The sequence below is a fragment of the Pholcus phalangioides genome, unplaced genomic scaffold, assembly GCF_987345545.1.
Source record: "Pholcus phalangioides strain wild (caught in Gottingen) unplaced genomic scaffold, Ppha-v1.0 ptg000009l_1, whole genome shotgun sequence".
In the NCBI taxonomy this organism is placed as follows: domain Eukaryota; kingdom Metazoa; phylum Arthropoda; class Arachnida; order Araneae; family Pholcidae; genus Pholcus; species Pholcus phalangioides.
The window spans coordinates 42429246-42573424 of record NW_028301602.1 but is presented as its reverse complement, the minus strand read 5'-3'; the positions used below and the strand labels follow the sequence as shown (position 1 = coordinate 42573424).

General features: G+C 35.2%; 4 protein-coding genes across 8 annotated transcripts; 1 reads left to right on the top strand and 3 right to left on the bottom strand.

Moving 5' to 3' along the window:
• The first annotated feature begins 20462 nt into the window (after positions 1-20462).
• On the top strand, positions 20463-45577 carry Brf (Brf RNA polymerase III subunit). Of its 3 annotated transcripts, none has more exons than XM_089236245.1 (19): positions 20463-20793; positions 22975-23177; positions 25627-25704; positions 25917-26090; positions 27563-27594; positions 28777-28849; positions 29178-29327; positions 30891-30984; positions 31765-31888; positions 32687-32828; positions 32916-33173; positions 36147-36208; positions 36948-37029; positions 37818-37876; positions 38151-38443; positions 38635-38686; positions 39996-40104; positions 40703-40807; positions 43866-45577. In XM_089236245.1, exons 2-19 carry the CDS (start codon positions 22994-22996, stop codon positions 43910-43912), a joined length of 2118 nt encoding a protein of 705 aa, XP_089092371.1. In that variant the 5' UTR covers positions 20463-20793; positions 22975-22993; the 3' UTR covers positions 43913-45577. The 3 variants fall into 3 exon arrangements, with proteins under 3 accessions (XP_089092371.1, XP_089092369.1, XP_089092370.1); XM_089236243.1 differs by having other exon boundaries at positions 43863-45577; XM_089236244.1 differs by lacking the exon at positions 20463-20793 and adding an exon at positions 21312-22879 and having other exon boundaries at positions 43863-45577.
• Positions 45578-49366: 3789 nt separating this feature from the next.
• On the bottom strand, positions 49367-59395 carry LOC149083102 (tektin-2-like). The gene is made up of 4 exons (XM_089236919.1): positions 59102-59395; positions 57923-58165; positions 53693-54357; positions 49367-49826 (listed from the first exon to the last, which is right to left on the bottom strand). The coding sequence occupies exons 1-4, from the start codon at positions 59306-59308 to the stop codon at positions 49496-49498; spliced, it is 1446 nt and encodes a 481-aa protein (XP_089093045.1). The 5' UTR covers positions 59309-59395; the 3' UTR covers positions 49367-49495.
• A 6414-nt stretch (positions 59396-65809) lies between these two features.
• On the bottom strand, positions 65810-90785 carry SIDL (SIDL trafficking protein particle complex subunit 10). Of its 2 annotated transcripts, none has more exons than XM_089236240.1 (20): positions 90561-90785; positions 89286-89367; positions 88575-88707; positions 87204-87403; positions 84809-85116; positions 84206-84453; positions 83459-83605; positions 80792-80903; positions 79376-79452; positions 78484-78575; positions 77528-77775; positions 76472-77010; positions 74371-74512; positions 73909-74024; positions 72403-72644; positions 71684-71807; positions 70406-70582; positions 69134-69311; positions 67318-67455; positions 65810-66066 (listed from the first exon to the last, which is right to left on the bottom strand). In XM_089236240.1, the coding sequence occupies exons 1-20, from the start codon at positions 90583-90585 to the stop codon at positions 65918-65920; spliced, it is 3477 nt and encodes a 1158-aa protein (XP_089092366.1). In that variant the 5' UTR covers positions 90586-90785; the 3' UTR covers positions 65810-65917. The 2 variants fall into 2 exon arrangements, with proteins under 2 accessions (XP_089092366.1, XP_089092368.1); XM_089236242.1 differs by having other exon boundaries at positions 84812-85116.
• Positions 90786-93828: 3043 nt separating this feature from the next.
• Tusp (WD40 superfamily protein Tusp) lies at positions 93829-125236 on the bottom strand. Of its 2 annotated transcripts, none has more exons than XM_089236239.1 (12): positions 124322-125236; positions 120733-121023; positions 116582-116768; positions 115765-115875; positions 113155-113303; positions 112653-112877; positions 111702-111927; positions 110588-110766; positions 108728-108983; positions 106929-108643; positions 102703-102897; positions 93829-101230 (listed from the first exon to the last, which is right to left on the bottom strand). In XM_089236239.1, the coding sequence occupies exons 1-12, from the start codon at positions 124580-124582 to the stop codon at positions 101114-101116; spliced, it is 3912 nt and encodes a 1303-aa protein (XP_089092365.1). In that variant the 5' UTR covers positions 124583-125236; the 3' UTR covers positions 93829-101113. The 2 variants fall into 2 exon arrangements, with proteins under 2 accessions (XP_089092365.1, XP_089092364.1); XM_089236238.1 differs by having other exon boundaries at positions 110588-110829; positions 124322-125235.
• Positions 125237-144179: the final 18943 nt, after the last annotated feature.

The window sequence follows — 144179 nt, the reverse complement described above, 5'->3', positions numbered from 1 at the left end:
TATGTTTTTATTATTATTAAATTGATTTTCAGTGTGAAAAATGTTTAACATATTAGGGGCAATGAAGGAAAAGCTCTTTTTATATAATGTTTTATTTGGTTTTGGCACTTGATAAACTCGATTATATCTATTTGTAGTTCTAACTTGATAACTCCGAACAAAAAGTTTTGTCTCAAAGTTAGAGTATGGCATTGTATTTTGGAACAATCGATTAATATTTGAGATTCTGTTATATATATATATTATCTAATTTCCGAATATTCTTGTAATGTGTTCCTCCCAAAGCACTGATTGCATAATTGACAATTGAATATATCCATGTATAGAATAAATCTTTTCAAAAATGTTCATCAATCAAGTTTTTCATTTTGTAAATGATCACTGCATATATTCTAATCTTTTTTTATTAAAATATCACAGTGCGTGTTCCATTTAAGATCATTCTATATTGTGATACCCAAATAATTGTACTCTCGAACAATACCTATTTCTTGACAATGGAATTTATTGTTCTCCAGGCAATAACGATGGTTATGTATTCTTAAATGTATGTTTGTGTTATAATTTATGTTTCTTGTCTTCATATAAATAAATTTTGTTTTTTGAGTGTTAAGTTTTAATTTATGTTTAATTAACCAGATATTAATATATATATTTGTTAGATCATCTTCTACTTTTCTAATTAAATTTGCTGTATTCGATCTCAAGTTACATAAATCAATTTATATATATTAGACATAATATCGGACCCAGAACAGAACCCTGAGGTATCCCTTTTCTCACTTCTTGAAAAGTACTAACTTCTTTTTGAATAACAATCGCTTCAAAAACTAAATTTTGTAAGAAATGAGAAACACATCATCTAAGGGGGTGCGGGAAAGTAAATCTTATTGCATCTGGGTGCGGAATGGAAAAAAGGTTAAGAACTACTATATAAGAGAGATAAATCGTAGAGAAGAGTTCATCGACAATCGAAAAAAATGGTGGGGGGGTTGTCGAGGATATTGACGCGCTGAATTACAGTGAGTGACATTGATACAAGTTAAAAGTGAACATGCGTAGACGGAGGGCACGCGTTTGCGCAGGCGTGATTTGTCCTTGACCGAATGCTAAACCCTCGTCGATCAGTCAACGAACGGAGTTCAAAAGCTGATGATCTGCAGCCATTGAAAGTGGGGCGGGTCGATGTACCTTATTTTTCTCTCTGTCACCTTTCCTCTCACTATCGTTCAAGGCCGAAATGTGAAAGTCCAAATGACGATAGATTTTTCGCGGTCAAGGCTGTGACGGAGAAAACTTTCGGTCAGGGTAGGTCAGCGCGTGCGCACGCACATACACACATATATGCACGTACACAAACTCGGGTAATTCACCGATCGTACATTAGCACCGAAATCCTGGTGTACTCCACCAACAAAGAAAAGATAGTCCTGTGATGAAACAGGGCTATCTTTTCTTCCGCCGTTCACGTCACCGTGCATTGATGAACTAATTATCATTTCTCTTGATAACTTTTTATTAATTACTATGAGTGGGAAATAAATTGAAATTTCCAACTGATTAATGAGAAAGTTTTAATCGACTAATCGAACTTATAATCAGTTATTTTTGACCTCCAAGCCATTTATAGCAAACGGTAATTATAAACGGTGGGTGAAAAACGCTGTACTTATTTTAAAAATTAATGAAAAAAATCTACCAATTGTGACATAAAAAAAATGCTGTGATCACAAAAATACAGTACTTATTAAGGTGCCAAGATTTTTTTTTTTTTTTTTTGATGAATAATGAACAAGTTTGAATAATAAAAAAACGGAAACTCGCACACGCATTCAACGTAGCACATAAAATGCGACACAAACAGTTCATAATTAATGTTTATTATGATTTAATTACATAAACTACCACATTTAAATATAAGCACATTTCATCCATTTGCATGTAGCCGAACTGAAAAAAGTGCTGATGTGGTAGTTTTATGTAACGCAAATCGCGCTATAAATATTAATTATTCAGTGTTTGTGTGGCATTTAATGTCTTACGTCGAGTTTTTTTGTTTTTTTTGTGTGATACAGTGTCATCTGTGAATGAAATTTCGAACATTTTTATTATTCATAGAGAAAAAACTCGATGCCTTGATAAATGTTTTGTGGCAAGCCGCACTTTTTTTTTATCTCAATTGGTTGATTTTTTATTAACTGGTGTCCAGGAATTTTTGCGCACTCTCTATAACATTAACTTTGTCCAAAAAATATATATTTTATTTATTCCATGCACCTATCTGCTAAGAGTATAAATTTTTCTCTACACACCTCTTATACACTATCATACATACGCTACTATCGCTCTACCAAACCAATATCATACGTTCTCTTCATCCAATCCACAAGGGGCCACTTACCGAGGAACTGAGGGGGGCATAATAGGCTCAGCGCTGTAAACATAATAGGCTGAAAAAATGCTGTCCGCCACCCACTTTTCATTCAATTTTACATTTTGTTATAACTAATATTTTTAAATCGTGATTTCATTATTTGACGTGAATATGCATTGATGAAATACCCAGTTGTTTATAAATATGATCGCTTAACTGAAATGTTATGCGACAGATAAAAGAATACAAAAAGTATATATATTATAATTTTTAACAGATAAATAAATCGGTTTCGTCAAATAAAACAAGTTGATTTGCAAACTTCTATTGGAAATATTTCAACTGAATGTTAATGAATTTTGGTCAGATTGATCGAGTCAATAAACTCAATTAAAACTTTTAACCACAATTAAAAATCGCTTGTTTATTTCGTTGGACCAGCCCCATTAATTACGAATAGTTAAAATGTAGTTTTAAGTCGAAAAATTCTACTTCTCAAACATAGCCTACTATCGATGTAAACAAGAAAACATGAGGTTCATTATTTTGTCTATTCAGTAAAGATATTTTGAAACTTCCAAAGAAATTTAATAACATTCTTACATGATTAAATTCATATGATTTTTTATAAAAGCTATGCATGTGTGTGCATATGCTAATCATAAAATGATTAAATGAGTTATATTGTTGCATATTGTATCTAGAATTTTTCTTTTCAAAAATAGCGATAGTAAAACCTGATTTTTTTGTGAGGAAATAATTATACAATACCATAAAAACCCAGCAGTCTGCAATGCGAAATGAATTTTCAAAATTTTCTCTGATGTACTCCTGATTTTCGATTTCATGCACATAATTTAAAATTTAGTAGGCCATTTGTTTCAGCAATTTTTTTTTTTGTCACTTCTTAGAAGTGACTTAATCTACAGTCACTGAACAACTAAATAGCCATGAATTAAAAATGCAGGGTGGACGAAAAGTTCTGGACACATTTTAAAAGTTAATAAGAAATTAACCAATTGAAATGAACAAGTAGGTCAGAACCTAGGTCAGTATTTATAAAAAGGAGCGGTTTGTACTAAAATAACCTATCATCACCCAGAGGGTTTTTTCAGTTCCAGATCACTTGAGTGTCCCTCAGCACATTCCCAGATCCTTAATTAAGTGGCCCACATTCTCTTAGATTTAGGGTTACCATCCGTCCACCGTTTTGGTGTCATTTCAAGCATACTCCTACGTTTTAGAAAATTCGTCCTTTTGTCCTCCTTTTCAGGTTTCCGGAATCAATTTATCGGGTTGGTGAGTTTGAATAACCTTTTCATAAATAGAGCCAGGACTAAACGCAAATGCATGCGTGAATTCGTAAATTTTGACCTTCCAGTATTAATGCGCACAAATGCATAAAATTACATATTTTCTCCACATTTATCAACATTTTTGCATGCAGAATTTTTGCTTTATCAACATAAGCAACACTGATCGAATCGATCATCTTAGGTTGAAATTCGAGCAACATTTCTGGTAAATTTAAATAATTTATTGCTGATTTATCATAATTACCAACACGAGCTGGGGATTACACATAATCACTGGTAAATGTGAAAAACAAAATTTGTTAAACTTACAAAAATGGTTCGTAACTATGCATAATAACCCAATTTATCAAATTTCTGTAACATATATAGCGGTTCTGTTTTAGTTGGGAAAAATTATTGTGGTGGCGCCATCTGTTGCGACAATTTCGGAAAATTGCACCATCAAAAGTGTGCGCGCAGCCATCCTCTTTTTTCAGTTTCCGAATCTGATAATCCTTCGTAATCGAGCTTATATAGTTAATATTAAGACGCCTTCATATCGTGTATTAAGGAGTTCTACTTAATATAATGTTCAACACCCTGAAAGAGATGTTCTGATTTTGTGCTGCCATCTAGTAACGAACCAGATGACCTTGTTAGTACTTAGACATAGCAACAGATGGCGGCATCATTATTTCCTAGTTAAATTTAACATTGATATACATAACCTCGGCTTACAAACCTTTCTGCTAACCAAGGTTTTTTCCGTCCTCGACTAATGGTAATGAAGGTGGATTCGGCTAACGAACATTTTCGTTGATATTGATGCACGTGCTGACATAAAACAGCCGGGTTGTGAGCTGAATTTTAGCGCCAAACACCATCAGATTGATCTCACTTGAGTCCCATTAACTCACACGTCCACCTCAGAATCTTTTTCCAGATGTACCCATAGCCCCCCTCCCCCCCACACACACACACACAAGGATGGGGCTGACAGGGCTCCATCTCGGGGGGCCAATTATCATCAATTTTTGATGCTCTAAATTCACTATAAAAGATTCCGTGAAAAATCTGGCTTGGGGCCCTGCAAAAGATCTCAACCTAAGGGCCCTGCTCCAGGATGTAGGGGCCATGCATGTACCCACACTTCTCTTCCTAAAGTTCTGAACCATTTTTGAATCCCCGTGCCAGGGGCAACAGACCCACCTGCTCTCCTCCTCCCCCCTCCCCCCCCAGTTGCGGTTCTGATTGCGGTTTTACCTTTGCCAGTCGTATAATTTCGAATAACAATAACTGAAATGGCAACATTTCTTCGTATTCAGTGGTGAATTAGTGAGTAGGCCGACAGTTCTGAGACCCAGAATTCTAGGTCCAACGGAGCTCCTTTAATTATCGAGAATATTCATAATAAAAATATTTTTATGTGTAAAGTGAGCGCAAGAAGAACGAAAACTGTTCGGGTTATGGGGGTCCCAAACTCGTTAAAACGGCTCACTATCATTAAAATAATATGGGCATAATAACTTCAAACTATCTGTAAATCAACTGCAGTAAGGCCGTCTAAACACATGGACCCATCTGGATATGACTCGAGCCCCGAACGTTTTCAGTCTCGAAATTCGTGCTTTTTTAGGCACGGTCCACATTCCCCCTTGCCCCGCGTTCTCCTTCACCTCGAAGAAGACTACATACAAGAGCCCCCGAAAATGTATATTTACCCAGGGCCCGCACTGTTGAGGAACGCATTAATACGATAATTATCTAGTAACAGAGACACCGACATGGAGAAAGCATTGGGGGGGGGGGGGAGAGAGCTTTTACTAGCTAGTCATATCATGAATACGAATTCTTCCGTTACGTACACAGGACGTTTTTCTCGCATGGCACGTTCCCGGAGCCGCAAAATTCACTTGCTTTTGTTTTTAGGCTCAGCCCACATGCCCCTTTCCCTGTGTACGCCTAGGACCACAACTAGTAATGAAAATTTACTCGGTCCCCGGAGCCAGTGTCCATTCGGCGTTTTCCGCCCCCCCCCCCCCGTAATTTTGAACGAAAAAAAGTAAACTCAGCACCCTTCCTAATCCTGCGTTCGGGGCACCATACCTTGCCCGTCTGCTCTTCCTCTTAAAGACTACATATAAAGGGGGATCCCAAAAACTCATATTTGCCCAGAACCCGAACTTATAAGGAACAAGCCCTGTGCATGCACGGGAGGTGGAATTTGTGCATTGCATTGTTTATCAATGAATAATTGGAGAAGGTGAGCTTAGCCCCTTCACAAAATTTTCTTGGGGTCCTCAAATGACCTGAGCCTTTTCTGGTGTTATGATTTCTGAATGTAAGTACCACTTTTCCTGGGATCTCACGATGCTGTTGAAACTGCAGAGGAGATCGATACCGATGACTTTTTCATCAGAATACCCAATTCTCAATAAATATAATTTTTCTCCCCTTAAAAAGGAAGCTCGGTCGAGTCTATATCTCACTTTCAGAGGGTAGGTTACAAGTTGAGATAACATTTTTGGGTCAGAGGACTATTCCATTTATCTGAGGGTGACTTACTTTAGGTAAAAAAAATAATATGTAGAACTATATCGACCTGTATAACGTTAAGTAGAAAGAAAAAAATCCTTGACTGGGGGGGAGTACTGACCTACCTGAAGGTGATACAATAAAGAAAGGAGGCAGAAAAAAAATCAGCGAGGCGGTAATGCACAGCAAAGAAAAGAAAGGCTGGTGCGGGAAAAAAAGAAAATAACTAGAGTATGCTGTCAAGGTTATACGTGATGGACAAAAACTTTCACTACAGAAAAATCCTTTTTCTTCCCCATCTCTAAGTTGAGACTGAACTAGAGCGTCAATATCACAAACTGCCAAGAGTTCGCAAAAGAGGTCAACGAGAGGCCAAACGGGAGCGATCGCGACTGAATCTGTGTCAGGGATGGGACCCGGGTCAGGAACAGGCTCGATTTTTGTAAAGGCTCTCAGTATGGCACAAATAAAATACAGGGTGAGAGAAGTAGAACTCGGTCGTATGTGAGGAAGTCCCGAAAGCTAACAAGGACGGATCGGTTGTCCTTCTTTGGCCACAAGGTCCTCTTTTTGTTCCCGAGAGGACAATGTGGATCGTCGGTACCGTTCAAGAGCGAGTTATTAGGCTACACGAGCACAAAAGAAACGGTTCGAGAAATTTAGGATGGGAAGATCAGATTGAGGCGTTAATAAAAGCCAACGAATATGTTAGTGTGTCTCGCACCCTAATAATTGGCGAATCCGACACATCTTAAAGTGGAAAAAGGATGTAGGAGTGTGACGTAACACACATATCGGAATTTCTATAAGAAAACTGGACCGAGATAAATTCCTTTTAAAAATTAAATGAAAAAAAAAGTCGGTATACTTATATTGATATATCTTTAACCCTAGAATACTAACTAAAATAAAAAGTGCATGTTAACTGCCTATACGTCCACGTTTCTGAGCCGTAGAGTCAGTATTCTGGGGTTTTAAGAATAAATTGTCATTCAGATCGATCATAATGAAACAGTGATTCCCAATTTGGAGCCCATATGGCTCTCTTGCGGTCCTCGAATGTTCTGAGGGTGCCACGGTTGAAAATGAATAGGAAGGGTGTTTAATGGAGCCACTGTGAAAAAAAAAAAAAGATGTAAACAAAAAAGTTTCTTCTTTCACAATTCAACAGAACTTTCCGTAGAACCAAGGCCATCCTAACCCATGGGCCCCAGGGCCACGGCCAGATGGGTGAATACTGGTCTGGTGCCCTGGGCACTGGATCGGAGGGAGTGCAGAAGTGCTTCATGGAGGAACACTCCTTAAAAAATTTGAACTTGACCCGGCTGACCAAGCATCTGGTAGCGGCCCTGCATGGGGGCCATCCTTAGGACCTCAGGACCTCTAGTCCATAAACAGCGATCTGATATTACGATTTTCGAATGCAAGTATTTAAATAAGCTATAAGTGCTGCTGGGTCTCAGAACATCCCTTTGCCTGGTCGCTCATGATGTTTAAACGGCCCTACTTATAACCCCCTTCCCCCTCAAGAAGAAAGCTTACTGAACTGCATCCCAAACTAAAGAAGCACCAAATCAATGGTAGAGGAAAAAATTTTAGATAAAATTTATGGAAAAAATATTTTATTTGTAAAAACCAATAACTATCAATGTACTAGATGGAATAATTTACAGAGGAAAGTAATTTTTTATGCAAACGCATGTCGTATATGAATCTGTGCGTTTTCCGGCCCATTTTATAGTACGGGTTATACACGGGAGAGACACGGAATACAGATCTCGCGCACTGGTAAGAATTTTGTCTCAAGCCATACCTAACCCCCTCCTCGATGGAAGGACTGCTTCACTGCTTCCCATGGCCCCGTTTCTGAAAATTTAAAAATGTTTTGAAAATGGGCCCGTGCCCATGTCTAAAAATCCCCATCAACCTCCCCGTACTTTTGTGTGACCCGACGGGACGTTCATAGTGTGAACAGAGGGCGCTCCAAGCCCAAATCCGTCGTTAAAGCATCACGGACACCCCGGAAAAAGCGATTTTTCTGAGACTACTCAGGGCGAAACTCGGAGGAAGGGATGGGGCAGAATGAAGCAAAAACTTAGAGTGTATAGCTAAATGTTCAGAAATAACAAAAATACCGTTATGAAAACGAAGAATTTTGTTGTTTTGAAAGGAGAGAGAGCAGTAAAATCATGTTTGCTAACACCCCCCCCCCCCCTCCTCCACAAAACTCCTAGTTACGGCTCTGTCCCTGCTTGGCTAAAAATGTTCGCCTACCTATAAACCATACATGTTCTACATGCTTGCTCTCCAAAATTTTGAGCCTATCTCATTTTCACGAGGCCCTTCTGCACTTGAGGCCCTCGGGCCATACCTTAGTTGCCCATGTGTTAAGACGTAAGAGTAAAATACAGTGAACCTCCGGCTCATAAAGTAAAAAAAAACGTTGTAAGCGGGAAAAGGCTTCAAACTGAAGATGATAAAATCTCAATTTTAAAGGTTTAAATCTTGATGAATATTAGTAAAAGTTTAAATCACTACAATAAGTCGTACTTAAGCGCAGTGCCGTAACTAGAGGGGGCAGAAGGGCAATTGCACCGGGCGGCAAAATTTAGGTGGGTGGCAGTTTTAGGTGGGAACAAAGAACACCATTTCAAAATTATTGAATTTTAAAGCTGTGGGGGCGGCAAAATAATGTTTGCCCCGGGCGGCTAAAATCCTAGTTACGGCCCTGCTTAAGCGGGAACGTTATAAGCAAGCGGGACGGACTGTAATTAGGAATCTTTGGTTTCGATATGAGTTTGGTGCTGCTATCTAGGGAGTTATTTGAAAACTAAAAAATATGCCGATGAAATTTAGGAGAATTCATAATTCTGCACACGTTAACAGTCCTGTGCACTGGAAGTGGTTCAGATTTTTAATAATGTCTAAAGCCGATTTTTAACACCTCTTATTATACGTATTTGCATGGAAGCTCCCAATGTTTACGCTTTTTTTTTTTACATGCATAGTAAAACGTTTTGTAGTATACTTGTGCTGCCATCTACTTCTCCTTTTCTAAGATATAAAAAACTGTAAAAAAAAATGCTCTTGCTGTACTTTGAAAACGCAGCTAATGGTTTAGTAATTATATGCAAAAATCTATTTAATGACAAACGCAAGTAAGGAAGCACTAACCCTAAAATAAAGTAATAGTAACAAACATGGAGGAAAGAATAACTATATTATTCTTTCCTCCATGAGTAACAAAGATCTAAACAGTGCCATCTACTGACAGAAAACCAAAACACATTTGCACCGAAAACGAGGAGGAAAAACAATTTGAGGAAATTATCAATGAAAAACAAAATAAAGGAAAATGTCATAAAAAGGGGTTTCCCCAGTAGGCCCTTAGTTGCCGTTGAGAGAGACTTAGCTTCACGCCCAGCGTTGAAATTTTAAATTTGGTTAAGTCCTAAAGGAGCAGGCTTGGATCCCCAAGCGGAATATGATAATATTGCATTTAATACGGTGGAATCCCGTTTTAAATCCGTTCTAGCGAAAAATTTCGTTTTAACGATCACTTTTCTAATCACCCAGAAAATTTTACATAGGAGCAATTCAAAAACCTAGAATTCCTTTAAACGAAATTTCATTATAACGAAGTGATTTCTCCGGTCTCTTGCAGTTTGTTATAACGGGATTCGACTGTATATCCATTGAAAATTACTTGTATCAATATTTTCATTATGTTACAAAATATGTTATCTTAGTGGTGTTAGGTTAAATTAGTGCTGCCATCTGTTGTGACAAAACCAAAATATAAAACACATGTATGAGCTGGTTGTGCTGCCATCTTTTATTTAAAAAATACACAACCTTTTGTTTATTTTATTTTTTTTACGTAAGAATACATAAGAAACTACATAATATAAAACCAATTTCAATTACTATATTCGTTTTTATATTCACTGATTGCATAATAATCGAAAGATAAAAGCAGTTACTTGTTTCCCAATTCGCACTTACGCAGATGCAAATAGGGTTACCAAACTTTCTCATTCATGTAAACATGTTCTGCGGTTCATGTTTGAGTGTTCTTACATGAGAGCACTCAAATGACATAATACCATGTACGTATATGCAGGGCCGTCTTAAAAGCATCATGGGCTCCCACCCAAGTGATTTTTCTGAGGCCCTACCCAGCAAATTCTTGAAAAATTCAACTGCTTCTCATTTTTCTGAGGCCCCTCTTCTCTTGAGGCCCCTGGGCCGTACTCGGGTGAGCCCATGCGTTAAGATGGCACCGCGTATATGTACGTTATCGAAATTCTTTCCTTTTTATTCTTCATTTTCAGGGTCCAGGAATTATTTTTATTGCTAAAAAAATGTACACCTTGAAACATGTACAAACGTGGCACATACTTCCTCAGTATGTGCCATTATGTTTTTTTTTCCAGCATACATATTTGCACGCTATGACCAATCACCATCGAAATTAGCAGAAAACAAGAACCCATGTTGCCTCGAAACAGGACAGATGCTGTTCTGTCAAAGACCCCAGGGCTCCATTATACCAGTATGAAGAAGACAGTCCGAAAACAATTCTGGAAGAAGCAAACCACCACATCCCTCTCAAAAATGCCATTTTTCGCTTTAGCATCAGCTAATAACTTGCACCGGGAAAATCAGTTGGTCACCCAGGGCTTTCTGAACAGCATTATGGGTTCCTAGGCAAATTGATTGATTGATACTCTGGAGCCTACTCTACCTAGTATCATCATCATAGAGTTCCCCTATGCACCCGAGTCTCTGAGCTTCGCCCTGGCGGGCCCATGTGGTATGGCAGTGGTCTAGGGCATAGTCTATGGGTCTGGGGGTGCTCTCCCGGAATGGAGAGAATGTGAGTTCGATTCCCCACAACGGCAGTTGAATTTTCTCTTTCCTACATTCACCTTCGCTTCAGCCAGTTGTTAAAACCTTCACATCACTCAATGCCTGATTTCTTACTTTCTATCCTCTGTTTAAAAATACCCCAAAAAAAAACACTGAATAAGTATCAAAAACGGTTCTGTTTTGGTTGGAAAACGATTGTTGGTTTTTGTATAGAGAGTGACGCTATCTAATGTAAGCATATTTTTTATGGAAAAAGATGACATCACAGCAAGAACACGAAACAAACACAATTCTGACAATATGTTAGGGCCACACATGCACTCAGGACACATTCCGGAATATACCGATTCGTTGGAAATTCCGCAGATGAATGTGTACGTGGTGTATATGCGGTTAAGTAATAGTAGTAGTGTGAACATGTATACAGACATACATGACCGCTGACCGCCCTCAGATACCAACTTGGAATGGACTGTCTCGGAGTGCAAACATATACACAGTGAAACTTCAATATAACGATACTCTGAGGACGAAGAAAAAATATTGTTGTAGAGGGATTATCGAGAGAGCAGCAGTTTTACATTAGAATATAGACATTTCCAAGCGAGACTTGAAAAAGTTGTCGTTGTGGAAGGATTTATCGTTATATCCAGTATCGTTGTAGCAAGGTTTCACTGGATGTACTTGACATTTCCAAGAGTTCGCGCATTGAAATGAGAGTCCTCATTTCTGAATTTCAAAGTCTAGTAACCCCAGATGGAAATTGTTGAATATGCATATGAAATGCCTTTCCCATGCATATTCAACAACAGTTTAAACGGCGAACAGTATAAAAGAAAAGGAACTTTGGTTTCTTCCATTGAAAAATTTATTAACTAATAAGAATTAATTTTCTTATTATTCATCGAGGAACTCACTCAACACCACCAAAAGAATATGTATAGGGGGTGATGATTCACCACGCTGTGGTATTTCTCTTGCTCAAAATTATCCGAAATACTCAAGAAAGAGTTATAAGTAGAGGGTGGCCATATATTGCACGTATTTCATCGAATTTTCAACGAAACCTACTTGAATGCTTATTCTTTATTGAAATCACGGATTAAAATTATTTTCCCAAGTTAAAAAATATAAAATGATAATTGTGACTATGTATATGAATATTAATCTCACATATATGCCATGTTTTTTGTTTTTTCGTATAATTTTTTTCTTTTCTTTTTCGTAGAATTTATTTTAATCTTTTGTGATTTGTTGTAGTGCTTCATTTCTTAGCATTGGCAATTTCTTAACAAATTTGCGAACGAAAACCTTTTAAAATGTTTGGAGAAATAAAAACTAAAAAAATATATAGGGTTTTTTTTCCTCCACTCCACTCAACTTAAACTTGGAAAAAAACTTGTTTGCCTCGAAGGTCATGGGGTAAAAGTTAGTTGTTTTAATTCTTCATTATACAGTTAACGCTCGTTTTTATGAGCCCGTATGGACATTAAAAAAAATTCGTAAAATTGAAAGTTCGTAAATAGAAAAGGTGTTTAAAGAAATAGTATATTATTTGGGACTAGAAGATTACTTCATAAAAACGTGTAAAACTCTTGAATTAGAGGTTCGAAAAATCGATCGTCGACTATATAGCTTTGGTATTTATTGAAATGACACAAAAATATTCACTTTCTCTCGGAATCGATAGATACAGTCAACGCCACTTAATGTGATCACATCGGAACACGGGGTTTCCATTAACAATAACCGAATGATAGCTATATCGGGAAAAAAATGCCTTTGCATGTACGGTGATCATACGTACCGTTTGGTCAAATGGAACGTATAGTTAATGGATGTTGGTGAAACGTGAAAATTTGATTTTTCTTTCCTATATAATTGGTTACAAAATGTTTAATCGTTCCGTGTTTTTTTTTAAATTCTAAAACTAGACTTCTTTTTTTCCCCCTTTGAGCTAAAGGAATGCATTATATAACACAATATGTTTCATAGATCCCTGGAGAAAATCCCTCTGAAAAATTAATTTGAATCTGATCAACTGAAAGAAAGGGATTTTTTTTCATGTCGCCATTACTATAGGAAGGCCATTGCAAGAGCAGCTCCACACCTGCATGGATCACAGCGAATACTACGGACTGGTTACGGAGTAAGAAAATGTTTGTCAACAAGGAAGGGAGAAGAATACACCTTCTACCCTCCTACGTGGTCTTGCAGCTTGATAGCAATAACTTACAGGGAAAACATAAGTTTGGATAAATCTTAGCTTCAGAATGAGTAAAAAAAAAAAAAATTCGATGGAAAAAAAATTACAACATTATCCGAAGCCTTGATAAAGAAAATGAATTTTTTCTCGTGTCATGATATTGGTCCATTCTGTTTTTTTGGAAAAGTGATAACAATACCCAAATGATAAGATTATCCATGATTTTAATAAGTGGTTTCGACTGTATTATCATTTCTGACAACATTTTTAATTTTCTTCCGGTCACTTGGCCAATTTTGGTCATGTATAATGGGCGTGGTTATCCGGGGCCACAAAATAAAATTAAAGCCTATCAAATATTTATCATCGGATTCAACTATTAAAAAAATTCTAGCGTAACAATTACATCATGAATACGTTGTATCAAAAATATGGCCTCTATACACTGTAAACACTGCTTCTGAAAAATGTTTCCAAACAAATGTATAAAACAAATTATGCTTTCCTTTGTGGTAAAATAACTAAATATAAATTAACTAAATATATAACTAAATATATAACTAAATATATAACTAAATATATAACTAAATATATAACTAAATATATAACTAAATATATAACTAAATATATAACTAAATATATAATATATAAATAAAATATATAAATAAAATATAACTAAATAACTAAACTAATAACTAACTAAATATATTCATTATTATGTGTATTATTCAACATATTTGAATTTGCATTTTTTATTTTTATTGTAAGCGTATAGCGCTCTCGAAACTTTTAAGTATCAAGTTAATACATTCGTTGTACATTAAATCATTTTTTGGAAGAAAAAAAATTGTTTTTGTTTTTTTCGGCTTCATTCAGAACTAAAATCACCAACTAAAAAATGTACATGATAATTTTTTTTTTTCAAAACGTGGTAGTTAAAGGGTAAAACTATTTCATACGGGGCCACACAGGTATTTTTCCAGCATTGGTCCATATCTCGGGACAACCAGTCTTAATTCAGAATTAATAAAATAATTGAGGCCTAAATTTTGGCCCGGACAATCATACTTCTACATATTCATTGAAATATAAAAAAATTTCCTTAAATATACAATAACTTTCTCTTTCTTTTCGTATGCGATATTCTCAATGCGACGTCGAGAGTTTAGCCTGGTTTTTCTCTCGCCCTAATTCAAATGAGGCTCCTCCAAAAGGCCCCAGATCACAGATACACGACACAAAAGCCTCGCGCGCTAAATGAAACAATCTGTTCTATTTCCTTATTTTCTTTATTCGCTCGCTCTCTCTCTCTCTCTCTCTTCAGTAATGCTAACCGGGATAGTGTGAAATCAGGATCGGGTCACTGAGCCACCACACACACACGCCTTGGTTTCTCGGCCTGAGCGAGGTTTCGAGGCGAGTCGACGAGGAATCAATCCGTTTCGTTTCCGTACACACGTCCCATTTAGACCGCCAGGCGACCTAACGGCGACCCTCGCCGACCCCGTTTCTACGCGATGGGTCGAAAGCGGTCACCTACAATTCGGATTTTTTTTTTCAACCAAAATGTATCAAAAGGAAGAAGAAATAATAAAAAAAATAAGTCCATAGTGTATCTTGAATTATAGGCAGTCATTTTACGCATCCCTTTATTTGTGCTTTTTTTTTTCATCCTCAATGATGTCATGTTTGTTACTCGATATTTTTTTATTCACCCAATTGGAAACGATCCCATTTACGGGTGCTCATCTTCGAGCCCATTTATTCTTGCTCAGCGGAAGAAAGTCGTGAATAACATCGGATAAAAATGATACACACGGGGAGACTGTTACGTCTTGATACATTATTTTCAAACTCCCCCCCCCCCCCAGTCAATTTTTACCATAAAATTTCATTGAATTCATGTTTAGTAACAGTATACCGTGAAACATCATATAAATTTTAAATTATTTTTTTTTACTGTAATCATGAAATATGGATTTTTGAAAAGCCAAAAATGTTACAAGGTACAACAAGGGGTCTTGTACCTTGAAGCACTGTTGCATCTTGAAACAGGATAAAATTACAAAGACAAAAAAAATACAAATATTACTGGAAAAATAATATAATGAGTATTTTTTCAACATAAATCATATTTTGAAATTAAAAAATATCAAAAGAACAACACGACATGATTATTAATATATATATACATGAAAGTAACAACAATGGAAGTAGGGGAACGTATTTATATACAGAAGAAATGCTTAATTATTTTTTATTATACTTATAGAAAATGAAATTTTATGATAATAAATCTTTAGTTCTGCCAGTCCCTTTGATGCAAAGTGATTGATTACATTAGAGATATAATATCCGTGATGCTAACATTTGCTGCACCTGACATTGATGAACAATAAAATATTTTCTCACCTCTTACCCTGGCGAAATTCATTTGGTAAAAGTTTTTGTTCGACGCATTCCACACTAAGTTTTAATTGGGTTGCTGTATTTTTGAAAAATATATGACATCCATATATTTGTTATGGGCATCTTTTTTTTTCAGCCACCTCGTTGGGCATTTTGCCTGTTGTGGCGTTGTATTTGTATTTGTAAACCTTATGTTTTCTCCAACGAATTTTACTAAAAAATTACCAAAGGAAGACGAAAGAGAAGAAATGGGTGTTTCTTCTGATAGCTTTTATAGGAAAAAAAGTGTAAAACTAAAATTTAAAACATAAATTTTATTTAAAAGCAAAAAAAGAAATATTAAAAATTAGTGTTTAATATTGAGTATTCCAAGGTAAATCAGGGAAATTTCAAGTGTTATACTGTTCCAAGGTACATGATGCTCTGTTATTTGTGAAAAATATTAATAACTTTTTTCATGATGCTTGGTATGATTGAGCACTTGGTACGATTTATCAGGAGAATGCATAGATTTTAATTACTAAATATAGTTCACTAAACTTGAAACGTTAAGAAGAAACGCAGCAAAACAAGAGCACAATTTTTTTTACTTTATGTGCTTACCTGTAAAATCTCTGTCAATGACGTAGACAAAGAGCTGAAACTTTTCCTAATGTGAATCTAAAAATATGAACAATTTACCAATGTAGCACGTTATAAGTTATTTATTCGTAAAAAATATATACTGTATCGTATACGCGCTATTTCAAAACAAGAGTTTTAAATTTCAAGCCGTTTATATAGTAAAATTATTATACAGTATATCATAAAATAATACCAACTTTCTTTTAGGGTGTGCGACAGATGTGGTCATCGCATCCACAGTAACAGGAGTACTAAAAATTTACATTAAAAAATCGTCAAATTAAATCTTTTTTCGATCCAGAGTCACAGAGGGATGATAGAAATAGATATTTACCCTAGGTGACTATATTTCTAGTTGTGGGCCGAAGATACCCAGAGTCGTAAATCAAGCAAGGTACCCAAATTGCTGAAAGCTTTCACCAATTCTTGAATTATTTCTTTCATTGCTTCTGATTATACATTTTCATAAATTATGACATTTTTTTTTATTAATTTTGAAAACTTTCACCAATTTCAAATTATTTCTTTCATTTAATCGGAATTTACATAAGTTACATGAATCCAACTGCACGCATTATTTCATGAATCTAAATGTGTATGTGTGTGTGGTTCTTCTTTCAGTTTAATGAACAGAGGAAAAAAAAGTCAGAATGATGTAATATCAAATAATTTTATCGTCACGATTATATTGCTTATTCCTGCTGATAAGTGAACGGCGAAAACTATTTTTTGGAAGGTATTTAAACTCAAGCATTGTTCGGAATGATTAGTATCAATGTGATTTTTCTTCTTTTATTTGGATGCATTCCAATCACGAAGTAACACCTGTAGTTTCGGGTGAAAATGTGACATGACGACTCTCTTTTCGTTTATAATTTATTTTATGTGGCACCGTTTTCGAATAATGTACAGCAAATAAATCAAGCAACTGATAAACCTGTGTGGTTGTTATATGTTGGTGTGCTTGCAATCTTGCCTACCCGCCACGTGGGAGAATCCGGTGTCTTTCACAGTTTAAAGCAGAGGCTCTTCAAGAAGGTTTTACTGTAGCTGTACTTGTTTCACTTCATTTCAAAGTAAGTTACTGGAATGATATTGGACACCTCGAGATTGTGTTTGCTTTTAATCATTCTGAAATACTAAATTTTTATCTTTGGCCGGGATTACTCAATAAAAATTTGATAAAAGTTCTTTTATAACCCTTGAAAAATGCTACCAATAACCGTTAGAGCCGTCTTAAGAGTATCATGCACCCTCCCGGGGCCAAGTGATTTTTCTGAGGCCCTACCAGGCAAATTCTCGAACATTTCTACCAGATCTCATTTTTGTGAAGCCCCCTCTTCTCTTGAAGTCCCCGGGCCGTGCCCGGTTTGGCCCATGCCTTAAGACAGCATTGATAATCGTAATAACGTTTTGTAAAAGATCTTTTATTAAAGTGTATAGTGTAATCTCGGACTTTGGCTAGTTAGTATTACACTATAAAAGTTTGGTAAAAGTTCTTTAATAAAACTAGGAAAATGCAACCAATAAGCGTATCGGTTTTGTAAAAGATCTTTTACCAAACTTTTATAGTGTAATCCCGGCTTTATATTGAGATGTAATTTTATCAAAATAAGTTGTTTTATCGGTTAAGAATGATTGCGAGTTTTTATATTCTCTCAGGCTTTTTAACATTAATAGAATTTTGCGAGTTGATTTCGTGTGCAAAGGGATAGATATATCAGTATGGCATTCAGCAAAGGATAAAGTGTGATTTAAAAAACAACCTCCGGTCGGTATTACACTATAAAAGTTTGATAGATATTCTTTTATAAAACTTGAAAAATGCAACCAATAAACGTATCGGTTACATTAGAGCGAATGTAACCAATAGGCTTATTAGTTGTCTTTTGCTGTTGTTTTTTTCAAGTTTTGTAAAAGCTCTTTTAGAAAACTTTAAAGTGTAATCCTGGCCTCAGAAACGGTATTGAAACGAAACCCCCCCCCCCGATGCTGACGTAATACTTGAATGACCCCTTCTATTACGTAAAACATTTTCCAGTGTTTTCTTTAAGGCAGAGTGGAAAATCCACTCACGGAAGTACCTTTACGTTACGATGGATTTTGAGATCGAAATGATTTCATTTGCATTTTTTTGACTAATTTCATTAAATTTCCGCGCGTGTTAATAAAATCATCTTTCAAAGAACCTGCTTTCAATAGTTATTTTACTCCATAACTTTTCAAAGCGTAAAGTGTTTGAACTCATCGAGAATCGTTGTATTTGACTCGTTTGAACTCTTCGAGACGCATTGAATTTGACTCGTTTGAACTCTTCGAGACGCATTGAATTTGACTCGTTTGAACTCTTCGAGACGCATTGAATTTGACTCATTGTTTGACTCGATGAAATTGTTTTTTAAAATGTAAGTGAAAAAGTGCCTCTGCCAAATACACTTGTAGACGAAAATGTTTAATCCTTTGAATAGCGGTGAGACAAATAGTGTCCCACCTGTTTACATTGTTTTTTTCCCCATGTGTTTTGGCCCATAGAAAATAGGGCCTAAGGGCTTTTCTCTTTGCCATTCAAAGGATTTTTAACTCATTAAAAACATAATCATTGCATTCTCGCATTCTCACCCCAAACGGTGACAAAATGAAAGCATGTAATATGAGAATTTTGTATCTTCCCCTCCCCTCCCCTCCCCTTATCGATATGAACATTTTCCGCTCATATTTTGACAGCTTAAGATACGTTGCGCTTTCTCGTAAAAAAATTACTGAAAAGTGACAAAGCAAACGAAAACTACAAAAACTAACATTTTTTACGTTGTACGTTTCCACATTACCAATGAATTCAAGTGAAACAGAAGTTCCACTTACTTGCTCGAAGACCTTGCAGTCGTGTGGTTAGCACATCAACCTCTAGCGACGTAGCTCAGAGTTCGAATCCTACCGCTAACAGATATAGTTAGCATTTGTTAAAATATTTAGAGCCAGCTCCCTATAACACGTAAGAAGTGCTCAATTCATCTGTTGTTCATTCCTACGGTCACAAAAGAAATGCGTCAAAAATGAAATTGTATACGTTTGTCGAGAATTATGCAAAGAGCGCTTGCCGAAATTGACCTCTTTCAAGCCTGGATTACACAATAAAAATTTTTTAAAAGACTTTTTATCTAACTTTTACGGTGTAATCCCGGCCTTATACCCAAGAAGTGGGTAAAAGGACAAAAAAAAACCCCGATTCGTTGGCGGTCGTAGTAGTTTGCGAAACTAGGTTTTCCAGCTCATAAGAACAAATTCTCGAGCCACAATCTTTGCCTTCAAAGAAAAGTCTCTTTAATAAGAGCAATTAATCGAACTTCGATTAGTTCTTTTTTTAAAGCTTAAACTAGAAAGTTGGAAGAGGCAGAATTTGTATTACTCCCGGGCTGGCCGCTGTGTGGTCGTGTGGTCATAGTGACGGACTCGCATCGCGAGGATCCTGGTTCAAACCCCACCAGTGGCACAGTTGGTGGTCACCTGAAGTTGGTTTTGCGTGGTTCCGAACTTCGAGATGCGAATATGAGCCGATCTCGCCGTTAAAAAGTGTTGTCACTGAGAGCAACGAGCCTAAAACGTTATAGATGTTCAATCATTATACACTTGACTCATAGATTGCAAAATAGATGGCAGCACTGAAAATTCGTTCACAACACTATATATATAAAATACTGTGCAGGTACACATGCACACTTCCGCTAACTCATTCGGAAGGAAGTTGCTCATGGCGACTGACCGGAGTTGTGTCCGATTAGAAAAAAAGAAAGAAAAGCTCACACACATACAGGTGACAAAACCCTGAATCCACCTCTGCAAACACACAGCCCCGTCTTCGAAGATTAAACTGTAATAAATTAAATCATGAAGTGATTAGCTCTTGAGATCATTTGCGGCTAATTGAGCTTTAAAATCCTGATTGCTGTTCGTAATCAGCTTCAAAATGCAACTTTCGCTCCAATGCGTATTCAGAACGACAGGTGACCAAAAATCTATAGTCACAAACGTTATTATAGTCGTCAAACCAATCACAAATGTGAAAATCGCTGACTCGTTGATGAAGTCGGTAGACTTTCACATACATCATCGCCTCTTCCCTTCACATCTCCCCACTCCACCCCAATACTCTTCTTTCCTCAATAGGAGTAGGTAGTAGCAGACGAGGTTAATTCGACCGACTAATTAATTAATTCATGAAATTTTAATTGCTCTAGGAAATCGTCTGGAACAAGTGAAATCAATAACAAAATTATTTTTCTTGATGGATTCAATCAGTGCTGCGTTAATTTTCTAACTGGCATGATGCGTATGAGTATTTCATCATGCCTCGTTTAGTGCGCAAATTTCACATGTACATTTTTAAAATAGTCAACAAAACATACAGAACTACTTAGAAGGCATTTCCAGTCCTTTTTTAATCGTTCATTAATTTGTGAGAATTTTCTTCGATCATCAAGGTACGTAATATGTATACTTTTTCATGTTAGTTTGTTTGTTAATTTTGGACGCGTGGTCATGATTTCAGGCTTATGATGGGTGATGCATGAGGCGGCGGTTCGGAGTTCGAACCCCGCTGTCGCTCGTTCGTGAAACTTGTTTTCCTCGTACCGAGAGACGGCTTTTGAGGAATTGTTTAATGGCTTTATTTTGTTAAATATTTTTTTTTTTTTAAGCTAAACTTTATTCGCGGAAAAAAAATCTCTTAACTGACGGAGGACCGTCTTGAGAATATCATGTTTCCCCCCCCCCCCCCCCACATGCAGAGGTGCATTTATGGTTTTGCCGCCCGTCAGCTACACGAATTTTGCACCCTTCTCCCATTCTAGTTAAGTTTCTTGACTACTCTTCCCTCCAATGTGCCACCCTGCGCTACAACCCGCTTGGTCTTCCCCCCCCCCCCCAGCGTCAAAGGTGAAGTCGACTGATCTAATGTATATATGAGCTGACATCATCATCATCGTGCCCCCCCCCAGAAATAATGACCTTGCCCCCCCCCAGACTTCCAAGTCAATCTCCGCCTATGTCCCTTCCCCACCACTCCTGTGTCTGTAAGTCACTCCAGTGCTCATACACACACTCTCCAAGGCACTGAAATCATTCGCATTCTTGCACACACTCTAGGTCACTCTTCATCATTCACTGACCTAGTCAGCTGTTTGGACAAAAGCGGATTTATTGAGGGTCAAATATTGCTATACAAATTTGCGTGTCCTTCTCCCATTTTACTAGTTTTCTTGGTCACTCGTTCCTCAAATCTGAAACCCCCAGAACTTGCCACCCTGGGATATAGCTCGATAAGCCCCCTCCGTAAATACGGCACTGCCCACCTGATTAGAAGTAGTTGCTTACAAATTTTCATGCTTGGTCTTGGAGAGCCCCCTCCCCGCACTCTTGAGGCCATCGGCCGTGTCCATGCATTAAGACAGCACTGGCTGGAGATGAATCTTTTTTGGTTAAGGGCCCATGGTACTGTTAAAAGACAGCCCTGGGTGAACCCATTTCGGATATGAGTAGTCTAAATCAGGGCTGGAAAAGATCCCTTGTTGCCATAGCGACTGAAAAAATTGGAATTAGCGCCTAATATTTTTTATGTATAACTTAATTAAAGTTGAAAGACAGTACAAAAATTATGCTGTCATTGTCAATAAACAAAATGGCTTAATTAAGTTTTATATCAATTTATCAGTGGATAATTTTTTTTATAAGGGACTGATTTTCATTGGCAGAGCTATTCATGTTATATATCGGATAAAAAAACATATTTCTGTATGCATAATATGGTTGTACCTTAGGAAGACAAAGTTGAAAAGGCACCAAAAATATTTTGTACCAAGCAAATCAGTGGTTTGATTGCATCCAACATAAAAAATATTTGATTTGTGTTTGCATTAAAGACAAACTGTATTCTGAAAAACATTTTCTCGTTATCAAAAAAAAAAGTGCAGAATTTTCAAGAGTATGAACTTTTTGTGATATCAATAGCCCAACACACTCACCAAGCCCACCAAGGGTGGTATTCACCGACATGGCTTAAACTATAGTCACAGTTTTTGTATAAGAGATTAGCATGAATAGGTTAAAAACTTGAATTTAACCAATCCATGTCGATCTCTTATTCAAAAATTGCGACTATAATTTAAACTAGAGCTAGACAAATCCCAATCACCAGATTGCCATGGTGACTAAAACATTAGTATTGTCGACTAAAATTTTCTTTGTATAGTTACTAAATTGCAGGCTGAGAGTGGCCCAAAATATTTGGAATTTATAGCAGCATATCTGTTAACATGAAAGAGGGTCACTGTGCCCTCAAAAATTCAAAAGAAACACTATTTTGGGCCTTTTTCTTCAGGTAAAAATTATTCTAGTGACTAGATTTTTTTTACGATTTGTCCAGACCTGGTTTAAACCATGTCAGTGAACACCCTTTTGAGATGATTGTGTACTCCACCTGAAAATGTATAGACCTACCTCTACTCGAGCATAAATCCTTCTCGGATTAAGTGATTTTTTTTTTCTGATTGCTTCTGCCAGTCTCAAAAGGTAAATTAAATACACTCCTGAAGTAAAAATCTATTTATAAAAATTATCTTTCAAAATTTTGACTTTATGGAAACTAATTCAGTCTTTTTTTTCAGATTAACATAATACATTACCATGCCAAGTGGACAATGTCATCATTGTGGCTGTTCAGATATCGATCTGGATCCGTCCAGAGGAGATGCTGTTTGTATGCAGTGTGGTTCCGTCCTGGAAGAGTCCATTATTGTAAATGAAGTACAATATGCTCAGGATTGTAGTGGAGCCACTAGGGCTATTGGCCAGCTTGTTAGTGCAGATGGTAAAAAAAAAAAAAACTTTTTTCAATAGTCTCACCAAACTATGTTCCTTTCTTTTCAATATAAATTACTTCTATGAAATAATGTAAACTGAGTAAAATTTAATATAGGTAAGATATTAATATATCTCTACTCTCTCTGTCTATGGGTAAGGCAGTAATATATATCTCTTGGAAGATAAAACAAATACAAGAGTTTCACCAGTTAACAAAAGAAATATTAGAAAGTTTAAAATTCATTTTGTGCACACAACTCTATTTTACGCTTTTCTAGTCTCATCAGGGTTATTTTATCCAATCATCTGGATTAGCTCCTGACATGATTTTAACCCCCTCTCACCAGTCACATAGTTCATTGAAGATCTTCAATAGTAAGTTTATAAAGGTCCAAAAAATTTTACATGCAATCTTGAGTTGATAAATAATATATATTCAGGAACCCATCATGTATGGGTGCTATCTACATTCTCTAAGAGAAGTTACAAAATTGCTATTTGTAATTTTTAAACAACTTTTTAAAATCATATCATAGTGAAAACTCATAAAGCAAAGAATTCCTGTATCTTAAGATTGATGTCATTTTTATTTGTGTGATTCAAATGGGAAAAGATGCTATAAATCTGAAATTATTGTCTTCTACATTTTTTAATTTTTTCTTCATTTTATTCATACATTCGCTGCAAATACTGTGAAACGCACCTATATAATGATACTCAAGGGATGGGTAAAATATATATATAAATATATACACCGTTATAGAGGTGTTATTGTTGTAGATGGAATATACAGTAGACTCTCAGTAACTTGACACGAGGATAACTTAGCTATCCGAATAACTCAACATCTATTATTCCCTTGGTTGGCCCAATACTAATTTCAATGAAGGGGGAACTCTCTAACTCGACAAATGTTTGGCTTAACTCCGCTTAAGTAGACTACGACTTTTGTCCCTTTACTACAACTGGTTTTTAAAATTGCCCGTGTTTTACCATTCTAAGAACTTTTTGACATTGTCCGTGGGTACTTCAATAATCCTTTGCTTCTTTGTTCTATATGATGGGTCCCTTTTTTGCGCTATGGGTGGGGGTCAACATCCAATAGGGATAAAAATTGTAAGTTTCGATATTGTCTGTTGCGGAGAATTCTTTTGGCAGATTTCGGTTTTACGATTTCTTGGAAAAGGAATGAAAGAAAAAGATACCAATATATAGATAGATATAGAGAAAGATGATAATATAGATAGATATAGGATACCTTATTTTGCTATCAAAGTGTTGATAGCAAAATAAGGTATCCTACCAGCTGATAAAAAAGGTGAAAATTTACACATTCATACTTCTAGCATGACGATATATGATACTTATTCCAAAATGAATGGTAAATGATTTTCAGTAAAAATCTTATACAGTGATGCCTTCTATAATGATATTGTGCCACAATGATATATGCCAGAAATGCAAATGTTTGACACCCTATTTAAATGCATGTTACAAAGCATTTTAGGAAAATAACTGTCCATAAAGTAATATGAATACTGTAAACATTCAAATCATTTCCCACATTTTTTTTTTCCCCCAAGGACATTGCACATTCATGCTTTTAGCATGAGGAGAGACAATATAGCCTCTGTGTTGTTGCAGTGTCAAAAAACTCTAATACATCCATCTTTTGTGAAGGTTTCAATATGTCCATTGGAGATGGGAACCCAGATGTCTTAGTGTGAGAAAAGAAGTAAAAATAAAATTGTGAACTTAACATAAGCGCTGCACTGGTATACGTATACATACCTTTCCAGATTAAAATTAAAATTTCATGCAATTACTGTTTTCTTTCATTCTACAAACAAATATTTGTTGAAAAATGCTTGTTAAATGCTCAGAAACAGTTCTGGTTGAGTTAAAATGTACTTTAAGTGGTTGATATTTTGAATACGTTATACAATAATATTCATAACCAATTCCTTTGAGATTTAGTTTTTCAAAGTGAAACTCTACGTAAGCAAATAATTTCATGCAATTACTGTTTTCTTTCATTCTACAAACAAATATTTGTTGAAAAATGCTTGTTAAATGCTCAGAAACAGTTCTGGTTGAGTTAAAATGTACTTTAAGTGGTTGATATTTTGAATACGTTATACAATAATATTCATAACCAATTCCTTTGAGATTTAGTTTTTCAAAGTGAAACTCTACGTAAGCGCTGCATCAACTTAACCTCCGAAATTATGCTATAGACATGTAAGTGTTGCGTCCAAAAAATATTGCATAGATGCTACAATGAACTTTCCAGAAAAATGGTATTACTATATCACTTTTGTCTGCTAATAGAAATCAAAATTAAAGATTTTCTGAATTAACTGCGTCTATTTTAATTGAATTTTTTTACTTTATTTTTAAAATCCAGTGGGGAAAATATTGAAGCTAACGTTATATCTATGTGTGTTCTTTTCCAGGTAATATTGCGAGTGGACTAAATCTTGGTCATACTTATGGCTTGGGCAAAGAATCACGTGTTATTACTCTGCAAAATGGTAAAAATTCTTTTTTTCATATTGTCATCATTTTTTTGCATGTACACATTGCTGTGAGATTATGTCAAGTTAAAGTTTTCCTGTTTATATTGAAATGGAAGTATTTGAATGTCACAAGTGTAAATTAAACAGATTTAGATGTATTATGTTTGAGCAAAATAGTGTTTGAAGGGGGAAAAAAGGGTAGACTTTTTATTATATTTTATTTGCAGCTCGACGTAACATCTCAAATCTTTGTTCTCAACTCAAGTTGCCGGAAAGATGTATTGATATAGCTCATAACTTCTACAAGATGGCACTGATGAAGAAGTTTACACAAGGTCGAAAGAACGCCCAAGTTGTTGCCGCCTGTGTCTACATGGTATGCAGAAAGGAAGAAACTCCTCGTATCCTTAAGTTTTATATTTAATTTCAATGTTTTGGGGGATTTAAAAAATATCAAGCTTTTGAGAAAAAATGTATAATCATTTTTTCATATTTATAATACTCTATCATAGCTAAGTGAGTGGTGATTTTTGGGTGAATTTCATCTATTTTTCTCTCCACATTCTGAAATATATTTAACTGATTTAACTGGCAGCCTTTTTTTCAAAAAAAAATGAAAATAAAAAATACCTAATAATCTAAGGTTTTGTTAAGGGTGACCACATAAATGGCTATCATTTTATGACAAAGAATTATTTTCCCCCCACATAATTGAACTAGCTCGTTATTTTAGTTGAAATACTTATTTTCTCAAGTTCTCCAACAAAGCTAACTTCAAAATTTTTAAACCATGAATTTGTTATCCAGACAAGTGGTTATGATGGCATATGCGGCCATGCCTATTTTTAATCTAATTATTTCAATTTTTGAAAACTAATTAGTAATTATTTCAATTATAATTTTTTTTTTTTTTTTTTTTTGATGATTTTAAAAAACAGTGAAGAACATGAAGTCAGTTTAAATTATGGTTTCCCAAACTTTCTGTTCCATCGCCCCTTTTCCAGAAAATATTCTCTCATCGCACTCTCCCCCTCAATTCAAGCAAGCTCATAGAATCCTATGTTATGCCTGTAGCTTCTATCACCTTTAAGAAATACTGATTTGAATGTGTTCATAAAAAATGTTAATCTGGAAAATTCATTTCAGCTTCAAACTTTTAAAAAAGGAAAAAAAAATGGCGAACAAATTAATTGGACGGCTGACTGGTTAAGGGTTATGTATTGATAAACTGTCTCATTCTGTAAAAATATATATATTTACAGTATAATAATAACTACTGTGAAATAAAGTTGAAATAATGAAGTATGAAATTAAATTAGCAATTCCTATAGAATTTCCCTATAGACACTGATTTATAGAGATGCTTAATTGCTACATTTGTGCACAATGAAAAAGTTAATAAAATGATCTTAAAAGAAGTTCTCTTAAGTTCTGAAAAATTTTGTTTTAAGTTAATTTACTAGTACTCTTCTTTTTGCATATGTAATAAAATTAATTGAAAACCTGAAATTTTCTTACTTAAAAAATTACTATAATATCCTTATATTATTTACTTTATTACTTTTTCTTTTTCATGGGAATATGAGGGTATTTTCCAAGAAATATGGAAGTGTTGTTTAGCTTGGGTTTGACAAACTTGTATTCAAGTTGCAGGGATTCCAGCCCTCCTTGATTCATTCCAAATTAGCTCTCAACTATAGTTCTTGTTAGTCTGAGTACCCAAACTGATCATGTGGCAATAAGATTAACCAAATTAATTAATTAATTAATGTAAATAATAGTGAGAACCAAATAACTAATAACTTTTTTTAAATTCAAACATGAATTTGTTTTTTGTTTTCAAAGTTTCATTCAATTCTTAACTTTGATTCAGACATGCTTCTGGACTTGAGTGACATTCTGCATGTAAGTGTAATCATTTTATTTAGTTACCTGTCATATTTGTTATACAGTGAAATTTCTCCTTATTTCTTCAGACGGGGTAAGATGTACAGAAGAAAGCTTTTTGAATAGAAAAAAATAGTCCTGTGCGTGTAGGTACCACCATACAGGGCCACCAAAAAATAATGTTAAATTACTTGCATAAGTAAAGGGAGGGATGAGCCAAGATTGTGTTTTATTTGTTTGTTTTTTTTTCAATACCACCTTCCCTTGAGTTGAAAAGGGAATTCCCCTATCGAAAAAATCATACATAATTCATTGTGAATGCTAGATTTGTGGCATTTGCTCCCAAGTGGTACGGTGGTAAGATGCTTGTCTTCCACTATGAATGTTATCATTAAGGTACATGGGTTCAAATCTGGGCATAGGACATCAGAAACAAGTTCTTTACCTATCAAGCCTGGGGCGGCCACCAATAGAAGGTGTCTTCATTTCCCACCCAACTCCACTGGTTGGAAATTGCCATATGGCAATATATGGGCCAAAGTGGGTGTGGTAGTAAAGTAGATATGTGGCATGGCCAGATCCATCCCGTCTCACATCTTTTGCAAGATATCAAAACGTTTACACACACACAAGGATAGGCAAATCTGGGTTCCTTTATTTTGGGAATTAGATTATTTTGACAATTCCCTAAAACTGATGTCAGAAAAAGATGTGTTAAATGCAGGCATACTTCAGTGTAACCTCATCATTTTTAATATCCTCCTTCTTACACCAGCAGTTTTTAAATGTCCCAAGCATAATAATTAGTAAATTGAGAGTATTCATTATTAAATTGCCCCACTTATGAAATCATTTTTATTAGGGAGCAAGATTTCACAGAGATCTAACTGTAGTTTAGCTTATCATACAACTCTTCCATAATTTTAAAACAAAATAATTTATATTATGGTGATCTCTCACTTATGTACTCTCTAACTTATATGTTTCTCTCAATTATAAGTCAAATTCTGCACTCCGGGTCAATAATATACAGGTAAATAATACTATTCACTTATATGCCTCCCTTACTTATGCACATTTTTCCTTGTTCTCTTGCACTGATGCACAAGTGAGAGGTCACTGTATTTATTTTTCATTTTCAGTTAATTTGTCACAATAGAGATATTCAATATGATGTTTTATTTTCTTTTTAAATGGTAGATAAATGTTTATGATTTGGGAAAAACATACCTGAGATTGTCTACTCTTTTGTGCATAAACATACCAGCAATCGGTAAGTATAAGCATGAAGTAGTTATTTATATAGGTCTATATAATACCTTAACAAGACTATTATGCCATCATATTTTCTAGAACACTAGAAAAGATTAGGTCAATCCAAGGTGGGCTTTTTTAATCAAAAATCAAAAGATTCACTCTTAAGACCATTCCCTATAAACTTTGAGGCAATGTTAGAAAAACTTAGAAAAGATAGAATTAATTTTATTTATGAAGCACTGTTATGGTTCATACATATGCATATAAAAATTATAGTACTTTATAATGTTTTGAAAACTGTGATGATAAAACAGTATATATGTATGAGATCTATAACTTTCCAGATCCTAGTTTATACATCTTGAGATTTGCCCATCAGTTGCAATTCGCTGACAAGACACATGAGGTTTCAGTTACAGCATCTCGTCTAGTTCAAAGAATGAAAAGGGATTGGATGCACACTGGGAGAAGACCATCTGGTCTTTGTGGTGCTGGTGAGTATTCTTTTACTTGTATCATGCACTTTTCATGAAATGAAAATAATCTATGGATTTAAGCCCAAATTAATGGATTCATTTTCCCTATCATTTTTTAATGATAAGTTCTATCATTTTTATTTCATCATATATATTACTTTAGCGTATTAGTGCTTAAATTCATAATTTATCTCTAAATACTAAATTGTAAAACTTGATGGGTTAACTAAACGAATGAGACTTTTCTTGATGGAAGAGACAACATAGTTAATATGAGAGATTTAATTAAATGATCAAATTATGATAGATCAGAGACTCATCGGGAGCACATTTTCTTGCATGCGTCCGGCTCACACTTCAACATCGAATAATACTAACACTACATGGCAGGTGTCTCTTTGCTATGCACAAAAACCCTATGTCTAAAGAGCAGATGGTATTCAATAACATGTATAAGAAAGTTTTAATTTGATTGAGGTACCCTCAGTTTTTGGCTACTTTGTGTATCAGGTTTATTTATCAAAGTAGGCCTTGATAGGCTCATGCTGCACTTCCATGCTATTGATTTCTTTCATGCCTATCCAAGAAAATAGATTTTACCCTTGGCTACAATATTTCTCAAAAAGGGAACATTTTAAACCAATAGCTAGAACTTAGTATCACAGGAAAGGGGGGTGGATATATTTTGCATGATTGTTTATTGGCTTACACATATATAAGTAGCTTAAAAAACTTATTTTCTTTTACAAGATGAGACTTTAAATAAATAACATTCTTAATCATGTTGATTATTGATTCAAATTTTCCTTGCCTGGAATATATTATATTCCATTATATTATATATAATGGAATGTATATATTAGACCAGTGAATCCCAATCAACATATTTTGGGTATAAAATTACATTTTTAAGCATTAATCAAGACAGCTTCTCCAAACCATTGTGCTGGGGCTCTTTAGGGTATTCAAAGTTCTACTCAGTGTCTCAAGATTCACATGACCACAAAAAATCTGAGAATCCCTGATCTAGAGCACAGGAATTGATTCAAAATAGACTAATGTATTGCTTGGTCTGTCCACCACAATACTAAAGTTTTAAAAAATATTATTTTGAAAGCTTGTGGTACTTATGATGGTGGTGGTGGTGTGTGTGTGTGTGTGTCAAAACAAATATACAAATATTTCGAAGAAATTCACCATGAACATTATTATTGTAAAACATGTCAACAAGTCAAGTTAAAATGAATTTCAAATACAGGGGATCCTGCTTATAATATTTTCAAAAACCACCATAAAAAACATAAGCAAGGAAGTTTTTGAAATGGGAAATATATCAATGAGTATTAGTAAGTGGTGAGACTACACTTGTAAACAAGTCTTAAGGAGGAACATTATAAATGGGATCCACTGTATTATGAATTGTTTCTTTGCATTTAGAAAGAAATTTCAAACATTTGTTTCCAGAATATTTTTATTTTATATAAATTGTGTTTTTGCCCCTAGAAAATGTATTATTTTCAAGACTCTTGTATCAAGAAATATGTTACATACATCTAAATTTTTGTCTTTGGTTGGTTTCAGCTCTCCTTGTTGCAGCTCGCATGCACAATTTCAGCAGAACTGTTGATGATGTGATCAAAGTAGTAAAAGTATGTCAAGCTACAGTTCGCAAAAGGTTCACAGACTTTCTTTTTTTTAAATGGCAAAGTTGGTGTTTTCCCTCATGAAATTTTCAAGTTTACTTCCTTTTTTTTTGTTTCACATAAAGCCATGTTTTTATCTTGTACTCAACTTTTTCCTCTTGCATAATACCCAGATCCACACTATAAATATCATGGTGGAAATCACTATGCCCTTCCACCAAAATTTCACATCTTTTTTCATAAAATATGCTGTTTACTGACTTAAAGCAGGTGCAAGGAGGGGGGGGGGGGTTAAGAAAAATATTCCATTAAAAAATTTTTACACAGTATCCAAGCTTGTTATTGTCAAAATAAGTGTGAGACATCTCAGAAATAAAACTGAGAGGATTGATTGCAAAATAAATACATAATTTTTGTTTGTGCATTAAAAAATACTATTTCTGAAATAATAATCATTATCATTACTGCTGTTTTATTAGATTTTGAATTGCATAAAATTATTATTCTGCAGTTTTTTACTTCCTATCTCAAAATTTATTCTTAATTTGCATTTTGTAGTACTACTAGTGCACTCGTCCGGCAAACGAGAGACCAGGGTTTGAGTCTCCATGGGGGCAGAAATGAATGTTCTTGTAATCATCATCTCCAAAAATATAACCAAAACCAATCTTTTGAGGAATCTTGCATTAACAAGTGGAGAGGATATTTCTGCATGCTTTTGATATGTTTTAAATTTTGCAGCAATCTCAACCTATTAAAGTGTTTTTTATTTAATGAAACAGTTTTTTTTTTCTTTCCATTGTCATATACAGACTGAATGAGTTCAGTGATACACCATCTAGTAGACTTACTCTGAATGAATTCATGACAATCGATTTAGAAGAGGAGCAAGATCCTCCTGCTTTTAAAGCTGCTCGTAAAAAAAAATTAGCAGAAGTGAGTTTTTCTTTTGAAACAGATTTCATTTGAACTTAACATTTTCATATCTAATTTATGAGAATTATATTTTTATTTTTCATGAGGGATTTCTATAGCATCAAAAAAATCCTTATTTGTTTCATAAATCATTAATTTTGTCATTTGACATAATATTCAAAGTAGCCGGAACAAAATGAAAGTTTGTATATTAGTTATATTTGTCTATGAATGTAAAATTGGTTTGTTTTAATTTAGTAGTTCAAACAAATTAAAGTTATGGTGTTATGTGTAGCATATTTAATATAGTTCTTGTGAAATTTTAATTAACTTATTTTTTATTTAATTTATCTTACAAACTTATACATTACTTCATTATTTGTTTATCAGATGCTTTTTTTTATTGATTTATCCTTTCTTTTATAATTTAGGGTTTGATTTTTGACTTTCAAAAACTTGTTTAAACTGTCACTAACTAGATTCAGAATCCACTAAGAACTTGTACCACTTTTATTGCCACTATGATATGTTAAATAATGAAAACCTTTTTTTCATGTAGATTAATTTTTTTTTTCAATTTGAAATATTTTAGCATAACTACTAAGTATAAAATATTTGAATTTTCAGGTCTTCATATTCCACTAAAATTAAATCATTGCACATAGTATCCAGTAACACACAAATAATTGAACTCATTCATTTACACGTAAAATAATCACCATTAAAGCTTTCAAATACCTATCAACCCTGCTTCTAACATTATTAATTTATCTTGCTGATTCTATACTTATTTTTCTTACCTTTTACTGATTCACCTAGCTTGAAGATGAAAACAAATTTGAAGAAGCAACAAATGAAATTTCCACCTATCAAAACATTATAGAAAAGGCTATGGAAGAAGCAAGAGAGAAGAGATTTGCTCGTTATGCAAAGCTTTTAAAGATCGGAGATAATGAAAATAGTAAGGAGGATAAAAGAAATATTTTATATCTGATTTATTTTTTAAAAATAAAATAGCTAGTAGGCTAATCTATAGCTTTGGTTCCAGATTCTGTGGAAAATCATCCCATCGAAGATAATGCAGAAAGTACTGCAGAGGAATACATTGCTGGTGAAACAATCGAAACAATAAATAGAATTTTGACAAATGATGAAATTGTTGAAAATTCAGAAAAGTCATGTGAAAACCTCGAACAACTACTATCGGATCAACCTCCATCGTCTGACAGTGGAATAGGATCTGCTTCACAGAGCACAGTGTCTTTGTCTCAGACTAATGAAGATTCAGTAGTGGAATCTATGCAAGGTAAGGTAATCTTCTGATATGAAAAAATATGATTTGTAATATAATTACTAGGAGTTGAAATGATTTTCCAAACAGTTTACTACCATGATCCTTTACTAGACATATTTTTATATACATAGAAATTTAAACAATTTTCTTTTGATTATCAATGCTGGATCATTTGTTTCTGGCCACTCCATGAACTTACCAATGTGCATATTGACAGGATTTTGGCCATAACAAATTCAATATTTCTCATATCTGATTAGCATTTGGTTTTCTAAATAGATGATTAATTTTATTTGTAACTAGCTATAATACCCGGCATTGCCTGGGTTTTCTTCAATGAGGCTTTTTGCATCATGCCATATCTCCCTTTTTCTTTGACGGACATGCAACCCGTGTCAAAGTTAACCAATATGGTGACTTCCAGTGCGACTCATGAAAGAAACAAATTTAGATTTAAAGAAACGTAGAAATGAATATTTTTCTCTTTTTTAAGGCCGCTAAGTATTTCGATTTCCTTAACACACCCCCCCCCCCCCCGAACTTCAAAATATCCATCTCTGCCTATTCCAGCTTTCAAAAATGCTTAATTAAAGCTGTGGAATTTTTCCGATGTGTTTTACGGGCCCATAATTAATTTTAAAAACATCCTAAACTACACTGGTGAAATAAATTAAGAGAATTTGCATATTTTATCAAATTTCATGAAAAGAACTGAACTGAATGTAAAACCACTACTTCTAGACAAAAATGCAAATCTTGTACATCAAATATGTAAGCATACGGACATGTGTGTAGGCGGAGCCAGTAGAGAAACAGGCTTTATAAGCGTGCGTAAGTTAAGACACATTTCGTTCGCTAGCACACCTCGGCGAATTTCTTGGTGTTATTTTATAGCAATCGGTTAATTTCAAATTGTAACAGTAAAAATGAGTAACCACCAACGTTTAGATGATGGAGTGAGGTGGCGAATTGTGGGGAGGCTAGAAGCAGGCCAATCTCAAGTCCAGATTTGTAGAGAGTTCAATTTAACGCCCAGCATCGTGTGTAGCTTATGGAAACAGTTTGAGGATACCGGATCCATCGAGAGAAAGCCGTGGCAAGGTTGTCCAAGAGCCACGATGGCTAGAGAAGATCGCCATTTGTCGATTATAGCGAGGCGTAACAGGAGTGCTACAGCTTCTCAGCTCTCTCATGACTTGTATGCAGCCACAGGAACCTGTGTATCAAGGGTGACTGTTTCCAAAAGACTTCATGAGAGAGGGTTGTTTGCAAGAAGACCTGCTGTTTGCGTCCTGCTCCCTTCTGCGGACAGGAGAATCCATTTATCATGGTGCATAGAGATTGGAGTATGGATCAATGGGCGACCGTTCTCTTCACTGATGAGTCCCAGTTCAGCCTAAGCACCGATTCTCGCCATACTTTCATATGGGGAGAACCAGGGACCCGCTACCTACCCTCCAATGTCCGCGAAATCTACCATTATGGCGGAGGAGGTTTAATGGTCTGGGCAGGCATCGTGTTGGATGGCCGCGCACCTTTCCATGTCTTTGAAAGAGGCACTGTGACTGGTGTCAGGTATAGGGATGAGGCCTTGGAGCCCTATGTTTGCCTTTTCAGGGGTGCAGTTGTTCCTGAGTTCATTTTAATGGACGATAACGTGAGGCCACATAGAGCTCTTCTGCTCGACGATTTTCTAGAGAGTGAGGATATTCGCCGGATGGATTGGCCAGCCAGATCTCCAGACCTTAACCCTATAGAGCATGTCTGGGACGCTCTGGAGAGGGCAATTGCAACTTCCAACCCCCCTCCGGGAACCATCCAGGAAATGAAAATAGCGTTGCTGAACGAGTGGGACCAATTGCCACAGGAAATGATAAACTATCTTATTTCAAGTATGAAATCACGCTGCGAGACCTGTATATCTGTAAGAGGGGACCATACCTCCCTATTAACCCATGTATTAACCCATTTTTTTGTTTATTCTGCAACCGCTGTTTCATACCTTCCAACTCCAACGAGTGTTATGCACGATCATGTGTGTGTATTAAAATTATTGAATGGTTATTTGTTTTGTATTGTATCAATGTATGTACATATCAAATTCCATTAAAATCGGTACAGTAGTTCTAGAGATAATCGATCAAGTCTGCAAATTCTCTTAATTTCTTACACCAGTGTATATGAATTTATGCAGTTGAATATTAAAAGACAATACAGACGCATTTTCATTTTCAAGCTTGAGAAGATATAAATAAAAAGTTGAAATCAATGTTATTGCATGAATATCCAACTCAAAAGTAGGTCCGGCTAATTACTTCATATTTAATCTCTAAGCGAACTCAATATTTCAAAAATCGAGAATTCAATACAATTTTTAAAATTATTTATGTGACAGAAAACCCCACTGAATTTCCGCATTTCTACACTAAAACCGGCAATTTTAACACTGATTTCTATGAGGATCATCCTTTACCTGACCCTCAAAGGGATTATGATGATTATGACGTCTATTCAAAAAGCCTCATTACTGAGAAGATTGAAAATGTGGCAAACCATTATAAAGGCATAAACTATTATTTATATTCTGGCAGCGTTGAAGAAGTGATAAACCATTGTAAAGGCATATGTACGTCTGAAACGTATTGCTAGGGAACCACGGTAACCAAAGTAAGCGTTTCGAAAGTGATTGTTGAGGTCCAAAAACCATTTTTGCCCGTTTGGGGCATTTGCCCTGCTCTGAAGAAATTTTAAAGTAGCCTATCGTTCAAGTCAGGTCCCATTTGGTATATATGCAAAATTTGGCGGCGATCGATCTAAAATTGTAGATTTGTATAGAGAACATACACACACACAGAAAGAGAGAGAGAGACAGAAAATCAATTTTATATATATAGATGAATTGTTATAACATCATAAATGTTACAATTGTTTGGGAAAAATTGTTTTTTCCATGAAAAAAATTGAATTTAACTGTTTATTTTTTAGAGTGCTCAGAAGATACTTGTCATCTTGATATTTCTGGACTGGATGATACTGAATTAGATGCCGTAAGTTTGCCTTTCTTTTTTCTTTATTTAGTGCATTGAAGTTGAGAAAAAAAATTTATTGGTAGGGTGATTTCACTTGGTATAAAACAAAGGGGATCCCCTAATTGAAATGCATATTTTACAAGCAATGTAATTTCATATATAATTGGTAGATCATATGTGTATCTTGATGCTTTAAGTTGGATTTTTTTTTTCCTAAAGCTTTCTTCTGTTAGTATATACTTAATTTTATAATATTTAGTATCTAACAACACATAAGTCTGTATAGTATGGTATTTTTTGCTTTTATTCACAAAAATCTACCTTGTTTCAGAAAGAAAACATTTTCTGTTTGTCATTATGTTTAATGATGTTTCTAATTTGAAATGTTGCTTATTATTTTCACATTTCGATTTTTCATCAATATCATGGTTAATAAGAGCGAATCCATGACTCTTTCACTTCTTGTGTTGATCAAATTTGACTATATATTTACTGGTTATATAAATTTTTGTACCTTTAAATATTACTAAATAAAATTTACTGCAGATTTTCAGTTTTTCTTTAAATCAAATTTAAATATAAATGTGACAAATATACTGATATATTTATTACATTAATTAATTTTTTTTTCCTGTTTATTTTTCATTCATTACCAAAAGCATTGATTCTAGTGATATCTAAATTTCTCTTCCTGAAAGAAATTATTGTATTGTAAAGTGTAAAATTTATTGGCTTTAAAATATAATTTATTTTTCAGTATATAATGGATGACAACGAAACAAAATCCAAGACAGAGTTTTGGTTCAAGTCAAATAAAGAATATCTGAAAGAACAGAAAGGTAAAATTAAACAAAATTTACTTTCTTGTTCATCGTACATGGATGTTTGTAGAAAAATATGAAACAGTTAAATGTGGTATGATATGATGGAGTAATACGTAACATTAAGATAAACCTGAAATAATCTTTGAATTTTCATCGTGAGGTTTTTTTTTCTTTTGTAAGAGAGTTCGGCTTCCTTTTTACTAATTTCAATCGAACCTTCTAAACTGCTCTAATAGATAATGATTAGGCTGCCAAATTGCTTATTGATGATTTGGACATGAAAAGATTTTTTATTCCCCTTCATACAAAAAGCTATATTTCCAAGTATTTTTGCAATTTGTGGGTTTAAAAAAAACATTTTAAGAGAACATGTAAATTTTTTCATAATCTTTTCCATCAGTTTCAGGTTTCTTACTGTTCTGCGCTGTGGTCACTCTCAATATATACCTATGGTTAATTTTGAATTTTGTAACCTTATAATCCTAGTAATTCTAGGATTGGTGTAAAAAATAAATAAATTTTGCCAATATGCACTAATTGTGTAATCAATAGAATTTCTTTCAGCAGTCTACTTTTTGTACATAATAGGCACCTCACCCTCCCCCTCCAATAATTTCATTGTTTATTCTCTTAAATGAAATCAAGCTTTTATGAAATCTAATTCTAAGTAAATATTTCCTAATTAATCTTATAATGCTTAAAAGATATATTTCAATTTCTTTCATGAAAAGTGAAATAGTAATATGCTGAGCATGCAATTATATGGATGTCAACTTATTTTATGAAATTAATTCCTATGACAGAAAAAGAAGAAAGGCGCAAACTAGAAGAAGCTGAAAATGCCAACAAGGAACCAAAAAAGGTAACAAAAATTTTCATAATACCCTTCTGCCATTTTGTTACATTCTATTGGTTGAAGTATTGTGGCTAATCCTTTTTTTGCAAATTTATTTGCTTTTCTGCAGATGTATGCATATCTAAATGGCTAATCAATGGGAAGTCGTACTGATATTTTAATTTTTTTTTTGTGCTTTCTTATCAAATTTCTGCTTATTATAGTGTGCATATCAACTTGAATGATTTGCTTCAATGAAAATGTGTAGATGTTTGTTTTATGTATATTTTTATCCTTTAAGAAAAGGAAACGCCAGAAACGTGGTCCCATACAAGCCAATACTGCAGAAGAAGCAATAGAAAAGATGATGCAACAAAAGAAAATGTCTAGAAAATTAGATTATAATGTTTTACAGAACCTTAATTTTGAAATAGCTCAAGCTGATGCAGAGAAAGATGACGTTCAACCTGAAAATAATGAATCTAGTGATAAACGACCTCTGAAGAGACCCAGGCCATCCAAATCAAAGGTTCCTCTTGGGCCTCTACCCAAATCTATACGAAGGGGTATATCTGCAATCATTGGCAATGCAAGGTGATTAACATTCAACATTGATGAATGTCTTATTTGGGTCATTACAAAATGCAAATATTTCTAGATTTAGATTTGAAAAATAAAATAAATCATAATTTGAATCGCCTGTGATAAAAGTTCCATAAAGTTGGAGATTCATGATTTTGAAAAGGAAAAATTAAGGTTTCATCATGTTTCATTGTTTATTACAGGAGAAATGAAACACAGAAAACCAATGAAGATGTCCTTACAGAGCAACAAATGGTTTGTAACTTTTAAAATTTCTGGGACTCTTTATTGATAATTTCTACTACTTATGGCCGTCATTCTTTAGTGTTAATGTTTTATTTATTTTTTTAATATATCTCAGTGAGGTAAGGCAAAACATAGTCTATTTCTATCATATATAAACTGATGCTTTTTCCAGAGTCAGTTCGACAGTTTTCTTCTTGGAATCATTCACTAATTTAGACGTGATATAGCTATGAATATGTAATATGCTATGTTTGTTCTCTAATAATGCACCAGCTAACTTTCTAAAAAAAAAAAAAATTTCAACAAAATGAAACTATCCACTTCAAATACGGGGTGATTATAAAAAAACTATCCCGACATATGGGCCCCTAACTATCATACCATTCACAGAAACTGAATGAAATTTTGGCATAAGGTATTTTGAGGCTCAAGAATGATATGGAAAACAACAGTGTCACTCTAACAGTTACAGTTACAGTGAGAAAATTTCGAAAATATCAAATGGCAACACCAAGTTTTTTGTATTGGAATGTGATCTCCATACTGAAAAACACTAAATAGCGTTGGAATGGCACCTGTAGCACGAAAATCCCCGGAGCTAGGCAAGGAAAAAGTAAAAAGGACTTTGCCGTGCACCAGAGCATTAATGTTCGTTTCATTCGTCACACCGTTTCTTCGGCTGAGATCCCAGCCTGATTAGTCCTCCACAAGGTCATGTGGAAAATTTTTGAAACACAATAAAATGCTTTATTTTATGCTGCTGCTCTGTCCTTATTGGTTGTCCTCATTTTTAGCCTATCTACCGCTGGTGATTTTCATGCTACAGTTGCCGTTCGAACGCTATTTAGGGTTTTTCACAATGGAGATCACATTCCAATACAAAAAAACTTGGTGTTGCAATTTGATATTTTCGAAATTTTCTCTCTGTAACCGTAACTGTTAGAGTGACACTGTTGCTTTCCATATCATTCTTGAGCGCATACATCAAAATACCTCATGCCAAAATTTCATTCAGTTTCTGTGAATGGTATGATAGTTAGGGGCCCATATGTCGGGATAGTTTTTTTATAATCACCCTGTATATTAAATATATATATATGAAATATATTAAAATACATTTCAATCTCACTTATATTCAGTCATATTAATTTCTTTTTACAACACTGTAACAATTATAGAGTTATAAACTGTTGTTGAACTTTCATTTCATGAAAGCATGTAAAGTTATGACCTAAAAATGAAGGTGGACAAAAACAGATTCATGCATGGATTTTTTTACTTATTTCACCTTTTTTTTTTCTTATTTTCTTCATTTTAGAATACAGAATCCCATGATGAAACTGCAGGTACCAGTACAATGCTTCCAGAGGAAATTATCAGTACAGAAGACAGTGGTGTTACAGATGTACCTGTTGTAGATGTTGAAGGTAGTTATTTTTATTTAAATTAAAGAAAATGAGAAATTGTTGTTAGTGTGTGTTTGTTTTCCTTTTAGACATTGCAACCAACAAAAATAGCAAATAAAAAGTTTGACCTTTCAACACACAATGGGTGTCTTTAGAGTGAGAGATAGCTAACAATAATCTCTTGATTTGGGGCCTCCTTCAAGATAAGCAGTTTTTTAAAAATTTATTAAGGAAGAAAAGTGTTCGAACTATTATTTTTTTTCTTATTTATGACATGGATGCAAGGAAACCAATTTCCTTCTTTCTAGAAAGGAAAAATGCCAGTTTTTAGAACAGAACCTCTTTTTAAAATTAAGAACCATATGAGAAAGAGAGCCTGTGTTTTTCCAAGGATTTATATTTTTCTCTTCTTAATGTAATGGAATGATTAATATCAGCAAATGTCCCACTCTCCGGCAATTGACCATTATTTTACTTATCTGAACCATAAGACCATAAAGCTATTCCTAATAAACACCCTTCATAGTTTGTGCATTTGTCATTTTTTCCATGAAATGCTGAATATTTTTGCTAGTATTTCATATGTATCATACATTTTTTTATCTTTTTTTAAAAACAGAAGATGATGAAGAAATTGAAGATGATGAGGAGGAAGATGAAGATGCTCCAAACTTCAGTAGACATCTTTCTGCAGCAGAGCTGCTCAGCCAGCACAGGGGTGAAAGTATGTAAATTGTGGTTATTGTTTTTTAATTCTGGTGATAAAATATGCTAATAAGCACTCTTCGTACTGTGCACAATATGAACAAATATCATTTGCATTAAAAGTAAACAATGTGCAAAGTGTGTAGAAAACTGGTAAAGTTTAAATTCTCATTTCAATCTGACGAAGAATTATTATAATTGCTACAGATACAGAAAATTTTAAAAGAAATTGAGTTTTCATAAAATAGAGGGAAAAAAAACTTCCAAAATGATATTTTCAAGAAAAACAAAAATATTATATGATGCTTGACATTCACATTAAATGTCTTTTACATATGTCAAAGATTTTAGGATGGATTTTAAATAACACAGAAAAAAAATGATTTATGAATACTGTTGGAAAAATCCATACAAGTTGGAAAAACATGAAAGATAGATCATTTCAGAAAAAAAGGGAGATGAAGAAAAAATTGAAAAAACAGTTGAATCTATATTGAACAAATCATATACAGTAAACATATCTTTTTTTATAATTTATAAAAAAAAGTTATAATAAATTTTTTATATAACAAATATAAACATTGAGTTTATATTTGTTATATGATACTCCTTGACCTCTACATACATGAGCAAGATATCTTGGACGTGTGTAGATGAAAGAAATACTTTTGAGCACTGATGTAGTAGATTGCAATTAATGATTCTGCGAAAGCAGACATTGTATTGTTTTGAAGTTATTTGAGGGAGGGTGTATGTGGACCATTTGCTGATTTATTAATTTTTCATTTGCTTAGTTTGAGAGTTCAACAAATAGAGCAGTGATTAGAAACTTCTATCTGGTTGAAAAAAAAATGATTTTGTATTTACTAATATTCATGGTCATGGGCAGTAACATTCATTATTATCCAAAATTATGGTGCACATTTTGTGTATAGGTGAGACAACAGTTTGCATAACAAAGCAGTTGAATACATAAGCCTATTCTAGGTTTTGTGACTCTGGTGACACCTAATAACATTCAATTGTGTTCTGTATTTTTAGGGCATGCAGAGGCATAAACAATATTTACAATGCTCAGCAAAGAGCTAGAAATTAAAGTGCTTCATTTGTCAACAACGATTAGATTGGCATTCAGCACTAAAATTTAAACAAATCCTTTAAAAAAAATGGATGGACAATACAATAAAACTATCGGACCTTGTAATTTACACATTTTTCTCTCTGAAGTAGTCGCACAACTGTGACCTCTTGGAAGTGGTCTCAAAAAAGTGTCATTCTTAAAAATCTTACGTCTTCATAATTTGCTGTGTGCAATGTTAAAGAGAGTTGACAGACTGGACTGTGGAAAACTCCAAAAAAAAAGAATATTATATATATATATTGTGAGGGGAGACAGAAAAAACTATCTGTGGTTGCTAGTACCCTATTTTGGCCAAAAATTATTTTTTGCTACCACAAGTCATTTCTGTCATTTTACTCTGACTTGAGTCAATCTTACAGGATACTGAAGTAGTGTGATATGAAAAAAAAAACAATTTTAATTTTTCAAAAAAAATATTTTTTTTATATTATGCTATGATTATGTTGTCTAAGAGGAGTGGGAGCCCTGTGTATATTGTGGACTTTTATAGTATTATATTTGAAAAATAAACTATACATAAAATAACTTTTTTATAGTTGCATACAGTACTGGATATCACATACACTTCATATGTGTGTGTCTGTCCCCTTTGAAAAACCCCACAAGTTCTGTTTTTTCAATAAATATCTGTGGTTGTAATGGAGTCGTTAATTTATTAATGTTATAAGCAATATTTTCGTATGGGGAAGAGACAGAGGTTAACATCAATATAACACAAAACAAGCACAACTCTGACAACATAAATATTTAAAAGGCCACACACACGTTCCGGCATGTACTAATTTGTTGGAAATTCCCCCGAGGAATGTTTACGACGTGCATGTACGGTTAAGTAGTAACTATTTTTCTTCATCCATTTTATTCAATGCAATTTCATACTGTATTATTTATTCGTGATTTTTATTTCATTGCATGGTGATTTAAATAAATCTTTATGCAAACGTATAATTATTATTATGGATACCGTATATTAACCAGTCAAGTGGTTACGACGCCGTTTGCCGTCGCTGCCATACGTAATGTTGGTGCCTACGACAGCATTTGCCGTTGCTCAGAATTTTTTTGATCTTTTTCACCAGTCAAGTGGTTAAGACGGTATTTGCCGTCGCTGATATACGTAATGGTGTTGCCTACGAAGGCATTTGCTGACACACAGACTTTTCGGTCTTTTTCACATAGATATGACATAATAATTTGTCATACATGTGCTGCCATCTCTGTACAGCCATCCTTCTACTTTATTATCTCATCACTAGATGGAGTTGACAATTATATTTCAAGGTCTGAGATTATTATTACTATTATCTTTGTCATGCTTTGCAAAGCTGTAACCCCATCGTTTTTGTTTCAATTTCCAACTCCCTTGCGAAGATACATCTGTTTTATTACTCATATCTTTTAGCTAAGGTTCAACTACTATGGTTCCACATAAATCCATCAACAGCATTTCTTTTAGTCACAGGACATTATGACCGCCCCTCCCCACTTTTGGGGTGTCATATTATGTCTCGACACATTCAAGCTATAAAAAAACATGCTATAAAAAAATATTTTAATATTTACTTCCAAGAAAAGGAAAAAAAAAAGGGAAAAAGCACATGCATCTTCAAAAAAAAGTGGGCACTGCGGGTAACGCTCTGAGAAATTAATTGGACAGTTGACTGGTTAAGCATACTGTATTATTTATTCACGATTTTTATTTCATTGCATGGTGATTTAAATAAATCTTTATGCAAACATATAATTCCCCATATTTCTCTCATTAAATAAAATAATTAAAGATCTTTGTTTTATATTACCTTAAAATCTAATAAAGCTTTAATTCATAGTTTTTGAAAATACAATATTAGTCTAGTGCACATTAGCTCAGACAGTATGTATGTGATTGATGTCCTTATTTATGTCAAACTAACTTTTCCCCCTCATTTATCAGCAGGGCCTGATGAGTTTTGTGACTATGACTATGAGGACTACGATGATTGAATTATTCCTCTTGCTCACCACCGTATCAAAACAAAATGAATTATTGAACTGTTATTTATTACAGGATATAGAAAAAAACCAAAGCAATGAATTCAAATACCGGGGGGGGGGAGGGGTGTTTTGACCTGATGTGTATATATATATATATATATTTATTTAATTTTTTTAATACGTACAAAAACAAAGATTTACTTCAGAACAAATGGCTTTTTTGTAAAATATATCGGAAATAATTTTTGACGAATCGCGTATAGGAATGTATTAGTACAAGAGAGAAACTGCTGTTGTTATAATATGTTATGGAATATATTATTTTATTGAATGTTATTTATTTATTTGTGGGTCTTCGTCAATTTTATATATTTATACGGGATGATTAAATAATAACCCCCACAGCATTTTATCAGTGAAATGGTGATCTTGGAGGCATACTTGCAATTAGAAAAAGTATCCAAATAATATTTAGAACTCAGTTATCATTCATGTTGCATAGTTATTAAAATATAAAAATTAACTTTTTATGCAGACACCCTGTTCTCAAAAACCCAATTAGTAAGTTGTTGCCCTGTCTCTCCTAAGGCCAACAAAAAAAATTCCATGTTTCTAAATGCAATTATTTGCTGAAATATTCTAATTCAAAAATTTGAGAAAGTTCGGAAAGAACAGCATAAACTAAAAGGCATTGCTTCTTTCCCCTCATTTACGCTGGTTGTTATTTCCCTACTCTTCTCCGATTTTTGAATTTAAATATCGCAGTGTATACTGCATTTAGAAACATGGTTTTTTTGGCTCAGGAGAGGCAGTTCCAAAACTTTCTAATTGAGTTTTTGGGGACAGGGTGTCTATGTAAAAGTTAATTTTTTTCATTTCAATAACTATACATCCCTTTGCAATATGAATGAAGCATGTGAGGTCTACGCGTTATCTGGATATTTTTTCTAATTGAAAGTATGCCTCTAGGATCAACAGTTCGCCAATAAGAATCGCTCATAATTGCTCCCTTTTTTAATCTTTAAATATTGCAATCTAGGTTGAAACGAAATATAATGACGCTAGTAATTGAACGCAATATAATTATATGTCAGTAAATTAGGGTTACCAGACTTTCACCTCCCAAACTACCAATTAGTAGGATCCAATTAGATAATAAATGTTACCTATCATTACTGTCAAAGTAAATCAAGCAAAAATAATAAATTTGGAGATAAAAAATGGAACATTGCCAGCATATGTCACAGTATGTAATTCATGTCATAATTATGTCACTAATGGCACTATGTAACTAATGACTGTCTGTGTGTGTCCTATGACAAGAATTTGTGCCCTACTTAATGTCAAAGTTCACAATGTGATTTTTTTTTTTCTCGCTTTCAAATGTTTTAAAAATATGGACATTCCACACATTTTCGTAAATGACATACACAAAGGTAACATTGTTTACTTTTGTCTATGTCTGTAAAGTATGTTACACACCTGGCAAGACCAGCAAAATATATCTGGTAATCCTAAAGAAATATTTTCTTACAATTTATGTAAAATATATGTTGTTTTATGTGACAAAAAAATTTGAATGATTTTCACTTCTGTCCTTGAGGTATGTGTCTATGAACTGTCTGTCACGGTTGGCTGTCTCTGTTATGATAGATTAAAATGAATTCTTAGATATTTTGTGCAGAAGCCTTTTGAATTTCATTTGCTATTAAAAACTGGTTCTGATTCATTGCATTATTATTTTTAAAAAAACTGATTCCACAGAAAAAAAAACCAACCTTTCAATATGACAAACGTATGATATTCATACATTTATATTTTTTTTTATAAGTTGTGGAAATAATTTTAATTTTCGACTTCAGCAAGGAATAAGAATTTCAAGTGGGCTTTGTTGGAAATATAGGATGTTTTTATAAAGTAGTCAATACTGTTAAAAAATACTGGAATATCCCAGGAAATAAGAGTCGCACGTTGCCACCATACTAGTAGTAGCTTTTTGTTTTCCGGCAATATTTGAGATTTTGAGAGTAATTCGCAATTTTTCCCGATAATTGACGATGTCTCGTGTTTTCCCATTTTTGTCCAAATTTTTCGTGTTTTTTTCTTTATACAGGGTGTCCCTCAGCTCATGGGTGAAGGTAAAATGTACATAAAGAGCATTTTTTAAGCAATGTGGAGTCGGAAATGAAAATTGTTGATGAAAAAACACGAAATGCTGAGCAAATGGAAAAAGCTTTTTATTTACATTAATAATTACAGTAAGTGCTCAAATGTGCCGCCACCAACATCGATACAGCCCTGACAGCGTCTAGCAAAGCTGCATTAAGAGTTACTTACAAGCGGCTTTGGCGTCTAGCAAGTGATTGGCGTACCCAGAGATACAAGAACTGCGCTGAAAAGGGTTCTCTTACTTCAAGATGAGCCGAAGCACCAAATCACTGCGCATTTGCGCCAATTTCGGTTTGTGGTGCGGGTCGTTTTGAAAGTGCGGGCAGATTTTCTGATTCCCACAGCAGACACGGATCCAGAGGGGTGTGATCGCCCCTTAGAAAAACCGAATAGTATGGGGAAAATTGGTCTCGCCCTTAAAATAAGGGACAATCAAAACGACACACAAAATAGATCGCCCCTCCCGACTTGAATACGCGCTTGTCCGACAGTCGGTGACGAAAATGTGCTCGGAGTGTAGACACCATCTACTGGGTTGAGCGGGTAATCGGTGCTCTGGCTGTCGGACTCGAAAAATCTGCTTGCACTATGTATTCTCGCTCGATGGTTTCGGCTCTCGTAAAGCAACGTTCTCCCCCAATTTGTTTATTTCATTTTACCTGCTCCGATCTCTTTTTTGTCTATTCGCGGTTTAAAACATGATACAATCTGTAAAAAAAATTGGCTCATTCGTGCGCATTGTATTTGGACGGCGTTTTCTTCTGACGCGGATCGCTGTTGCGATGATCGGTCGGGAACAAGCGAGCGCTCACACCTCGCTCCTCGGTGTGGGGCCCAAAGCCGCTTGAAAGGTTAAATAATTCTTAATGCAGCTTTGTGTGGGCCCGAGTCAGTACAGATCAATAGTGCGTTTAGAAGTTTTTCATGCGCAGGATGTGCATTTTCAGCGGGCTCGCCCAAGGAAATTTTCGTCCTAGTGCCGAAGGAGCTCTGATACGGCAAAAAACATTGGTAGCGGTCTAGGGTTGCAGTGACAGATACTTCAGAAAAATTTTAAATGCACTTTAATTTGTGAAGGAAATTTATTTAGAATTATCTGTTCTAACCATTTTTGGCAAAACTTTCAGCATTTTTTAGGGAAAACTTACCACTTATGTTGCATATATAGTCAGTTTTTACTCCTGCTCCATTTCCGAAATTTCTGTTCCAAAAATGAAAGTTTGCTGCTCCAAAATGGTTGGGTGGCATTTGCATCCCTGCGTACCATTTCGAATACGCCAGGTGTTTCACGAACAGTTGCAGCAGCAACTGAAAGTTTTGCAATACGGTCCTCATCAGAGTTTTTCTTCTCGTTTCGAACACCAAACTGCTAAACCAAAAAATTTTCCTTTGTGCGTATTTTACCTACCCTTAAAGTTTGGCCCATTCAGGGACACCCTGTATACAGAGTGATTCAAAACTCAACTTACAAACGTTTAGGGGAGGTAGAAAACACAAACAAGACAGAATCACATAGGAATGTATGACCGGAAACCCCCAACCTGATCAGCTGTAGGATAAACGAAGATGCAGAAATGACAAGCCAATAATGGGTGGAAAAATGATCGAGTCTGGATTTCTTCTTGCGGGGGGTCAACTTACGCGTTGACTCTGACACCGACCTCGTCGCAGTTACAAACGTCCGCGAAATGCCGGGTATTTTTGAAAGAGTTCGACAATCAATGCGTCGCCGTGCATAACTGTGGATGGTAAGAACTTTGAGCGCTTGTTGTTAAACTTAACGTGTACACATACTGCACTCGTGTAAAGTATAACTAAAAAAGTTTTTCCCACCAATTATTGCCTTGTCATTTCTGCATCTTCGTTTATCCTCCAGGTGATCAGGTTGGGGTTTCCGGTCATACATTCCTGTGTGATTCTGTTTTGTATCTAAAAATCCCCTAAAAGTTTGTACGTTGAGTTTTGAAACACCCTGTAGCCTTGTATATATTATATATAAAAAGTCGTCCCAAAATGTTCTATCGCCAAAATGAAAGTAGCTGTAGTACACGTCAAGACAAACAATTTTTCCAATGGAACCCAGGGTTAGAACCCCTTTATACCCTTATATGTATATGAAGGCGTCTCTTACCCAGGGTCACAACCCAATTATTCGGGGAGGGGCGGGGGTAACGTGAATAACCCCCACTTCAGAAAGTCTCAAAATGTAACAATCTTGCTCACATCATGAGAAGCGACGGGAAAATTTCTTCCTCCCAATAACAATGGAGGGTGGGGGGTACTTTTAGGACAGTGTTTCCAAAGTAGGCGATATCGCCCCTGTGCGATGAAATGGCTCAGGAGGATGGTAGCGGTTATGGATTTAATATAGTATCCCATGGGGAAACATCATTTGGAGACGATAACAAAGAACTATTTTTGGGGAAGGGGATGATGGAGGTCCTCCCTTCCTCCTCATTTCTCGACGCCAGTGTAACCATGGAATTCCATGTTCACATGCTCTAAACCAGTATTTCCCAAAGTGGGCAATATTTCCCCCGGTGGGTAATGGAATGGTGCACAGGGCGATTGAAGCTACGAGTATAACATAGTATCCTATGGGTTCGCTTGAGTCGGGGGGGACGAGAAGAGAAATAAAATTCTGAAGAAGGGGGCGATTGAACAAAAAGTTTGGGAAACTGGTTTTGTTTTGTCCCATTGCTCACTACTTCAGAAATTTTTCTTCTCTCATCTCCCACCAACCCATTTGATCCTATGTTATACTCGTAGCTTCTATTGCCTTCCCCCCCCCCCGGACCGTTCCATCTCCCCTGAGGGAGTTATATTGCCCACTTTGGGAAACACTGCTCCAAACAATAAACAAATGTCACTTTATCAACCAGGTTTCATTACAAAAATTGTTTGCTTTAACGTGTACTATCGCCAGGGCCACGACTTAGGGAGAAGAGCGCGGGGGAGGCACTTTGATGCCCGGTTGACGGGCAAGGAAGGATGCCAAGCTCACTCTATATTCATTAAAAATTACAAAGGAGGGAGCGCCAAAAGTAAGTACTTGCCCCGGATGAGAAAGTGAATTTTTGTTTTTAGTTGCTTCCATGACTATCAGCCCCCCTCTCTTCCAGGGCCGCAACTAGATGCTTTGTCAGCCGAGGCAATCTGGAAATTTGGCTCCCCTTCTGGTCCAGCGCCCGGGACACCAGACCCGCCTGTTCCATTTTGGCGATGGAGCTTATTTCATATACAGAGTGTGCCTATGATTACTCCACGTATGGAGAAATAACGACACCATAATTTGAATCAATCTTTTATGACAATCGCAAAAAAAAAAAAAAAAATCAGTAGCAATTTATTTTTCCCAGCGAAATTCCAAAAAATGATTTCAAATTCAGCGATAGATGGCAATGGTTTTCAAATGACTTCACATCAGAGATTATTCGCATGGTGACAGTCTCCATCAGGACACGCCATCACAGCCGCGTCCGTCATTTTAGGACGCGAAGTATCTTCCCCGGACGAGCGTCGAGACCTCCCTTCCAGGACGACATCTCCTCGTCGAATGGAGTCCGGGTCAACATTAGCCGTGAATTCTAGAGAAGTGGCCGGAACCCTCCAACTTAACGGTTGCTGGTACGGTGGTTTAGGAGGATTCGTGTGAGACTCGAGGCAAGCGTTCTCCAGGGCTAGGGACCTTTCTTTCCTCTCCAGATCGTCCTCCACGGCGTGCAGCTGCTGGCAGACGCAATTGAAGTTGTTCCTGGTGAAGGGGGGGGAGGGGGGAATTGTAATTATCCGAGAAAAACACTTCATTGAAAATTCTAAATTATTCGGATAAATTACACCTACATCCAGGCAGGGCCGGTCCTAGAAATCCTTGTCGCCTGAGCGAATAATACTTTGCTGACCTTGAGATACAACTATTTGAAAAGAGTTTTCTTTCTTCACCTCTATTACCTTGACACAGTGGTTCCCAAAGTGTTGCTAACGACCCCTTTGAGGGTAACGTTGATGATTTAAGATGTCGAGAGAGAATTTCCTAAACAAAACGTCCCTGATGAGAGTAAATACTATATCAAATCTCTTCTTTGAGGGAAGGCGCACCTGTTTGCCTTTTTTCCCAATGGGTTTTGGAAAAATGTCTGCCCTTCAAAGGATTTAAGTGAGCTATTTAGCACATATAACGCATAGTCTCCCAAACTTTTTATTTCATCGCCCCCCCCTTCTTTGGAAAATTTTTATTCCCATAGCCCAAAACTCACGTTAGCCCATAGGAACCTATACTAAACCCATAGCTTCTACCGGCCCCTTGGACCATTCCATCGCCCCCCAGAGGGCGATATTGCCCACTTGGGGAACCACTGATATAACGCATTAAAATTGTACATAACATTTACTAAAAATAATTTGAAGAGCAACCTTGTTCAATGAAGTATCACAAATGCGCTTTTGTGCACTTTTATGAGAAAACATAAAAATATAAAAATTAATATTTATTCCGAATCCAAAGACAACATTTACTTATTGAAAATCCAAGAATTTCTCTCCTCATTTCCTAGTTTTTAAAATCGTGACTCTCCGCGTGATGTTGTTTACATGTTGTTATGTTGCGAGCATAAAAAGATTTCCTACATTTTCATTTATACAGTGCTGCGAAATTTTCTTGCGAAGTGACGCATCCCTGAGTTCATACGTTTGTGACCAGAGACGTACGCAGGTGAGAACATGGGGTGGGCCCCGTACCTCCCCAAGACGATCAAAAATTAAAAATATTTTTAAATATTTTAGAATATTTAAAATATTTAAAAAAAATTAAAATATCAAAAGAAAACACCTTTGTACTGTACGTTATCTTTATTAATTTCTGATAATTTAAAATGCTTTTTGAAGGTTAGTAGCTCAAAATTTCTCTGGGAGAGATTCCTTTTGCTTCCCGAACTCAATGTGACCCCTCGATCAAAAAGGTCGATCTTGCGTACGCCACTGTTCGTGACCAGGGTGCAGGGTAATGTAATGTGGTAGGTCTTCTCATGGTGCACCTTGGGTAACTCAAATTCTACCACCAGTCATTGTACCGCTTGATCATTGTTTCGCGCAGCATAACCTTGATGGTCCTTGCACCAATAAAAAATTAACTCCAATACAATACGAAGATGCATATGCACCCTTGAATGGTTGGTGGCACATATCGCAGCAAATCCGTCGGAAAAATATATTTGTTTTTAGTGAAATGCTGTTGTTACGCACTCTCCAAAAACACCCTCGACCGCCCGTGCAATAATAAAAAATGCTTATTTAGGTATCACCTCTTAGAGCTTGTGCCATGAATTTAGAATCACCCTGTATTACATGTGGCACGGACATCAATGAACTAGAACCCCTTCCGCCACCTATCAAATGAAACTGTAACAATTCTTCGATTGAAATTAGCAACCGGATTTTAATCAAAATCCGGTTGCTGATTTCAGTCAAAAAATGATAACATTTTTATTTGATAGGTGGCGTAAGGGATTCTATTTCATCGATATCTTTCTCACGCGTGTAATATTATGTACGGGGTGATTATAAAAAAAACTATCCCGACATATGGGCCCCTAACTATCATACCATTCACAGAAACTGAATGAAATTTTGGCATAAGGTATTTTGATGTATGCGCTCAAGAATGATATGGAAAACAACAGTGTCACTCTAACAGTTACGGTTACAGTGAGGAAATTTCGAAAATACCAAATGGCAACACCAAGTTTTTTGTATTGGAATGTAATCTCCATTGTGAAAAACCCTAAACAGTGTTCGAACGGCAACTGTAGCATGAAAATCCCCGGCGGTAGATAGGCTAAAAGTGAGGACAACCAATAAGGACAGAGAACATCATAAAATAAAGCATTTTATTGTGTTTCACAAATTTTCCACATGACCTTGTGGAGGACTAATCAGGCTGGGATCTCAGCCGAAGAAACGGTGTGACGAATGAAACGAACATTAATGCTCTGGTGCACGGCAAAGTCCTTTTTACTTGTCTAGCTCCGGGCATTTTCGTGCTACAGGTGCCATTCCAACGCTATTTAGTGTTTTTCAGTATGGAGATCGCATTCCAATACAAAAAACTTGGTGTTGCCATTTGATATTTTCGAAATTTCCTCACTGTAACCGTAACTGTTAGAGTGACACTGTTGTTTTCCATATCATTCTTGAGCGCATACATCAAAATACCTTATGCCAAAATTTCATTCAGTTTCTGTGAATGGTATGACAGTTAGGGGCCCATATGTCGGGATAGTTTTTTTACAATCACCCTGTATAATACTGTACTGTATAATGGTTTTCAATATTTTCTAGAAGGCATATTATTGCTGTTGAAATTTTATTCTACCCGTTTAGTGGTTACGAACGAAAGTGCCTGAGAAAGGCACCATTTTTTCATGGTGAAGAACTTTACAAAATCTGGGCGCTTAGAGTCTGAAAATATAACTGAGAATATACTTTACTTCCATATACATAGAGTGTTTGCTGCACAGAAAAAAATTCCCCCCCCCCCCAATATTGTATAAAAATGCACGTTATTTTGTCATTCCGCTCACAGATATCGAAATCCTGTAAGCAGAGAAACAGATGTGTGAAGGTGAAATAAAAAGGAATGTATTTCCCCCCCCATCTGGGAAAAAAAAGGTAAAGTGCACATTTTTTCATGTAAGAATAATTTTTTTCCTTACCGCGAGCATCTCGGTGCTCATCACACCCCCTCCTATCCATCCTGAAGCTAGGCCCCTCAAGGCTGAGACCTTCAGTGAGGGTGTCCTCTATAGTGAACTTATAGTGTAAAAAAAAAAACCAACGAGGTTTCTCTCCCGGGCTCCCGTGCTAGAGCCCTGACAGCCCTGCTCTTGTAGTGGGTCATAGTGCTCACTGAAATCATTGAGGATAGATGCTTGATTTCTCACTCAGGAGATATTCACCGTCAACTCAGATGAGCACCCTATGATTCAATGATTAACATCATGATTATTTCAGTTAAAGCCATATGTCAAAGTACTTGTACGGGTGCTTACCAAATCCCGCAGTAGGGCGTAGCGAGGGGGGCCCTAATTTCTATTTTGCTTAGACACTCCCTTATGTTGGAACAGGCCCTGCCAACCCCACCTAATCCGGCGTCCTGGCTAACTTTTGAATTGTCGTGGGAGAGCCTAATGTGGTACTGCATCGTACGATACTACTTCACCAAACGCCAACTCCGACCATGTCACTATATTGCAATTTACTGCCATTAACAAGTTGGGTTGGAAATGAAAGCGCTATCTATCGGCAGTCGCTTCAAGTTGGTTGGGGAAAAATATCTTGTTATAAATATATATTCTCGCCCCAGTTCGAACCTGGGGCGACGAGCATCTTACAACCAAGCCACCCAGGCGCTATCAAACAATACTGGTCGCAAATAGGCTATATTTGACAAAAATTAGCTATATACGGCGAGAACTGGCTATGTCACGGTTTTGTCTTATTGAAATCTGGTCACGCTACCAAAATCTGGTCACTCATAATATGCAAATCATTCCCGTATAAAAGACGAAGCAATTTACCCTCAGAACATTCTGATGTTGGAATTCGAAAAATGTCCAAACTTACTTGACGTCCCGCAGATGCTCCTCCAGCAAATCTTTAGACTTGGTCACGTGGTCGAGTTCTTTCTTGAGGCTTTTCTGAGTGACGTCGTGGCACAACTCCATGCCGGGCCTCCATTTCCTATTCTCGAACCTCGTGTGAACCAGTTTGATGTGGCCGATCTTCTCGGCTATCTCCTTCTCCATGTCTCTGATCTCTTTGCCCAGCTTGTCGCGCTCGTCCATGAGCTGCTTCCTCTGGATCCCCAATCTGTCCCTGGTCTGGATCGTCTCTAGGAGCCTTGTCCTGAGAGCCCTCTCGGTAAGTTCACGCTGTTTCTTGATGTCGTCCAGCTTGGTGTGCAACAGTCCCCAAACGTCATTGGTCTGACGCATGACACTCGTCAGCAAGTTTTCGGTGTCTTTCTTCAGTTTGGTGCAGTGGTTCAGCCAGGTCTCCATGCTCACTGGTACGAATGGAAGTTCGAGAGGACCCGGCTTGTAGCTTATGCAGCCGATCGAGTTCGGAGTGAGGGATAACTTGTAGTTATCGATTTCCATGGTCCTCGATTTTCGTTTCAGATCGGCAGCTAACTTATCCCTTTGCTCTTTCAACGCCAGCAAGTCTGTGAAACATGTTTGAGCCAAAGTCCGGAAAAGGCTTTCCACTGCTTTTATGAGCTTCCTCTCCTATGGGGGAATGAGATGACATCATAAGGTGGTGGATAAAAGTTTAAGGGACCTTATCCGAAATAATTAGCGTCATGTCCCGAAAACTTGTGGATGTAAATACATGAAAATTTCGGAGTGATAAGTGGAACTAAAAATTTTTCAGTGAAAATAATTTTGATGAGTGCTGCACTGCTCCAGAAAAAAAATGTTTATTAGTGAAAATTGTTAATTATAGTGAAGGTCAAAACCCAAGGAAAAGTGTAAGGACACGTGTGTTTTCTGACTTCGGGGAAAGAAATGTTGTCATAAAAGTCGAGACTGTTTTGATCAGTCATGCACTGTGAAATCAAATTTTTTTCTGAAAGTGTGAAGATACTAAAGACAACATAATTATTGGAAATTGAACGGACGAAAAGCTTGTGCTCTCAGAGAAAACGTGATATCTGGTCAAGAAATTGTGAGAAGAATGTAAAAGTTGAAAACTGTTGGTTACAGTTTCATAAATGGGCCCGAGAATTATGGACAGAAAGCTTGCACAAGAAGGCTTCTTTCTCTTACCATTCGTCAAAAAAAGACGATTATTCACAATTTTTACATGAAAAAAAAAAATTCTCTACGTAATTTGGAAAACTTGCCTTACACACGTCACACTGTGCCTAATGTGATAAAAAAAATTCAAATGTCAGGTATGCAAAACCGAGAAGTACAACTTTCCCTCATAAAACAGCACAGAGATAAGCGATGTGAATTGGCCAAACTGCACGTATTTTTCGGAGCCAAATTTCTTTGCGGAGCGGAGCGGATTCTTTCATCGGAAGCAATTTAGATGGACTGAATGGTTTTAAATATTACTGATCTATGGAGTGACAGAGCCATATCTTGAGAATGTAGGAGCATAGAGACAGTTTTGGCAGAATATATATTTTCTGAGGCACATCTCATAACTTTTAGACAGTTTTTGTTCCAGCGGGACAATGCTCCCACACATGTCTCAAAGTCTAAAAGGTGTTGGTTTGAAGCCAATTCAGGAGGAAACTCTCGAGTGGTCATTGAGAAGTCCTTTTTCTTAGTCCTGTAAAGCAGTGGTTCTTAACCTTTGGAAGCCCATTGCCCGGTTTCATCCATTTTTGTAAGGAGAAGGCCCAGTCCATACGGCTGGTCCATATGGGCTAACGGAAAATTAATGGGAGAAAAAAAAATGTCAATCACTCGGAGTCCGGTATTTATATCAGGGCCTGGCGGTTGAGAAACACTGCTGTAGAGCACTCTTGTGTTGTATTTTTACTCATGAAGGGTATAGAAATGGTATGCAGTACGTCAAAAAGAAATATAATCTTATAGCAGTCATCAAACATGATTCAAAGACGGTTACACAAATAGTTATTTATGGCTTGTCTCTATCACTGACATCCCAAACGATGTCTCTTTTGATTGAAATAAAGTTTTTGCATATAATTTTCGACTCTCTTTTTAGTTTTTTCCAAGTTTCGACCTTTACTATAATTTTAACAATTTTTTTTCTGGAGCAGTGCAATGCTGATGAAAACTGTTTTCACAGGGAAGTGTTCAGTTCCATTTTTAATTATCGCTCTAAAATTTCCATAGTGTATTTATTTTTCATAACCTTATACACAAGCTGTAACAAATATTGTTTTCATAACGGATATCTCTGCAACCGTCGACGTTACGTTCGATTAGAATTTTTTCTTTTAAAATGACGGGCAAAAAATGTGACTCAAAATGTCTTAAATTCCCCGAGAGGACGTATACACGAAAAAAAAGAAAAATTAACTTATATAGACAATGTGTGTTTGTGAAATATAAATGCGGATCTGAGAAGACATCTAAAAAAAATTGCATTTATTTTTAGACGTAATATATTAACGTTTTATATATTTGTCTGAAGTTTCAGAATTCAGAACAGATTTGTGGTTCACAAATTACGAAACGTTCAATCAATACGAAACTTTTGAGCCCCAAAACAACTTTCGAAGGCAATGATAAATTGCCAAAAACTTAGTGATTTTGTACAGGGTATCTTGCAAGTGCTAATGCGACCTTTATCTTATTAGCCGTCTATCTGTCTCAGAGAAATTGTTCCAATTTAAACGAATGCTGAAAGGGCGTTCAAAAATTACCCTGTACCAGTTTTGAGAGTGCAAATACAGTGTGCCACAAAATAAAAAATCTAAATTTTTATACGGTTCCCCGGTGTTCTAACTGCCAATTAGAAAGTAGTTGTCCTGTTTTTTCTGATGTTTTTAATTTCAATATTCACTGACATATTTGAAATCGAAGAAAAAAATTGGGAAAGAACAGCAAAAACTAACGGACAACGCTACTTTTCTCCCCCATTTATCCCGTTCTTTACCACCTTTTCTCCGATTTTTCGATTCAAATATCTTAGCGAACATTGCATTTAGAAATGTGGAACTTTTTTTGGTTGGCCTCAGAGGCGAGACAGGGTAACAACTTTCTAGCTGGAAGTTAGAGGATAGAGGGAAACCGTATGAAAAATTTAGATCCTTTATTTTGTGACACACTGTATTTCCAGTCTGAAACTGGTACAGGGTGGTTTTTGAACACACATTTTTAGCATTTTTAAATTGAAACCATACCTCTACGACGAGCGGTTAATGAGATAAAAGCCGAATAAGCACTTACAGAACACACACAACCTCTATATTCAATGTCTCAATAAATATTGCATTTAAAAATATGAAATTTTTTTCAAGTGGCTTTTCAGAGCAAAATCTTCATTTCTGTAGTTGGAATTTTTAGCACACGGGGACTGTATAAAAAGTTAATTTCTTTATTTATTTTTTTTTTTAATGTATAAATTACTATCCTTCAAACAAATTTTGCGATTGAAAAATTTAAAGTTCGTTTTTAAAATCAAACGTTGCAGAGATATCTGCTGCGCAAAACAAAATTTAGGGCAGCCTGTATACAGGGGTGTTTCAAAAAGATGGCTAAACCTAATCAAAAACAGTGATAGATAGAAAAAATGAAGTAAGTTGAAATTTGAAATTTTTCGATAACATGTGAAATGAATAACATATAAAGGAAACCCCAGGTTTTTTTGTTTTTGTTTTTCAAAATTGGCTGCAACTTCGCGCGGATGGCACTATTATTATTATTATTTGAACCGTACCATAAACATTCCTCTAGGGGAATTTCCAACATATTGGTACAAACCGGAATATGTGTTGCGAGCGTATGTGTGGCCCTAATGTATGAATATTGTCAGGATTACATGTGTAAATGTGTTTTAGTGCTGCCATCTGCCCGACAACATTTTTAAATTCGAAAATGTTGAGCCTGAATTGTTGTGATATTGTAAATATAGTATTGGAGGTTTGCCTACCCTCTAAGGAGAGGTTTTATGTGATGGGCTATTTTCAACACATCGCAAGCGGGAGACTGAGATCTTAGTCCGACCTTGTCTGACTAGAATTTAAGACTCGTTCTTCAGCTACAGAAAATTGCCGAGTGTGGAATCCTTTGCCTTTTCGAGAAGAACTTATAACACTCATATTTGATAAAATCTATGTTTTTTGCGAAAGAAAGATTGAAGACTTACGTTGTGTATTTCTCTGTAAGGTTCGTCCTCGGCCAAATCCACCTCCCTGCGCCTCTCTCTGATCGTGATAACTTCTTCGGCAGCCTCTTTCAACAGAAGCAAATCGGCCAACGAACTCTCCAGAGCGACTTTGGCGTGGCTCATCCGTTGAGTTTGGTCCTTCAAGTCCTCCAGAGTCCGCTCCAAGTTTTTGTACCACTGCTCAACCTCTAATAAGCGATCTTTCATGCGATTGTTTGTTTCCTAAGAACGGAAACAACAAGATTTTGAAATTGTGAAATCGTCAAATTCTTTTCCCGCACAAATTAATCTGCGTAAACATTCAATCTCCGGAGAATTTCTGGCGAATTGATGCACGTTAGATGATGTCAACTATGCGCGTTTCGTGTTCGAGAAATGTCGCCATCTTTCTCCCATGTAGGAAGTTAGAGACGTCTGAATTCTATTGTTTTATGTGAGAAGTATAGTGTTGAAGGTCTGGCTGCTCTCTGTGGAGAGACTCTTTCAAATTAAAAAAATATAGACAAATTAAAAAAGACATACTTAGAAGCTAGAAAACCAATTTTAACCGAACAACTACTATGTCGCCTGCGAGGTTCGAAAATGTGTCCTCACGATGAGAGTCCATCTCGGCGGAGCCCTTAGCACAATAATATTCGGCATATATAATAATGTAAAAACCAATAAGTTCATTGTTTTCTCATCCAAACTCACGCAAAAGCGTATTTACATGGGGGGGAGAGAAAAAAGAGAGATTCGGCAAATTTGAGGAATGAGCGGTCAAGAAAATTAGCAGAATGGAAGAAGGGAGGGGAAAACTTTCTATAGATCATCAGAGGCGGTCAAACCATAAATTCTTTTCTGTATTTTTTCCTTCCAACCCCCCACCCCGGGGGTTGCGAAAATCAACAAATCGAGGTGAAAGCAAGGAAGTGGCCCCCTTTCTTTCTTTCGCCTCGCTTCTCGAGCAAGCAAAACAATACATTTCGTCACTAGTCTTTATTATACACTCCCGTACCTCTTGGTCACCCCGCTATGTGCACGGCCTTATGGGGAAATTAAATCAATATCTATCCTGCGAACAGATTTTAGAATCAGAAGCAATGTTGAAATTGTCTATTATGTACAGAGGAAAGGACATACAAAATAAGTAAAATTTTTTTTTTGGCAATATTTTACCTCGAGTTGCCACCGAACGGTGTTGTTGGTGGAATTCCGCATCTGCTCAGCAGTTTGGCGCACTTCGTTGGAGACATAATTCCTCGTGTCCGACACCTTCTCCATATTCCTGTTGCTTCTCACCCACTGTTCCCACGTGTAGTGGGTGATCGGCTTCTCCATCATGTCGCTGAGCGTGTTCAACGCCTCCGATCGGTCTCTCGGCATGTTTGGAAACTATCAAAAACAACAGTAAAATATTCATCACCGAAATGGAACCAACTTTGTTACTTTGAATACAGACGATGTCCGGAAAACGACGACTCAACTCTGAAGGTGAATAACCATAGAACGGTTCATCGGGACAGAAATGGAGTGTTTCGGTGGTGTTTTTTTTTTTTTTGTTTTTTTTCAGTAGATTTGGAACCGTACTGAATTTCACAATTGGTTAAAATTTTGTAGAAAAATGGCACTGTGGCTCTGTGCCATTCTCTGAGTGGAGGGCCTATTCATACACTAGAATGGGGAAATAATTGGGTAAAAATGAACCAGTTAACCACTCACAGAACGATTTGACTGACGTCAGAGCCTCAGTACCGGGACATAGAACTCCTTAATACACTGCATATATGAAGGGGTCTTACCGGGACACAGCCCGGCGGTTGAGAAATATTCTCCTAGACTACTACCGTCTCTATGTAGGAGGAGGAGCTGCATTATTGCTGAAATACGGGGAAATATCACTGCCAACGGTTGCCAAAAAAGTTGCGGAATGCTGGCAAAACTTCCGATTGCAAGTAAGATTACAATGTACAGTCTCCACCAAGAAAGTGACAGTTGATGGGTAATAAAAGAGGGCTAAACTCTACAGCGAGTCTGCGGTTAATTAAAATGAAATCCATGAAAAAAAATGTCGAAACATGACAAATATATATGAGTTAAATATTAACATTTATAGTCACGCAGTTATGCTGACCCTTTTTTGAATCATAATTTCAGCTAAAATACTGAATTCAAGTTAACTTCGTTGAAAATTCGAATCATTTTGATTTTAAAAAAAAAGTCCATGTGGCCAAAAATGTGAGTGAATACAGCTCTCCAGTCAACCATTGGAATAAAATACAGTAGAACAATTGTATTAAAATAAAAGATGCTGAAACCATTTCCTCTGAATAAATATCTCGATAGAGCCGCAGAAGAGCTAAAACAACGGGCTTTATATCCCCTCATAAAACATTGGTTGTTTCTGGAGAGATTTCATTGATTTGTACATAAAAAAAAATTTAAACGAGTACTTAACAACACATCATGTAATTACCGAGAATCAAACTTCCTTTTTCTTTCCAACCCTACTCGGCTCAGGCTCTTTATCGGACCAAATCAAACTTGTTATCACAGTTGTAATCGATATCAACGATTATTCAACTGTTCCAATCTTGACTTCGTAATTTTACTCTGCAAAATATTTAACTAACCCGGAAGGGGGGGGGGGGTTAGAAAGAAAGATTCAATCATGACTGAACTGATTACGATATCATTAAATGATGCGATTTATATTAATACCTTGAATATAACTATGTTGTGACCGTATCAGGGAGAAATTGGCATTTAATGAAATCGTTAATCCACATTGAAATTATGGAAAAAAAAGATCGGTGTGCATCACTTACATTTTCTTACCACTTACAGCTATCTCGTATTTTCACCGGCAGCGAAGCAGTAAACTCAGAAAATGAAGAGCGAGTGGGAAGTGTGTGAAAAGAATAAGCGGGAATATATAACGTAACGCTGCGTCGGTATGGAAACTGACTATTCTGAACATAACACAAAAAGGCACAATTTGAATTGCATCAAGAACGCCTCGACGTGAAATTATAAAAATCATCATTATTAACCCATTTCCGATCACACACGAAATATTTCGACCAAATGCCAGTGGAATGAATTCAATCCTGTTCTTTTTGTTTTCTTTCCTATCTCCTCATCATCGCGAAGCTTTATGGTAACCCTGTGAACTAAAATTGTGGCCCCCATTTTTTTCTACATTCCTGTTAGCATTGGCGTACGCAGGGGGGGGGGGTACCCCCCGCCAAGCCGAGATTAGTGTTATTTTGCAAGAAAAAACGTAAACCCCCTCCCCTTGAGAAGGAAAAAAAATTAAACCCCCCCCCCTCCCGAGAAAATGCTGCGTACGCCTATGCCTGTTAGTGACCCCCCCCCCCCCCGATTATAATGTATCTTTCTTTTATGTACATGTAAGAGCACATAGGGTGAGAATGAAAAGAGAAACGATACGAAAACGATATTTTTTCTCGCTCCGCAGATTATATCGAGGTTTCACTGCACACACACATTTTTTCCTTCTTCCCCATTCTCTTCCTTTTTCTAACGTGCGGTTAGGTTAAGAAACAGTTACCAGATTTATCGTCGATTCGTCGAATAGAGATCCAAAATCTGTTGCCAAAAGCTAAGGCCCCCGTATGTATACCTCCCTGCAACAGGACGGTCTTAAGAGCATCATGGGTTCCCCCCGGACCAAGTGATTTTCATGATCTCATGGTTGTGAGGGGCCCCTCAAAAGCGTAGGGTCCCTCTTTTCTTGAGGATCCCGGGCCGTTTCCGATGGGCCCATGTGTTCAGATGGTACTGCCCTGCAAAAGTGCATGTCTTTTTAAATGAAGTAGGCTTTCTCCCGATTTTCAGCCGATACAAAGTAAACCGTGAAGGGAAAGTGTTCCATTGCGAAATAAACTTTACAAAATATCTAAGCTTATCAATTCTTAAAATGAGCTTATCGATTATTTTAAGGAGGCGAGATCTCTTCAATACCACCGAGAGTGTTAATATCAACGATAATTACGATGTCGTGGTCAACCTAAGACGCATTCATATACGTGCATTAAGGAGTTCTAGGTCAACCCTCCCAAGAAAAAAATATAACCTAAAAAGCTACAGAATTTCAAAAAATTTAATTTCAGAATGAGCTTGGCAAGAACACCACGGATCGATCTAGATCAGTGTTTTCGCAACCGCTGGGCCGAGGCCCAGGTATCATTAATACCGAGACGCGAGTGATTGGCCATTTCCCTTTCCCCCATTCATTTCCCGTTAGATCTGTATTTTTGACTTCCACTTACAGAATTAAATGAAATCGGGCCGTAGGGCTATCAAACGTTGCGAACCGCTGATCTAGATAAGCGCTGTCTCACGAAATTTGATTCGAAATGCCTAATTTACACCACACCACATATGCCCAACCCATGGATAAAATGTGGCCCTTGAACCAGTGTATGCATGGGAGGAGAAACGGGGGGCGAACGCGCCCCCCCCCCCCCCCAGCGTCAAAGACGGAGCAGTCTGATTTAATGCAGAGGTCTTCAACTTTTTTCTATAGTCGCAAGCGCTGCCTGTACCAATCATAAAAAAAAGAGTACCCTTACGGCAAGTTTGACATATATGAATGCATGAAATCAGGATTGTTTTAATTCTTGGAATTCGTACAAAGTATTTAATTGGAATGTTGATCAAATGCTCGAGAGCACGAAATCGGACACTAGCATCGAACACCCGAGAGCAACGGGTCGAAGATACCTGATTTGATCTTTATGTGTATATATAAACTGACATCATCGTGCCCCCCACCCCCAGACTGTCAAGTCTATCTCCATCTATGGGTGTATGATGTGGCCCGCGAAGTCAAATCATGGTATACTATACGCATATTCCTGTGCTAACCCGAGAAGAAGGGAAAAAAAGAAAAATAGTCTTTCTCTTCTTCTGTTATTAAACTTTAAACAAAAGCTGACTTCGCCCACTGGCAGATGCTTTGACAGGTTGAAATGATTGAATTACAATTTTTAATGGTAAACATGTTAGCGGAAAAAAGCATGCTTTACATAGATCTCTGGGGGGATCGGCATTTCCGACATAAAAGGGTTCTTAGGTGGTGACATATCTCGTAATTGCCGTAATACTTCAGGCTACGCGAGATATCTCGTCATTGCCACTGAGAGCAAAGTTGGCCTAGAGGGTTAATCAAGGAAACAATTCAAAATATGTGGACCATTTGATCTGAATGGGGCTAGTGCTCATTAATCCTTACAATGGCAATCCCGATGTATCTCGTCTAACTTGATCCACTTTATTTTGGAAATCCCGCAATATCTCGGGTTCTTTAAACCCACTCATTTCGGCATTGAAGAGGTCAGATAATGTTGTAAGTTTCTTCTTCTGATAACATCCTGTCAATCAACTGTCAGTGGTTGTTTAAAGTTTGATAACAGAAGAGGAGAGAAAGGAAGATGTTTTCCCTTCGAGATATTATAGAGTTAAGCGTACAGACAGCATAAACAACAGAAAACTATTTGCTTTTATCTCGTCCGTGTTTTTTTAAATTATTATTTTGTGTTGGAGGAAAATATCAGCTCATGCCATCGGGAAAAAAATATTCTTCAGAATAGGTGGCTATTTCTAGAAGGTTCCGTGATTTTTATTGTGGCAGTTATAATACGGATCAGGGAAATTTTAAAAACCCTTAAAATCGCACTATATCAATGATAACTTATGTTCGTCCGCGGCTCCCCCTTAAAACGAAGAACCGCTCAGTTCAAGAACGACTGCATTATATGCACTACTCAATTTCATAGGCGGAGATAGACTTGGAAGTTTGGGGCATGATGATGATGTCAATAATATATACATTAGATCAGTCGACTCCACCTTTGCCGCTGGGCCCCCCCCCCCCCTCATATCTCCACCCATGTAAGAAAATTATTTATCATACTTTCATCTTTGCAGCAATAAATAATGATATATATTATACTTTTGTGAAATAATAAGCGTTTCTTAGAAAATAATATATTTTATGACACTCTACCCCATCGAGGAGAAACATGAACTATTTCTCCTCCAAACTCTACCCTCATGTAGAATGAACAAATGAATAGAGTTTGATTATTTTTAATAATAGATGACGGCATTTCCCAATGCAAATATTGTGATTAAAATTACTTATCATGAACAAGAGACAAAAAAAAAAAGCACCATTTTGTTTTTATTTGGGGTGAAAAAACCTTGAAAATTTTCTTAAATTCTTCCAAGCTCCTTGATTCCTCCAATCATTTTACATCCGTAACCAAACAGACCTGCAATCACAAGATGGCAATATATACGGGCCTCCTGAGCCTCTTTTTATTATGTATACAGCCTTATATTCAGCAAATGGTGATATTTTTTTGATGAACAGATGGGGGGCGGGGGCCTGTAGTCTCTTCCTAGACAATTATAAATTTTTTTTTGAAAAAAAAGGATGTAAATTTCCAATATACCACTCTGTTTAGTGTCTATAAGACCCAAATTGCCGGTATTCAAAGAGCCAACTTGAAAAAAAAAATTGCTGTCGAGTGGAGCAAATATCCATTTTAACGCCCTCAACTTTGTTTTGAAATAAAGTCATTCCGGCACCCTCCCTGGACCAGTGCACCGGACCACTCCCCACCTTCCTTTCCTAGTTGAGGCACTGGTAGAGTTACTGGTGAGACAATAGCAACTAACAAAAACTTTGAAAATACATGAAAAGTAGAAAAACCTCCTTGATGCTCTGAGAATGATAATATACTACTTATTAAAAAAAACAAAAAAAAGTTAACATGATAAAAATTTAATAAAATACTATAGAAAAGTGCACGCAGCAGCACCATCTATGTTTTAGCACCAGGGAAAGAATGTTAGCAATATATCGCTAGTTTAGAGCAGTTAAAAAAGTTATATCATAGATTAGGGAAATTAACCAATTTCAACCTTCAAAGAAGACTATCTTCTTTGCTATGATTTTTTCAATCAATTTGTTTTTTGAAGGTTAACAACTAAATATTTCCCAGGAAAAGATTCCAAGTGCCGTTCGAGCTAGGATGTTCGAACACTAGTATCATTCAAGAGCATGGGTCAGAACGACTGCAGAATTTATTCAAAAATCAAAATTTCTACATCATAAGCTCAAGCCAAGTATCCACAGGTGTAATATACTTCTGATGCCCTTGCCTGTGTTTATTTCTCAAAGGTAAGTTCTGCTTACGCCCCTGGAGGGGTCAATACGAACAAAGCCACATAGACCACTACATACTGTCTCTATTTGAAGACTTCTGTATAAAAACCACAAGAAATACAAAATGTTTATTGATATGCTCGATCATTGGCAAAATCATAGCCGTTTATGAGCATTCAGAAAAATATCTCTTTAGCACATCTTTAACATCTATCACAAACCTACATAGAAGGAGAAGGAAGGGATAGGTTTCCAGTCCTGTTGTCCAGGATGAATCATATTATTATTTTTACAACAATGTTGTGAAGTTGATCCATGGATGTGAGAAATTATATTTTTCCTTCCTTTGTGCTGTGTTTTTATTTAACATGAAATTATAAATTTTTTTAATAGCACACGTATTCAGCATGAAACATAACATCTCTTTGAAGGTTAACAACTAAATATTTCCCAGGAAAACATTCCAAGTGCCATTTGAGCTAGTGTGCCATGAGCTAGTGCCATTGAGCTGTTTGCTACAAGTGTTCAAACACTTGTATCATTCTGTAGCATGGGTCGGAACGACTGATGGTGGAATCCATTATCAACGGATTCCGGTTTCAAGCAATAATCAACTGAAAATATTATAGAAAACATGATTTCACATTAAAAACTGAGCTCTTTAAAATTCAACAGTGAAACTTTTTATGAAACTAACAAACATTTATTCATACAATTCAAATATTTATACAAAAACAGGGGAAGAAGGCTGGGGGAAGAGTAACGTTAATCAAACTGCAAATATTTCTCTGTGACTAGGAAAGGTTTTCATTGATAGCAGCAGCACTAGCTCCTGGAAGAACATGTACTTGCATAGCACGACTCCAATTATAAACTTGACCAGGATCAAATGGCTCCAATCTAGCAACACTGTATGTAGCACCGTCTTTCAATGGATTTACATCTAAACAAGAAAAAAAAAACCTATGCATTACCAACGAAATTGCATAAACTCTATTGTAAGTTCTTAATTGATATAAAAGTGTGGCAGTGGTTATCATACTTTTGTCACTCGTGGCTACCTCGCCCAATTCATGATTCATTTATGTCTCCCCAGAATAGTTTGATAGATATTTTTGCTTATATAACAACCATTTCGAAGCATAAATGGCCACACGAATGAATATCTCCAGCTCACCGTGATGCCCTGACAAAGGTGGGCAATGTTTCTTGGAGCAGTGATGCACACTTTGAGAAACACTGGAGTATGGGTATCAGGCAGGCATTACACTATAAAAGTTTTAGAAAACTTTTCTTATAAAACTTTAAAAATTCAACCAAAAAGCGTATTGGTTAGATTCAAGCGAATGTAACCAATAGGCTTATTGGTGATTGTTTCAAAAGTTTTGTAAAAATCTTCTATTAAACTTTTATAGTGTAATCCCCGGCCTTAGAGCGTATTTCAATTAATTTTTTTCACATCGTATATTCAGATATCCATAGTGAGAAATTTAGTAATTATAACTTGAAAGAACCAAAAACTTACTTTGCTATATTTGATCTGTTATGGTACCAGTTATGCCCTAGTTTGGTATGATAACGCATTTAAGATTGATTTTAAGGCTGTTAAAATACATTTTTTTGAACTACGCGAAAACTATCCAAATAAAAACCTGCCTAGTACTTACGTATTCAAATATAGTAAAATCTCTCTTAACGGACACCTCTTTAGATGTAGTCACCCGCTCTTTTATGGTCAAATAATAATTTTCTTGTATAATATATAACAAACCTCCTGATCAATATAGAATCCTTTTACATCAATAGATTTTGGAGTGAGGGTGTAAAAGTTTTGAAACTTCTCTTTTCAAATCCTTCAGCCAATTTGTCTTGAAAAACTCCCAATTGGCAAAAAAAAGAAATGAATATTCTACAGTTATAGTGAATGAAAGTGGAGACAAAAGACAAAAAAGTTGTTTATCTGATTAAATTAGAGATTTAAATCTTCCTAATTGCAAAAAAAAAAAAAAAAAAAAAAAGATGAAATATTTCTTGACAACACTAGCACTCGTGACAGATCTCTAATAATAGAACACTCCAATGAAACAGGATTAAAAAATTTTTGCTTGTTATATCTAGGGAGAGGTTTCCCTTGGGTTGCTCAGTTTAATACATAGCAGAGTTTGACTGTAAATGTATTCAAAGCGCACAGTACCTCTGAGTCCTGGTTTGTGAGATTCAGCTGGTATGTACTTGGATAAACAAACTGAAGGAAGAGGCAAAAAACCCCCAATAAGAGGCATTACCTCTAGTATCACATTATGCCTTCCGCTGTTGTCAATATTCACAACTCCTACAAACAGAAAACTTTATAGTATGAAAAATAAAAGGAAAAAAAAGTCATTCACTAATTACTATTTCGCAGAACATAAAAATGTTTCATTAAAAAAATGGGGTAAAATCCATCATAGCAACCAAATAAAAACACTTGAAATAGGGGCTTTAACATTTTTAATACATTCTTATTTTTTATCAATACAAAAATTATACTATTAATAAAATTACAAAAAGATCAAGATCCAGCACCATCTTAACACATGGGCCTACCCGGCATGGCCCACGGCCCTCATAAAAATGCAATCTGGTTACAATTTTTCAAGAGTAAGCATGTAAATTGGTAAGGATAAGCATTTCTAGCCAGGTAGGGCCACAAAAATATCACTTTGCCCAGGGGCCTTGATGCTCTTAAGATGGCCCTGCCACAAGATCCCCTTGCTTTATATCCATTTCAAAAACATACTAATATAAAAACCAATTAGTATGATGCAGTACAATGCAACATGCTTATGGGAGAGTGTATATGTGGAGATAAACCTTACAAAGCAACTTTTATGACAGACTTGCATTGTATAGACAACTGATGACTATGCAAAAGTTTTGAGGGCACTTGAATGCATCTCACTATGATTTTCCACTCCTGGTCCTTAATAAGCTCAGAATATATTGATGTGTTAAGTTGATATCTTTGATGCTCATTAAATACAGCACCTTCTTTTCAAATAAATGCAGTTATCTTACAAACCGCTGTGGTGGTCGAGTAATCATAGTTATGTATTCGCAATGTGAAAACCCAAGTTCGAACCCCCACCATCACCACAGTGGTGGTTGCTGAAGTTGGTTTTCTGTGGTTCCAAAGTTTGAGGTGGTTCTCAAACTTTTGCCATCTGTGGCTCCTCATTCATTTAATCATTAATTGCCTCAGTCAACATCTATCCTCAGCTCCTCAGAATAACCTAACAAAGAACCATTTCAGAACACATCAATAAAAACAGTTCCCTGCAATGCCTCTGACAAAGGTTGCCAATACCCCTAGGAGCTGCAATGCATACATTGAGAACCATTGCTGTAAAGCATTGGCGACTGGTGCTGATGAAATCACACGCACACATGCAGAGCAAAATACCATCTACAAGTATCTACACCATTTAAGTTGCATACTATATACAACTTATTTAATCACTACCAATATATAAAGCTGCTATTAGAGTGAAAGGTTGAGATTAGCACACTACTACTTAACCGTACATACACCTCATACACATTCCACTCCGCTACTGGAATTTCTAACAAATTGGTACATGCCGGAATGTGTGTTCTGAATGCATGCATGGCCCTAATGTATTTATGTTGTTAGAATTATGCTTGTTCATGTTCTTGCTGGAGCTGCCATCTGTCTTTCACATTTTGAAGTAAAGATGGTAAATGCTTGGATTTTCATGTTATGTCAGCGTATATAAGTCTGCCTGCTTTCTGTGGCGAGACATTTTTAAATGAGATACTGGCTTGTATTCATGTTGATTAGCACACTACTAATCAGTTGAGCATATTGTCCAATAACAAGTTTGAGAATCTCAATTTATTTACCATTCATTCGTGAGTTTAGGAGCAGTCACTGATAAATTTTTTAAATTAAACTTTTAATGTGATTAAGATGAAATAATCAGCATTCAAAACAAAAGAAGTAAACTCACCAGCAGTCATGCCGCACACTGCCCACATTTCTTGATCAGCTATAACTTCATACATCAATGAAGTATGCAATGAACGAGTAATTTGGTTAATACCGATATGCATGTAACACATGATGCCAGCTCTGCAAAATTCAGATCCTTTCACAGGCTCAACTCTCGCTCGAACAGCATACAATGTCTGAAAAAAATTAAAAATTCAGCTGAAATACAACATTGTACATAATACTGAAGACAGTCGTCAAATATGAGCACTTTCTCCTAGCAGTACTTTAAAATATAAAATTTGTAAAAGTCTTACATGATTTAATTTCACACATCAGCCAGTGTATCTCTGTATACCAGAGGTACAGGGCACTACATCCATTTTTAACAATATTGGAATGACACTATTAATTTTTTGTACTTTCATTACACTAGCTCTCCTGTAAAATCCCCTTTATATGACATAGTGCCCTCTACCCATGGCATACAAATCGTATATAATGTAGTTACAGTAGACTTGACTATCCAGCCTAGTTTAAAAATAATAATACATTAATGAATTACAATATCACCTTTTCGCATTTGTGTAATCATTTATCAATGAACAGTAAAATAAGTTTAAATAATTTTTGCAAGAGTTTAGCCTATGTTTTATACATTTATGCTTTGTTCATTTTGAAAGTGTGTATATTTGTACTGTGCAACAGTGTTTCAAACCTTTTTGATGAAGTGGACCCCCCTTGAAAGGGAAAGCCGTGAAGTAGTGAAGTTCAAAGGTATTTTTGCTATTACCTATATAACTAGTATTTTTGCTGGAAAAAAGTTCCCCATTATAAGCGAATCCAACTGCATACGACACAAAATTATGGTAGTTGTTCTGAAAAGTTGTGAAACCCATAAAATTTGAACAGGGAAAAATATCTATGACAAAATGAAAAAGAAAAAAACAAATAAGCATTTAAGTTTAAAAATGCAAGTACTAAAGACAAGCAATTTTCAATATTTTTTTATTGAAAACTCTATTATGAGAACATTAAAAACCTGAATTAATTTTCATTCAAACTTCTTTATGTGTTTAAGCAACACAATAACCAAAATAAAAGACACAGAATCGTCCTATTTTGTACAGAGATTGTTCAACCCTATCCAATGGAAAAATTACAATGTGATTGTGAATGTCATTGTCACGTGTGTTTTATATGTGTACACATATGAATTGGTAGCTATGATATAAAGAAAAATTGACTAAACTTCACCACTATATTAATTGTTGAATACATAGCTTCATACCTCATACTGGCCTAGCCTAAATTCATAGCGGTATGGATGAGCAACACTCGGTTCCTCATGATTTCTCAGTTCATATGATGTAACAAATAAAAACTTGCTTGGCAACTTCATGTCATCTTCTGCATCTTCATGCATTATTTCCCATAGGAAGCTAGCAGTCTGTTCAGCACTCACAGACTAGAAGTTGAAGAAATGGTTAGAATACATGTAAACAGATAAAAAATTATTTAAAAAGACCCGATTTTATTTTGCATTTAAATTAGAATAATGAAAGGGAAAAACTGATTCTTTATCACATCATACTGATGTCAATAACAAAGACTGACTAATAATGAAATTCATGGAAAAAAATCAAACATATTATTATTGACTACCATGATACTCAAAATGGAAACACATAATGGTAAATTCAGATAAAAAATTGAAAGACCTAAGAGCAAGAACTGTGAAAGAACAATAGTAAAATAGCAGAAAGACCAGGATAACTTGAACAAAATGTGATAATGATATGTTTTCAAAGGCTTGATGGGCTAAAAATATATCAAGTGTCGACATTACTTGGAAGTATGGTGAAACACCTTACATATAAAGATATTCAGGAATCAGAGAAAATTATTTTAAAACAGAATTTATCATTTTTAATGAAACATTAATACTATGGGGGAAGTGAGCCTGGAATAAAGACAGATATCGTTATATAGATTCAGTGCATATTTTTGAATTCCAGAACCCCAGTCTAATGCCATACAAGTGTGTTTGAAAAAATAGCTACAATATTGATTTTAATTTAAATTCTGAAATGATATATCAACTTCGGTGTATACTGAGTAAATATATGTTTCTCACATAAAAACCACTTTCATAATACCAATAAGCTTTGGTGATCATTTGAAAAAAAACAGCTTAGGCTGGTTACACAAAATCAATCTCACACATATCAGCTTTAATGAAACCTCTTTTGAAGGAAAAAAAGGTTTCTGAAACTTCACAGTTCCATTAAAATGAATAAGAAAATAAATTGGACAGAAACGGTATCATTAGTAAAAGTGAAAATCCTATGAGACAATATCCTGTTCAATGATATAATCACTGGACCACAGAGTATTAGCATTATATGATATATATATGAATATAATGATAATACTCTCTGGTCCCAATGTACTTTTCATAGTAATAATATTCCATTTATAACGATACACTTCTCTAGTCCCTTGAGTATCATTATAGACGCTTTGCTGCATTTATTCTAATTTTCACACCTTTGAATAAATTACTCACCAATTCAAGTGTGGAATTCAATTGCTTCAAGCCGATGTCATTTCTATCCATGATTTGCATTTTCGAGTTTTTGAATGTGAAAGACTTGGGAGTCATACCATGAGCAACAACATGAATGTATTTCCTGTTTAAAAGAAATTAAACAAAGCAGCAAATTATGATGAAACTATTTTCCAAGTATGCATTCCTTAAATAACAAATTTTTAACAAAAATGTGTGACTTCATTACTGTATGCGATAAAGTGAAATTTCTATATGATGATCTCTAAGAGATTGAAGAAAATTATAAGTGTAAATAATTTATAACTATGGAATCAAATTTAATGTAAATTATGGCTATGTATAATCTCCCTGACTAAAGAATAATATAATTTTATGCAAGATTATCTTTATATGAATATTTTACTGTAATATGAAAGTGGAAATGTGGTTCAATTAAAACAAGGAATTATATAGCTTTACATAAGATAATAGGGAGAAGATTACTGTGCTAAAAATTTTACAGCAATAATGCAAGTATAATAAATAATGATTAAAATTATGAACTAAATGAAACTTTTCAGTGAAAAATCAATAAGATAGGCCCACATAAAAAAACTAAGTTTGTGTATGGAAATATTTGATTTTTTTTTAATTTTTAATTTTTAAATTTTAAAAAATAAATATAGTTCACAGAAAGCGATTATTATAAAAAAAACACAAAAAAATGAATAAATTACCTAACACCACACGTATGAAGCTTGTGAGTTAAAAGAAATGGTGGCAAAAAATGTAGGTAGGCATGATACAATGTAGGGGATAGTGACAGCTGCATAAGGGCTCTATGTTCTATTGTATTTGCATTTTTTTGAGGAGCAAATTCTGAAATTGCATTCAGTGTTGCAGTATGAGTTTGGAATGGCTTTATGTCAGGGAGGCAAACATCAACCGAGTCAGACCAGTCATTTTCATTTCCAAAAGCCTGTATATATCCAATGAATGAAAATGAATATCAACAAATTTAAATTTTTTATATTATAAAAATATTACACATATTAACAGGTAAAACTTTCCTGGCTGTTTGGCTATGGTCTTACATTTTCATCAATGGTTTTATATATTGCTAATAAGCAACCATGCTTTCACTCTGCTACTGATTTAAGGAAATATAGGTAATCTATCTCCTGTATCCTTAAGTCGACAGCAGAGTGATATCACTTCTGAGTATCGTATCAGCAGATGGAAACAGTGAAAAATGTAAGACCATAAACAAATAGTCTAAAAATTTTAAAGTTTCAGCTATTTATGGAATTCCGTTTATGAATAGATTGCATGTTCAACACTTGAACTTGCTCAAAAACATCTAAAAAAAACTATGATTGGTTCACAATTTAACTGCAATAAAAATTTCACTTTTTTAATGAGAGGTCAAATAAAAAGTTCAGCTGATATAAAGAAATGTTTTAGACTCTATGCATTTTCCTTTGCAAAGTTTAATATCCTTCCCCCCCCCCTCCAAAAAAAAAATTATTAAAACTGAAATTTTTTTTTTTCAAAATTACTTCAGGGCAAGATTAAAATTTTGACAGCACATAACATGGGCTATATTGCAATATGATTGCATAACTATTATAACAATTATATATATATATATTAAAATAATTATAATTTGTAGATGAGTTTGTTCATAGTACTACCTATTAAATTTCATATTTTATCCTCTCAAAGACTTATTAATGGCTAAATACAAGCAAATGCTAAACTTTAAACCTTTAAGCTGCAAAGCAGAAATCATTAAACCCCCTTGAAAATACTATATCTTTTTTTATTGAAGTAGGCTTTCTTCCCATTTTCAGCAGGTGCAAACTAAAAGGTGTCAAAAAAAATGTTCCATTGAAAAATCAACTTTACAAAATATCTGGGTTTGTCAATGCTAAAATAAGAAGCTTTTTCAGAAGGCGAGATATCTTGTTGATGCCGCTTAACCCTTTCAATACTAATATATAAGTATTGTATATAAGTATAATATATAATATAAGTATTTATATTGTATGTCCCAGTAAAGGAAAAAATCAGTCTTGTGAAAGGGTTAACTTTTTTTACTAACCTAACTCAACTGTTGAGTAATATGTAGTTCAGATATTTCAAAAATCTTATTCAAAACAAAAATTATCAACTATCAGAGCAATACAAGTTACCCACCATAAATGGCGAAATAGCACGAACAGTTATAAAAACTTATTTACTTTCACTTTTAGACCATCTGGCACTTTGATAGAAACAGATGTTCCAGCAGATATATTCTTACTCCCACTGAATACTGAGAGCACCAGTTCCTGCTCTATACCAGCAAGAAGTTCACCTGGAAAAAATATGAGAAGGGTTTTGAAAACTTTCTACAAGAAAAAAAAAATATCAACAAATTTATTAAACACACTGTTATGCAGCAGGTATCTAGAGATACCTGTGTATAACAGGGTCTCCTCTGCATTATAAGTTAAATGTGATATGACATAAGTATGTACAGTTTAGCGCTCAAAACATCAAACTTCCACAGTATAATGAATTTCAGTGTATTAATATTGAATTAAAAATTGCAAAACTTAATAAGAAAATTAAAATTTAGATATATATATATATATATATATATATATAAAACAACTTTGAAAACATCTTTTTTGCTCTGTGGAATTATTTTTCATGCTCACTTTTTTCACACTTGAGAGTTATTGATGGTGGTTCTTCCACAACAATGAAAGAAAATGGAGTTGGCAAATGATTGAGGGTAAAATGCACATTTCCCCATTCCATCCACATTCGAGTGAAAGTATATAAGCCAGGATCAGATGCCTTTGAGAAAAACATTACAAATTTATATACATTACTTATGGATATTATGGATAATATTTAGATAAATAGATAAACTGGTAAGTTTTTCTTTCATGTGATCAGATAATACTTTTGAAAACAGTGTGTATTATAAATTGAAACAAAAAAAATTGTCATTTATAGGAAAAAAAAACACTGAGCAATGTGATAAATTCAAATCAAATAGCTATTTTTTAGGTTAATTGGATAATTTATACCAATAACAACATATCAAGTACAAAAATCAGGGGGTGATTTTTTTAGGCTGATACCTATTTTGATCAAAAATCGATTTCAAATATTTTTATAAATAAGATCAAACTATTCTTTTACACATTTTTTTCCCCATTATTTTTATTTATTTTATATACAGGGTCAATGAGAAGTCATGGATATATGTAAAAAAATCAATAACAAATCAACCAATTTACATAAAAAAAGTGCAGTTTGCACTAAAATACTGATCATGGCCTAGAGTTGTTTTGATAAATTTAAAATAAAAACAAGTTTTACTTACAGGTGGTGCTATAGAATGAAAAACTTGCCATAACACAAACAGTGCATAATTAATATTTACGATAATTTGCATCGCATAATAATGTGGCCCAAGCTTAAAAAAAGGTGCTGATATTAAAATGTGGTAGTTTTGTGTAATGCAAATTGTCATAAACATTAATTATTCACTGTTTGTGTTGCATTTTATGTGTTATGTTGAGCTTTTCGTTTTACAGAACCAATTGTGAGTGAATTTTGAACATTTTTTTTACAATGACTTATTAAAAAAAATTCTAGGCTATGATAAGTATTCAAGTACAAAGCACACCTTTTTATGTCAATTGGGTGATTTGTTATTAATTTTCAAAATGTGTCCAAGACATCTCATCCACCCTGAATTTTTTTTAAATACTTTTTTTTTTCTACATTCACTTTTCTTACATAGTATAAGTAAGCATTCACAATGTAAATTGGGATTCAAAGTCAAACCTAATAAATTGGAATTCTAATCCAATCTCTCTCTCCTGGAGGTTTTTTTGGAATTCAATCCAGGCTGCTTGCGGGCAGCTAACCTTATAAGTACTAGATCATTTAAAAAGGCCAAAACAGTGAAAGCCACATATAATGATGCTCTTTATAATGATAATAGCCTATAGCAGTGATTTGAAGTAGGCCAAAAAAAAAAAAAAAAATTGTGGGTCAATGTAATTTATTATAATATTCAAAAAGGACTCAAAAATACTATATACTATTATTTTAAATCTTGTCTGTATTGTCTGCTGTGGGCTGGAATCTCTACATGGATCGTAGCTTTCCCATCAGTGACCTGTATAATGATATCATTCTTTGGCCCCAGCACACTTCCCACAGTGTAAATATATTCCTTGTAAAACAATACTTTTCTTCTGTCCCTTGAGCATCTTAACATAAGAGTTTCACTGTAAACTAACAAGCACATTTCATACATTACAATAGAACCTTTCATATCCAAAATGGGGGGACGGGAGGTCTAGACCCATTTTAAATAAATGAGTAAATGTCTCAGCAGAACTGTACAAGTGCTAAACTAGAGGATAGGACTAAAAGCTAATAACAGACAAAACAATATAAAAATTTACAAAAACTTAATAATTATTTGCGTCATTTTTTAGGTCATTGAAATCATGCAAAACCCACTTTTTTCATATATACCTTTAATAACATCTGAAATAATTTTATGAGCGAGCATAAATAGTTACATGTGTTTCGAATATGGAAGATTCTACCATACTATAAAATTATAAAATGCTCACAAGTATGCAAATTATAAGTATATAGCAAATAAAATTGTAAAAGTGAGTGTGTAAATTTGTGTAATAAATACAATTTAATTCAAAACTTGAAGACATAATCGAGATCAAAGATTTCTCATTTCGTTGTTTGCACTAACAGACACAACTAACTTACCTTCATTGGAATGATTATACTATTGCTACCAGGAGAAAGCTTGGTGCTAGCAGTTTTGCAAGTCACTACCATCTCCTCATCAGAGATCTCTTTCTCTTTATGAAAGTTCTGACTGTCTCTTCTCCTCACAAGTTGATGATTATTTTTGCATATCAATCCATACATCAGAGTCCCATCCAAATGATGATATGAATGAACAACTAACTGGGGCTGTGAAAGAACTCTCGGAGGAAGCTCTTCCCTAGATGGGATGCCTAAACCACCAGACAGCATGGGAGAGAGAGGACTGTGAGCAGCTGCTGTACCACGCTTTGGCGAAACAAATACTTGAGGCGATCGCAATTTGAGCTTGTCTGAAGATGGTACAGCTTCATGCTTCAGCATAACTTTAACATAACGGCATATGATTTCTTCAGGTACACAGCTGAATATACTCAGTGATATTTTAAGATCAGAACTACTGACGATAGGTGTATCTGAGGATATTATATTAGCACCTTCAATAATAAACACTTTTTCTACAGTAAGGTGTAAAATATCTAAAGAGAAAAAAATTTCAATCAGATTTTCAAATAATAACAATGACAATGGAATATTATTAAGGAAGAAATCGGAATGTAAATTACTATTTGTTCCTTTATATGTATGAATATCTTAACAGTTTAACGTTTTTGGCTTGTTCCTTGTGACTATTTGCATAATGCTTTTTCTGGATACTGCAAAAAACTTTCTTTGACATGCTACACTGCACCTTCTAATGTCACAAGTCACCTGACCGAATGAACATCAGTGCACTGTGATGTCCATGTGATTGTGAAAAAGTAAGACACTGCAAATCAAAATTTGAGATAGCTTGAAATTTCACCCCCCCCCCCCATATATTCAAATATTATATTTTCCTTCAATCTGTAGCAAAACTGCCAAAAAAATCTGATTTGCCCATTCTCTGACAATACTAAAATATATTAAGAACTGTTTTTCAAAATGCATACATTGAATGTACTCATACAATTTATTATTGACCTTGAGTATACAATTATCTGACTAAAGTAATACCTGCTCCTAGTTTTGTACTGTTCTTGATGACTTCCTGGAAATAGTGCCCTCTTTCTTCATTAGAAAGTGAAAGTGTTGCTGCAAGTCTGATGCATGTTTTTAGGTATTTTACAGTATCATCCATCTGCTGGTAGCACTCAAAGAGATCTTTCTGTGTTTGGACCATAAGAGATTCCCAGTTTTCTTCACGATATGTTTTCAACAAGTCTACCAAGAACACTGCTGCCTTTTGTGGTTGTTTCAGCTTCCTATGTAGGGGCACAGAATTTTATATTATAAGATCAGTATCAGCTTTAAAAAAACAGAAGCACTTAGAGATTTTTTAAATTAGATTTAACTATGAAGAAAAAAATATTATTTGCACATGCATTAGTATTAAACTATTGAAAAAGTTTGTAGTGCAAAAGGTTAGCATTGTGAAAATGTACAACTTAAATATGTAAGTGAAAGTAAATGACAACTGCTAACAACAGGAAATACCTCGTGTTATTCACATGTAGTCTCAACCCCCTTCACCGGTTCCCTTGTTCGCATGTTAGAAATAGAAGGGGGAAAAGATTAATGCAGTATATTTCTCTTTTGCTCTCACTCTCTATCACTTTCCCTATATGTGCAATTTCTCTTTCCTTCTTTTATAATGTATATAGTAGAAAGATACATTATACATGGAGAGGGAACCAGTAAGCAGGAACATAGAAAAAAAATTGCTTTTTGAATAACAAAAGCACTAGTGATACAAAACATGATAAGAGGGAAAAAAGTACTGAGGTGAATGAGGAGGGAAAAATAACTTTTGTACATAGAATTACAATGAAGCTTTGATGAGAGAAAGAAGAGTTTGATGATGAGAAAAGAAGTAAAGAAAACAGAGAGAGCTGGAATGAATCTCTTCTATTTGGACATTCCTGATCATTAACGGGTTTAGTTATCTGTAGTAAATCTGATGTTGCACTCACATATACAACTGAGCCAAGTCTCTACCAATTAATCGAGCAGTCCTGATTCGCCTGTTATGTTTGAATGTTCCCATAGTTAATTCTGATAACTCCTGCAAAAAGAAAAAAAAATTCAGTTTTACACTCATTGCAATATTTGAATTTTACAATGATTTTCTGAAGTATGCTAAAAAAATTTGCATAAAAGTAAATCAATTTAGCAACATGTGCTACAGTGCTACATAACATTTTTAATATACTGCATGTTCAAAACATTAATGTGAATCTACATCAAACTTCAAAGTACAAACTGAGTTTATTAATCACAATTTTTACAAAATTTTGATCTTGCATGACATATCTGAGATATTTATTTTAAAAAACAATGATTCTATTCTATAACTTCATTATGAAATTAACTGGACTAAAACTTACAGCATATAACTAAAGTATAATATAAATGTCATTCAGGAAAAAATTGTCAAATGCTTAGAATTATCATAAAAATTCAATTCTGTATTGTTTATGTATACAGTCGGCCCTCAGTATTAACAGATTTTATATTTGCAGTTTTCATATTTATGGTCTCTTTCCCAGTTCTCCAGAAAACACCATAGCTGTGCTAATTCTCGTATCGGAACAAAATATAAATTGTGCATGTTGAATAAACGTTTCAATAACTCCTCCCAAAGATTTCTATGGTGCTTCTGTAAATGTTTCTAAAAGAGTGTAAAATTTAAATGTTTAATAAATTTAAAACACTGACAGAACAAAAAAATTTGTCCATAAAAGAGGGGTGACCATTAATAAGGGGTTTGAAATGTATAGTTTTGTTATATAAGGGTGAATTTGGCCATAAAAGAGGGGTGACTGAGTATGAAGGGTTTTACTGTATTAAAAAATATGGACGTACCATATAATGTTTGAGGAATGATTCCTTAGACGACAACGCTTCTCTTAACTTTCCATGAGGGCTGGGAGTACCTGTTTCTACAAATAATAATAAAAAAAGTTATGTCACACAAAGCAATAAGAATAATTTTGAATGCAGTGTAACAATCATTTTCAACTGCAAATATTAGACACAAAGACAGGGGGGAAAAAAGTCTAGCTAAAAATTTAGATTATTTTTCATGTTTTATTTTTTTAGACAGTGAGTTGATGAGTGCATGTTCAAAAAAAATATGCAATATTAAAACAAATATGCAGCCCATTTAAGAGAATAATGCATACTTGAAATTCTTCAAAACAAATTGCAATTCACAAAATATAAAATATGTTTGTAACAAATTAAAGCAGCATTTAGAAATATGTCTATTGCATGTATATTGAGCATGTGGATTGTACAAATTTTGCTGCTGTCTTCCCATTCTAGTCACTATTTTATAGACCACCCATTCCCCAAACTTGCTACTTGCTGTCCATCCAAACTAGCTGCCCTGGGCTACAGCCTGCCCCCCCCCCCCCGTAAATATTTCTCTCTGCATGTAAGTGCATATACAAATAATATACAATACTACATAAATCTATATATCAAAGCTTGTGTCAATCATTTTAAAAACAAAAAATGTTTTGTTCATCAGAAATGAAATTATATTTTTTCAAAGAATAATTAAAAATGAATCAGTTTTATAGATTTTGGCCCCAAAGCAGAACGTTTTGCATTGCTCTGCAATGAGCCCTTGGCTGACTGGAAATGTTCTGCAGTAAAAGTCGAGTGGTCATAGTGACAGACTCTCATCACAAGGACCCAGGTTTGAACCCCACCATCATCATCGCAGTTGTGGCTGGACGAAGTTGGTTTTCTGTGGTTCTCAACTTTGAGGCACAAATGTGAGCTGATCTCTTTCCTTTAAAATGTCTTGCCATAGAGAGCAACAAGCCTACAATGGTACAATCATTCAATTATAGTTAGAAAAATTGATGCCAGAAAGCAGCACTACTCATAACAAGCATTACGTACAGTAACAAACTTCATGTTAGGTTCATAACACATAAGCAGGTTCCAACATGCACCAATTCATTAGAAATTCCACAGAGGAATGTGGATGAGGTGCATGTGTGATTTAGTAGTAGTTGTAGTAAAAGTTCCCATAATAGTATTTTCTTAAAAGTCTTCCAGATTGTTCTGTAGTAGCACTGATTGTTCTGTGACGTATGTCGCAGATCATTTTATCCATTCAGAGTGTCAAAAATATCACATCTAGCAATAGAGCTCCAACATTAGATTTTCGAAAACCATGCATAACATTTTTTTATTATTATTTTGATAAAAACTAGATATACTACATTAGCATATTTAAAATTTATTGAAAAAATATACACTAACCTGGATAAGGATCCTCGCCCATGCCAGAAAGCAGGCTGACAACTAAATGCAAGTGTTCCGATGTTGATTCCTGATCAGGCATCAAACCACACAATAAACCAAGCTCATGAAGCTAAGTTTAGTAAAATAAATACAAATCACAAAGTAAATATTTAGATTTTATTACTCATATTTAAAAGTTCGAATTTGTAAGTATCTATGCATTCATCAACTTAACTTGATAAAATGTACAACTTTCATGAAATTCATGTATATATATTCCTGCCCCCCCCCCCCATCAAGGAGGAGCTGTCAGGGATATAGCCCAGAGGTGCCCACAAAGAAATCTTTTTCTTTAACTACTCAAACCATAAATTTGAAAGAAAATTAATTTAATAAAATATAAAGGGATCTTGTCCCAAAACTTGGCTGAAAGGTCAGTCAAAAATTCAGCCTGTTTGTGAAGGAGGGGGTATTTTATGTAGGCAGTGGTTTTCAAATTTTTTGGAGCACAAGTCCCTTTTGACAAGAATTTTAACGTCAACCTCTCCCCCATACTGTCATATTCAGTGACCACATGTTCCGTTTTCCAGGACATACTTAATTTTTTTTTTTGTTAATGAATGAGCTTCTATTTCCATAATCTATGATAGATGAAATCAATCTAGTTGGCAGAACTGTTTTGTAATGAAATTTCAAACTACCCACATTTTTTTTAGCCCCCATCCTATGGCCGGTTCCATCAACAGAGCCCCAACTTAGGACAGAATGAGTATCTTGCACATTGTAATGATGCAAAGTGGATAACTTGATAACCAAACTCAGGGTCACCATTACCAAATGCAAGACCCAGTGCAAAAATATTTTTGGGTTCCTTTTGCAAGAATAATAATTTTAGTTGATTTGTTATATTATTTTGAATATTCATAACATTTTCATGATTATGACACAGCCACCCTTGCTACATTATACAAAATTATTCTACAACTACAGAAAATTTTTCTATTATAGTGAGTACTCTGTGTAATCTCTAAAATAATTTTAACCCTCCTCCCTTTTTCTTCTCAATATTTTTGAGCCCTCCCAATATTTTCAATGTGACTTCACTTCTTCATCAAAAGAGCTTCATAAACGACACACTAGTATAGTTGTTCATAATCTAAAATGAAGACATTTCCCCCTAGACATTCACATACTAATTTTTAATATTTAATTTTTAATTTTTAAAATTACAGTGAACCTTGATTATCCGGGCTAATGGTGGAAAAGGTGAACAAGGATATAAACCACCAGGAGTAAAAAAATATTTAAAGTAACAAAATTGGATAAAAAAGTATTTATGTATTTTACTTGTTTAAAATGACTATCCACTGTCATATTATCTCTGTGAGAAAATCAAATAAAAGTTACACTCATTGAATGATAGCCACACTACTAATATACTGGGTTTCATTGATGGCAGAAATACAGTAGAGCCTAGATTATCCAGGCTAATGTTGGGGAAGGTGATCACAGATAACTAAAAAACACAATTATCATTTTCCTGTCAGCCATGTCTCACAGTTATTATAAAATGTACTATGAGAATGACACAAACAAGGGATAGTGCTCAATGAGCCAAGAAGCCACGTGACCACATCCGAAGTTACATCATTCTTGTTCCTTATCTTTCAGTTGCAAAAAAAAGTAATACAAACTTCTCAACATTTTTTTCCTGTAATTGACTGTAAATCTTCAAGTGTCGATCACCCCAAGACAATGTTAATTTGTTATGTGTACATACGGGGGCTGTCGTTTGAGAATGGCGGGGGGGGGGGGGGGAGAATTATGTAAAAGAATGAAGAGATCCAGTTCTATGAAATGGAAATGTTTTCATCACAAAATCTTAACATAACCAATAAAAAAAAAACCAGCAACAACTTGGATAGAAAAGAGCCGAGCATGAAATTTCTGTAGCATGGTTATTCTGTTTCCTGTTTAATCAACCCACGGCTAATCAAGATTCTACTGTATGTAAAAATATTTCAAAATCAATTGATTCTTTCTGAATCCCCCTGCCCTGTATAAATATGATCTATTGATTATTGTAGGCTACCTGTAGAATTTGATAAAATTGCATTATATGATACGGTAAGAAGTATTTTCTACAGTAAGTAGTGCTCAATTGAGTTTTAACATTTTTTTAGTTTTGACATATTTTTACTTACATTGCATTGCAAAAAATGAAAATAAATTTCTTGTTTGGATGTTTTCATTTTGGAGAATCTCTCACGATCCCTCTAGCTCATTAACGTGACCCCCCCCCAAGGGGTTACGACCCCCACTTTGGGAACAACTGATGTAATGTATATCAGTGTATATGCCATTATTAGGCACAGCAACCAGAGTTTATATGTATTTTTTTCCCTTTGAAGAGACATTAAAGGTAATGGAAATTACTGGTAAATTTATTGTTGTTAAATCAATCATTTAGTTTAGTATGATATAGATCATTCAATTATCCAATGCTATTCATTAAAACGTTATTAATTTGTTTCACATTTTAAAATACAGTGAAGATGAAGGTAAAGCTATCAAATTCACTAAACTATTTTAGACTTGACTGTGCAACAAACCATTTTAAACTAATTGGTTTAGATAGAGAATTTTCTGTTGTAATTTTTCTTATTGTAATGATATCTAGCTCACCTTTTCCCGTGCATATGCCCAGAGTCCTGCGGTATACAAAGAATATGCTTTGATCTGAGAAGTATCGCTGAATTTCTCGCATGTTTGTAATACTTCTAGGCAGCTCAGAAAGACCCAACATGCAACAGAACCTTGTGGCATAGATATCTACATTAAACAAAAGAATTCGTGCAATTTACTTAATGATGATTATAAGTCATAAGAAAAAAAAAACAGCTATTCACCAGAAGAAAGCATCATATTCATCTTTCAAATTTGTTACAAGAGTTTCCCCAACCTTACAAGGACACACACACAGTTCCAGCATGATGAAAAGCCAGTCCATTTTCACTATGAAATGCTGAACTACTTAGAGACTATACTTATGGGCCAGTGTACAGAGCATAGTAAGTTCTTTGTTTTCCCCTCACCCATGATTTCCCAATCTATTCTGTTGTGACTTTCATTTGTAGGAACATCTCAAAAGCAATGTTTAACGAGACAATAAAAATAAAAAACATGATACCTTGTCACCAGAATCGTGCCATTCCTATGTCATTATTACCTTTATGCCTCAAAATTTCACATTTGACAATCTATTCTATGGAAAAAAGTGTTTAAGTGTGTTCTATTACTCCTTAAAGTTGTAACCAAGAGGTTTGATCACCTTAGCACATACCAAAACTGTAAATTTCTTGAGTTTTTGTTCTATTTATTATACTAACTAGTGATTGCATTGAGAAAATATAAATCATAGAATCATCTCACCTCCATGATTCGCAACTCACTAATACAGTTGTGTAAAAATGGCAAAGACCTCTGAGCAACTTCCCATGGGCGGCATAACAGTAACAACAGAGCGCACTGGCGAGAAAATAGATAGTTTCTCAAGTCGAGAAGGCAAGCTTCCCCTTTTTGCAATACTTCACGCAGAGCAGATGTCTTGTCCCGCAGAAGACATATTCCTGACCACAAATCACAACAATGTGAATACTTTGTAAGCCAATCTGGCATATCTAGAAAAATGAAATATATAACAATTATAATCCTAAAAAAAAACAAAACAAGAAACTTATCCATAAAAAAACATTTAACTTAAAATTTTTCGAAGACAAAAATGTAATGTCCAAAAGTTATTTTTACACTGTATTGTGATTTCTTTTGCATCGAACAAGCTAGGTATATAACTTAGTTAACTTAATCAAATAAAGTATATAAAGTAATGTACAATGTTTTGTCTGAAATTTATATAGAAATTAACCTAAATATATCCAAAGCATAAGAAAGCTCAGAAACTTGACTGTGAACATGCATACTCATTTATCAATTGTCACAAACAAAAAATCATTTCAAAACATGAAGCAGACTTACTACCTGCATTTGAATTTATAACAAACTGGGTGAAGAGTGCATCAAGCTCATCATACTGAACGAGAGCCTCATCATATAAACCAAGCATTTCCAGGACAAAAGCCAGCTCCTCCTGAAGAAAGAAAAAGTCTTGGAAGTTCCAACCAGGCTCATTCCGTCGTTCTCTCTGAGTCCTCATATGCTCCTCAAATTGACTGAGCTGTCGGCTATAGGCTTGCAAGATAAGCTTTCTGACTCTTTGCAAAACAAGTTGCCATGATTCTGCAGCTCGAGCATCGCTCCGGAAAGGATCCAGTAATGATATGCATCTGTAAAAGTACAATAAAAAAATCCTTTTTAGCGACTTTTGATAAACAAACTAAGATTTGCCTTCAACATTCAATAACACCAAGAACGGGTAATCATAAATTAGTACACCAACATCGTGTAATTCAAGTCAGCATTTTAATTGTAGTAATTAGGGCAAGATAGCTCAAGGCTGATAACATGAATTTTAGTTTCTAGTTTACCATGATCATTTTCTGCTTTTAAGACATTAATTAGACTAGGACCTACAGTTTATTGTGGATTCTGAATAGCAGCATTAAACTTTTTTTCCAAATATATTTTGGCTAAGAGGTTGATGTACTATAATGGAGAGGAACTTAACAGTAGCAGTCTATTTTGCAGTCATCTTGTTGGAGAGAGCAACAGGCCCACAAAGGTAATATTCAATAATTATGTTTCATTCATGGTTAGAAAAACCAATGGCAGATGACAGCACTACACATTACACAGCAAGTAACACACTAACAAGCATTACACAGAAACAAACTTCACATAAAGGTTCAGAACATGTATGTGCACACATATTCCAACATTCATTAGAAGTTCTGTAGAGGAACGTGGACGAGGTGCATGTGTGGTTTAGTAGTAGTAGCAGTCATCTGGTTGAGGTCTGAACCCTGTTGATACACAGTAGTAGTCGGCTGAAGTAACATCAATGAGAGGTCTATTAAAACAGTCTATTTGCAGAGAGCAGGCAGACCTACAACCAGATACTAGTAAAACACGAAAATTCAAGCATTTCCCATCTTTACTTCAAAGTATGGAAAACCGATGGCAGCACGAGAAAGAGCCACTGCGGTGGTTGAGTGGTCATAATGACGAACTCGCGTCGCGAGGATCCGGGTTCAAACCCCACCGTCACCGCAGTGGTGGTCGGCTGAAGTTGGTTTCCTGTGGTTCCCAACTTCAAGTCGCAAATGCGAGCCGATCTCCCCATTAAAAAGTCTCGCCACAGAGAGCAACAGGCCTACAACGATTAATTATTCAATCATTACACTTCACTCATAGTTAGAAAAACTGGTGGAAGATGGCAGCACTACACATAACAAGCATTACACAAAAACAAACTTCACATCAGGTTTCACTACACGTACACGCACATTCCCGCATGTACCAATTCGTTAGAGGTTCCGCAAAGGAATATGGACGAGGTGCATGTCTGGGTTTAGTAGTAGTAGTAGCACGAGAAAGAACACAAAACAAGTACAATTCTGACAAAATAAATATGTTAGGGTCACACATATACTCAGAACACATATCATCTTGTCACAATTTCTGTTGCGCCTCTTTTCAGGAAAAGATTCCGACAATGATGGTACGACACTCATCTATTGTACCAAAAAAATTTTAAAGGTGTCGACAGATCAATAGCTGATTCAACGTTGTCAGAATCTTTTCTGAAGTGGAGGTACAACAGAAACGGAGCAATAATATGACCACAGAGAAAGATTACTACTGGAAGAAGTTCCACACCAAAAAGTTAGAAACAGGGCCGCAACTAGATGCTTGGTCACCCAGGGCAAGCACACATTTTGACACTCCCCCCACCCGTAATGTTGAAGGAGACGTTTTCAGAATGAAATTTTCACCTGCCCGGGGCACAAGACCCGTCTGCTCCCCCTAGTTGTGGCCCTGGTTAGAAAACAAACTTTTGGATAAGTCTAACATCAAATACTGCCAATTAGATAAACTATATTAAATAAATTATACGGGGGGGGGGGGAGCTGGGTCTAATTAGCCTTCATGTGCAGAAAATGACAGTGGTGTGACAAAAATTATCAGATTTTAATTAGGGTATGGAAAAGTTACTTAGAACCAGCTCCGAACTGCAGGTCCTGGTCTAATGTGCATACAAGACTGGTGTCATAAAATGAACCAAAATATTTCTTAGTTAGTGCAAATGATGACTTGGAAAGAAAAAAAAACTTATCTTCACTGGATTTTATATCACATTTATCTTGAGCAAACAAAAAAAAAAGGAAAAAAAAAAAGAAACATGCTTTTACAAGACACTTACTATGCAAATCTGTCTCATGAATTAGTTTCCTATCGAACATGGAAGAATTACCTCTGAGATCCTTGACTCGGGAAATCATTTTTAATTTTGTCAATAACAGTAGTACGAGGGAGTAGCTTCGTCTTGTTGACCTTTTTGGGATCAACATGATCAACAACAACAATCAACCAGTCATAAACTTTCTTGGTTTTCAACTTTGTCAGCCATTCCGTTATATCATCTTTCACTGTTTGCTTATAGACATCCACATCCTAGTTAGGAAAAAAACCACATAGGATTGAAGATTTTGCACTCAATTTATTATATTTAATGATTGGATATTTTTTAATCACAAATTAGATTTAAATTTCAAATGCAACCTTTTCTGCAAACACAGAAACATTGAAATATATTTTGCTTGGGAAATGCATGTGTACACATATCACAAAAAAAAAACATGCTCTCAATAATTTATGAAACTTTATCATTTGAAACTAGTGCAGAACCAGGACATTTTTCAGAAGGGGCATTATTAAAGTTTATCTCCTGCTCCATGCTGTCAAACTATGGAGCAGAAATATATATATATTTTGCATTATGTTTTGAAGTAGCTTATAAATAATCTTTCACTTTTTATCCCTAATTTTGCTGCCCCCATCCATGCTACCTGAAGAGCCTCCCCTTACCACTCTGTCAGAAGCAAATGTATATATATTGTCACTTCACCTGTGATAGAGCCATGGGAAAGAATTTTTTTCTTTTGCTTGTAGTGATTCCTCAAGTTATGGGTGTTTTGGTTTGGAAGTAATTTAAGTTAAGAACAAATATATTTGCTAAAGCTGGAAGTAATGTGAAAGCAAATATATAACTTAAAAGCATTGCTCCCTCTAAGCGCACACTTGTACAGCTACCCATGTTAAAAATGCTTCTGCACACAAAATAACCTAATACACTATTGGTTCATATAGTATATTATCTCACCTATAGTATATTTACCATTCACCGAAAAGAAAAGAGAGTTAATGTTACTTATGTACCAGTACATGAAACTTGAAATAACAAGACCATTTGGAAGTTAGGAGTAAGGTCAACATGAATAAGCCAACGTCACCAGTAATTACCATATTCAACTTATCTTCTAAGCGCGTAGAACCACTTTTATTCTGCATGTTATGCACTGCACTCTACCATGCCTATTGTCTTTCATAGGAGCATTAATACTGTAGAACAAATTGAATAGAATTTCCATTGCTTTAAATAAGAAAGTTTGATTCAAATTTTTCATGAGTGACTTTCAAGAACGAATTAAACTCATAAGTTGAGATACATTGTATTATCATTCAATTATTCTTGAAAAAAGAACAAAAAGTAAACATATTTTTTAAAAACTATTGAAGCAACTAAAATTACCTGTGAATATGCATAACTCATTACGAAACTTACATTGCACTGAGTCCAATATGTATGAAAAAATGCTTCACCCAGAAGACTCTTATCACCCTTCACAAGGTTCTCCTCTGAGAATTTGCTGAAGTTAGCAGTCACATAAACAGGCTTTGGATTTCTCATATGTGATCTTTGAAAAAATTACACAGAAATATTAAGAATGTAAGAAAAAAACGTAGAATCCACAAAAAACAAAGAGAAGGTACTTGTTCAAATTGTCACAATCTACCAAGATCTAATTTTCACAATCCACAAAGTGAATGGCTACACTGTTTGGCAAAATAATTGCCAGAGATTAAAAACACCAAGCAGAATTAAGAAGTAAGGGTTTTGTGCAAAGATTTCTAATACTAAGGAAAAGGACCTTAGTTATTGAATAAAGCACTTTTAGAGAGGAAAATCAGAAATTAGGAAAACTTTCAATTGAAGCATAGCAGGGCGTGACAGATCAAAAAATAATTTAGGTGCCAGTAAAATTTGTTTGAAGCTTTTTTTTTTCTTTTTGACAAAATGATAGAAATAATGTTTTTTTTCTTTCACTTCTAATTTTTGCATTGTTTTCAGACAGAAAATTTTAAGTACCAACGCCAATTTTCTAGTCACCATGGTGATCAAGGGCATGGGATTTGTCAAGCCCTGTGCATCAATTGTATAACAGTAAGTCTATGAACAGGCAATTGAATCAAAGGAATGGAACGAAGCGCATACCTCCTCCATTCAACAGATTCTTGAGGTAAACCTTCAGTGAGAAGATTCTTCAAGCTTTCAAACAACTTTTCATCTCCAGAATCTATAACATGAATAATATCAGAGACAATTTAAGACTTTAAAGATACCAGCAATAACACTGATGCCACAAAACATAAAAGCATGAGACAGCTCAGTAATTTTTGGCGATTTTCTGTCCAGCTTGTTGACACTTTTCTTACTGGTCTGCCATTTTCTTACGTAGCCTTTTTTCCCCATCAGCTATTAATATTTTGGCAGGATATAAATAAAAATATGGCTTCTTGGTTTGTCATTTCCTTTTTTATGGGTTTGCACTGCCCTAGTCTGAAGGTGAAGCCACCCCTAGAGGTCGCTAGTAAAATAAGCTTTTGTTGAAGAGTGCAACATTTGAATCAAATAAGAATCCATTAGAAGTTTGAAGCTTTTTTTTGTTCATCTTGTTGTATCGTATATATTGTTTTCCCAGTATGTTAAATTCAGTTTTTCTTGTTGGAATATCTCGTTCTCTCTCAGGTTGTACACTGCATATTTCCATTTTTACAAATTTAAACTAGCTTTTATTGGGAGAGGTTTAATTCTGCAATCGTGTTTTTATTGAACCATTTTGAGAGACTTTTATGCACCGAGCATTCTATTATTTAAAAAAAAGTCACTGTGTTTATTTACAGCCCAGAGTTTTTATTTTGGGATCATATTTTTATTTATATCCTGTGTAGTTTATTTTATAATATGTTGTTTCATTATCTATCTACTACTAAACCAGACATGCATCTCGTGCGGAACTTCTAACAAATTTGTACATCTTAAAATGTGTGGTGTGTGTGCCTAGTGAACATTCCGTGAAGTTTGGTTCTGTGTAATGTTTGTTATGTATAGTGTTGCCATCAGTTTTTCTAACTATGCATGAAGTGTACCGTTGTAGGACTGTAGCTCTCTGCGGAGAGACTTTTTAACGGGGCGATCGGCTAACATTTTCATTATTAATTTGGATCCCATGTTTGGAAAACATTGTTGTCGCCAATGAAAAATTTTTTAAAGAGTCAATTAAAGCACCAAGGTAATCAGTTGGCGACAAAAAATAATCGCCAAATTTGGCGCAACCCCACTTATGGAATCTTAGCTTCAAATCAATTTTCAAGTTACCCATTTCACGAAAATATCAATTTCCAACAAACTTAATGGTTTTCCTTGAAAAGTTATGGCATACTATATATGTAATAAGATTTTTAAAGAATTTAATATTTCATCACTTACATGTTACCACAGGTTTACTATCCATCTTTGAAAACAAATCAAAGACTCGATTAATCAAAGACTAATTCCGAGTGGTGACGGGGGAAGTTGAACAAATTCATGTTTGAGGAAAGTTTGGGAGTTTAAAAAACTAGTAAGCTAATTATTAAGCATTTTATTACGTAGTTAAATACATGGGGGGAAGCAGTCATATGTTTACAACCGAGACGCGTACGTCTTTGACTGCAATCTTGACTTGACTTGACGAGATCGAGACTGCAGCAGTGAGTATGGGGAATTATCGACTTACTTAAAACTCTGCTCACAACACTGAGCTATAAGTAAATATACTATAGTTCAGTGTATGATATCTCATAAGTAAATTTACTTATATCTCAGTGGCTCACAATAGATGACGCAATTATACTGAAAAACAACAATAATTTGATGATAAAAATTTACGGCTACCAGATTCTAAAACTCAGAAATGAGGATGCATGCATACGCTCCCTTTGCAACGATACGTTCATATGTTCACAATAGATGACAACAAAGAACGACAGTTGTTTTTAATGGGGTAACCAACCGTCCTCTTTTATTATAGGATACGCCCTTTTGTCATGGACGGAGATACGGGGGGGGGGGGTTTCCCCCCACCAGCGTTAAAGGTAGAGTCGACTGATCTAATGTATATATGTATTATAGGGCACCCACATTCTGGAGCGGGGCCCCTTCTGTAGTTAATTTATAGCGTAAAAAGCAAAAAATGATGAGAACTGTCCCGGACCCCAGGGCTAGAGCCCTGCTGCCCCCCCCCTTTGTGGGGGCCATGATGTATTGACATCATCATCACTGTTCCCCCCAGACTTCCAAGTCTATCTCCGCCTATGTCTTTTGTCCTCTCCTTTCCAGGTTTACAGAATTATTCTTTTTTCTGGGGAAACATTTTTTTCCCCCACTTTCAAACGTGCATTTCTTCATCGATATGGTTGTTTTTTTCTCCATACGTATTCACCAATAGCCGCTGAAATTCCCAGAGTTTTTTGTGCTTCTGCTTCTTTTTAGCAGTTCTGTTTTAGAGTTGGGAAAAATTATTGTGTGGCCGATTTTATATTGGTATAGATAGTGGCACCATCTATTGCGGAAAAGTGAGGTCAGTAAGGGTGCGCGCACAGGTCTTTCTTTCTCAGTTTTCGAACCTGATAACCCTATTTTTAACCCTTTCACGTGCAGCAGGGGGGTCTTCCAACCTTTCAGACGCGGTGGGCCAAATTGAAACTTTTTCCAATTAGGAAAAAAAGACCACGGGCTACCAACTCATGTAATTTAGTGACATGTTGATAGAAAGGGCCAATCGAGTACAGAGTTAAAGTTTAATTAAGCAAGGGGGGGGGGGGGAAGCAAGAGTTTAGTTAAGCAGGGAAAAAATTTTGAAGACATTTATTCTGAAATTTTTTCTTTTAATTATATAGATTTTTCAATTAATTCTTAAATAATTTTTACACTAAAATTCTGAACAATTGTTTCAAAAATTATTTCTATCAGTAATTCTGAATGTTCAATTCGTTCCGGGATTATTTTTTTCATTAACTAGATTGTTTCAACAATTTTCTGATTGGTGATAAGGAAGGGCATGACAAAAAATTCCAATACCAAAATGTGGCAAATATCAATGGAGATATATGTAAATCTGAGACACTGTAAATAATATTTAAACAAATTTTAAAACTTTGTACAAAATATTAAACTGTTTACAAATGACTTTCCAGTGCAGTATCTACATTTCAATAATTGGAAGTTTCAGCACATGGGGCTGTATAAAAAAATTAATTTTACTTTTTTGACGTGTATGCCCCCTCAAACAAATTGATATTTTATCAAGTTACTGCAGTCGTTTAAAAACTTTTTGTAATTAAAAGTATTGTTAATGCAGCACTTCCCGGAGGCTCCGCGGCCACTCAAGAATAATAAAATAAATCAATAAATTTGATAGACAAACAAAAAAAGAGGCCTTAAGGGTACCGCCATATAAATAATGTACTGAAAAGGGCTCCTCGAGTTAAACAGGGATCCGCCATAGAAATTATTCCCTGAAAAGTGCTCCGCGAGTCAGAAAAGGTTGAGAACCGCTGTGTTAATGTATAGGCACCAGAACCTGGGGCTATTTGAATCCCTTTCCACAAAATTTATTGGGGTATAATTCATGAATGTACAGTGCAACGCACTATTCCACCTCTTGCATATGCACCCGAGTTCCACTTATACTGGATGAATGGAGATTGTTCTCCTCCCCCTCCGATGTTTTTAATCTGCACCTCTGCATTTAGCTTTGCATTATGCACTTTAGCATAAAGCAGTTTTAAAAGTTCATACCAAAGATGGTTGAATTCTTATAAAGTAGCAGTGTAAACTCTCTAAACCAGACCCCTCCCCTAGTTGCAGCCTTACGCAGGTGAAAAATGGTTACGAGATATAACACACACTGTTCTATTCCTAAACTATTTTTTCACAGATGGTCCCCTTTGAACAATATTTCTTGTCCTGATTCTATACCGGGATGTCTCAACAACATGCCCAGCCTCCCAGTGGGATGGACACAAATTTTCTTCCAGAGAAATTTTGATTTATCACCTTTTAAAAAGCATTTAAATTAACAGAAATTAGTTAAAATAGCATCATATAAAAGATATTTTCTTTTAATTTTACATAAACATTAATTACATAATTTTCAATATTGTTATATAATTTTCAATATTTTCTTTCAATTTTACATAAATATTAATAATTACATAATTTTCAATTGGCTTGGATAACATGCCCCCCATCCTGGAGAAGAGTGGTGTTCTGAGCAGGGCCATAAAATCAAATGTGGCCTCCTGACAAATGTTTTGAGACTGGTTTAAATTACCATTCTGCTAAGTTACATATTAACAATTGAAAATCATAATGGGCAGATCTCATAATCATGACTCGTCCCTCCAATGCACCTGAGGTTACCGGGCTTTTTCTTTGGTGGGTCCATGCATTAAGACAGCACTGGTTCAGGAACCTCATAATACTAATATAAAAAAATTTTACACAGTATGTAGTAATAGATGCAATGCATAAAAAACATTGTACGGTTTTCTTTACAAATTATTCCCTATAATACATTTGATCACAGCTTTAATTTCACAAATTTTTTCACCCTATATTTTGTCTGATCTTTTTTTTTAAACTCTGATTTGGCACCACCCCTGAATTTATTAAAATATTTTACGAGACATAAATAAAACACACCCAGCCTTTCTTCAAGTTTTTTTTAATGCAGGTATGATAATTACACAAAGATCACTTTTTGAATTAAAAATAATATGCTCTTTAAAATAATTTTCAACCTATATAGTCACAACAAATGCTCTTATAGAAGCCAACAATGAACAGAACGAATAGAAAAATCTCATTTGCTTGGATAAAATGATTGATCACACAACTAAATCAACAAATTCAGCCATCTTAGGAACAAACGCACATGCATACGTATATAAAAAACCATTCAAAATTTAAAAAATTCTCACAAATGTTCCATGCACAAATATAGTACAAAACATCATGAATCAGCGGGTGAACAATGATATTTTATGATAAATAAATACGATTCAATGACTTTTCTTTTGTACAGTTTTTTTTCTTTTAAGTACATTTATGCATATATATATACAGGTTTTTTGGGAATGAATATCAACACTAAAACATTTACTTAAACATATAACTCATAAACAAATATAAAAGTATAAAATAAATGTGTGTATATATATATTAAAACAAGAAGAAAACAGAGTGACCTTAAATGTGAACGGGGAAAAAAAGAAAACAATACTGCTTATACAATTATTTTCAAAATATCACTTGTAATACAAAGCAGATCATATATGTGTATTTATAAACTTTGTCAACAGTTCTCTGTGTACAACATGTACATGCAAACTAATACACAAAGTTCAATGAAGTCTACACACTGAAAATAATACTGTCAGTAATAATAGACAAACTTCACTGAGACTTCATACTATGTGATGATAGTTATATAATTATTTAGATATTAATGATAAAGGAAAGCAAAGTAACTGGAACGCGCAAGTTGAAAATGTGGAAAGCACCTTTGTTTCATAGCAAAATTAAAATGTTGTGAAATTGATTCAGAGATTTGATTTACAATGCAAGATCATCAAAATTATACACATTGAAATTAATATACTATTTCTGCTTAAAATAGATTTTACTTATAACAAATATTGTTTCATGAATTCGTATTCATATGATTTTATAGGCATAATGATTTAATTGAAATGCTGTGCCAAAGTTCTCAAAATTTTTTTTGCAGTTACAGTCAAACCACTGTAAGTGAATACTGTTAGGTCTGTGAAGAAATATTCACTTAAATACAGGGCTAACAGTAAAATCTGTTATATAATTTTCCTGACCAAAACTCCTGAATATGATTAAAGATCGTAACCTTCCAAATGTTTTTCAGAGTTGCTTTTGTTTGCATGTTTTTTCCCCTTCACAGAGTTAACTCTTTTTATCAAACACCTGCATATTTTTCCTGACTCTCTTACCAATCATATTTAACATTTTTCATTTTTCTGACATTCCAGATTAATGGGAAACCCTGAAGTAGCTTATCTACTTATGCTTATGTCAAGCAAAATACAGTAAAATTTCTTCCATTAAATTTGTTTACCCCATTCCTTACTAAATTCACGCATATATGTAGTTTCTGATATGTAAATTTCTACTACCAACCTGATTGGAGCAAACAGATGGACAAGACAATGAATGGAACAATTTAACATTCCCTTCAGAGAGTGTTATCTACATTGTGAAGATTTTGCATTAAAAATAAGCATTCAGTCAAGCAGTTTTACTTACTAAAACAGTAACCACTGATCCAATTTTCTATTGCAATCCAGAGAGAATACAAAAAATTGTTCAGTTAAACAGGTTTGTAATTCTATCTGGTAGTCGTTTACAAAGATCAGACTGTATATTCATTCTTCTATGACACCCCAGACACGAATTGAAATGAGCTAAACCCATCTCAAATACGAGCAGCATTGCTTAGAGCTGTAAAATGGCTAATTAAAGGACAAAAAGGCTAAACATTGTAGAAATCCACAAATTCAAAGATAAACATACGAGTAAACTAAGAGGTCAGTAACTAAAGAAAAGGTGCACTTAATTTACAAGCTAATTTTTTTAGATTCATGGAAGATAAAATGAATGAAACAACCCAATTTCTATATTGTCTATTCCTTTATTAGCTTCAAAGTTAATTATTTTTATCTTTTCACAGGTTTTTGGAGATATTTACTTTTATCAGAAATTTTTATTAATCAAAATGGGTTCAGCACTATTTAATTTTGGACAAGAGAAATTTTACTGCTTCAGCAACTCAAAATAAATACAAGTCCAAATAAATAAGAATCTATAAAAACGAAACTCATTTTTGAAATGGGAAACTTTTAATAACACAGAACTTTTCTACGTTGACGTGTTATGTTGATGTACCGATTGATATCTGAATCGATGCTTTAAATGAGCATGAAAAAAGACACTGATCATATAGAAATCTAATTTTCAATCTATAATCAGGTAAGGAATTGTTTGTGCTTTGAAGGATGCAATTCTATTCAGTGAAGAAAAATGAGCAGAATTATTGGCACATCTGACCACTTGCACAGCCAGATTGAAAACTATGGGGAGGTAGATGGAAATTTTCTATGATATATTTTTTTAAATATTAGTAATACTTTTATCAGTAAAAAAAAGTAATATTATGACAGAAAAGGACTCCGAGTCAACTGTCAATTTTCTATGTCCCAGAAATACTTTTGAAACACGATTATAATGGATTTGAACTATAAAACATTTGCACATTTATAATTACATCTCTGTACTACTTTGATGATTATTACATTTATAAATGCATATTTTTCATGGCTAGAACAATAAAAACGATTACGTTATTTTTATGTGAAACTAGTTGATTAAATATAGATATTTATGAAGCACAGTCGCAGATAAACGATAGAATACATAATTTGAAGGAAGTAAATAAACTGAAAATTTTGGAAGTTTTCATAGTGTGTAGAATAAAAAACAATAACTTGACAGACAGATTTAGTGTCACATGCTCCAGAAATATACATAAAATGTTTGAAATACTGAGAAGTTATGTTTAATAGACAATTTTCTTTTCATAAAACTCAATACAGATACATAACTAAAAATACAATGTATGAAATTTAATGACAAAGAACAAAAGTCTCTGGAATAAACCATACATAAAAACTATTTGCTGATTAATTGCAAATACAATATCACAGAAAAAAATGTCCTCATTCATTATGATGCACTCCCTTACATGAACACATGAATCATACAAAGTTGTATTTTGATGAACACGCCCATACAAATACTTTGTCAGCATAAAGACATCTTCAAAGCAATAATAAACAAATTGTTGGGGATGACGACTAGCTACCCACATGCTTGACCAATTCATAAACACTTAGCGAGCATTCAAGTAGAAAATTAAAAATTTACTGTAAAAATAACCTCCAATAAAAGTTTTACAAAAAAGGGTGGTTTTTTATACATATATTTGATATTTTATACTAGATTTTTTCATAAACAAAACAAAAAAATTGTCACATGATAATGTAAAATTTTTTTAAATGAAACACAATTCAGATGATGTATTTCAGAAAGAATTTTTTTTTCTTAATTCATAAATGCACCTAAAGTAGAAAGGCAGTTTTGGCGAGATCATTATTCCTCAATTTGCTCTTGAATTAATAATTGGATAAATTTATTTTCAATTTGTTTCTATCATGAAAAAAAATAGGTTTTTTTTTGTGACGTCAAAAATTCTAGTTTTCTTTTCCATTGCATACACGTAACTACCCACCCAAAACTTGTGAATGGAAATTGCCATGGAAATTTATATTTATAGTAGCAATTGTGATAGTGATTCCTAGCCAATGTGGTGCAGCAATTCTCAATTAAAATGATTCAAGAGTTGGCAACCACGAGATATTTGAAATTCTAATCTCATTAATTACACTCTAATAAGGGAACACTTTTAGTTCAGGATTCCCAAAGTTCAATGAATTTTTCCTTGAAGCAGTGTCTCTCAAAGAGCATCACAGCTCCTAGGGGCATCGTCACTTTTTTTCAGGGTCATCTCGTTGATACTGGAGTGTCTATATTCCATGCCTTGAAATTTTTTTAGACTACTCAGGGGAATTGCAAACAATGAAAGCCTGTTTACGTGTCAAGTAGTTTAGAATTTGACTATATTTTAAGTTGTCACGTGCTCAAAAAACTACCCCAATGTAGGTAATCAAGTAGTCAAGCATTGGATAATACATGGTCACCCCACTGGTGCATGCACATAGGGTCTACTTGACCAAAAAAAATAGGATCTGGCTTATCTACTTGACAACTTAACGGCATGTAAACAGCACTTAACATCTGCATACTTTTTACAGTACAACTTAAAATTTAGTAAACTACTAATCTACTTGACATGTGTAAACAGGCTTAAAGCAGGAGGCCGAAGGTGGCAAACGTTGTTAGAGAACCAGTGCATTAAAAAAGTCTTTTCAATCCCCCCTCCCCCCTTCAAAGATGGAAATCATCAAACCTGTAGTTTAATATTTCTGAAATGAAGAAAAGTATACAGAATATAATAATAACCATAAATAGTATAAGAGATTCATTATAATTTTGATATAATTCACATAAATAACTGTTCCCTGAACATCACATTTTTGAATTTTTAACAACAAAATCGCTGGAGAATAAATAAATGAAACCGGGTCAAACCAAATTCATTCACAGTCCCCCATGATTCAATATGTCATAGAATTCATAAAATATTTATAAACCATATATTCACACAAAGAATAAAAAGGACAGAATCAAAGAGTAAGTAATTATAAATATTAGATAACAGATTTTCGTGCACTTAACAAGAAAAGTATATAACAGTGAGATTACTAAAATCCTGCTTCCTTACCCCACAGTTACAATGCCATAATTTTTACTCTCAGTTGTCAAAATATTATACCTAAATCTGTTTCTCTTCAGATACCATTTCAGATGACATTTAGCTCCATGAATTTTATTTTATATAACCAAAAAAGCAAAATTGACAACAGAAAGCCAAAAACAAGATTCCATATGAATAACTTGGTGAACAATATTTCATTTGGAAAGTTCAGAATTAAGATGTTATATGTTTAATACTTTTGTTATGCCAAAAAATAATATCTACCCATAAGAAATTGGCTATTTTTTACTGTGAAGAAATTTTAACTATTCAAGTAAGTAAAATAAAAAAAAATTAAGATGTGTGTGTGTGTGTTTCAGTTTCTATTTTATCTTCTTTTTTTTAACTCCATTATAAAGCTCATTTTTTTCCTCCAAGAAAAAAAACCAGAAATGATAATTTTCTTCTCACCATGTTTCCAAGGATCTGAACAGGATGCTAATAATGAACACGACATTCGTTCTAGAGCATGGTAAAAGTTTACATCAAGTATATTTTCGTCAGTCTAATTTTGAAGACATCTGAATCCCACTCAGGTATGAGCTTAAAGGGGTTGAAAATGAATAGTTAAGACAAAGCTTCTCAGACTTTTTTTTTAAATTTTGGTAAAAACCAGATACTTCTTGCTCTTATCAGACTTTAACAAATTCAAATCAGTTACATAGTTGATCAAATGCAACTGCCCAGAATTCATGTGGTCAGTATACAAGACCTAGACTGGGGTTCACAAATTCTAGTTATAGATCTGCGTGATTAGCTCAATGTAAAATGACAGTGTTGTAGCAACCAAGTAACAAAAACCAAACATACCAAAATTAAAATACAACATACAGCTTTGATAAAGAATAAACATTGAGACTAGAAAAATTTATCTAAAAAATCAAAACAAATAAATTACTACTACTTCTTAAGCGTACATTCACCTCGTACACATTCCTCTGCAGAATTCAGAAACAAATAAGAAGTGTAAAAGTCACTCTCGAACTCTTTCATCACACCGCAGAAGTATGAAACATTAAAAGATATATATTAACACCTGTTTCATACATGCGTAATTTCCCAACCTGGCTCAATCATCAATGAGCAATCAAGTACAATAAATATAACATTCGAGAAAAATAGATTTGGATAGAAAAATAGTACAATATTGTGTGTTGATTGTGTCTTCATCAAAATCAAATTTAAAAAGGAATGACACTTAAAAAATTATGTGCTGCAACTTGTAATGATACTTACCTCACGATAAATATCTTCATTTTTCCCTTCAGTAAAAAAATAAAATCTTTACAATGAGACTACAACAAAAGATATGTTTTAGCGCAATTTAAAGAGTTAAATGTTAGTTAAAAATATAATAATTTTTTGGTTAAAAATCCAAATCTATTTTTCTCGAATGTTATATTTGTTAATGGCTAGATAAATAGATTCATCGATTTAAGTTAGTTTCTGACAAAATTATCTACCATTGATAAGAAAAAATACAACAAATCCATAAATATACATAATACACATTCATTAACTAAACATATAATTTTTTCTCAACGAAATGTAGAATAAGGTTTATTATTTCATTTAATTTAAAATGGGAAAAATGCAAAAGAAATAAAAATTTCTCCACTTTTCCCAACTTGTCATGAGTGCACATTATAGCACTGCAGCTGATTCATCAAGCACTTACTTTGGATAAAATAACAAGTACAAATTTTGATTTTATAAAATTTGCCACAGTATTACTCTTATTTTCCCATTAACGTCAATATGTGAAAGACACTGCTGATATTCTTTTCCATAGAAGAATTGCACTCACCTCAATTAGGATAATTTCTTAAAAGAAATATTAATAAATTATTACTCAACATGTAATATGTTTCAAATGTAAAATGATAAATCATAACATATCCTGAACATTAATACATCTTGGAGAACGATCACCAGTAAAAGTTGAACAGATGTGTAATTAATTTGAATATCAAACATAACAAAATTGATTCATGTTATGCAGATTCATTCATCATTAAAAATAAAATGCTTTCTGCACGACGCAAATAATAACGCTACAAGAACAATACAGCAAACAAAACAGGCTCAATTATTCAATTAACTTTTCTTCAAACAAAGTACTGTGATTCAAGGTCTTCACTAAACTGTTTTAAAACATGAACGATTTATGCTAATTTAAGTTTAAATCACCTAGGTAACAACATATTGCACTTGAAGATAAGCGATAAAGAGAACTTGCATTAGCAGCACCTTCAAAGATGTCAAAGACATTATTTTCAAATCAACTTCTACTGTTACAATTAAAGGTATATTTCTCAGCTAAATTACAACCCTCTAATTCAGCGTTACTCATTTTAACCAGGTATAGGTATGCATAGATATAATAGAAGTTTAGAAAGACAAACAAAGTAAAGAACAACATGTAAAATTTATGTTGTACTATGCGATATAGTTGACGGCTCTGTTAGAATGGATGTCATTTGAGTCGCTGTGTCACATTGGCAAGGGCAACAGCAAATGCTTGGAGGGCACTGAACGGATACTGGAAGTCCAGAGTATATGCATTGCCATCTATCCGACCAAATTGCATAACCTAGAAGAAAGTATGATTATTTTTTCATGGCATGCAGTTAAATATAATTTCATGAAGCATTTATGCACGAAAACTGTATACAGTCGAACTTGGTTGATTCGAAGCTAAAGGAGACAGCAAAAAAAGTCGAAATACCCAAAGTTTGAATTGTCAAATTCATCCACATAAGATAGATAGCTAGACTCTCACAAAAGCTCTTGATATTTATATAAAAATGTATTAAATACCATCACTTACTATGCCAATTTCCTCATTGTTGCACTTAGTGTATGTAAAACATGTAAATGATATAACGAAAATTCTTTTGTTTGTAAATTTGTAATTTTTGTTTTCTTCTGGATGCTCTTAAAACATCGTGAAAAATCCTCAGGTTGATTTAGGCAATGAACGAGCTTAAACAGTCAAATTTTTTTCTAGCATGTCTGTAGCTTCCCCAACAGGGACTTGTGTTGCTTTCTTAGATTTGTTTTAGTCATTTTCACGAGGAGCTTTTATGTAAATTTATTTTCTACTTTTGGACCATATCCATGACTAAAACAATTTTTTTACAGAGTTGAACAAGCGTATGAATCTCTTTGAAGCTTGGTGAAAAAGCTAAATTGATATTTCCAAAATAAATGGGCAATGATGCTAGAAATTCACAAATCTTCAAACATTTTCACCAGATAAGTCACTGGTATTACAGCACTCCTAGAAAAATTGATGGCAGATGGCAATGCTACACATAACAAGCATTATACAGAAACAAATTTCACGGCAGGTTTACAACACGTACACACAAATCTCAACACACATTAATTCGTTAGAAGTTCCGCAGAGGAATATGAACGAGGTGCATGTCTGGTTTAGTAGTGGTGTATTACAGCACTCCATCTTTTACCAATTCTGTCTATAGAGAAGTTCACGAACACACTGCTCAGGAAATACAAAAGTGTGTAATGAATTCATCTGCTATTGGCAGGTGGTAATGAAGTCATCCAAGATTTGGTAAAACTCCAACAGCCCGCATAATGACAAAATCAAGATAAGTGTGTGTAGAACTAACTGATAATGAAATCATTACTTCTCGCTTGGAACCACAACTAAAAAGTTCAGATTTTGTTGATCGTAGTTTTTTAAATATTGTCTACATTCTTATATTCTGGAAGAGATCAGTACACGGAACTCTCATAAACCATGGAGTGAAGAAAAGGATGGCTGAAAGTTGAAAGAATTCGAGAGGAATTCTGAGAAAAAGAGACATATTTCATGTGACACATCCGAATCAGATTTTGAATTATCCAAAACATTAGAGGGGGAATTCAAATTAATCAGGTGATTTCAACATTAAATTGAATAAGGAGCTCAAGAGAATTTCCTTAAATTTGAATTATTCAAAAGTTTAAATTAAGAAAATTAAAATTGTCCAAGTTTCACTGTAAAAAAAAAGATTGAAATTCAAAGCAAATAGTTAAAAAAAAAATGTTGCTTACCTGTCTACCATGGAATTCAATCTGGAAGTTCTTTGCAGATTCCTGAGTAACTCGCCCACCAAAATCCAACTGATATACCTGACTCACTTCATTCCATAAAGGAGCTTTATTGTGCAGCACAAACTCCCTATATGGAGGGATGTTTCCTGATGCTTGCGCACAGTCTGTTACTGATCTGCCCCACCGTTTCCTCAACTATAAAGAGGGAAAAATTAAAGGAACCACAATAAAGTGAAACAAAAAAATTCCTATGAACCAGTAAATATATTAAAGACTTGATTAAGCATTTTGAAACAGGTTTTACGCAATTTTAACATCATATGCAGGGTAATGGACTTTAAAGAGCACTCAGAGTTTTTTGAACTTCCTCCCCATTCAAGCACTTTTCACAACTATTTTAAAATTGAGATGTAGTTGTTTGAAATATGCTTGATGGTAAGGAATAGTCTGTAACAGGGGCATATGCAGGATTGACCTTTTTCGGGGAGGAGACCACAATGAATTTCCTCCAGAGAGTTTTCAGTTACTAACTTCCAGAAAGCCTTTTAAATTGACAGAAATTGGTTAAGATATCAAAAGAAAATCCTTTATATGCTCTTTTAATTGTTTTACTAAGATATTTGAAAATATTCCCTGTATATATATTTAGTTTGTAACACTAAGATGGTTACAACCTTATCTGTGAACTGAAACTATATTATGGAGTTCTAGGTAACTTAACCATGAAATAAAAGCAATGGAGAAAATAATTTCAATTTATTTTTATTTCAATCTGAGTGTTTACAAGCAAATGTTAGAAATTATCGCCACCATTCACCCCCTCCCCAACCCAGAATTCACACAGCTCGATCAGGTAACCAGGTTTTTTTGTAACATTTGTGATGTTATAAGCAATGTTTATTCAGTGATTAATTTCTCAATTTATCTGTTTTCTGGACTTCTATTAAATACCTGCTTTTTTAGACAGCCATACAGATGATCATTCAAAAAGGAAATTATCAACTACTAGCATTTTGGCTGTTTAACACACTATCTGTCCCATGAACCACATGTGACTCAGTGAAAGAAAGAAAAGACTCACAGTGTGTCACGTTCTATGAGCCACATATGGTTCACGGAACAGGGAAGTGTTAAGAAGCCTCATCTATCAGTGGACATTTCAATTTTGAGAGGAAAATATTTCTTTTTATGTAGAGTGCAGCTACTAAGCTTGCACTCACTAGAATAGAGGGATAAATCCAGAAAATATAATTAATACTAGAAACATAGCACTATTTATTCAATGAAATTCCAAAATTGTCTTTGGAAACTAGAATTACATCTGTTGGTTTCTAGAATAGAAATGAAACAAGTATAATAAAGAACACTTATTCAAGCTAATAGACTTGAAAATTATGTTTAATGATCATACACAGCTATTATAAATTACTGTACAATGAAATTAAAATATCAGAAGAATACAGCATAAAGTTACATAAAGTGAAGAACTGTAGTACACAATTTAAAACATTTTAACCCATACAGCAGTATTCCCATGATATCTTGTCAAACTTTATCTGCATTATTTCGGTCAGCACAAAATATCTGGTTTTTAACAAACTTTTATTTCCAATGTGGCCGTTTTGACGCAGATCAGCAAAATTTTAAGAACCGTTTATGTGACGTTGTGAACAACTTTTCATCTCCATGTAACATGAAAAGCTCTTGCTAATGGCTGCAGCATTCTATACACAAATTTATTAGAGACAAAATGTTTTGTATGAAATTTTTCAGCATAAACTCATAAAATTTGATTCAAATTCACAAATTCCTGAATTAAAAAAATCTGAAGGCTATCAAAGTTAGGGTAATCTTGACCTTTTTGTGCAGGTTTCATGTTGCGGTTTTTTGAAAGTGCACTGTGATTTCATGTTATATGTATAGGCTACTTATTTTATGCCTAGAAATGCCTTAAGTAAATTGGTTTTGCCTTGTTTTCACCCCATGTTTCCCCATGGACAGAGCGTTGCGTTTTTATTATTATTTATATCAATACAACATAAATAGAAAAACTGCATTTTATTAAATAAGAAAAAAGCTAATTTTCTAAATCAGCTAAAATTTGAAGCATTTATAAAAATACAATTCTCTTTAGTTTTTGAAAATTTAATTGGCACCGAAAGCAATTATGCATTGCTGTCTGATTCATACAATCAAATTATTAATACCACATTTCAAACTATTCTCATAACAAAAGTTGCACGCTTCCTATAGTGCTCTCTTACTTATAAGTTCCTCTCAGCTATAAAGACAATTTTCTACACTCCCAGTCAAGAATATATGTAAATAATGCTATACACTTATATGCCTTACTCACTTATGCATCATATTTTCCTTATTTCCTGGCACCAGAGCATAAGTGAGAGATTACACAGTCGACCCTCTGCATTTGCAGATTTCATATTTCACGGTTTTTGTATTTGCGATCTCTTGACTAGTTTTCTGGAAAACATTATTGCAGTGCTAATTCTTGTACTGGGACAAAATATAGATTGTGTGTTAAATAAACATTTTAAAAACCACTCCTTAAGTTTTTTCTAGCGATTAAGTCCTCTGGGACGCGATATCATTCATACCGAGCCGCAAGTGATTAGCCGTTCCATTTTTCTTCATTCATTTTCCGTTGGCCGTGTCTTTGACAGGCCTTTGATTCACAAAAATGAATGAAACCAGGCAGCGGGCTTGAAAAGGTTGAGAACCACTGCTCTATACGCCTTCTAACTCAACACATAGCATTCAGCTGCTTGATCTGATGTTATGCAAGCATTTATGGTTCACTATACACATTATTCAATGATGATTGTACAGACAATCGAAGAAGATGCAAATGCAAGAAACATCTACAAGTCATGGATGAATTTCGCATATGCCATTAGTGTCAATACTAGAACTATGGAAGCTATTAAGATGAGAACATTCATCTTGTGTTGGAAGAACTTTTGGCTACAATATGTGGCTAAGGACATCCATTTCTACAGAGCAAGTCGAAGAAATTATAAAAGACGTCACATTAGAAAAGCAGGTGGATGGAGCAGGGTTCAATGATGTGGACATGGAAGAATATTGGAGAATTAACTAAAAGCAATTCAGAAATTGATAGGGGAGGAATTAATCAAGCTGGCTGCTCCTGAAACCGAAGCGATACTGCATGATAATTAAGATTAATTAAAAAGGGGAAGACAAGTTCATCATGATCAACATAATAATCGTACATTTAAATCAAGCAATGGATTGCTTCCATGACATGAAGAACGTACCCATAGATGATTTTTTCTTCATGTGTAGAAAAATTGGAAGAGAGGGAAGCCTTGTTACCATACTCATTCTTTCAAACCAAACACGGTCCAAGTTCTATCGACTTTAGCTAATTTTAGCCATTGCCCCTGTCGGAAGTTACCATACTCCTTAACAAATTAACTGAAATGAAGAAGAAATGGCTGACAGACATAATATTCTTTCAGAAAACTTAGTCGAAAATCCCTGGAACTGGACGCCTCCTTTAACATCTGCTGTGCAAAGCAAATATAAACAAAAATGTATAAAATTTTTAAAAAAACCCATGTTTTTGGTGTTTGTTATGATTGGATTTTCTGTATTTGTGGTTACCTCTCAGGAATGTATACAACCCTGTGAATATAACACTACTAAACCCCACATGCACCTCGTCCACATTCCTCTGCAGAACTTCCAAGGAATTGGTACGTGTTGGAATGTGCGTGTCCATGTTATGAACCCAACATAAAATTTATTTCTGTGTAATGCTTGTTATGTGTAGTGCTGCCCTGCTATCAATTTTTTTGAACTATGAGTGAAGTCTGAGGATTATGTTACTCTCTGCTATCCATACGAAGGTTTTTAACAGCTGGCTGATGCATCTTTATATCAGCCAGCTGCTAAAAATCTTCGTTTGAGTGAAATGTACTGATTGAAGATTTTACCATTGTAGGCCTGTTGCTCTCTGTGGCGAAACCCCACAAATACAGAGAGACAACTGTATTGTACTTTATTCTTTTCACAAAAAAGAAAGTAAAAACCTATGCAAGGTTTATTATTTATTCTTTTGTACTCTAATTTAAAGGTATTTAAAACATCAATATTTTAATTTAGTAAGCACACAATTTCCTCAACTGTGTATTACGATTCCTGTCTTAACTAGACTGAAAATTTAGTAATTTATCATGGCTTACTTTTCTTCGTATATAGGCTTTCTGAAAACTTTCAAGATCTTTGAAGTCTTCTCCCATTGAATCATCACCGCTGAAAGCTCCTTCCTCATCCGAGCTGTCAATAAGTTTTTGCCTTCTCATCTTTCTCAGCAATAAAGGACTGTACATTAATCCTTTCTTCTGGACACTCTTGCGGCCAACCACAGGAGAGGATGGAATACTTCTACTTATTGGGCTACTAGCTTCTGACACTTCTCCACTGGCATCTTCCGAGTGAGTTAAGCTTCCTCTGTGCTCCCTCAGGAAAGCTGAAATTGAGAGATCAGATATATCATTTGGCACTTCACTTCGTTGCCTAGTCGGGCTTGAACTCCCAGATCTCAATGTTAGTTGATCCAGTTTTTTGGAGCCCAGAAATTTTTTTAAGCTCAAGCTTGTTTTGTTCACATCCTCAGAACTGCTGAAAGATTTTTCTATCAAAGCATCTCTCAAGTTCTCTGTATCAGATGAAGCATTGGGCAAGTTCTCTTCTTTGCTCTCGACTGAACATGAACAGGACAAGTCATCAAATTCTGACAGATTATTCATTTTAAATGGCTCCATGCTGCAAGGCTTGTTTCCCTCATTGCAATCGTGACAGTGCATATTCCCACATGGAGGTTTTGGTTTCAAGGTCAGTCGCCGTCTGACTTCTTTGAAGCTATTGTCCCCATGCATTTCTCTCACATTCATAAACTCTGCAGATGGCACATGATTGGTACTGTGACTTCTTCCGCTCGGTGCAGCCAGTGACGTGGGACCTTCTTCAATCCCAAACGCAACTCGATCACTACATGGTGTTTCTGGATCATCGATAAACTTCATATCCATATTCTTACCCCACCATTTGGGTGTAGAATCTGCACTTTGAATGCTACCAATCAAACTGCTCTCTGTGCTGCTATTTGTCAAAGTTGATAGATCTGAACACGTGCTGTCAACTGGTAGCGAAAAATTTGATGAATTTGATGCACTAAGAGTTTTTTTAGAACTCTGAACAGATGTTTGGCTGACATTTAGAATTTTTCTGCTCACCAATGGAGATTGTAGGCAACTTCTAAATGAATTATTGCTTGCATTGTTTTCAACTCCGAAAACATTAGGGAAAGCATTCTTATTAAGCAATAGATAGTTTTTTGGTTGCGCACCTGATTGTAACTGATTAGAAGGTTTAATGTCATTGGGCAAACATGGGGAGGCATTGCTATGGATCAAGGAACTACTACAAGTCACTGTTTCTATTGCACTGGGTAACACACATGCACAGGACTGATGCTTCTTTGGCAACCCACCATTTAAGCCGTTGGGCGATGGACTTGAATCAAGGCTACCTCCGTTGAAAACAACATTAATATTTTTTGGTGAGGATGATGATGGCATATTGAAGTTATAATCTTTTAAAGCACTGGAAACGCAAGTGAAATGAGTCTGTGTTGCCACGGATACAACATTACTCTCTTGAGCTTCCCTTTCCCCCACTTGCTGCAAGCTGATCAAATGGACACCTTTATCACCAGTCAATTCGAACGTGAGGAATTCTTCAGATGGAATGAAGTTAACATAATCACCATTGCTGCAACACGAGGCATGATGACCACTCTCACGGCTTTGGCTGAAACGACAGTTATAAACGGCACTTCTCTGCTGTTTTTTAGGTGTCATAGGAGCAATGGGCACACTGTTCTCATACATTGAATCTGAAATGAGGAAAAAAATTGAAAAGAAAGGAAAAATCACAAAGACAATGTTACTGTGGGGTTTTTCCCCCTATTCCATCTCACCTCCAGGCTCATCTTCATCTTCTGAAAACACGACAGAATTGGATCCTTTACCAACTTCCTGACCATTTGAGCAAAAATCTCTTGGCTGAGGCCCACGAAGTTCCTTCATAAGCAGAGTCATTTGGCGGGGCTGCAGATGAAGTAAACTTGTCCTGTAGGTCACGGTGCCCAGGACCACTGGCAACCATGGAACAAGACCAAGAATTTTAAACTTCGTACCCCATATATTGGACGTAACAGACACGGCTTTTTCAAACTGTAAAAAAATAAACATCAAACTGAACCATGAATTTACTTTTTAAAGGTACAAGTATAATGGTCTGGTATAATGAATTTACTTTTTAAAGGTACAAGTATAATGGTCTGGTATAATGAATTTACTTTTTAAAGGTACAAGTATAATGGTCTGGCATAATTATAGAACATCTGATTAAAGATACCTAGTATGATTGCATTCAGTAAAATCCTAATAATGTTGAATAAGGAAGAATCTCTTTTAATAAATGTAAAATACTTTGATAAAGTATATGAGGTAAGTAACCAGAATGATAAGATAAAATAAGAAAAAAAATTGAAATTAATTATCAACTTTTTAAAAACACTTTTCAATACAATAAATAACCCAGCATTATATCCTGCAAGTCGAGAGACACAAAAATACTATATACAGAAAGCTTGATATAACTGACTTCAGGTTAAATTTTTTAAAGCAATTTTTATAAAAACCATGAAATATAATGTAGGTTATGACAGCGTTAGGCACAACATAATGAAGAGCTCTTATAGTTACAGTAGCCGTTTTTTTGCCTTGTTTTGTCCACGAATTTGGATATTACCCCAATACATAGTTCCCCTAAACAATTTGTTCCATCGCTCCCTTCAACACTTCTTTGTTTTCATCACTTCCTCCGAACTCAAGTCAACCTATATGTTCCAATACTAAACCCACAGCTTCTACCGCTCCACCCCATGGACCATTCCATCACCCCCCCCCCCCCCGGGACGATATTGCCCACTTTGGGAAACACTACCTCAATAGAACAAACTCTGATTTGACTAATTACTAGATTTAATAAATTTTCTAAAATTCTTACGAAAATAAAGGCCAAACCCCTTACTTTTTTAAACTATCCTTAATGTTTTTCTTATTTCTTATCCTTCAAAACCGGAATCTGAAGATTTGACTTCCCAGTATTTGACCTTCAACTCTTTAGAGACTAATGAACAAAAAAAGGGGAGAAGTAGAAACCTTTTCTTTTTTGAACAAAGGAGACAAAGGAACCAATTAGTGTGTGTGTGTGGGAAGTTATCAGTAGCCAATTGAAGTAGACCAACACCGTAAAACATTGTGCTGTGCTGTTTGTGTTTATATTTTAGTAAAGAAATGAAGTTACTTCAAGTTGGTGTTCTGTCTTTACAAGCAAAGAATTGCGGGTCATCTGAAGAGAAAGTGTTTTTGGTCAGTGAAAAAAATTACAATTTCAGCAGCATTTGATAAAAATGTTGGACACGCAAAAAAAACTTATATAAAATAATTATTTTCATGCATCCTGACTTCATTCTTATTTTTATACTGCATAGTTTTTTCAATTGTTACCAGAAATAAGTAGTAAAAAACACAGCAAACCCAAAGTCTGTAGCTTTCAAAATTTTCCATTTCAAGCGTGTATATGCTCCTGATCAATTTGACCCCTAATTTAATGATTTCCACAGCTAAAACTAATAGTTTTTTCCGATTCGTTAAATAGGGGGTTTAACTGTATAATATTTTGCATACCTATAGCAAAGCCAATTTTTATAAGTATGCAAAATAATGAGCGGTATTCGGTCATATCACAGAATTTAAACGAAGAAAGATACCTCTGGCAGCTCATCTATGTATAAGGCTTCTTTCCAAGTTTCGATGGCTCGATGAGAATGTTGTCGTCTGTGGTGCCTTCTTCGTCTCTGCATTCGGGGAGATGCACAACCATCATCAGCTTCACTTTCAGATGAAGACGACGGGGCACACATAGGAACAACTGCTAAAGGATTGCCAGCTTGGGTGGAATTTGAACAAAATGATGAGTAGTTTTTCACTTTGAATATAGGATGAGGAAAATCTATGCGTAAAATGAAAGAATCAAAAATAACTTCAACAAATACTGCTTGATGTTATGAGAAAAAATTACTTATTTTAATTTTTAAAAAGTATTTTCTTCAACAGGTTGCAAAAGTGATTATTTATTAAATTCATCTAAACTGCAAAAACTTTTTTTTCTTCTTTGGTTTAAGCAAATATTCAGCAAATATGTGTTGTAATGTAATTTTCACAATCCCGCAAGAGATAAATTAACATTTTTGAACTGTTCTGATCCAGTTCAAATACATACAGCAGGACCACCATATCCATGGGTAATTTTTATTTACAACACGGACAGCATAGATGAATACAGACGGAGGGGCAATCCTCTGGTTTCGTAAAAAAAATTGTCGTTGGCAGAAGGTAGAAATTCACCTTATACACCCTTTGTGATTCCTCGAACAAGGAGTCTATCTGCTTATGATGGACAGGAACCAAAGAGATGATGGTTAATAACCACTTTTTTAAATTTTAATTGCTTAAAAAAACCATTGCTTGATTTTACGAACCTCCAATTCATGAACCTATATGTTTTTACAAAAAAGCTCCCAGTTAAAAATTTATATGCTGTTTCTGTAAACAACTTTTCCATTTACAATTACATAAACTAATTGTTTGAGTTCATTCGAGAATTTGTATACAAATACAAATATGTACTATATATATATATATATATATATATATATATGCCAGGGTGTGTGTGTGGTACCTCTCACACAATAATTTTATCCAGTTTCCCCCAGAAGGTTTAAATATTATTCCAAAGTATAAGACATGTGAAGTTGAATGCAACTATGAAAAGCAAAAAATTAGTGAAATAGATGACAAATAAAATTAAATTTATATTATTACCTCCTGACTGAGGATCAAATATCACGAATTCAGGCCTTAGCTTACTGACACGCTTTCCTTTGAGCAGAGGCACTAGACCACCTAAATATTCTAGAAACATAGTATAAGTTGAATTGCCATTGGCATCATCATCTTCATGACGGATCATTGTGCAATGGAAACGGACATCATTGGAGGGAGGCTTCGATACAAACTCTCTAACACTGCTGGGCTCTGGAAGATGACACTGAACCAGGGGAAAAAATGTTGTATAAATTTCATTGAAAAATCTATATAGATATAATGGGAAAAATTAAAATATAACATCCAATAATAAAGCTTTTATCATCTACTTTAACTGTGCATGCACCCCATAAACATTCCTCTGAAAAATTTGAGGAATTGGTGTAAGCCAAACAGTGGCTCCTGTTAAAGGTCTGCCTGCTCTTTGTGGAGAGACTTCCTCTATCAACTGAGGCATATGCCCAAACCTATAACCACTGGAAAGATCTAGACCGACTTATCATCCATCATTACTGCACACTGTGATGTCAGTATTATCACTATAGCCAATAGTTGTCTTCTATGAAGTTCTCTTTTTTTAAGATCAGATGTCACTTTGAACAAAAAACTGGTTTTCCCACCCTCAATGAGCTCGCCAGGATTTCAAGGCACCTTATCCCAGACCAAAGTTGACAGATCACTTTTCATTGACTCAACATGGTGCAAAATGTTCAAGGAAAACTAGTCAAACTTGTGATTTTGAAATATTTCTGCATGATTTTAACAATTATTTTGTGCAAAAAATTCAATTTTTGTGTTTGTAGATAAATTTTATCTGATAGGCAGACTTTAGTTGTTTGAATATTTTTGGGGATTATCTGTTTACCAAAAAACTATGAACCCATTATCCACTATAAAATAAGATTCTGCCATAACTTACTACATAAAAATTTTATAACAAAGCAATACCTTGATGGTCTGTACTGTTAGATGAGTGAGAGAAGCTCTGAGACGCGGAGGCAATGGAAGTTTCTGAGTAGAGACATCGTTGTCAATGATATCATATATAACTAAGCGCGAGAGAAGATGAAGGGACGCAATTTTATGAGTAACCCAGCCAACATGAATGACGCAGCCAGTAGCTATGAACAGCCGCTTATCATTATGACCCCAAGTCATAGCAGTTACTGGACTCTGGAAAAATAAGAATGAACAAGGTATTTCAAATTCACAAACTAAATTCTTCAAAAAATGGATGCATATATTTTAAGAAGAAATGTTTAAGTATGCAAAGGGCAGTTGTGTGCCTTTTCACGGCCCCCCAGGGCACACTTTCCTTTGGGAGGGGGCCCTTCCTGAAAGGGTCAGCACTATGAAAAATAAATGTAAATGTTTTTGGACCCTCGTTGCCCCAGCTTAGTTACGGCCCTGAGTATATAGAAAAAAAATTGAAAAAAAAATCTTTACATACATGAGTGGATGGCACAATGATACTGAAACGTAGATGACCTTGATCATTGTAAAAATGCACAAAATTTACATAAGTCTCTCCACCAGAATCACAAGAACTTCCAGCTACAGCTAATAATTCCCCACTATTGGACCAATCCATTTTAATACCTGAAAAAAAAGTTTTTTTGAACACTGGTGATGAGAAAAGGAAATGACAGATACTACACACTAGAAAAAAATGAAGGTCATCCACAAACGTATTGTCACTATACTTTTGGATACAGTAATTAGAAAACACTTCTGCAAGATTTTTTAAATATGGGTGATTCTCACGAAATTGGCCTAAATTTTGTTCCCAGCAGTTTACATTAAATATTAAATATATTTGACAGAATTTTTCCCGTCACTTTCTATTTATATTCCAATTACTAAAATGTCGCGGCACTCTGTTTTTAATTTTTTCATCAATAGATTTTTTTAATTTGCTTGAACAAATTTTCATTTTTTAAGGAAATGTCCTTTTCTCCTTTCTGTTCCCAGTCCATTTTTCAAATTTAAAAAAAAAAATTCTATCTTGAAACAAAAATATTTTCTTTTTTTAATAATACAGTCGAACCTCGGTATAGTAAACCTGGGATATAGTAAACTCTCCGTTATAGTGAACTTTTTCAGTGGTCCCAATTGAACACCTATTTAACTAACTTCAATGTTTCAACAAATTTGTATATAGTGAACTTTTGGTTATAGTGAAATTTTTATTGGGTCCACAGATGGTTCATTATAACAGGGTTTGACAGTATATATATTCTTAGGGCCAGTATACTTTCATATTTCATCGTTTGATAATTTTAAATATTTTTTATCAATAGTTTATAGCCATATGAAAATTTTCTCCAACTTTTTTTTTTCCTATTTGTGACATTTGGAAAACATAAAAGTTCTAACTGTTTTCATCATGAATTTTTAACGAACTTCGTAGCTGAAATTCATTTATTAACAGGTAAAGTGTCCTCAAGAATTTTTTGGATTTGATTTTTTTGATAAATGTTTTTCATTTTTTGTCCTATTTTGTGAGAATGGCCCATATAAAATAATGTTTAAAATAATATTAGGTAGGAAAATTTTTAAAAAAACAGACTGCGCTTCCATTTGTTATCAAATAGTTTTATTAACTTGTTTCTGGATTTTGACACATCAATTTGACAAAGCTGCTATTAGAGAACCTCCTGGAAATTTCAGTTTTGCTTCATATGAGTAGCGAAGGCAAGAAATCAATAGGTTTTAATTATTGGTAGTGTGCTGCTGACTACAGAATGTGTGCATGGATATCAAATAGCTCAGCTAAGACTTCAGGCATTTTGTTTAGGTTTGTCATAATTTTATCTACGTTGTGAGAGATGGGAAATGAATGTCTTGAGATGTTTTTATTAGGGATGGAATGAATAGTGATTTAGCCAAATAACTAAATATCGAATATTTGGCGAATGTTTTGGCAGAATACTGAATATTCTGTGGCAAATATCAATTTTTTTTTTAAATTCACTGCAATTATAAATAAAATTGATGTTTTTAATGTCATTGGTAATCATGTGATTTATTATTTAAATAAAAATTAAAAAAATTAAAAAAAAATGGTAGTTGAAAGATTTTCATTGCCATGATACTGACAATCAAATTTAATGATTGATATATTGTATTTTAATATTACTTACAGAATCAATTTTTTTCAACACGTTAAAATTTTAGAACTAATCAAGAAAATATCAAGCATTATTTACTCTCAACCAGTAATGCATCATAAAATTTACGACTTCTTTTCTCATTTTTCCTCTTCAGATGTTCTGTCTCTTTCAATAGTTGAAAACACATCTCGTCTAGGCACAAGGTTAGTGAATTTGTGTAATTTATGCTCACTTCCACCTTATTGCAGTAAGATTCTATTTTCTCAGCTTCATGTTCTCATTATCCTAGAAATTCGCCCTGACATAACTTGTTCCACAGAAAGGGATGTACATCACACAATAAAATATCAGTAAATTTTTAATTTATGGCAAAAATTCAAATTAATATCATTTTTAAAATTAGTTTGTTATGCTTAGATTTACACAGATATTCGGCTAAACTAAATATTCTGCAAAAGTTCTGAATACCCAATGGCAGCCGAATATCAGTGCCACCTCTACTTTTTATTTTAGAAAATCTTTTGTAACCCCACCCCCAGTTCATTAGTCAAAGAATTGGTTATGACCTCACAATTAGGGAACCACTGACACAGATGATAATGTCATCAAAAACTTAAAACAGTAAAACAGGGATCTCAATTATTTTTGCACAATTTATGCCAAGCGTGTAAGAAGTATATGTATGTTAAAAATGTTCTGTGAATTTATCAATAATAAAGAATTCAAAAACTAATATAAAATGACTAAAACCAACTTCTGTAAAATTTATGCACTGTTTGATAAGCCGAAAGACTATAGAGATACTAAAAGTTTTACAATTTACTCAAACTAATAGCTATGACAGAAAAGACTATAATTCATACTCTAATGGAAGAATTTACCTTCTAAAAGACAAAAAATAATTTTACATTTTTGAATTTATACACTTTTTTTCTTGTTATTCTCACCTTGTAAGCTAGTGCGAAAAATTACTGGCTCAATATCATCATAACTTTTCATCAAATGAATAACACCATTGGAAAAGCAAACAGCCAAAACATATTTCTTCTCATCTTCATCTGAAAGACAAAAAGGAACAAGAATACAGTTGGACCCGGATAGATCAAACTCTGATTTAGCAGTCTGTGATTTGACAATTTTAAGTCACTGTGAATAGGTACTTGTGTTGATCTCAACCCGATATGGTTTTTTTTTTTCGATTTAAAAAATAAAAATGTCAGTTTTATCCGGTTAGCTAAATTGAGGTTCGGCTGTATATCAATCCAAATATTACTTATTGATGCACTTCATATGGTGGCTAGTGTACATGGGGCAATGAACATGAATAATGATAAGTATAGAAGAACTTGGTTTATCACAAGTGAATTTTCAAAGCGTGAAGCAACAGATTTGAGATATCAGCCGAAAATTTCACATTCAATATACACCATTCAAGCAAGAAGTTCCTAAAGTGTGTCTGAATAATGATTGCTTTGTTTAGAAGTTTAAAATAAAAGTGGGCCTGTCAAGGTTCATGTTCCAGAAGGTTAATATGTATAAAAATTTTGAAAAAAAACACACACACACACACACACCCACCCACCCACCCACCCACCCACACACACACACACACACACACACACACACACACACACACACACACACACACACACACACACACACACACACACACACACACACACACACACACACACACACACACACACACACACACACACACACACACACACACACATATATGTATGTAACACCATTGTTACTCACCAGAAGGATCAGCTGTTGCCTCAGTGAAACTGTGGCAATCCTCTTCATATGATTCATCCATTTTAAACTTCTCACATGACCACGACATTGAAACAATAGGCGAATCTGTTTTCATGAGAACTGTAGAAAGTACATTTCCATGAACATCCACACACACTACCTGCCCTCCTGCTGTTCCAAACATCACCTGAAATGGGAAAAGAACATTTTTAAATATAGAGGCCAATGCATTTTTTTCTGAAAGATAAAGAATTCTCAAAAGTGCATTGTACTTGGACACATTGGGCTTTTTACCATCCTTAAAAACAGTATACATTAACATATTATGAATACTTAAGCATAAAATAGTCAACTTGTTTATCATAAAAATCTCAAATAAGGGTAATTTTGAAAAAAAAACCTTATAAATATATACATTTGTGAGATTTTTTATCCTAAGATAATATGAATATATATTCATATTACTTACCTTAGGACACTTTGGAAAACCTGCAAAACCTGAATACATTTGAACTGAATGTAAGAAAAAACCACAATGATACACATAAAGTAGAATCTGCGATCACGAAACTGTTTGGAGCAAAAAAAAAAATTTAGATAGTTTTAAAAATTGAGTTTTCAGGGGAAAAGAGAATGTACAGTCAGAATAACAAAACTTTCAGTGGGAAAGATATCTAGTAAAATATATTTAGTTACGCAAACACACTAATTAGTTTAAAAAAATCACTTCCATAACAAAAAAATCTTGAGATTTTTTCATGAGTAAAATTTACATATGAGTCATTCTCATGAAATTGCACAAAAATGAAACATAAATGTAAACCAAAAATCCAAAAAAAAAAAAAATCTTAGGAACTCTTCTTTACCTGCTGATAAATAAAATATAGTCAGCAGCAAAGTGTGTTCAAAATTAATCAATTAAATCGATCAAATTTTTAATCAATTTTATGGAGACCACAGATTACTAATTCGTCTCTGCTTTAAGAATGCAACTCATGTGCTCTAGCAGTCTCTAAACTGAAACTTGAGGTAAATTGAAAATAATTTTCAATTATATATTTCTCACAAGAAAAGTAGACAGGAGAAAGACATTTAATAAAGACACTCCTCTTTTTTTCATGAATAGATTTAATTTGTGAATTAATTTACAGTTCTAATTGATTTAAAAGGAAGTTCAAATGATTTCTATATTCTTCTTATAACCTGTTTAACACTAAATTTGATAGGTGGCAAAATGGTGTGGTAGGATTTGAACCAATGTTTGCCAAATGTCAAAAATGGGTGGAGGAAAAGAGCTAGGGAAAATTTTCATTTGGCTATAAAGTATTGGTAAAAAAATATTTAAAAAGATGAAAAAAAGTAAACCGATCCTAAAAACATATATTAAAACAAAAAAAATTTTTTTTCAATAAGATACGAAGTTTTTAAAATTTGAACAATGGGCCAGAAGGACATTACCTTAAGAAATGAAAACTTATTCAAACAAATTTAAAAAAACCTATTGATGAAAAAGTATAAGTAGAGTGATGACTTGTCAGAAACAGGAATATGAATAGAAAGTGCAGAGAAAAAAAAAATTCTGCACCAAATACATTATATGTAACTTGCTGGGGGAACACACAAAGGTCAATTGGTCATTAGGTCAATTTCATGTGATAATGTTCCATATATATATACACACACAAGTTTTTATGTATAAAAACTTTAGATTTTATATATTTTTCCTTATTGGAAGCACATTAAGATAATTTTTCTTAATCTTTTTTTTAATATTCTTGAACTGAATAAATGAACATGTATTCATGACCAAACATAACATACGGCTCAAGGAGAAAATAGTTTTTTCTAAACCTGTGGTTCCAAGGACTTCTATGCTCACAATTAGACTTGGGTGTTTTCAAGATAAAGAGAGAAATGCAATGATTTACTATTGCAGAGTTTTTTTCCCTAAAATGCTCAACTGATAAAAATATACTGTGTAGAATTTGATGGTTTTGCAGTGACACTTATTTCACTACGTTAATACACAAAATTATCTTAATAAATTTGTTTTTTTTTTTCCATTTATGTAAATGCAATAAAAGCATGGAGACTTAATTGTATAATACTTAATTATATATTAGCCCCAAGGCTGGACAAATTGCAAAAAAAATCTAGATGCCAGAAAACTTTTTAAGCACAAAAAAAATGTTTACCCAAGGAAAGAGATCCAAAATAATGTTTCTTTTAAGTTTTTCACGACATAGTGACCCACATTCCATGTTGGCAGATACACTGCTATAAATTCTAAACATTTCGTGCTGTTCTCAGCCTTCCTCTTGGGAAAAAACTGCATTTGCAATAGTAAATTGATATGTTTCTCTCTCTTGCTATCTTGAAAAGGACCAATCTCAGAAATTTAGCATCTGCAAATAAAGTTTTAGGTGTCAATAAAAATTTTTTAGTCACCATCACAATCTGGTGCCTGGGATTTGTCCAGTCCCATTTATAATTAAGGAAAATATTGTAAGAAATTTCAGGATGGGATCAAGGGGTACCAGCTTGGCATATACAGTGAAACCTGTGTATAACAATATTTTCTTTCGTCCCAGTGGAATTCCTATTCAATAGGAAATAGCGCATACACTCAAACTGTCTATAACAATAACTTGTATGTAACAATACTTTTTGTAAGTCCTTTCAATATTGTTATAGACATGCTTTACACACTGTATCATTGAACTTGCATAATAAGAGGTTAATAGTAACATATGAACATTTCTAAAAACATGTTAGGCTCACTATTTAGGCAAACTGTATACTAGAAATGGTAAATGCAATAAGTGCCAAATAACAAAATTTTCTGGAGAACAAAAAGCCAGATACAAGTACCATAGACCAACGTGTTAAGTGACATCTGCTGACGTGTTTTTCAACCATTTAGAGTTAATTGGACATCAGTTCCCAGGTTGACTTTTTATTTACTACATTTTGATGCGGAAAAAAATATTAAATTTTTTGACACTTAACTATGTTTACCATTTATGGTCTTCTATTGCATTACAGATTTTACATCTTTTCAAGTGCTTCGGCGAAATTTTTGATTACTACAGGAAAAATTTCATTTTGGTTTTCTTGGGAATAAATTTTCTTTGCTAAAAATCTAGCACGTTGAAAGAACAATCTAACACCAGATATTTTTTCAAAAACCTTTAGAAATCCTGTTTATGTTGAGGCAAGATTAAACTTTTGTCAGTATGTGGATAATCTGTAGACAATAGGTAGACAATTACTGTCATCAGAATGCTGAATTTGAACTCTATGTAACAAGCCAAAATAAGCTATAAGGATCAATGCATAGTCATGTAATGTGAAAATGTGTGTAAAAAATGTGTTATTATGATGCTTTTAAAGTGTTTGAAATATGCATGTTATATATGGTACTTTTTAATTTTCATAACAGAAGTTAAGTACATCAGTCTGGGGCTGAGAGAAGTTCAGTACATTAACTTTCATATTTTTACTCTTTCAAAGTTTCAGAAGAACTGTAAATACAAGTAAAAACTAGACCTTTTTTGCTTCTTGTGTAACATTATTAGAGGACTTGACAAACCATAGGGCATTAGGTCCCCATGGGGACTAAGAAAATTTAATGGTATTGCAGCATAAAATTTTATATGAGCCATTAATAAATTAGATTTAGCACCACAAAATATTTGTCAATGTGTCAACTAACATGGAGAAGGAGGTGGGGTTTACTAAAAAATAAATAGTCAAAAACATTATTTTGAATTTTTTTTTGTTTTTTTGAAAAAAAAAAATATGCTTGGTTCCCATGGAAAAAACTTGGTTGGCCCTTTTTTCTTATTGATCAAGACCTACTGTCTCATAAGTTGAAAAATTAATCTGAATTCCTCAGTATTTATAAATTTGATGGTGTTTATTTTATTCATCAAGCCCAACTGTATTACATGCTGGAGAATTTAACTGAATTTTTCAGTGAATTCAATACCACCAAAGTAAAATTAATAAAATTTTTACTATTAGACAAGTAATGCTAAATAGTAAAATTATAGCTGTAAAAATATCACAATTGAAATTTTGTGAACAGTAAAAAAAGCCAAAAAAAAAAAATTCATGGATGTCTAATATACATTCAAAAAAGTCCTTACCAGTTTATCGTCAGGTGACCATATCCCGCACGTAACCAGATGGTCCACATTTAACACTGTAGACCAATACCGTTGCCCTGCCACTGAACCAACCAGCACGAAGCCATCCTGGTAGCAAATGAGAGCCATTCGTCCATCATGACTCCATGAGAAATCTGTCACCTGGATGCTTCGATCGTTAATTAGTTCTATGGACCAACGCCCTTCAAATTTTATCCATACGTAAATGGTACCTAAACTATCACATGATGCAAGTTTTTGATAAGGCTCATTCCATTTTACAAGCACAATCTGCAAATAAAAAAAAAAGTGATAGAAAAAAGGTAAATAAACCAAAACATTTTTTATTTCTATTAATGGATGATAAATGTATAGGCTACATTCATAACATACAAATTGTAAATCTTACTCTCACCCTCTCATTAACTTCTTACATATTTTCATGTTGAACAGAGGGAAAATAACATTTTCCATTCATTATTTATTAATACATTGGACGTTAGGACCCTATCAACACAAAGGCTTATCCAGACATGGTAGATAGGGGACGTCAATGATAATGAGATCTGGTAATTTGATTTTTGAAAGTGCAGTCAGAACCCTCAGCATTTCTAGATTTTGTATTTGCGGTTTCCGTATTCGTGATTTCCTTCCCAGAAAAAAACAATGTTTCTGCGTTTTTTCTGGTATCGGAACAAAATATGAATTTTATGTATTAACGATGGCTCTCTGGGCTTTGCTAGTGCTTCTGCAAATTTTTCTGAAAGATAAAAGAACGTGAAAACTTTGCAAGAAAAATTTGACATATTCAAAATAAAAATTTGACTATGCATAACAAAACAAAGTTAACTGCACATCATTAAGGTGTCAGTGAATCTAACACACAGTATGTCCTCTACATATCTTATAATTATAATACAGTATATATATATATTATCTATCGGGATATGATGCGAGCCGAGCATCTAAGGGTCTTCTCACACGGGGATACTCAAATTGAATTAGAAAAGTCTTGAGTTGAGTTGACTTGAACAAGTTGAGTTGCTCGTTCTTTCTCACATAGCACTACTAGCCTAAAATAAATCTCAAAGCCTGGGAAAAGTTAAAGCGAAAGAGTGTTTGGTTCACCTCCTTATATCTCTGTGCATTATGAACCGGTGTAGGGGAAATCAAATTTTTAACTATTCTAGCAGTGATGAAGTTATTTTATCATAGTTATAAGTAGCTATCACCCTACATTATTATTTACAATGAAAAAAGGATAAATAGACAAAAATTATTGTACGTTTAACATGGTCCATGTTACATCATACACGTTAACATAAGCTCCACCCTTCCTTGAGCAGGTCCCCTAAGCCAGACTTTTGACAGGCCCTTCTATAGTGAATTTATAGGACAAAACCTCAGGACTGGAGCACCCTTGGGAATGAGATTGGATTTTACATATCACAGAGACAACTCTGCTTTACCTCAAGGTTTTTAAGCAGCATCTGAAAGTGCCATCACATACAAATTATGCATCAAAACTTATTGAAATTTTCTATTTAATTTTAACACCAAACGACCTTGTTGCTGTAAGGCCAATGACCAATCTCGTAGGACCCTAGAGCATCATACACCATTTGGGAGTCATTGCTCTAAGGTATTTTTTCCACATTGATTCAGTATTTATCAGAAGATTCTTCCCCCCCCCCCATGGCCAAATACTGAAGGCGCAAAAAAATTTCTAGAACTACGCCACGAGCTGCAACTAGAAATTAAAATTTACTCCGACATCCAGCACTAGTGTCCATTTTGGCTCCCCCTCCACACTGTGATTTTGAATGAAAAAAGTAAACTCGGCACCCTCTCTGATCTAACACCTGCTCCCCCCTTAGTTGCGGCCCTGGTCACTAGTTATAAAGTTGAGTTATAGTGAGTTACTTTGAGTTATATATAACAAACTCAGAGACAGGAGAAATCACTTTGTTATAAAAAAAATTATGTTATAAAGGAATTACAGGTTTTGCACTGTTCCTACGAAAACTTATCTGGGGGAATTAGAAAAGTGTTCATTAAAACAATATTTTTGCTATAACAGTATTCGGTAAAACAGGATTAGACTATTTCCTTTTCATTTTTGTTTCATTTCGAAACTTGTCTTTAGGAACCTCTGGAAATGGCCTGTAGACCACCTTTTATTGACTCCAGACAATCCTAGTTTCATGGGAAGAGATGTGAATGAAGTGATTATAAAAACCTGTGCAATACCGTGGAAGTCAATTCATAATTCCCAAGTCAACACATTTGCTCTTTACTGGCGAGCCGAATATGGTCCGGTGAGATTTTTTGGAACCTTCATTTAACATGTTAAAAAAAGTCTTGCAAGGGACACAGAAATTAATTTTGTCTAAGGGTAACACAAAAAGGTTAGAACAGCCATTAATATAACCAGGGCCGCAACTAGATACTTGGTCACCCGAGGCAAGCGCACATTTTGACGCACCCCTTTCAATGTTGAAGGAAAGGTTTCAGAATGAAATTTGTGCCCCTCAGGTCTAGCGCCCGGGACACGAGACCCGCCTGCTCCCCCCCTAGTTGCGGCCCTGAATACTGTATAACCATATAGCCTAACACTTTTGTTGTCTTCCCAGGAATAGAACTGTGTATCAAACATATGTAAACACGGGAGTGAGTATAGTAACCTAGAGAGAGTAAATAGGACCAGGCGAGTATCAAACAACCAAAAGAGTAGACCATGTGCAAGCATGGGAATTAGTGATCTTAGAAAGTGAATTAGGTGTCTTAGGGATTGAGGTACCAGGTGAGAGAGATATTAAAAATGTGACCTAGAGTGAGTGTGAGCATGGGTGTAACCTAAAGTATGTGAGAGACCAAGAACAATGAGCAAACATGCAAGTAAACAAAAAACAGTGTGCAAGCATGTGAGTAAACAAAAGTGACCAAGAGAGTGTGTGAGAAAGACTGAAAAAATAACCCAGACCATGGGAGCATAAGCGGAGATAGACTTGGAAGTCTGGGGGGCATGATGATGATGTCTATACATATATGCATTAGATCAGTCGACTCCACCTTTGACACTGGGGGGGGGGGGCAATGTCTCCCTCCCCCCCATATCTCCACCCATGCATGGGAGTGACCAAAAGTTGACCCAGAGAGCAAGGGATCATGTCAGTCAGCAACCAGAAGAGTGTGAGCATGGGAGTGACCTCCCACTCCTCCAGCAAGTTATAGTGCAAGGCGGCGAATTGGAGGAATGAATGGCAACAAAATTAATGTAGAGACAGCAAAATTTTTCACCCATGGCCCCCTTAGAGAAACCCAGGACCATGAGGAGACCTCATGACCACCAGAAGAGCAGGGCTCCAGCCCTGGGCGATTCTCAACATTGTTTTTTTTTCAGGCTATAAAATTCACTTTTGATGGGGCCCCTGAAAAATCTGTCCCAAGGGGCCAGCGGAAGATCACTCACCTAGCCTACAGCCCTACTACACGATATGTGGGGGGGGGCGCATGTTATCATGTTAAGGACCACAGATCTAGGCACAAACGAGTTTTTCATGCAATTGTGATTTCAGCGAAGACCTACCTCTGCACGATGTCCACGCAGGTTGTAGTTAGATCTCAGCGGGAGGTCGGCAGGTTTTCTGTTGTGACAGGACGTGAAAGTGACACCCACGACTCCTCGTGCGTTGCCCGATGCCAGCCACCCGTCCTGGTAGTAGTGCACCCTGTTCAGCTTCCAGCCATCTTCGTCGGGCAGTTCATCAGGCACTTTGCCCATCCAAGTCAAGCTCAGCACCGCACAATCCGTTCTGGTCGAAGATGCCTTTTCGAAGTGAAGATGCATCGCCGCTTCTCCCCTTCCTCATCTATTTCTCATCTAATAGCTTCTTCAGACCTCTGTTGTTGTTACTGGCGGCGACGGAACTAATAAACCAATCCATCCATCCTATTAATAATAAACAACACTTCAAAGCATCAGCCATAACGCCTCTAATTCAACCGTAGAGATCGACCCGAGCTTTATTAACCAGGTCATCAAAACACAAACAATTATTTATAACGAGGAGGAGGAGGATGTTATAACACACTCGATGCGGGGGCGTGGCACAATTTAGGGCGTGAAAAAAAACCCCATTAAGTGTTCAGGTTATGAAGAAACATCCACCCTTCAACAGAACATTCTCCATGATGAACATGATGCCAAGAACTTCCAGCAACGATGATCATCATGTCATAAAAAAAAAAATTCCCACCAATGGATCTACGGGTACCGAGAGAGAGATAGAGGGAGAAAATCTCTCCCGCAACCTTCATAAAAGACGTTGGCGGTCAAACAGGTGAGATTATTATGCGCCGAGGCGAAAAATTCCCCTCATTTTTTGTCGCCAAATTAAAACTTTTCTTTTATTGTTTAACTCCCCCCACTTCTCAAATGAGAATTTTTGTAAAGAACCTAAAAAAAAAAGGTCAGTACGTGTACTTCGATATATTCGATGTTTTGATGACCAGCTAACTTTCTCTCTACTGTGCTTTGAAACCATTATGTTTTAACTGGATAATCGCCAAATGATCATATTCACGACAACTTGGTCGCAGCCAAAAAAAAAAAACCGACCGATCAAAACTTACAAGGTTGACCGTGAATGTGCGCCAAATCGGTCGAAACCAATGCCAAAAAATTAGCCGCGTTGGATATTACGGAGAGGGACAAAAGAAAGAAAGAGGGGAGGGGGGATATATATATATATATATATATATATATATATATATATATATATATATATATATGTGTGTGTGTGTGTGTGTGTGTGTGTGTGACCTCTCTCCCGTACACACTATGCTATTTAGAAAATTAAGTTCGTGAATTTCATTACGCTTAATCAATTAATTAATTTTCTCGACGTGGCCGACAAGTAACTATGAAACATGCCATTTTCAGTGTAATGAATCAGCATCAGGGCCGGACTTGTGGTCAAAAACAGTGAAGGGTGCAGGTGCAGTGCAGGGTCTTAGCATGCCTTCTCGAGGTCCCAGTACCAGTGCCGTCTTAACGCATGGACCCACCCGGGCACGACCCGGAGGCCTCAAGAGAAGAGGGGGCCCACAAAAATGAGATCTGGTTGAAATTTTCTAGAATTAACCAGGTGGGGCCTCAGAAAAATCATTTGGCCCGGAGGCCCATGATGCTCTTAAGATGGCCCTGCCCAGGGCATACTTTTTCTTGCCCCTCCCCCGAAAGGGTTATGCTAGGAAAAGGGAGAGGTGTGAGGCAGAGCCGTATTACGTGATTTTCCCCTGAGACTCTTTCCGGCAAATTTACATGCTTACTCTCGAAATTTTCAATCACATCTCATTTTTCTGAGACCCTCTTTTCTTCAGGTCCCCGTGCCATGCCTGTGTGGGCCCACGCGTTAAGACGGATTGATTTGAGGCCCCCATTCAGCTCGGGCCCTGGTTGCCCCAGCCTAGTTATGAACCTGGTGCATCTAGAGCCGCATCTAGATAGTTGCAGGGGCAAGCCCGCACGGGTCCTGAGAAGAATAAACGAAGAAATACTGCAACTGTGCAAAAGTGCGGAACAAAGCTTTAAAATGATGGGAGGGTGATTCAGTCACTATTGAATCTACAATGTTTGTAAAAATAAGAGGTGGGGGCAGAAGGAAAAAAAAATATCGTTCTCTTTCTCTCTCGTGCAGATAAAATAAAATAAAAAATATATTACCTAAAATTGACAATAGATGCCTCAAGTGAAACCGAAACTAATTCTGATTGGAACACAACGTGTAATTATCGAAACTAAAACTTAAAACGGACAATAATATAGTGATTTCAATGATTCAGGCCATGAGAACCAAATAAATAAAAATTATTTTAACCGATATTTGATTGTATTGAATTTCACTTTAATTAAGTTGAATTGTAATTAATTTTATCAAAATACTCACGATGTAAATTTTTCCAAAAAAAAATACATATATTGTTGAAATATGCATGAATTCAAAAATTACTGTGTTAAATTAACAGCAGATGACGCTAGTAAAATAATTTTTCTAGCATTGGGTATCAACACATTTTTTTAATGGTTCTTTCAATCCTTAACCAAATAGCACATAATTTTCATGTATGATTACGATTATTCAAACAATTCGCATATGATGAGGTCATATAAACAATTTTTTGCTCAAGGACAATTTTAATTAGAATATTAAAAAGGATAAAATTTAATACATTGATATTTTATTAATAACAAGTCTTAATAATAATACTATGTTTGAATAATAATTTTTCAAATTTTTAAATAGATGATTTAAAATTACCGCACAGTGATAATTTTAATTAAAATATTTTAATTAGAGTAATCAATTGCTGAAAAAATTACAGTTTAATCAATTAATTTTATGAATAATTTGATATACAGTCGAATCCCATTTTAACGAATACCGTTATAGCGAAAATCCCGTTTTAACGAACACTTTTCTAATCCCCCCAGATAAGTTCACATGGGAAGAATGCAGACCTGGAATTCCTTTATAACGAAATTTCGTTATAAGTAATTTCTCTGGTCTCTTAGAGTACGTTACAACGGAATTCGACTGTATTCACACACACACACACCCTTCATTTTTATTTTTATAAATACATCAACGTCCATTCCTCTGAACGGGGGGAATACATAGTATTAACCTTTTGGGGAAGAGGGGAACAAAGAACTTCTTCGAAAGAAATCACTTGTTACTAACCTCAGAAAAGCGTTTAAATTAACAGAAATTGATTTGAAAACATATATAAAGGATATTTTTTTTTCGATATTTTAACTTTTTAATAAAATATTGAAAAATGGAAAAAATTTTGGTCGTCTTGGGGGGGGGGGATTGAAGGCTTGTATCCCCTCTGCCTACGTACGCTTCTGCCTTTGAGTGCTCTTTTTTTCCTGAGTGGCCCAGCAGTTAAAATTTCTTTAGACTGATTTGGATCTCTACTTGATGAAGGGCGTCGGAAGTGTTTTCGGAACTAGAGGCTGTTCGTCTTGATCTTTACGCAGGGAACTTCTATTTCTGAATAAATTGTGGTTGTTCATCAGACCCATGCCATAAATTATCATGGGTGCTCCAGCATCCACTGCATTGCGTCCCAGTGGCGCAGTGGTAAGATGCTTGTCTTCCACTATGAAGGTTACCATCAAGGCCCATCGGTTCGAATCCGGGCGTAGAACGTCAGAAGCAAGTTCTTTACCTACCGAACCTGGGCCGACCACCGATGGATGCAGCCTTCATTTCCCACCTAACTCCACTGGTTGGAAATTGCCGTATGGCGATATATGACCGGAGGTGGTATGCGGCGAAGTAAGCATCTACTGCACCCCCTGCTCTGACACCACTGGGTTTGGTGAAGAGAAAAAAAATATAGGCACTGGTGAACCGTATATGGGCGAAAACTTGTATTATGCCGGGATCCTTGCCTCCCAACAATATTTGCATGCATCTTCATAATACCTAGGGCCACAGCTCTATAGTTGCTACGGATACTGGGGCACAAGCACGCATTTTGGCTCCCCCTTGTAATGTTGAAGGAGGGGTAAAAGGATAAAATTTGCACCCTCTCTGGTCAGGCACTTGGAGCACCAGATCCACTTGCCCCCCCCCCCCGCAGTTGCGACTCCTTTTAATATCTACAAAAAAATGCGGCTCGAGTGCCCCCCCCCCCCAATATTTACAATAACTTCACGGCTGTGGTGAGCCGAAGCGTTTTTCTGCCACCTGCCACGAACCCTGCGTCACAACATAGGTTTTGAAAGTTACGTGTTCTAATCTCACCTTTTCTGACGAAAGTAGGGGGCAGACCCAACACCCCCTATAAATAAGAGATCTTATCTATGGGGGTGTTGGCAGACCCCAACTTTGACATGAGGAGGGGGTCCCAGGGTAAAAAATGTTCAGTTAGCCAGTGAACATAATTTTTTTTTAATTTTGGTACCTTGGCCATGGCAGAATGGCCCAGTTTCGTTGGAGCTGCAGGTGCTGAGAGTGCTCAAGCACTCACGGTAATTTGTGGCATGGATCCGAGCACCCCCAGAACTGATTCAGAAACTAAAATTTAAAAGCTAAAGATGAGCACCCAAAGTCTCGAAATACTTTCGACGTCCCTGGCCATAGCCCTCCCACATGGGTAGGGCTGACAGGGATACAGCCTGGGATTCTCGGGATGATTATTACCATTTTTCCCACATCACAAATTCACTATAGAGGGCCCGTGGGAAAGGATAGCCTTTGGGCCCACCAAAGCGGTGCCGTCTTAACGCATGGGCTAGCCGGGCACAGCACGGAAGGGGCCCTAAGGTTAAGAGGGAAGCCTCATGATATCTGGTGAAAACGTTTGCAAGCAAGCATGTAAATAACAGGCAGGCATTTCTAACAGGGTGGGGGCCACGGACCTTGGAAAAATAAGTTTGCCCGGGGGGGGGGGGCCCATGATGCTCTTAAGACGGCCCTGCTAAAAGATCCCAGCCTAGAGGCTGGAGATGTGTAGGGATGTACAGTAGGATGTGAGAACCATGTTCTCGGTAAATGCCTCATTGCCCTTGTGGAATTCCGACTGGTTTGTGTCCCGGATCGATTCTCGGAATCGTCTAAAATAAGTACTGAAAAAAAATCGTTTTTGAGAACCCTATTAATTTTCTTTAAGATAGGAGAAAGGCTGTGAAACACGACTTGGACTGTCGAGTAGGGAGGGGAGGGGCATTCGAGTCTCATAAGATGGATGGCTAAGTAACCGTTTGATTTCGATGGCCAAGAAGTCAAGTTACGTTCTAATTGGCTTTCTATCTATACATCAAAGAAGGGCGGTTGTTCGTCGAAATGAACCAGTCTAAAAATATTCATGTAAAAGAAAAAAAAAAAGCTTCTGGATGAGCTCCACCCTAAAGGAAATACTCTCACTTGCCAAAATTTGAATTAACTGGATGACAAGAATTTCATTTCTCTACGAATGAGAAAGGGCTGTCAGTCATCACATTCTTCCTTCTAACATTTTGAGATTTTTTTTCTTGCAAATACATTGAAACCTCGCTACAACGATACTCGATATAACGACAAATCCCCTCTACAACGATATTTTTTTCAAATCTTGTTTGGAATCGCCTATAGTCTACCGCAGAGCTGGACAAATCCCAGGTCGCCATAGCGACTAAAAAACTGGCATTGGCGACTAAAATTTTCTTTCCGTAGTTACTAAATTGCAGGCTGACAGCGGCACAAAAGTTTTGGAATTTATCGCAGCATATCTGCCAACATCAAAGAGGGTCACTATGCCCTGAAAAAGTCAAAATAAGCGTTTTTTAGGACCATTTGCTTCCGGTAAATATATATATATTTTTTGGCACCTAAAAAAATCCATTTATTGTGCTTGGATTATTTTACGATTTGCTCAGCCCTGGTCTAATGTTGAACTCCTCTCGATACAACGATATCTTTTACCATGATAAACCCTTTTTTAACGACATTATGATAGTCGTTATATGAAAACATTTAGGACTTTTCCTACCGGTCGTTATAAAGGAATGGTCGCTATAACGTGGGGTCGTTATAACGAGCGTCCATTGTATTATGTTTATGAAGCGAGTTCAATGAATAGAAATAAAATAAATGAATAAATGAAAGAAAAGAAGAAATACGAGAGTTCGACATAAAATTGGAAAGGAAAGGGTGTGTGTGTGCGTGTGCACGTTGAACACGATGCCATTGCCAGCGTGCATCAAAAATAAAACTCCTTGGAGGCTTTTGCTAGCTTCACCGGTTTCACTTTGATCTTTCACTTTGATATGAATTCTTTCTACCGTACCTAAAGAAGTTTCTCATTGAAAAAAATAAAATAAATTCAATATGAATGCTTGCTATATACAGGGTGTCCTGTAAGTGCTAATGCGGCCGTTATCTCAACAACCATCCGTCGTTGAGGTATTTATAGTTTCAGTTTAAAAAATGCTCAAAAGGCGTTCAAAAATTACTCTGCACCAGTATTGAGAGTGAAAATACAGTGTGAAACAAAAATTCAAGTTTCTAGGGGCAATATTCGTTGAGATATTCGAACGCATAAATAGGTTAAAAGTTGGGAAAGGAGTGTCTTTTTTTCTCAGATTTTTGAATTCAAATATCTTAGCGAATATTGCACTTAAAAACATGGAATTTTTTCTGTTGGCCTGAGGAGATACAGGGCAACAACTTTCTAACTGAAAGTTAGAGGACAAAGGGACCGCACAAAAATTCAGTTTTTTTTATTTAGTCACACACTGTATTTTCACTTTTTTCTCATTTTTCGAATCACCTTCAGGGGATCAATCTTTTTTCTTAAAGCCACTATCTGAGCCAATACAACTTGTATTGCATTGTATATTGCGGCAATTTTCACACACTGCCTAGCATGTTGCATGCACACCTCAGTAAAGATAACTGAGCCGTTTCTAAACAGAAAAAAAACAGATTTTGCGGGGATTCCACTCGGAAAGACCTTATTAAGGGTAAAATGAGATGCGTTCCCGTGAATCCTTTATTGGAATGAATCATTCTTGCATAAAAAATGATGAGGATAAAAAAAATTGGCAATTAATAATTTAAATCTGAATTGATTAAATTTCATGAATTTTTTTTAAACTTCAATTTCTACGCAATGAGCGAAATTGGAATCGTGGATTATCAGAGCCGTAACTAGGCTGTGGCAACCAAGGCAATTTCCCGAGGCCCCGAGCCGAATTTGGGCCTCGCAAACTATGTACAAAAATTATGCATAATGTTTGTGCTTCTGCCACGGGTCCCCGAGAAGGCACGCTACGGCTCTGTGGATTTTAATATTAATTACTTAATTTTCTTACCAGCACACGCATAATTAGATTGATTTCTTTTTTTCTACTAGTTATTCTTCTTCTCATAAATTACTCAGATTTAGAACTTTCTCTACGGAAATTACTCATCTATAATTTTTTTATAGGAATACGTAAATTAAAACAAACGAAACCATTGAAGCTTGAGAGAGAAATTCGATTGATTTAATTTGAGATTCTTTTTGATCCAATTAGATTTCATAGAGTAAGAATTGCACATCTCTCCGAACAGAACTACCTAAACCATTCATTCTCAACCGATGATCAGCGGGCCATGTCCCTCGGAGTCATCTGATGTAGCCCGCGATGTCAAACCAAATTTTGTAAAAAGTAAAGTAAATGGCGCATTCAAGTGACTCGTGCTGCAGCTCCACATCACTTTAGTGGACCTGCGGTACATTTCCACATCGCTTAAGTGACCCGTGGCATATTTATGGCACTCGAGTGACCTATGTCATAGTTTCAGATAACGTGAGTTGCCCGCGTCACATTTTCAAATCATTTAAGTGACCCGTGGCAGAGTTACAGATCACTTAGTGTCCGGCGGAATATTTGCTGATCACCGCGGCACAGTTTCAAAGCTGGGATTTTACAGATCACTTAAGTGACCCGTGGCGCAGTTACAGGTTATTTATCTAGGCCAGGAGGGCCACCACGCAGAGGTCGCAACCATACTACCGACCCCGGAGAAACCCTCGACTACATCAGCGGCAATACCCCCCCCCCTCGGAGATACCGGAAATGGCAGCACAAAGCGTCGCTTGGCGATCACTTCTCCGAGATTTAAAAAAAAAAGAGAAACATTTACAGATCACTTATTTAGGTGGCTCGCGACATGTTTTCAAATCAATAAAGTGGCCGTCCCGCACTATCCAAAAAGATGTGCACCCTTGTCCTAAACTGTCATTTAGTCAAGAAAAGGGTCGGGACCGAAGATTCCTCCTCACCTCCAAGTGAACCATTGCTTATACCAAGGCCTATCATAACTTTCAATGATTGCAAAACAAGATTATCCCCCCCCCCCCGTCTATCCGAAAACCCCCAAAGCACAATCCACAGTCATGCCTATAATCTTCTTATTATCGTATGAAATGAAGTACGTATATGACAGAAGAATTATCCGAATTTTACGGATGATTTAGTCTCTCTCGAATTTTCACTGATTATAAATTGGTGAAAATTCCTCACTCAATTCGGAATGCTAATGAGTGACCTACATTTTTCGGGTGACCTCTGGCGGAACGCGTTGAATAGAGAGACGCGGTCTTCCTTTATCGCGAGTGACATTTCTGTCACGTCTCTTAAAGTGAGGTGATTTTTGGAATTTAAAATATTTGAGCATTGAAAGAAGGAGAGAGTTTAAGCCTTTCAGTACTACATTAGGAAAAAATGAAATAATTACCTTTTTTGAAAGTCATTTTACTTGAGACCTAAAAACAAACAATAATTTAAAATTTATATATATATAATATAATTAATAATAATAATAATAATAACATTAATATAAAAAATAATAATAAAAAAACAATTTTGAAAAATTATTCAGTATATAACGAATTAATTAACCTGGTACTTGAAAGTTTCTTCAGCAGTATACGCTTACAATAAAAATAAAAAATACCAATTTAAATTTGCTGAATAATAATGAACATTTATTTATTTTACCACAAAGAAAGCCATAATTTGTTTCATTGTATTTGTTAGGGAACATTTTGTAAAAGTAATGTTTTACTGCATTATACAAAAGTGCAGAAAACACTTTTACAGGGACGAAATATCTCTAACCGAGTTTTATTAATAAACATATTTCATAAACTAATAGTCCCTGATAATGTTTTTGTGTGTGTGCTGTCATTTGATACTCGTAAAGTAGTTATACAGCCTTTATATTTCAAAATACAAACATCCAACAACGTATATAAGGGATGTATGTTACGGGGGTTAAAATGTTGGCGGTGTGTACTTTAAAGTACCGCCAGTGTTAAGCCCTATTTAAAGGGGTTAAAACAATGGTGCGCAAACTTTTGGAGTTTGCGGGTCCCTTGAATGATCTAGAAATGTGCACAAGCTACATAAGTGATCTGAATCTGTACCGTGGGTCTGGAAATGTGCCGCAGGCCACTTGAGTGACCTGAAACTGTGCCGTGGGTCACTTAAGTGCTCTGGAACTGTGCCGTGAGTCACCCAAACGATTTGCAAGTATGCGACGGATCACTCAAATGATCTGGAACTGCGCAGCAGGTCACTTAAGTGATCGGAAAATGTGTCTTGGGCCACTCTCTAACTGTTCTCTCTAACTGTGCTGCGAATCACTCGAGTGATGTAGAACTGCACCATAGGTCATCGAAATTATCTGTAAATGTGCCGCGTGTCACCCAAGTGAGGTTGAACTGCACCGAGGGTCACTTGATTGATCAGGTAAGGTGTCGCTTGGTTCATTTTTATAAAAATAATTTTGAGGTCACCGGGCCATATCACATCACTCCAAAAATCACATTTGGCCCACTGGTCGTAAGTTGAACATGTGTGGGTTAAAACAATGATACGAAGTTGGTTGAGAATCGTAAATGAAAATTCCTTTTGTCACAAGAATATCAGGGACTTACGTATTTAAAATGAATTAATTGAATGAAGTAATTAAATGAACCCTAAATATGTAATGATCTGAGAGCAATTTTAATTTATTTTAGTTTGAACCTGTAGTACATAATGCAGGCACTAAATTACTTCCCAAGAGTCTCTATCAAGTCTAGAAAAAAAAAGTGATCTCATAGCCATAGCTAATAGCCCTACTATGCCGAGGAAGAAGGAGGTTAATGCTACCAGAGGAACAATATAGACGGACAGTAAATCACAGAATTTTTGTGTTTATTGATGGCTGTCTTCCAAAGGGTGGAGCTTTGCTGTTACTCATACATACATTCCTGCATACACAGTACATGTATTTTTTTTACTCTCCTCTACATATGATAGCACAGCTTTTATGATGTCCATATTGTAATAGTACAAGAGAGAGAAGAAGAAAAAATCACTCTCTTGTATTATTTGAAGGTGCACAGTGCGGTTCGTGACTTGGATTGGCAATAAACTTACGATCATGTTTGCCCGGCGGAATACTTTGCTCCCATCTACTCTTTGTTTTCTTTACTGGAAACGATGCGTGTGTGAGTATTTGTGCGTGCGTGTGCTGCGTGCGTATGAGATCGTTTTTATTTTTTATTTTCCTGTGGTTTTGCTTTTTTTTTCCTTGGAAATTCCTGTGAATTTTTGTCCAAACCTTGTTTTTCTTCCCTCTCTCCCTCCCAAGATCGATCGATATCTGCAGGATCATCAAAAACTCCATGAATAAAAATAAACCCAATGCTTTGCTTCCAGGAAAAAAAAATAAATCAGTGAATAAAACCGTAAAAAAAGTATGTTTTTGGTTTATAAGGGGAAATAAAAGTAGTGGAGAGGAAACAGCTGAAAATATTGTAACTCTTTGTGAACTGTGAACGTGAGAGAATCTCTTGTATCAACAGGAAAAACGAAGTTTATAGCCGTAGTTCTTTTATATTTCAGAAAAGTTTTCGATGAGTATACGTTCAACGAAGTTATAAAACGAGGTTCGAGGAGACCGCGAAGATTTGTTGTTGCAATCGAAGTGCATTTAAAACCAAACTGGAGGTTTTCAAGTTACTGTTTCAAATACGTATACAGAGACACAAGGTGTTCATAATTATAATTCTTCTGTTCTGAGCTCTTCACAGCAGTGGTCTTCAACCGAAGGTCTGCGAGACATTTTGCTCGATTCATGTAGACGCAACATAATTTGAGGTTTAATAAATAAAATACACTCTCTATTGGCATGTTAACACGAGTAAAGTGATTAAGTAGTTAACTAAATTTTAAATCGTCAAGTGCTCAAAAAACTGTCATAACGTTAGTAATCAAGTAGTCAATGCTCATTGGATAATGCAAGGCCAAGCCCGCTGGTGCATGCACATAATGCCTATTCAATTGAAAAAATAGACCGGTTACTATTCCTTTTTCTATACTCAACCACTAAATCACCTACCAACTAAACCCGTGTAAACGGCCCTTAACGTATGCGTGCATTTAAAAATACTTGATGACTTAAAATTTATTCAACTAGTGAATTACTTAACCTGTGTAAACAGGCCTTATGTTGATATTTGTTTGCCTCAGCCTTGAGCAGCTGTATCATTTACCACATTTCTACCTGTCCGTGAAATTTTTCAACTATAACCGGTTCGCAGGTGCAAAAAAGTTGAACACTAGTCTATAACTAAAACTTCCCATTAATGTCTCAATGAAGGAATGGGGAGAATTTTCGAACCTAAATCTTAAAAAATATGACGATTGTTTAGTGCAGTGTTTCCAAAAGTGGGCAATATCACCACTTGGTGAGCGATGAAATAGTTCAGTGGGGCAGTAGAAAAAAAAAAAGTGACGAATATAATGGGTATGGGTACGGTTGAGTTGGTGGTGGGGGGGGGCGATGGAACAAAGTGTTTCGGAAACTATGGTCTAGTGGAACATTGCTAAAAAGAAAACATATCAATAGGAATCCACGGTTTCTGACAACTTTACTATGTTATGTCCGTTAACTGTTTAAGCGGTTTCTTAAATTTCACTGATCCGCATTATAACTGCCAAAGTGGAAATCACTAAACCCTCTACAAAATGCCGCACCTTTTTTCAAGAAGAATATTCTTTTTATGATTTTGTGCAGGTGTTAGTGATTTCTCCTTCAACTCCGAGAATAATAAGAAAAATAATCGAGGAAGAGAAATACTCTGGCTTTTAGGCTTTTACAATTATTTATACTCTATGTATATTCCTATACTCCTCCCGAAGAGAAAGAAAAAAAACTCCGTCTCACACTCCTTCTGTTATCAAAATTTGAACGAAAGTTGAATCCCCACTCACTGACAGTCGAGGGAGAGAGGGGGGGGGGAAGCATGTTTGCAGAAAAAAGTCTTCTTCACTCGAAATTTCCAATATAAGAGGGTTTTAAGGAGGCAAGATATTTCGTAATTGCCGAAATATAATGCATCAAGTTATTAGAGATGTCTCGTCATTGCCACTGAGAACGTTAAATAGATGAGTGGAAACTGAATATTGATTGGAAATCATGCATCGAATATCGTGTTATTGTCACAATCATCAATAACAATAAATGTGCATAAACACTCATGTATGAGTTGAGTCCAAATTTTCTGAGAATTTCTTGCGAAAAACACCACAGCAGATCACAATGTGTTTAAAATTTGTCATTATATCCGTGGACGTTGCATTGCATCGATGTTGAAAGTGAGGGCCTTAGCATCATTTACTATGGCAGTGGTTCTCAACTTTTATTGACTCCTGGAGCCCTTTTTAGTATATTATTTCCATGGCGGAGCCCCGTAAACTCTTTTTAATTAAAAAATAAAATAAAATTCACTTATTTTTTTTTCCCCTCGAGTTACACCGTGGAGCCCCTGGAAAGTGCCCACCAGTTGAGAACCGGTGTTATATAGTAATCGGCGGCAACAGCCGCTTATTGACGCTATAGCCGAGATTATGATAACCGAGTTTGACTGTAATAATACCTCATTGACCAAACGATGCAAAAATATTTCTCACGCTTTTGTATCATTTTCGTCATACATGCTCAACCTATGGCCCACGGGTCAAATGTGGTTCTCGGAGTCATCTAATGGCCCACGACCTTGAACCTAATTTTGTAAAAATAAGCTAAGCAACGCATTTTTCCAGATCACTTAAGTGACTCGTGGAATATTTCCAGATCACTTAAATGACCCACGGCATATTTTTACAGACCACTTGAGTAAAACGCTACATATATTCTGCAGTCCACTTTGGCCTGCGGCACTGTTCCAGATCACTTAATTAAGTGGTCTGAGACATGTTTTCAAATCAGTGAAGTGCACTCCTACAGGTTGAAGGTTTAAGTAAGTGTTTCCAGAGGTCAATATTGCCCGCTGGTGGGACATGAAATGGTCCAGGGGGGGGGGGGGGTAATGAAAGAAAAAAAGTTCTGAAGAAGTGGGTGATGAAGCAAAAAAGTTTGGGGACTAAGTCGTCAGTCCCAGGGACACCCTCATCAGAAGCTGGGGCCCGGTGCGAAAATAATTTCGGGACTTCTTGGCCTCGATTTTAAATATTTTGTGGGGAGGGGAATCGGGCATGCAAAGATTCATGAATTATCAAAGAATGTACACGAATGCTGAAAAATATGTACTCACCAATGAAATTTCAGAATTAATCAAAGAAACAAAATTTCAGAATTGATGAAAATTTAGAATTAATGAGAGAAAAATTCTAGAATTGATGGAAATTTAGGATTAATGAGAGAAATAATTCCAGAATTCACACATATAGGAATTTAGAGTTAACGGGAAAAATAATTAATACTGTAGTTAATCTGTTGAAGCTCCAACACCTTGTTACTACAAAAAAAATTGATATATGTATTTTTTTTCACCTCTATTACCGTTACGAGTGCGACCTCCCGAAACCACAGGGCCGGGTGTGACCCCCACCTGTCGCACATCCATAAAGGAGGCTCTGGTCAGTTCAAAAGTGAGTAAAAAGGGGATGGGGAAATAATAGTTACAAACTGTGGGGAATTTCTAACAGAAATCGAAATTCTCGAAACTAGAATGTTTTCCCATGGTGTATAATTTCCATATGAGTTTCCACATCCACTGTGTTTCAATGAAAGATTTTCATTACCTTTCCTTCCTTAACAATAAAATACTACATCAATATTTTTTACAACCCACTGAAGAGCTAGAAATGGAAGATGATATCTCAGTTGCATCATGAGTTGGATGTTCCACCAGGAAACGGCAGACCACCGGCATTTTCAGGATATCTACGCTTTCCTAGAAGAAAACAGTAAAATCACGGTGAATTAATATTTATATGCGAGTTGGGCACTAATGAACTTTCGGGAGAAGCTGCAAATAGAACAAGCACAAATCAAATATAATGAAAAGAAATCTGTACGGAAAGAAAGATAATGTCGTCAGTTATGAGAATACGGGGACAGGAAATGCTAAATTTGTGAATGGTAGAGAGACAAAACAAAACAAAATATAAAACTAGAACACAGCCATGAAATATGTTTCCTTAACGGTAATTCCTGGAACGGCATTAAATGAATTAGGAAAATATGTCACAGAGGGAAAAATTACATTAAAAGCGGGTTGCTCGTCAAAATAAATAGTTAATCTAGTTTCCTGAATCTTTTAATCATTATGAAGGTAGTAACAACAATAGTGAACAAGTAATTGCGATCACGTTATAATTGTATAAACGTTCAGATCGTTGAAAATTCAAATAGTCGACTAGGTCGCAACTAACAATAATTACTAGTTTAACACGTAAATGTTCAATTTTTTATGCGAGCTGATAATTCTTTTCACGGTTAATAGTATTGAAAAAGCCGGAATAAAAAAAATCTATTTCGAATTGTGCTTGCTTTAACAGGACCTTATTGAAGACATGCAAAGCATCACAAATCACTCATAAAATAAATGCATTGAAATAATATTACTTTCGAAATACATGGCTGCCTTCTTTGGAAAAAAAATTCGGATTGCAAACCTCAAAGTAAAAAAAAAAAAAAACCAAAGAAACGCAAAAGCATTTTTAATAAATTATCGAAATTACATCCACACGTGCTCTGCAATAAACGAAGTGTTGCTGCCGTCAATTGGGACATGTGCCAGCAAATTCAAAATATAAAATGAAAACACGGTGATGAATAATAATACAATTGAAAGCCGACGTAGATGAACCCAAAATTGCAAAAGAACCAATTTGAAGATTGAGATCATCTACGTCATTTGAAGATTTGGGTTCATCTACGTCATTTGAAGATTTGGGTTCATCTACGTCATTTGAAGATTTGGGTTCATCTACGTCGGCTTTCAACCCAAAAGGTAATTCATTTCTACGGTGATGAATGAACACGGCGATTTCACACCGAAAGATATGCGGAGATTTTCCATTTTTAAAGACGCTTCGAAAATTCTCTCCATTTCTTCATTGAGACACGAGTTCTCATAAGTTTAACGTAAGTTTTTTTTTATTAGTTTCGTAATTTTCTGATGGGTAATTAAAGCTGTAGACAGCTCAGAACACGCTACTAACTTTTAACTATAAACGCACTATATTAAAAAGAATCGAATATCTCACATTTGCTTTTGTAATTCAGATCACTCACAAGTTGAGAAACTCGTAGATCGAGGTGCCACTGTATACTAAAATATCGATACAAAGCATCACTGAAACGTCATTTATAATTTTTCAATAATATTTGGTGATATCGTTTTATCGTAAGACGAGACATATTTTGATTTTCAAGTGAATCAGATTTCTAAGAAACCAGTGCAATTTTTCCATTCGTTTCATTGTGTATTTTGACAGGCATTAAACTTTTCTTTTCTGAAATAACGAATAAGTAAATGAACCGAGGAACATGAAAGCAATGACTTCGCATCCGAAAATAGTGACGACTTAAAAGAAAGAAATACATATAGTATATGGTAGGAAAAATAAAATACTTATTTATTTAATAACTAAGAAGAAATAAGTTCAATATTTCAAACTTAATGGCGTATGCGAAATATAGGTTCCAAAACTCTTAACGAGAAAATGTTACGTGTAACTACAAAAAAATAAATTTATATGCTGAACGAACTTGGATATTAAATTCTCCCGTGGGTAAAGATAAACCCGAACCAAAAATAAATTCAATTCTCATTACTTTTCCAAAGGTCATACAGCGCTCATATGTACAAATACACATACACGTTGAATATTTACTCTTTTTTTCCATGTTTCGATGTTTCTCTGAACCATTCTCACTATAAGAAAAAACAAATGTGCAAACGAAATCCATATTTCATATTTGATATTTTTATTCTCTCTCTCTTGTTACTTCAAAGCCTTGCAGAAATCCCAGCAGCCAATGAATGAAAACTATTATAACGAAGTTGGCAATCTGAATGATTCTTTCAGTTGTGCTGCAGTGAATTCCCTCTCCGAACAATAAGGGAGATAGACCTAAAATGTAAAACAGCAATACCCGAGTTGCGCAATTTTGGAGTTACACGATTTTCTGTGGGAAAAAAAACAACACATTTCTGAAATTCAAGCATATTATTGATGAGACAGTGAAGATTATTATGCGATAATCAAATAAAAATTGTTCTATTTATTCGCTTACAACACCATATGAAACTACACCCATTTTGAGAGGCTACAATGTATAAAAATGATAATGTTTGCTGTGATTTTTAAGAAATGGGATTTCAAGCCCATTATCTAATACCATATTTTACAGAAAGTCGCAATTTTATAACAGAATTTCAATTTTATTGCGTCTCGAAAAAATCGTTTAATATGATGCTCTTATATGGCAATGTGATTATATATCAACGTTTCATCAGAGTGGTTTTAATAATTATAGTAATATTGATTTTTTATTGAATTATAATACATTAAAATTTCATGCGCCTATTATGTAGTTTCGTTGCCGAAAGATAATATTTCCAGTGAAAACTACTTTCACAAGTTTGCACTACTACAGGCTATAGGAAGATATAGCATACTATAGGAAGAAAACAACATTAAGTAGAAGTATAACTGAGCAGTTAAAAAGAAGCACATTTTGTATAATGTGAATTTTTATTAATTCTGAATCATTTCGTTTATTAATTCTGAATCATTTCGTTTATTAATTCTTAATCATTTCTTTTATAAATTCTGAAAAAATTTCTTTCATTGAATATGCATTTTATTAATTCTGAATCATTTCTTTCATTAATTCTGAAAAATTTCTTTCATTAATTCTGAAAAATTTCTTTCATTGAATATGAATTTTATTAATTCTGAATCATTTCTTTTATTAATTCTGATTCATTTATTTTATTAATTCTGATTCATTTCTATTATTAATTCTGATTCATTTCTTTTATTAATTCTCATTCATTTCTTTTATTAATTCTGAATCATTTCTTTTATTAATTCTGATTCATTGCTTTTATTAATTCTGAATCATTTCTTTCATTAATTCTGTTATTATTATTACAGAAAAACTGGCTAATTTTGTAGAGATACTATATCTCTACAAATTAACCAGTTTTTCTATATCTTCTATTAACAAGTGGAGAGTTGTACATCTTTCTCTAAATATAGGTGAGAAAATATTTTATAGTTTATAGTTTATCAGTGCCAAATATAGCATCACGGATGTTTTATCTGTTTTATCTCTAATGCAATCGCGTAGCATCAAAGGAACTACCAGAACTAAAGATTTAAGAACATTTAATTTCCCTTTCTACAAGTATATAATGCATTTCATCTACATAAATGCGTTCCATTTTATTGCTACTTTTGTTTATGTATATATATATATATATATATATATATATATAAATAATTTGATATTTTTCATTTTAATATATGATTTATATTTAAAAAAAACCCATTATATACACTGCTGGCCACCGTAAATGCAACACCCTGAAGAAAGCATGCAAATAATATGAAATTTACAACATGCATTAGCGGAGGTGAGATATGCAAATGATTAGAATTTCAGCGCAGACGCACATCACGCGCGCCTGTGGCGCCACTTCAAAGCGCTATTTAAGGCTTGGAGATTTCGACGATTTGAAGTACGGCAATTGTGTTTTTCTTGTGGTTTTTTCAAAAAAACGATCAATTATGCCTCGTAGAAAACAGCGATCATCTTTTGATCAAGTATCCGAGTTCGACAGAGGAAGGATAGTGGCCTATCGAGATTGTGGATTATCTTTCAGGGAAATCGGTAGTCGTGTTGGACGAAACCAAACAATTGTAATGCGGATATGTGATCGTTGGATGCAGGAGGGTACGACGGACCGACGTGTTCGATCGCATCCACCTCAGTGCACCACTTCACGTGATGACAGGCGTATTGTGCGTATGGCAGTGACGGATCGCTCAGCCACATCACGAACCATAGCACAGCACATTCAGTCTGTACCGCATCATCCAGTGTCTGCGCGTACCATTCGACGCCGTTTACAGCAGAGTGGTCTGTCCGCAAGACGTCCATTGCTTCGTCTACCCTTGACGCAGAACCACAGACGTCTCCGCCGCCAATGGTGCGATGAAAGAAGGATGTGGACGGCACAATGGAATGAAATTGTCTTTACTGACGAGTCACGCTTCTGTCTGCAACACCACGATGGTCGGATTCGAGTCTGGAGACACCGTGGAGAGAGGATGCTGAACAGCTGCGTTATGCACCGCCACACTGGTCCTGCACCGGGTATTATGGTACGGGGCGGTATTGGATATCACTCTCGCACTCCTCTAGTACGCATTGCCGGTACTTTAAAAAGCCAGCGCTACATCTCCGAGGTGTTGGAGCCAGTTGTCCTTCCTTACCTTCAGGGCTTGCCCACAGCCATATTTCAACAGGATAATGCGCGACCACACGTGGCACGCATTGTCCAAAGGTTCTTCGTCAATCACCAGATTGAATTGCTTCCCTGGCCAGCTCGCTCTCCGGATCTTTCGCCGATAGAAAACATGTGGTCCATGGTTGCTCAACGATTGACCCAGATTACATCCCCACCTGCCACACCAGATCAACTTTGGCAACGCGTGGAAGCTGCTTGGTCTGCTGTACCCCAAGAACACATCCAAAGTCTCTTTGAATCAATGCCGAGGCGTGTGGCAGCGGTGATCTCCAACAATGGCGGCTACTCTGGCTACTGATTTTGGCAGGAACCCCACTTCACAGAAGTCTATAAATTTAATCATTTGATGCTTGGTCAACATGCTATCTACAAAATAAATATTGTTGCGATATCTCTTGTCTTTCTTGGTGTTGCAATTTGGGTGGCCAGCAGTGTGTATATTACCCCATTATATTATTTTTCAAGCAATATTTGTATTTTATGTCTCTTTGTAATTTTACCACTCTCAAAGGTACAACAGTGTATGATTAAAGGTACAAGACCCTTTGGTGTACCTTGGAACATTTTTTCTTTCAAAAATCCATATTTCATGGATACACTACTAAGAAAAAAGGTAATTTAAATTCCACGCGTGATATTTATGTTACTACCAAAGCCCGAAGTTGGCCAGTTCGCCCAGTTGACTCGGCCAACACCCAACACCTTCTGTAACCGAAAGCCTCCACGCGATGCTCGTGACGTCACTGAAGTCGCCCATTTCACCTATAGTCATTGAATATACTGCAAAAAAAAAAAAGGGTAAAGATTTTGCATACGTCGCGCTGCTATATCCAATGGCTACAGGTGAAATGGGCGACTTTAGTGACGTCAAAGCTTCGCGCGGAGGCTTTCTGCTATAGGTGTTGACTCGACAAATGTACGAAATTCAGGCTTTCACTGGTCGACCCTTATGTATCTCTATCCATCCCTATGATTCGGGGTCAACACCACGTTGGTGTATTTTTTAGTGAAAATTAGGGCCATTTATAATTAGCCATAGCTAACCATAATAATTATGATTAGCTATGGCAACCCTG

Bases quoted from the DNA above. Each gene is read 5' to 3' on its own strand.
- Brf (XM_089236243.1), top strand. From the start codon at position 22,994: ATGCCAAGTGGACAATGTCATCATTGTGGCTGTTCAGATATCGATCTG. The intron at 25,705-25,916 runs GTAAAAATTCTT...TTTTATTTGCAG, and splicing joins TGTTATTACTCTGCAAAATG to CTCGACGTAACATCTCAAAT. The intron at 32,829-32,915 runs GTAAGGAGGATA...CTTTGGTTCCAG, and splicing joins GATCGGAGATAATGAAAATA to ATTCTGTGGAAAATCATCCC.
- SIDL (XM_089236240.1), bottom strand. From the start codon at position 90,585: ATGGATAGTAAACCTGTGGTAACAT. The intron at 71,808-72,402 runs GTAATTTATTCA...TCTTTTAAACAG, and splicing joins CTTCATACGTGTGGTGTTAG to GAAATACATTCATGTTGTTG. The intron at 69,312-70,405 runs GTATGAAGCTAT...AATTTTTTTCAG, and splicing joins TTAGGCTAGGCCAGTATGAG to ACATTGTATGCTGTTCGAGC.
- Tusp (XM_089236238.1), bottom strand. From the start codon at position 124,582: ATGCATCTTCACTTCGAAAAGGCATCTTCGACCAGAACGGATTGTGCG. The intron at 113,304-115,764 runs GTGAGAATAACA...CTTTTTTTTCAG, and splicing joins TTTTCGCACTAGCTTACAAG to GTATTAAAATGGATTGGTCC. The intron at 112,878-113,154 runs GTATGTAAAGAT...TTATTTTTCCAG, and splicing joins TCATTGTGCCATCCACTCAT to AGTCCAGTAACTGCTATGAC.
- LOC149083102 (XM_089236919.1), bottom strand. From the start codon at position 59,308: ATGCCGAGAGACCGATCGGAGGCGTTGAACACGCTCAGCGACATGATG. The intron at 58,166-59,101 runs GTAAAATATTGC...TTCCGTTCTTAG, and splicing joins CCGTTCGGTGGCAACTCGAG to GAAACAAACAATCGCATGAA. The intron at 54,358-57,922 runs GTAAGTCTTCAA...ATTCCCCCATAG, and splicing joins CTTACAGAGAAATACACAAC to GAGAGGAAGCTCATAAAAGC.